This window comes from Prosopis cineraria, unplaced genomic scaffold (genome assembly GCF_029017545.1).
Source record: "Prosopis cineraria cultivar Desert tree isolate PC_DT_omini unplaced genomic scaffold, ASM2901754v1 PC2, whole genome shotgun sequence".
NCBI classification, from domain to species: domain Eukaryota; kingdom Viridiplantae; phylum Streptophyta; class Magnoliopsida; order Fabales; family Fabaceae; genus Prosopis; species Prosopis cineraria.
In genome coordinates this window covers 46,429,238-46,573,416 of record NW_026555333.1, presented here as the reverse complement: position 1 = coordinate 46,573,416, position 144,179 = coordinate 46,429,238, and the positions used below count along the sequence as shown (strand labels likewise).

General features: G+C 32.4%; 14 protein-coding genes across 28 annotated transcripts in view; 5 read left to right on the top strand and 9 right to left on the bottom strand.

The window, feature by feature from the left end:
* Positions 1-2,623: 2,623 nt before the first annotated feature.
* LOC129301788 (uncharacterized) lies at positions 2,624-5,017 on the bottom strand. Its single transcript, XM_054940378.1, has one exon. It carries the CDS (start codon positions 4,730-4,732, stop codon positions 2,855-2,857), a length of 1,878 nt encoding a protein of 625 aa, XP_054796353.1. The 5' UTR covers positions 4,733-5,017; the 3' UTR covers positions 2,624-2,854.
* Positions 5,018-13,732: 8,715 nt separating this feature from the next.
* Positions 13,733-18,986, top strand: LOC129302076 (zinc finger CCCH domain-containing protein 55-like). Of its 2 annotated transcripts, XR_008591174.1 has the most exons (9): positions 13,733-14,951; positions 15,058-15,237; positions 17,086-17,265; positions 17,357-17,454; positions 17,630-17,878; positions 17,977-18,130; positions 18,252-18,438; positions 18,526-18,577; positions 18,666-18,986. XR_008591174.1 is itself a non-coding variant. In XM_054940751.1 (8 exons), exons 1-7 carry the CDS (start codon positions 14,002-14,004, stop codon positions 18,418-18,420), a joined length of 1,980 nt encoding a protein of 659 aa, XP_054796726.1. In that variant the 5' UTR covers positions 13,733-14,001; the 3' UTR covers positions 18,421-18,438; positions 18,608-18,986. The 2 variants fall into 2 exon arrangements, 1 of the variants encoding a protein (XP_054796726.1); XM_054940751.1 differs by lacking the exon at positions 18,526-18,577 and having other exon boundaries at positions 18,608-18,986.
* Positions 18,987-26,101: 7,115 nt separating this feature from the next.
* Positions 26,102-28,822, bottom strand: LOC129302824 (uncharacterized). The gene is made up of 3 exons (XM_054941695.1): positions 28,756-28,822; positions 27,016-27,452; positions 26,102-26,167 (listed from the first exon to the last, which is right to left on the bottom strand). Exons 1-3 carry the CDS (start codon positions 28,820-28,822, stop codon positions 26,102-26,104), a joined length of 570 nt encoding a protein of 189 aa, XP_054797670.1.
* Positions 28,823-33,112: 4,290 nt separating this feature from the next.
* LOC129303897 (uncharacterized) lies at positions 33,113-35,484 on the top strand. The gene is made up of 3 exons (XM_054943470.1): positions 33,113-33,572; positions 33,890-34,078; positions 35,186-35,484. The coding sequence occupies exons 1-3, from the start codon at positions 33,324-33,326 to the stop codon at positions 35,264-35,266; spliced, it is 519 nt and encodes a 172-aa protein (XP_054799445.1). The 5' UTR covers positions 33,113-33,323; the 3' UTR covers positions 35,267-35,484.
* A 1,976-nt stretch (positions 35,485-37,460) lies between these two features.
* On the top strand, positions 37,461-43,028 carry LOC129303755 (putative MO25-like protein At5g47540). Its single transcript, XM_054943269.1, has 11 exons — positions 37,461-37,835; positions 38,076-38,237; positions 38,409-38,527; positions 38,610-38,684; positions 39,566-39,659; positions 40,720-40,779; positions 41,021-41,089; positions 42,028-42,126; positions 42,230-42,274; positions 42,374-42,470; positions 42,751-43,028. Exons 1-11 carry the CDS (start codon positions 37,698-37,700, stop codon positions 42,813-42,815), a joined length of 1,023 nt encoding a protein of 340 aa, XP_054799244.1. The 5' UTR covers positions 37,461-37,697; the 3' UTR covers positions 42,816-43,028.
* An 895-nt stretch (positions 43,029-43,923) lies between these two features.
* On the top strand, positions 43,924-45,416 carry LOC129303581 (cytochrome b561 and DOMON domain-containing protein At2g04850). Its single transcript, XM_054942991.1, has one exon. It carries the CDS (start codon positions 43,996-43,998, stop codon positions 45,190-45,192), a length of 1,197 nt encoding a protein of 398 aa, XP_054798966.1. The 5' UTR covers positions 43,924-43,995; the 3' UTR covers positions 45,193-45,416.
* Positions 45,417-49,742: 4,326 nt separating this feature from the next.
* On the bottom strand, positions 49,743-55,766 carry LOC129303576 (heterogeneous nuclear ribonucleoprotein 1-like). Of its 4 annotated transcripts, none has more exons than XM_054942981.1 (4): positions 55,280-55,764; positions 54,528-54,754; positions 53,034-54,216; positions 49,743-50,400 (listed from the first exon to the last, which is right to left on the bottom strand). In XM_054942981.1, exons 2-4 carry the CDS (start codon positions 54,747-54,749, stop codon positions 50,387-50,389), a joined length of 1,419 nt encoding a protein of 472 aa, XP_054798956.1. In that variant the 5' UTR covers positions 54,750-54,754; positions 55,280-55,764; the 3' UTR covers positions 49,743-50,386. The 4 variants fall into 4 exon arrangements, with proteins under 4 accessions (XP_054798956.1, XP_054798957.1, XP_054798955.1 ...); XM_054942982.1 differs by having other exon boundaries at positions 55,521-55,764; XM_054942980.1 differs by having other exon boundaries at positions 55,326-55,762.
* A 3,499-nt stretch (positions 55,767-59,265) lies between these two features.
* LOC129303061 (heterogeneous nuclear ribonucleoprotein 1) lies at positions 59,266-65,656 on the bottom strand. Of its 6 annotated transcripts, XM_054942069.1 has the most exons (6): positions 65,325-65,656; positions 65,101-65,219; positions 64,545-64,771; positions 63,114-64,314; positions 60,540-60,689; positions 59,266-59,853 (listed from the first exon to the last, which is right to left on the bottom strand). In XM_054942069.1, exons 3-5 carry the CDS (start codon positions 64,764-64,766, stop codon positions 60,646-60,648), a joined length of 1,467 nt encoding a protein of 488 aa, XP_054798044.1. In that variant the 5' UTR covers positions 64,767-64,771; positions 65,101-65,219; positions 65,325-65,656; the 3' UTR covers positions 59,266-59,853; positions 60,540-60,645. The 6 variants fall into 6 exon arrangements, with proteins under 6 accessions (XP_054798044.1, XP_054798043.1, XP_054798045.1 ...); XM_054942068.1 differs by lacking the exon at positions 65,101-65,219; XM_054942070.1 differs by lacking the exon at positions 65,101-65,219 and having other exon boundaries at positions 65,537-65,646.
* A 3,558-nt stretch (positions 65,657-69,214) lies between these two features.
* Positions 69,215-71,486, top strand: LOC129299593 (thymidine kinase). The gene is made up of 4 exons (XM_054938076.1): positions 69,215-69,605; positions 69,869-70,013; positions 70,527-70,648; positions 70,823-71,486. The coding sequence occupies exons 1-4, from the start codon at positions 69,445-69,447 to the stop codon at positions 71,097-71,099; spliced, it is 705 nt and encodes a 234-aa protein (XP_054794051.1). The 5' UTR covers positions 69,215-69,444; the 3' UTR covers positions 71,100-71,486.
* Positions 71,487-71,515: 29 nt separating this feature from the next.
* On the bottom strand, positions 71,516-75,620 carry LOC129299602 (glucan endo-1,3-beta-glucosidase 1). The gene is made up of 3 exons (XM_054938084.1): positions 74,452-75,620; positions 74,093-74,347; positions 71,516-71,868 (listed from the first exon to the last, which is right to left on the bottom strand). Exons 1-3 carry the CDS (start codon positions 74,522-74,524, stop codon positions 71,834-71,836), a joined length of 363 nt encoding a protein of 120 aa, XP_054794059.1. The 5' UTR covers positions 74,525-75,620; the 3' UTR covers positions 71,516-71,833.
* Positions 75,621-86,986: 11,366 nt separating this feature from the next.
* Positions 86,987-90,717, bottom strand: LOC129304182 (uncharacterized). 2 transcript variants are annotated; one of them, XM_054943871.1, is made up of 4 exons: positions 90,565-90,717; positions 90,268-90,348; positions 88,078-88,270; positions 86,987-87,390 (listed from the first exon to the last, which is right to left on the bottom strand). In XM_054943871.1, exons 2-4 carry the CDS (start codon positions 90,319-90,321, stop codon positions 87,260-87,262), a joined length of 378 nt encoding a protein of 125 aa, XP_054799846.1. In that variant the 5' UTR covers positions 90,322-90,348; positions 90,565-90,717; the 3' UTR covers positions 86,987-87,259. The 2 variants fall into 2 exon arrangements, with proteins under 2 accessions (XP_054799846.1, XP_054799847.1); XM_054943872.1 differs by lacking the exon at positions 90,565-90,717 and adding an exon at positions 90,483-90,543.
* Positions 90,718-112,294: 21,577 nt separating this feature from the next.
* LOC129298054 (inositol polyphosphate multikinase beta-like) lies at positions 112,295-115,260 on the bottom strand. 2 transcript variants are annotated; one of them, XM_054936451.1, is made up of 3 exons: positions 114,831-115,260; positions 114,638-114,722; positions 112,295-113,628 (listed from the first exon to the last, which is right to left on the bottom strand). In XM_054936451.1, exon 3 carries the CDS (start codon positions 113,622-113,624, stop codon positions 112,776-112,778), a length of 849 nt encoding a protein of 282 aa, XP_054792426.1. In that variant the 5' UTR covers positions 113,625-113,628; positions 114,638-114,722; positions 114,831-115,260; the 3' UTR covers positions 112,295-112,775. The 2 variants fall into 2 exon arrangements, with proteins under 2 accessions (XP_054792426.1, XP_054792434.1); XM_054936459.1 differs by having other exon boundaries at positions 114,951-115,260.
* Positions 115,261-128,675: 13,415 nt separating this feature from the next.
* On the bottom strand, positions 128,676-132,614 carry LOC129302961 (uncharacterized). Of its 3 annotated transcripts, none has more exons than XM_054941908.1 (3): positions 132,440-132,614; positions 131,698-131,888; positions 128,676-131,222 (listed from the first exon to the last, which is right to left on the bottom strand). In XM_054941908.1, the coding sequence occupies exon 3, from the start codon at positions 131,113-131,115 to the stop codon at positions 129,004-129,006; it is 2,112 nt and encodes a 703-aa protein (XP_054797883.1). In that variant the 5' UTR covers positions 131,116-131,222; positions 131,698-131,888; positions 132,440-132,614; the 3' UTR covers positions 128,676-129,003. The 3 variants fall into 3 exon arrangements, with proteins under 3 accessions (XP_054797883.1, XP_054797882.1, XP_054797884.1); XM_054941907.1 differs by having other exon boundaries at positions 128,676-131,225; positions 132,440-132,613; XM_054941909.1 differs by lacking the exons at positions 131,698-131,888; positions 132,440-132,614 and adding an exon at positions 131,424-131,663 and having other exon boundaries at positions 128,676-131,225.
* Positions 132,615-137,144: 4,530 nt separating this feature from the next.
* LOC129302335 (uncharacterized) overlaps positions 137,145-144,179 on the bottom strand; it is an 8,875-nt gene continuing 1,840 nt past the window's right edge. Inside the window, exons 2-3 of one of the 2 annotated variants that reach the window (XM_054941135.1) lie at positions 142,541-143,802; positions 137,145-137,298 (exon numbers count right to left, since the gene is read on the bottom strand). In XM_054941135.1, coding sequence (XP_054797110.1) covers positions 137,264-137,298; positions 142,541-143,789 — 1,284 coding nt within the window. In that variant the 5' untranslated portion in view covers positions 143,790-143,802 and the 3' untranslated portion in view covers positions 137,145-137,263. Of the gene's footprint in view, positions 137,299-142,540; positions 143,803-144,063 lie in introns of those variants that run through there. The other variant, XR_008591259.1, reaches the window with a different exon arrangement.

Sequence of the window (144,179 nt, the reverse complement as noted above, 5' to 3'; positions counted from 1 at the left end):
ATATAACAAAATCATGAATAATAATTTAATTAAATTGAATGATTATTATCTTACTATGTGAGACATTATTTAAAAATTTTTGGAATAATATAAAATTCAGTTCCTGCACTTTACATGCAATTTGTTATTGATCCCTATACTTTATTTTTTATGTTCTAAATCTATAAAGTTTTTTTTCGCTTACACTTTAAGCCCCTACACTTTTAAAGGGGTGTTGACATGGCATTAACAGTGTTAATTATATTGATGTGGACAGTAACACCGCTAATTATATGGTGATATGTCAGTTAGTGGCTGATGTGTATTTTTTTATGCAAAAAAAAGAAAGAAAAGCTTATGTATATTTTTTTAATAATTCTTATAAAAGTAAGGTTTAAGACTACAAGAAAATGTTACATATCCATTTTTAAGTTTGTTGCAATTATATGCTTCAAGATGTTTTTCCTGTGATTTTGTGATCCGAAGTCGGGTTTGAGATTAGGTTTGGGATGGTTCATTATTTTTGAATGTATATAAAATATATTATTCAGCTTCGTGATGGTCTAAAATATAAGACATTTTGTAATAATTAAACTATTTTTTTATTTTATCCTTTCTTCATCAATGTAAAGGTATTTAATGTAGTTATACTATTATTTAAAGTCAAGGGTAAAAATAAAAATACATATAATTTTTTTATAATATCAATAAAAAAACTAACTTTTTTAAATATGCATGAAGTTAAAAGTATCTTATAACAAGGATTAGAGGGAGTGCATATAAGCTTTTCTTTCTTTTTTCCCTCACAACAAAACACACATCATCCACTAACTGACATGTTACTATGTAATTAATGGTATTATTCTTCACATCAACATAATTAACACCATTAATATTACATCAACACCCATCTTAAAGCGTAGGGACTTAAAGTACAGACGGAAAAAACTATAAGAATTTAAAACACTGAAAATAAAGTGTATAAATCAATAACAAATCGCATGCAAAGTGAAAGGATTAAAAGTTATGTTTTTTCAAAATTTTATAAGAAAGATTTGGTACTTTCTGAATGTGTGATTTGTGCCACTTACTATATTCATTTCACTGTTTGAATTTTTTTATAAAAAAATTATTATAAAATACATGGAATATATTATATCGTTATAAATAATATCGTTCCTCAATATTACTCTTATATTAGACAATTTAGAGGTGAGTATGTGAAATAACAATTTATTTTCATTTTCTCATTACATATAATAACTTGATAAGAACGTCTCAAAGTAATAATAATTCCCCCTCTCGCGTTCATCACAATTCATAGTACTACTTGAGAAGTAATTGAAATCCTGGATCATTTATTATTTGATTGAATCTGAGCTTTGTATTATTAATATTTCCTAGAGTTTTTTTTTTTTTTTTTTGGGTACAGGATATTCCCTAGAGTTTTTTTTTTTTTAATAACAATTTTAACTGAGTTGAATCACAAGAGCTCAGAGTGCTTAAAAAGATACTTACAAATTGCCATCCAGCATTCCTCACATCAATAGCAAAATTTAAACCCATGATTTTATAAATTACATTTTTATTAACTAAATTAACTTTCGTTGATATATTTCCTGGAGTTGAATGTGTTTCACTTTCAAGTGTTTGGGTACTTCATGGTCCATAAAAACCCGAAAAAAGATAAGTGTTTGGGCCTCTGCACTTCATCGCATCACTAGGCTATTGCCTCAAGGTTACAAACTTGGAAAGTGGTATCAATGGGCCTATTCTTGCATGGCTATGCTAAGCTCTGAGATATGGATAAATAAACTTATACTGGTCAAGTGCTTCCAGATATTTTTGTTTTCTGAGTTCTGACGCAGTTATGGAAGGAACACCAATTCTGTGAGGAAAGAAGATATATAGCCTCCCAAAAACCCAACTATGAAATGAATTTTATTTGAATTGAATGCCACTAACTATAATAAATAAAGTTGATTGTAATTTTAAAGCTAAGCTTTCATTTAAGAGATCCTGATAATTGACTATTAAGGAATGGTATAGCTCCTGATGAAAAATGTAGATTCAACACCAAGTTGGCAATGAAATATGAATATAAACACCTTTAACCAGAATACCAAAACAATAATCAGGAGAAAGTTTTGCTTCAAGTCTACACTTTTCAGGCTCTAAACGGAACCAACAAATAAAAACGCATATGGATTTGTCCAGACTCCAAACAGAACAGAGAACCTTCCCATATGCCACTTTAGAAGTTGCAGGAGGAGTAAAAGAAGGCAAGACTCCTTGGCAATGGGCAATATGTGATGATATTTGTTACTTTGCAGCTTATGGATAGAGGAAAACCAGAATTTTCACAAAGATTTTATGTTCTCGAGTCTTCAATGTTAACAAAATTAATTCAGATACAATTGTGACATTCTAACATTAAATTTCATATTTTGTGCCTCAAAAATGGCAATTGACTAACTGATTCATTTGATGCTCTTATCAGATTTTCATATTTGAACATTATTAGATACAGGCTTGACAAAAATGTGCATCAGCCAATCAGGTATCACCGACTCTGAGGATAGTTATGAAACTAGGATATGACATGCATACTTTAACTTGCATGCACAAAGGAATTCGAACGTAGTTGTAGGTTAGGAAAATATTTAATTTCCTTCAGTAACAATTCTGGTATAAATGGTAGAAAGCAAAGCACATTGATGCTTTATACAGACCAAAACACCAAACAAAAACTGCATGACATGACATGGATATATATACAGAAGAATTTCCTGAACTCACTAGATAGGTCTTGCCATCATCACTTTACGAAGGTCACCACTAAAAACTATTCAAAGAAAGTTGTCTTCTAGCATTGTCAAGCCTTTGCCTTCTTAAATCTATGTATCAAAGATTCTATGGACTTTTGGATTCTAGTTCCTTCTGTTTGCATTGCCACTTCAGATACCTGATGTAAATGCTCGATCCCACGACCCAAACTTGCAATGGAGGGGGCTGCAGGGGCAGATTCAACAGCATACTCAATCCCATCTCCATACAATAGCAAGCCAGTGCAAGTACCAACACTACCTACGAATGTAGCCCAAGGTAAGAACCCGACAGGCTGTATCTTTCGCTTCCTCATTATCTCATAGAATGATGTTCTCATAGCTGAGATACTGGTCTTTTCAGCAGAGGCTATAACACTATGTGCAACAGCTCGAATCTTCTCAGCAGACAAAGTTGCCTTGAGGACACCAGATGTTTTGGCTCCTGAACTTGCAATCCCAGGAGCCACAGCTTTTGATGGTCCAAGGGCAAATGCCAGTGCTTTCTGTGTTTGACTAATAAAGAATTTGAGCGAAGTAGGAACTTTAAGAGTTACAGCCTTCATCAGAGTCGATGCGGGTACTGCTTTGCTCAGAGAGGAAGCACCCAAAACTGCTGTTGCTCCTGCCCCTACTGCCACCATAGGTTTCTCCGTCAATAGTCGCCTCCTGTTAGTTTGATTTGAGTTAACCTCTTCAACTTCACAATTTGTTACTAGCTGTCCAACCAACTCCTTGACTTCATGAGGAAGAGGGGTATTCCAATGTTTCCTAAGACCTGCTAAACCACTAGCATCGACGAGTGCAACTATGGTCTTACACCTATCGGTCTGACTGCGAAGGGCCTGTGCAAAGAGCACATGAGATTTTTCCTCAACTGGAAGTTCTGAGAACTCAGTTTTGGCCATTCCAGAAATATCTTTCCTGTTAATTGGCCGTAGACCATTGTTATTTAGAGCCATTCTTAGCCCTTCAACAGCAATTCGGAACCTGTAGACCTCAGAGATAATTCTTGTATCAAGAACCTCACCTCTGTTGATATCCAATAGCATCTTTTGCACATGTGCTAGCGCTTTCCCAATTGATGGAAGATCAGCAAATATATTGTGCAAGTCCTCAAGTAATGGATAAAGTGACTTGGCAAAAGCTGGGGCCTCATAATCACCACTAGGCCGAATTTCTAATGAATCCTCTTCTGAAACTGAACGAGATTGAGCCAGCAATTGTGGATCCATATAGAGAGATAAGGCTTTTAATAGCTGTGATCGAACATCATTACTCAAGGAAAACCTCTTTGAAGTCAGAGGGGCCAAAGAGGCACCTTTCTGAGGAACTAAACTACTAACAAAACTTTGGAAATGATTTGCGGCATCAACTTCACCGGAAGGGCTGCCCAAAGAACACTTCCCCAATGGCGATTCAAGCACAACGAATGAGGATCCTACCTCCTCAGCCGCTTTCTTCGCCGCCACCAAGTGCCCGCGAAAGCCAGTTCCAAAAATCTTACGCAGCACAAACTTGCCTGCTACGGACTCATAATTCTCCTTTCCAATCTTATCAATAAAACACCTTTTAACTACCCCAAAAGAAGAAGTCGGCAGTGGGGCTCCAACACCATCTTCCAATGCAATCTCTTCAGATAGAGTTTCTGACGCCAGAGGACTATCCGCCTGAACGACCACAGCGTCCGGTTTAATCTCTTTGATAAGACACTCGGCATCAAAAGCCGATCGCTCAGACAAATTCAAAGCGGAAAGTATGTAAATAACGGATTGCGTTTCAGGATCGCGAACGGCGAAAACAAATTGTTTAGTCTGCTCGGGAATGGAAAGTTTGCTCACCAATTGCTTAGAAACCTTCAGGTCATCGTTCTTAAATACCGAGAAAGGCCATAAATCTTGCAGACTCAAGATGAATGCAACCACCATCTTTCAATCGGCGTTGTGGGCGGGGGCAGCTTCCCCAAGTTCGGGAAAGCGATGAAGAAAAAAATGAGGCAAAATCAACTTGGAGAAGATGAAGAAGAACAATCAGCTTATTTCACCAATTCGAAGCTTCGATAAGGAAAGATTCGACGGATAATGAATAGAACACAAGGAAAAGATTGTCAACGGAGGCGAAGAATCTCGATCTTCATGGAAGAGTCCGAGTGAAACAGAAACAGTCTCGCGCACAGGCAGGAGATGTAGTGTGTGTTTGGATTTGCCCTTTTAATTGATTATTGCAAGGAAAATCATGGCTTGGGTAAAAAAAATCCGAACACCTCATTATGCCCATAATTGATTATTTGGGTGCTGCCCTCATCTTCACATAAGCCCATTTCTCCTGCTTCTACAAATCGATTCTGTATGTGGCGCATTAATTGTGAGAAGAAATTTTAACCTGCCAAATTCACCCGTGCACTGTGCAACTCAGTGATTTCTCAACACATTCTGAACTTAGTGTCTGCTTCGTTTTTAATTTATTAAAAATTTATTTAGTAAAAATTCATTTAATAAAATTTAATTTAATAAAAGTAAGTTATTATAATAAAATTTATATTTAGCTACATTTTTTTAAAAATTAATTTAATACACTAAAATTTATTTAAATTATGATAGTGAAGTGTACTTTTAAATATACAATTATCAAAATAATATAAATTTATGATTATTTATAATTTGTATTATACAAATATAATATATTTAAAATATTTAAAAAATATGATAATATATTTAAATAACATAAAATTTAATCTATAATGCTAAAACTTGATCTCTAGTTATATGTATTTTTTTAATTTGTAATTTTAGAAAATGTGATAGAGATTTGTAATTTTTATTATACACTAATGTAAAAATTTACATGATTAATTATTCAATTTATAATGTTAAAAATTTTATACCTAATTATTATTATTATTGAAATGATAATTATATTTTTAATAAATTAATTATTTTTTAAATAAAAGAATAAGAAATTAAACTTGAAATAATATGGTCAAATAACATCTACTTTTCAAATTTATTTTTTAAAAATTTTAAATAATTATATTTCTTAAATTCACTTTCAGCCACTATTTAAATGTGTTTTTAAATATATTTTTTATAAAATATTTTATCAAACAACTTTCAATATTTTAAAGTAAAATTTTATTTTCTGAAAATGTATAAAAACGAAACACCCCCTTAGCCTCTGGCAGCTGTCACTCAACACAAATGGAATTAACATGAGTTAAATTGTATGAGAAAGAAGAGGGCAATCATTAACGTACGGCACATATGTTAAAAAATTGATGGCTTCGGCATTACTTTAAGTTTTTGTTCTCTTATTTGTTTATAAAAAAATTAATCATTTAATTTTTATAATTTTAACTTAACTGTAATTTAATTTCTTAATTTTAACTCATAATAACTTAGGCCTTGTTTAGTATGATGGAAGAATTTTGATGGAATTGAAATCAAAATCGAAATTAAAATTGAAATAGAATTGGATTACATATGTGTATTTGGTATGTATATGGAATCCTTATATTATTTATTATTTAATTTGCATATCTACATATTAAAAGACAAAAATATCCTTGAATAAAAAAAATCTCCCTCTCTATAGCTTTTTTTTGCTAGATCCCTTTGCATCAAGTCCAAGCATCATGACCCTCCCAAGACCTACTTGCTTTGTCTTCCTCATCCACCTTATACATTGCCAGATTCACACCTAGATGAAGAAGCGATGCTTGATGACATAGCTTATACAACATTCATTGCCAGATATTCATGCCTAGACAAGAACACCCACACGCGCGCGCACAAAGAGAGAGAGAGGGGTTGTGGGAGGTGGGTCGTTGACCTATGATAGTGGTGTGAGTCTCCTTAAGTCGACGGAGATCTAGAACGAGGGTTATTGCTAGTTATGGAGTCATTGACTTGTGTACAATAGAGAGAGAGAGAGAGAGAGATCATTAGAGGCAGGTCATCCATGGATGATGGAGTCGTGACCTGTGATGGTAGTGTGAAGCTCCTTGAGTCGATAGAGAGCAAAGGTGGCTCATTGTCGGCGATGGAGCTGTCACCTTATATGTAGTAGAGAGAAAGAGAAGGAGCATCACAAGGAACCTATTGCGATTTATGCTAAGCCTGTTATAGAGAAGGACGTTGTCGTCCGATGTCAGTGAAAGGTAGTTATCAGCCTTGTCATCGTCATTACTGGTAGACTTATCATCGTCATTACTAGAAGTGTCAAAAAGAAGAAGGCGTAAAATGGAGGAAGAGGTAAAATAGATTGATAATGCATGAAAGCATTATAGAATAAAATTCCATCTTGTAAATGATGGAATCCAATTCTGCCTATTTTGCAAGAATTAGGATTCTAGAGAGTTGTGTTTATAGCATACCAAACACACTGCCACATGGATTTCATTTCTGATCCCTTTTCCTACTTATTGATTCCAACATACCAAACGGGGCCTCAGTTTCTAAAGTTTTAACTCTGTTGTAAATTAATTTTTGAACTTCATTTCATGCAATTTAGTCTTTAAAGTTTCAACTTCTTAAATATTGATCTCTATATTTTAAAAAATAAAATTATAAAGATTAAAAATATTTTAAAATTTAGTACTAATATTTTAAATTATTAAGCTCTTTTAATCTTTGTAAATATTATAAATATTAAAAGTTTAAAATATTTTTAATTTTTATAATTTTTTTTTTAAATATAGGGATCAATATCTAAAATGTTAAAACTTAAGGGACTAAATTGTAAAAAGTAAATTTTATGGACTAATTTATAATCAAGTCAAAATTTCAAAGATTAAGTTATAATGAGTCAAAATTAAGAGACTGAGTTACAACTGGGTCAAAACTATAAGAACTAAATGATTAATTTTTTCTTTATTTATTTATGGTATTTTATAAGGTATCATTATCATGTTTAATCTAATTTTCTTAAATAATGTGAGTTATTTAAAATTTACTTACATTTAAAAAGCAGGGAATATTTTTTATTTATTTAATAGAATTCAACATATTTAATAATATTATATATAGCTTTATTGAGATTTCATTAAAAGACAATGTCTTTCTTGATAATTTGTACATCTAAAATTAATTATAACTAAATTATCCAAATGTATTTAATTTTATCAAAATTAATTTTAAAAAAATAATATCCAAACATGATTACATTATAAGATAATTAATTATCATTAAAATTAATTATATTAATTATTTTTTATAATAAATTATACCCAACTGAAATCTAAACAAGCCTAAAAAAAATTCTGATATTAAAGTCCAACTCTCTGACCCAAAAAAAAAAAAAAAAGTCCAACCGAGAGATTTTAAAACGAAAAAAATAAAACCCAACAATCCTAAAGGGCCTGAATTTTTTTTCCTTTTTTTAAATGGCTTTTTAACAGTTTGAAAAATTAGATAGTATTGTTGTTTTTACTACAATAATTATTTTTTACAAATATATTTAGATTATTCTTTTTAAACAAAATTAAATAATGCATTTGTTATTTTGTTTCATTTTAATTGTTTGATTGGTAAGCCTTAAATTAGTTAGATAAGTATTTTTATCTGATTGATAATTACAGTTTTAGATACGGATCACCGTAATCCACAAAACCACAAGTGGGTAGTTCACATCAACGGCAATGCAAACCAGAACTCAGATGTGACTAATGTTTGAACTGAGCGATCATGGTTTGATGAGATTTTAATGGTTTAAAATTTATTTTGATGGTTTAAATTTAATTTTCTCAATGAAAAAAAATATAATCTTTAATTTTCATAATTTTATTAAGCTTTGCTTTTAGTCATTGTAATTTTTTTCAGTATTTTTACTCTCTATAGTTTCAAAAAAAATTGGGCAACTTTTATTTTTTAAATCCCTATAGGTTTTATTTTTCAATGATTTTAGTTTTTATAGGGATTGAAAACATTAAAAAAAATTATAAGGACTAATAAAAAATTTAAAAAAATTATAGGGACTAAATATTATGTTTTTCCTTTTTTAATTAACAGGTTTTAAATGATAAATTTATTTTTTAAAATGTAATAATTGAAAAATTATTTTTATTTTAGATTTTGCATCATTAAAATAAAAAATAAATTACAGTTCATAATGGAATCAACAAAAATTATACCCAGAAGTAAATCATTAAGACTAAAATTTAGTTTATTTGTGCACTTAAAAAATGAGCAAAATAAAATGTACGTGCATAAATTAGAGTTTATAATGTTTTCAAATCATTCGATTTTGTTATATTGAATAATTTTTTTATAATAATTTAATTTTAAAATAATTAGATTTCTTATTTCTAATTATATAGTAACGTTTGAAAGAAAAAATTATATAGTAATGATATAATATCGTCAAAAATGATTTTTTTGTTTAGATCATTTAATTAAAAAAAATATAGAATACACCACGAAAGATATTTAATTTTTATAAACTTAGTGAATGATTAGATTTTATTTTTTTGGTCTTCAATAATTAGATCTTATTATATTTAAATTCAAATTAATGTGAGAAAATATGTTTTATAATAATTTAATTTATGAATAATTATTTTTTATAACCTAATTGTATAATGATGCAACAATATGTTCAAAAATATATTTTATTTATATTATATAATTTAAAAATATAGATTGAATTGAAATCTAACTTGAAAAAATCTTATAATATTTTGAACAATTAGATTTTATATCCACTTATATGGAGATTGGATTAGAGAGGATAAAGGAATAAAGTTGGAGAAATGCTTAGATAGACTACAATAAGACCATGTAATTTTAAAATTGAAAAATATTTAGATAGATCAAGTACATTATATTATTTGAAGTCTGTCTAATTAAAATGCTTTAAATAATCTAAATAAATTTTGTATGATATTTTTTAATTGATTTTATTCTTATAATAGAATACATATTTGGTTTCTTACATTTTTCTTTTATTATCATTAATATTAAAATTAATTTATATTTAATACCATCCAAATGTCATATTGTTATTGGAAAATAATAAATGACGTGTTGTACCCGATTTACTTGAGAATTTTTTAAAAAAATATAGATAGATTTAAAATTTACCATGAAAAATAATTTTATTTTATTACATTCAGATTTAAATTTAATTGGAATAAAATAAAATACGAACGAAAATACTTAGATTGTATGATCGTGTAAAAATATATTTAGATTAATATATTTTTATGGCATTGTTATAATCAATTAAGACAAGATATCTGCTGGTTAAAAAAAAAAGGTTTAAAAGCGATTACCAAAACCTGGTTTCCAAAGCATATAATCATACTGCACCAAAAAAAGAAAATCAAATAATCGTATGAAAGAGACTCCAAAATATAGAATTATGCAAGAGATCCATCCGTAAGAAGAATCCCACAAAAGAAACTTTTTGCTCATATATGTTGAAACATATAAAAAGGAAAATACAAATTGGTTTACTCTAAAGGAGATACCCTTGCTAAAGACATTGCTTTTATTTGCATTGAAGAGATAATCAATGATCTGAAGCTTCAATCATAACTCAAACACATATTAATGGATCATGATAGAACCCAAGCTATGTGGCACCCCTTAAACTTAATTAGATTAGATTTGACACTTATGACTCTATTAGTATAAACGAGATTGTTGCTTGTGGAAACATCATCCAAGATAAAAAGAGAATTTGATAAAAAGCTTTTTAAATATCTAGGCTATTATCCTAGTGCTGTCACTAAACTTTTAGTTATCTTAAAAGGTTTATCTTTTGTTGGAATGACAAGTTTTTAGAAGTCCATGGCCACACCAACTCTTTTGAAGCCCTTTCACTTATTCATTGTGATTTCAATGACAACACCCTTATTTTCAAGTAATCACAAAGATCAAAGACCTTATTATGAAAGATTGAATCATTGCATTTGATTATGTTTATAGAGAAGTTAACAATTGTGCAAATTGGTTTGCATAAGCACTTAGTGATGGTCTTGATATTAAAACTTTAGATGAACCATCTCTAAGGTGCGATAGATTAACACTGACATGACTTGCTTTTTGTTTTTGTATGGTTCTTGCCATGGCCTTTCTCTCCAATATATATATATATATATATATATATATATATAACTCCAAACCAAACTTTGAAATAGTTGAACAAAATCTCTATCGTCAAAAATTTAAAATTAACCTCCATAATTTTTTTTTTGATAGACTCCCCTATTGTTATTTCTTAAATTATTTTATTACTAAAAATTGCCATGCCATGTTAAAAGAAAAATAACAGGTAACAACTTATATGATATTTAACATTAGCCAATAATAATAGCAAAAATATGGACAATATTTTTATAAATTTAATATTAACTTACTCCCTTTAGTTCTATTTTGTAGAACATTTTTAAAAATAATTTTTGATCTACAATCTATGACACCTTTTAAAGTACATTGGAGGTCAGAAACTAGTACGTGCCTTTTTTGAAATATGACATGCCAACTTTTGCTAACGATACAACTAAGAAATAATAGTAGAATAATTCATGGTAAAATATAAAAGATTAGGGATGTTAATTATAATTTTATTTAAAAATGATGAGATTTTGAACAACAATATCAAAATTTAGATGAGTTTTATATATTTTAACCTAATATTGTGATTAGTCATAAATGTAGTTATATTTGTTTATTATTAACTATATATATATATGAACATATTGATTGAATGATGATTATATTGCGATTAGCCATAAATGTAATTATATATGTTTATTATTAACTATATATATGTGTATGGACATATTGATTGAATGATGATTATATATATATATATATATATATATATATAAAACAATAAAAGTTCAGTTATTTTAACTAAATTGTTTTTATATTTGTAACTGAGATCACAGTTTTCGGAGCTAAACTTATGATTTTCCGCTGTCAACATATCATATTTTCAACCAAATAGGACATCTTTTTTGTCCATAGTAATTTTTTAAAAAGAGAGTGAGTAAATGACCCTGGTGCTTAGCTGTTATTTATAAAATTAGGGTCTTCAAGTGTCAGTATTTTCAGAAGGGGGTCTTTCTTTGTGATATTGGCATTTTGACCTGACGTGATTATGATGTTTTTTGGCATTGACTGGTCCTGGTCTAGGGAGACTGGATCATGGGTTCTTCCCAATTGCCCAACAACTTGGTCACATGAGCGAGCGCTCGACAGACTTGGCCAACCATAATGGACAGCCGAGGACATTGATTCTTCTGCACAAACAACGGCTTACATATTCAAGAAAACTTCTTTATATTTTTAACTTAATTTTATTTTTAATAAAATAATTATTTATTTTTAAACTAATTTTACCTTTATTAAACACTTTATAATAAATTTAAAATCATTCATCAGCAGAGATACTTAAAAAAAAAGGTAATGATTACACCTTACATTTTTTAACATTGAACTTCTCAAAAAATGTCTTACATTTTTAAATGGAGAGAGTAATTGTTACTAATAAACTAAATATTTTAATTCAAAATTTTGTTGTTATTATCAATCACTGATATATGATAATAAATTTAACAGACTTTTACCATTTATAAATTTAAGTAACATTTTTTAAAATTGCATTCGTTTTCTCAATTTCATAAAACTTAGTTTTGCAATTAATTAATTTAACAAAATTCTAATCAAACCATCATTTTTATGGGTTAAATTTATTAAGATGTTAAATATGAGTGAATTTGAATTAGTATGATAGAAGTTATAAAATTTGATTATAAAAGAGATATACAAGTGCAAAAAATACTCGCATGCTTAGTTGTGTCAACTTATTGCTGGAGGTTTCACTTTTCCTTTTGTTCGAGATGTTTCCTAAATTCAATAAGCGATATCAAAAGAACTAGCAGGGACCTTGCGTGAAGGCAATTTAAACAACAACAAAAAAAAAAAAAAAACCTTGAAAACCTCATATGTGTGCAAGTCTTCCCCCCCCCCCCCCCCAAAAAAAAAAAGGCACCTTTAGTTAAACAGGGGGTTATTGGGCTATGTTATTGTAACGTATATAAGTGAAAAAGATCTCTATATTAAAATTTAAATCTTTTAACAATTAATATTCTCATAGATAAATATTAGTCAAATATTTCAATTTTTGAGATGCTCCTGGAGCAGGAAAAAAATTCTAAAGGTTCATTTAAAATTTGAGATGGATACCATAGTTACACTTATAAAAATTATAACATATATTTAGAGATTATTTTTCAATAAAATTTTTACATCAATATTGTGATTTAGATCCCTATCCCAACTAAAAGAACCAATGTGTGTTGACCAGTTACAATTACGTAGCGTTTGGCATATTGTAAATGTACTTATTCCATATTTTTCTTTCTAGATATATTATCCTTTTTTTTAGAAAGAATAATTCTTTGTATACCGAATATACATTTAATTTTACTTTATAATAAAGGACATGTTTGTTACTAATAACGAATATTATTCAAATCAAATTCAAATATCTTTTTTGTTGTTATTATTATCAATCATTGATATATGATAATAAATTCAAAGTTGTGTTTAATGTACGTTTTATAATTCACATATTTAAGTAAATTTCTCAAATTACATTATTTTTTAATTTCTTAAAATTTAATTTTATAGTACTTAATTTATTTTGTAAAAATATTTAAATTTTTCGTGCATTATTTTCACGATATACCCGCATTTGATTTTCGTATATCTATTTCGAATTTCAAATTCTGAACAATCATTTATATATAAGTATACAATTAAAAAACAAAAACAATTAATGTTCTCTTATTGTACCTTTATTTATTTATTTTTTAACCAAAAAACATACGTACAATGAAAATGGAAAATTCCCGTGGTTAACGTTATAATAAATTCCTCCATAATCTATGAAGATGGATGGTTTGTTTGTTGGGGTTGAGAGAGAGGGTTGACGATTACCTGGATCTGAAATCTACCGCTATCTCTCCAAGGATAGAGAGAGAGATTACAGAGAGAGGGAGAGAGAGATAGAGAGAGTGAGTAAGCGAGTGAGAGTGTATTGTGCAGCAGTGCCCACCAAATCCCGCTCGTTAGACTCCAAAATCTACTGCTAAGTGTTCCTCGGCGGAATACAGTCCCTTCTTGAACCCCTCACTCTCACATTACCCACCGCCACTATCACCATTTTCCTCTTCCCTTCTCTGCGACTCATGGATTCTTCTGAAGCCACGAATATAGTGCTCACCAAGATCAAGAATCTTGACCCCGAAAATGCCTCAAAAATCATGGGTGTTCTCCTCATTAGCCTAGAAGACAGTGATTTAGTGCGATTGTGTTGCAGTCCAGACCATGTTCTTCATTCGCTAATTCTCAGGGTCAAGACTCAACTTCGTCTTTCCAGTAACTCGTCGACGTCTTTTGCTATCCCTTCGCCTCCCTCTCCTCTCAACCCCATAGCCAGACCCACTGCCAGCAACCCATTTTCGCAGTCGTCACCGAGAATCGGTGACAATGGTTTTGACTTCAGTAGGAACCCATCTTCACCGTCTTCGCATTCTTGGGTATTTTCTGGGTTGCCCAACAGCCCCATTAGCCCGAACTCGAGCACTTTACTCTCCTATAAGAATATACGTGCTGGGTTTCCAAACGACCCCACAAACACTGTCAAAGACTTTGTTGACGAGCACCAAATGAACGATTACTTGTCTTTTCTAAACGAGTCCTCCTCCAAAAACGAGGATTTGGTCGATCCATGTCTTCAATCGGGGCTTGGGGTTAACAATTGGCAATCTGTCAGCAATGGCGATGTTGTTCCTTTTCATAGGAGGTGCTTCTCGGCTAGTGATGTGTGTTTTGAGCCTGAAGAAGCAGGTCCTGGAATTGGGCATAAGCTCTGCCTTTACTATGCGAGGGGCCACTGTAAAAACGGCAACAATTGCAAGTTTGTGCATGGCATTTTGCCAGATTCACTGGATGCTCCCATTGTTGGTTCTCCAAGTAGGTTTGAGGGGTTCGAACAGCGTGAAGAGGTTATGAGGTTGAAAGCCATACAGCAACGAATGATGGCTTCATCGCGCCTCACGACTGGGGTGTCACCCTCGTCACACGATCAGTACTTAAATTTTTTGATGCAGCAGCAAAGTGATCCTCAGAGCCAGAGGTCTCTTTCTTTCTATCTGCAAATTATGAACAGAATTTCTCTCCTTTAATCCTGTTTAATTTGGTTTTTATTTACTTAACCCTGGATGTCTTGGGACGCATCTCAGAGCTGCAGCGGCATTGATGATGGGTGAAGACTTTATCCCCTTTGGAAGAGGCAGGCCGGAAAGGAATGACTTTTCAGCTGTGGTATCAGCAGAAAGACTGAACTCTGCTTCCAGACAGATTTATTTAACATTTCCTGCAGAGAGCACATTTAAAGATGAAGATGTTTCAGATTACTTCAGGTGTAACATGCTTACTCTTTTCCTGTAATTCCCTATCAAGTCAGCGAAGTTGATATCATCAGGGGGTTGAAATGATGGAAAATTTTCAAAATATAATGAATTAGATTTAGAGACGTTGTTAAATCTATAAGAAAATGCGCTGCCATTGAATCATGTGAAGTATATTGCAATCTGTTATATAGGCTATGAAGCAACTATATTTCATAAATGGAGCTGTATCTCTATGCATCTGACACTATCAGATTGGAGACAGGTGTAGCTGCAGTTAATCATTATATATCTTGTGTCACAGTAGTTGTATTGTGTTGTGTCCCGTGGCAATCTCTTTACTGTTCTTGATTAGTGAGCCCCGCATTTTTTCAAATGCAAGACTTGAATGTATTCTTTTAGTGTGAATGTGTGATCACGATTCTAAAGTCCTAGTGAGTCTGGAGTTGTACTTGATTCTGGTATTGTTTTTGACCTTAAGTTTCTTAGAGCAACGCTGGACCTAGTGTCTTTCCTCATACTTGATGTGAGCTTGCTTCAGAGTACGCATGAACATTAACAACTGAAGGACAAAAGATGGGTTCTGGTAGAGGGAACAAAAGGAGCAAGGGTAGCCTGAAATTTTTTGTTATGTGTCCAAATCTTGTGTTTTGCGTCTATTCTTGGAGGCTATTTTCATGTTGTGGACTTCACCTACCTACAGTTTCCATTCAGCAGCATGTACAATGTACATAGTCTAGGGACTTTTCAGCTTGCCAATCAGGTCTAGTTGAAGTTCAATTGTCACGGAATCTCTTTCGTCTTGACTAGTAAACATGGTCAGTTGAGATTATAATATACATTAATGAATTAGAGAATAATGCAGTCCAACGGACAATGGTGAAGATATGATGTTCTTCAGTTTCTCTGAAAATGTATCCTCTAACGCACTGATACCTCAAAAAATAGTCTGTACTAATATTGGATACGAATCCAATACCAATATGCGCAGCATATTTTTAAAATTTATATTGCCATCCTTTTTCCCCCATCTGGTACATGTTGAAATCGCTTAAGAGCTTACAAGGGATTGTAATAATATGAATGGTGATAAAGGTTGACATTTATTTGAATTGGAAACTCGAGTTTTTATTTGTTTTATACCTTTATTTGTAGCTTTGTATGGGTTTCTTATTTTACATTTAAAAATTTATTTAAGAAACTCAATATTCTTTTATATTGTCTACTTTTTAGTGTTTTAATTGGTGGAAAACACACACATTGAGCTCTTACAGCCTCTAGTTCTTTAGTTTTTACTGCTTGACAAAGTCAATACCTATGAATGAGACTATTAGGATGCTTTATTTATTTATATAATTGCTTTCTTCTAGATAATACTCAGTTGGTGTGATACATAAAGAATCCAAGCCCCACAGACAAGATACATGGCTTAAAATTATTTAACTAGTGCAAATGCTTTCTCTTTTAAGCAAAGATGAAATTTTTGATTCATTTTCAAAAGGAGTATAGTTGACAAGATTTTTTAAAGAATGGATCAAAGGCTTCAATTAAAGATTGTATGATATGCGTCCTTAAGGATTACAGCCTGGGAAGTTCATGGTTCAAGACTATGGGCTGCTTCTCCCAAAATTCATTTTAATGCATGGAAGGAAGTAAAGTAGAATTGTGCAAATCATGCCTACTTAGTGAGATAAGCTTGTTGTTATTGTTGTCCTTGCATGTAAGGAAATAGCCATATTTTGTCTTGTCAATGTTTCACTTCTAATACAGCTGCATTGTTTGTCTCATTTACAATCGTCTGCATGCATGTAAATCCAAATTGAGGAATTTCATTGAATTGGCTCCTTTCTTTTATTGAAGCCAATTTGGCCCAGTGCAAGATGTGAGGATTCCATACCAGCAAAAGCGAATGTTTGGCTTTGTTACTTTTGTCTATCCAGAGACTGTGAGACAAATATTAGCCAAAGGGAACCCACATTTTATCTGTGATTCACGTGTGCTTGTCAAGCCCTACAAGGAGAAAGGAAAAGTCCCTGAAAAGTATGAGCCTGTCGTTTTCTTTTATTGATCTATGGTTTATAACTTCTCGTTCCTATTCAATTATATCATGAGTCATGTCTGATTGATGCAGGAGACAGCAGCATCAACAGCAGCAGTTTGACAGGGGAGATTTTCCGCCATCTTTGAGTCCTATGGGGTTTGATTCCAAAGAACCGTATGATCACCTTGGTAATTAAATTTCTTATTGGCATTACATTGTCATGGAAGACTGAGTGCTTAAAAGGAAATTTTCATTGAATTTTCCATCTTCTTACAACACCCATAAGTTGTGCCTGAAGTTACTTCCATAAGGAGTTTAACTGTGCTTCCATTTTGCCTTGATTGACTCTGTTAATCTCTGCAGGAGCAAGAATGCTCTATAGTCCACAGGAGATCCTTTTTAGAAGACAATTGGAGGAGCATGAGCTGCAGAAAGCCATTGAACTTCAAGGGAGAAGGTTGATGAATCTGCAGCTTCCAGACTTCAAGAACAATCCCATACACCATCACCATCGTAGTCTCTCTGTTGGTTCTTCTCTGCCCTTACCACAACTTCATAGTAACGTTAGTAATGCAGTTCTTCCTCCTGATAGCATTAAAGAAGATATTGCAGGTTAGACAGATTGATTGTAGGCTTGTAGCACTGTGCCCTAAAAGTTCTTTTGAAGCAGGGACAGACGCTTTACATTGTGATGATGTACTTTTTTGCAGGCTATAGTGGCAGCCATGCTCCTACTATTTCTTTGCCCACGGTTGCATCTCTTGCTGAGATGCAGCAGAAACAGGAAGAGGTCAATCCAGCTAGCATTGACGATAATGTTGGTGGAAGCAAAATGGATAACACAAATACAGTCTCAGACAAAAAGTATGGGGCTTGTCTGTTCCTGATTTTATTTCCCTTCTTGTTTAAGTTTCTGAACTCTGTCAAGCTTTCTAATATTATATGCTGTTTCTTTCATTCCTGTGTTTCCTGGACTGTGGGGTAGTCTGGCGCAAGTCCTTCCTGATAGCCTATCTGCATCTCCAACTAATGCAGCAGGAGATCTGTCTGACTCATCTGCACTGCATGAGGTCAATGAGAGTGCAGCAGTCACCGCTAGCACGTCTCATAACTTAGAACCACTCGCGAAGTCTGCTGATGTCTCTTCTCATTGATTTTCACTAGAATTCCAGGTATTTTCAGTTGCAGTTTGTATACCCCCACTATTGTCTACCATTAACACAAGGGTCAAGTCTTGCTGACAAGTTGATGCCTTTTAGGTTTTGCATTTTAGGCAATGGAAGTGGCCATCAGGGGTTGATTTTTATTAGGGTAAGCTGTTTCTGATGTTTTTCTTTTCAGTGAATTTCTTCTCAGACTATGTTCCTGATTCTTTTCCTGGTGGTCCTCAACTCGGCAGATTTATAGAAGCATACTGAAGAATCCTCTAGATGTATAGCCGAATACAACCAGATCAAAGACTAGATCCTTAGATATGATTCAAGGCAATACTTACTACTAACAGCCAGTGATACATATTCCATACGTGGGCAGCCATATTAGCTCTGAAGTAATTTGTCTTCCCCTTTTTAATCATTGTCCCTTTCCCAAACAGTTTCTGTAGGCGTGCTTGATTAGACTGGCATAGAAGTGTACTCTAGATTTACCCCTAATGTAATTATATACAGCTCTTTTTTCACATTGAGTTATATTTAGCTTGTATGATCAAGTTTTGATTTAATGCTGCGTGGAAGTTTGAACCTTTGAAAAATGGGGCTGTTGACTAAATCCGGAAACTTGAAAAACTCCGTCAGACACGTTGAAGTCATAAAGAGAAATATGACATTGCCGTTGAGGGATAAAAAAAACCAGTAGTGTTGCAGTTCACTTTCTGAACTAAGCTGAGCCCTTTACGTTAGATGTGAAAAAACAGTTGAGCTATAAGTTCACTCCTGAAAGAGATACGAACCTGGATCTTCTGCATGTTAAAGTGAGATAGGAAAAGAAAAGGACCGAAAGAAAAAAGGGAGAAGAAATGGTCTCAACAAAATTTTGAAGCTGTTTGGTGTAGAAAGTTTGGTAAAGGGATTCAAGCAAAGTCTTGACTGTGATTACTGTGGAAAAAAAATAAATTAAGTTGAGAAAGCCAATAAAGTCTCAAAAGAGAAAAAGCAATGATAGTTAGATATTTGAAAAATAAGTTAAAAATATTAATTTAGATAGTTGTAATATGAATTTCAATAACAATTGTAAGTTACATTTAGAATTTAAATGTTTTATTTATAATTAAAATTCTTGAATTATATAACTTATTTTTCAAAGAATTTTGTTGGAAGCTTGATTATTATTAATTTTTTAAAGACTCTAATTCTCACTTGACTTTTTGATTAAGTAACCAATTCATGAAAATTATAGTTATGTTTAGTCAAAATTCTTACTATTGCCACATTAGTAACATACTATTGTAAAGAGTCTTTTATTGAAACTGATCATAATTCCAAGGGTTGATTACTTAATTAAAAAAAAATTAAGTAAATTTGACTGAAATGAACTGCAAATGTAGATACTAAAATGCTTTTTTTTTTTTTTAAACTAAGAGAGGGATGAAATAAGGAGGGAAGATGAGTTTGGAAGGAGAGGTTTGTCATGTAGTGTGCAGAGGGAGGTGGCCATGTGAAGGAAGGGATCAGGTGTTGTCACATGCTGCTGACATTTTATCAACAACCGTACAGCCACCACCACACTCCTTTCATTTTCAACTCATTGAAATGTTCCGTCTGCTTCCTTTCTACTCTCTCTCTCTCTCTCGTCCTTTTTCTTTCTAAAATTATTTCATAACAAAATTTAGGAGAATCACTCACGGTTCGTTTGGATTTCATTTTAAAAAAATTGATTATGAAGACGACGTTTGAATAAATTTTTAAAAATTAATTTTAATAAAATTGAGATTTAGATTTTAAAACAGATTTCTAAATGAAACAAATTTCAGCTTCTCCTTAATAAAGTTTGAAAAGTCAAATGAAATTTTAAAAAATTAGAGTGTTTGAATAAAATTATTTAAAATCATGATCTTGGAGCCATAATTAATTTTCTAAGTGTATCCGAACAGACCATTGAATGTCCTTATAATTCAATTAAATTTCACCCGTTACAACTTAGGTGATTATAATAAACTATAAGGGAAAAAAAAAAGAGTTAAATTATCAAAGGTTCAACTACTCTCAATATTTTAGGGTGATATTAGGTAGAGCATACTCTTTATACTTAAAAAAACGACTATACTAAGTTATTAATGACCTTTGTGATGTTTAATTTTATTCTGAAGATTTTAAATAATTCTTTCCATTCCAAGCAATTTTTTTTTTAAAAAGATCTATATGATTACATTAATTTGAAAGCAGTTTCTTTTTCAATCTTGATTTTATTTGATGGCCAACACAATCTTGTTTTTATGAAAGCAAACATCTTCTAAGATTGGGCATTTGATTCAGTGGCTCCACCGTTATTTTTTTTAAGCTTAAATTCATGAATTTTTTTTAGAGGTACCTAGTATTTTTGAGTGAAAGATTGTACACGAGTGCTTATAATGTTAATGAAGTCAGTATAAAAGTGTTCAAATAATTAAATTTACTAAAGTCTGTTAACATTAACAGTTAAAAAAGAAGTAAATATAAGGTGAAAAAACACCTATAAAATATCTTTCTATGAACTTTTAGTATCATAAAATCAGCAATGATACATGTATACTCATTAATTTTATAATATAAAATAGGCTAAACTTTTCCAATTATTAAGTTCTAAATGGTCGACATTGAGTTATTTTAACGGATTAAAAAATGTTGATCTAGTAATTTAAATCAAACCTAACATATCAGCTTAAACAAACCTAAAAAAGCTTAGTACTAGGCTTAGGAGTTTAGAAAATTTGCAAGCTTATTCAAATCGCTTGAATAAGTTTAAAAAAATTTAAGCCAAGCTCAAACCAAAATACGTTTAGCTTGAATGCCTAAAATTTTTTATTATTAATAAAATTAAAATTAAAATTAAATAAAAATTAAAAAATATTATTTTTAATATAAAAATTAAAATTGACAAAAAAATAATAAAATAAAATAATATTTTATAATTTGGTATTCAAGTTAGCTTGAATAAGTTTGAAAGCCCAAGTTGTTAAGATCAAGCTTGGTTATATGATCTTTTTTATAAAGTTAATAAGTAATGATATATATTATTGTTAACTTAAGAATACTCGAAGCTTCTAGATAAAAATTTATAGGTATTTTTACACCTTATGTTTGCTTTATTTTTTTTAACAATCAATATTAACAGACATTAGTTAAATTTAATGATTTTGAGCACTTTTACATTCATTTCATTAATATTATGGACACTCTTAACTGTCGTTCACTTAAGGATATTAAATAGGCAAGAAATTAGAAAATTACATGTTAGGCTTAACTCTTGTTGTTATCTTCTCTAATATATTTTTAAAATATAAGATACTTTGAGAATATTAATATTTCATTAAATATATTTATTTTAATATTATCAGTTCTCTCTCTACTTAATTTATGTCCCTATCTCTTTTTAATATATTAAATGAAAGGTATTTTTACAAATTTATATTTATATTTTAAAAAAAATAAAATTGTTAGCTGTATTTAATGAGATCTATTAATATATGAAAATTTATTTAAAATTATCATATAATTTGAGAAGGAGAGAGTATATTTCTTTGAGTATAAGATTGCAAATAATCATGCAAAGAGAAAAGGTATCACAATATGTTAACACTCATAAGATTTTGGTACTCAAGAGGTGGATCATTAAAATTCATAAGTTCGTAGTTGATGTTAGGTTCTTGGTAAGCAAGCAATTTAGTTGATCCATTCATTTATCTAAATATGTGATCAAATATAATTGTTTGGTCCTGCATGACAAGATCTTTAATTTTTTTTGATAGTTTTTTTAGTGGGATGGCTTTTAAAAAAATTGTGCTAGATAAGCGATACAACTTTCATAAAGTCAAAGTAAAGATCAATATTGGTGAATTTGTAGTTCCAATACAAATTAAAACCTTCCAAAATATCCAGAAATTCTGCTACTATGGTAAGGTGGTAGTTAAGATACTCTCCCCCTTTTCTTGATATTAGCCGGTGGTAGTTTAAGATAATTGAAAAACCTATTAATCTAGTTCCCTTTAATAATACCACTATAAGCAGTAGCGCTATCAATGCTAAGTGAGTCTTGATTGTGTTATTATATATTAAGATTGAAGATGTAATGTATTACTGATTCTAGCATCTGTGTGTCCTTTTCCACTTTCACTTTATATAGATTTAATTTTAATTCAATATTTTTTTACTAATTAATTAATAATGGACGTTGCCTGTCTTCCCAGTCTACATGGAAGGATTAGGTTAGGATTGATAATATATATATATATATATATATATATATATAAGTTCAAGAATCTTGTCATTGATATTTGGTAGTATTTCTTAATGGCTTTTTATAAGTTTTCTTTTTTCAGATAAATGAATAAACTATTCTCTAAATTTTAGGTCTACCAGTATCATAGATTTTAAACTCATCTTTTATGCAAATTATTTTTTTAATTTTTAAAAATAGTGTAATTTAACTCTTGTTATTAATAAAAGTTAACTTTGATTGTTAGTTGATAAAAAAATGACAAAAAAGAATTTAAAAAATTATAAAAAATGACTAAAAAATTATAATAAAAGATTCAAAAATTATAGACAATGATCCAAAAAATTATAGAAAATGCATTTTTTGGGTAGCTTTCTATAATTTTTGAGGTCCTTTTCTATTATTTTTAGATCAATTAGCGGTCAAAGTTAATTTTTATTAATGGTCAGAGCTAGATTGCACCATTTTTAAGAGTTGATAAAATAATTTGTAAAATAAAAGAGTTCAAAATCTATAGTACTACTAGATGTAAAGTTCAAAAGATAATTTATTCATTTATCTTTTTTATTTTGGTGATTTTTATCTAAGTTTTCTTTCATTAAAAGTTTTCTCAACAAAGATTATGTCTTTGTGTTTAAATGTTTGCTTTATAATATAGAGATAATATAAATTTTAATCCTTAAAATTTATATTAGTTATTAATCTTGTTCCTACAATTTAATTTTCTTAATCAAAGTTTTAAAATTTCATAATACTATATAATTATCTTTTAATGTGACATTTCTCCTCCAAAGTTGAAACCCTAAAAACTAATTGTGTATAGTTTAAAAATTTTAAAGAATAGATTGATAATGATTAAATTTAAAAAACTAAATTAATAATTAAACTAGCTTGAGAGATCAAAAGTTTTATTTTTTCTATAATAAATAATTATTTTTTTATTTTAAAGAAATTCACCTCCCAATAAAATTTTTATTTTATCTTCTAATGTCTGCTATATTCATATTATTCTCATTAGATGCTAGTCGATAGATTATTTGAGTAATCTTACCATCCCTCATTTGGAAAATTCGTTATTCATTGTCAACAATAGAAGCGAGTTCTATATTTTTCTTTTCTTTTCTTTTTTGATACATGAGTTCTATATTATATTTTTCTTGTCATAACAAAAAGTAATATCCATTGAATGGGCTATTTTTTTTTTTTTGGCCAACCATTGAGTGGGCTTCAATTATATCCCTAAGATGTTATGATAATATACATGGCACTATATTGAATGAACATAATATTTAGCGGTATTTTCCATTTCAATATTCGAAGATGTGAGTAATTAATTAAGCGTATTAATTAAGTAATTTTTATTAGGCTTAAGTTGACAAGTTGAGTTTGCTAATGACATCTGTCGTTTTAGCTTTTTAGATAAAAATATTTTTTTTCATGATGCCATATATATTTAGCGAGACAATAATTCGGGCTAAACCCAACAAGCCAACACATTAATTTATGATAAAAAATTTAATAAATAAAAAAAATTTATATACTTAATCTTATATAATTACTCTATCTATCTCAAATTGATAATTTTGAAAGAATTTCGTTATTCCAAAAATATAATACAATTAAAATTTTTTTATTAATAATACTTTTTCAATATTATCCTTCAAGTAGAGAGCAAATTGAAATAATATTATAAAGTAATGATTACAAGTGTAAAGTGTAACACTATAAAATTCATGCCTATTTTTCAAAATTTATGTAATTTTCTAAATAACTTTATCTATTAACATATTGTCACGCCCCAAAAAAAATGGTGATCGGCACAGGATAAAAACCACATCATATATCCCGTAAAACATAAATTTAAGATTTATTTAATTTAATTAAAATGTATTCAGTTATTCAGTGACCTGTTAATACTATTGACACTAATCATTGTAATAATTATTTCACATTTTGTGAAAATTTTGACAGAACCTCCTCTGTAAATAAGATATTCCAAAATTTTGTATCACTAAAATTTTCCTTAAACATTATATCAATCAAGAGCTCAACTCTTTTCAGCCAGCAGATAAAATGTAAAATAAACTAAGGACTCTAATTATAAGTTATGTGGAGCACCTAATCATACATCTTATGACATAACATATGATTTCATATTTACATCAATAAGACATATTTACAAAACAAGCTTCCATTTTATTTTGTAAACATCCATCATTGTTAAGCAAGATGTACAGCGTCTAATATGTTATTTGAGACTAAAATAATTTTTCAGTGAATAACGTCCCAACAATACATAATAGAACATAAATAAAATGAAAAGTTTGAAATAATTATGTAAGTTAAAGAGATAAAAATTTTCATAAAAATTTAATAAACTTCATAATAAAATGATTCTATAAAATTTTAAATAAAATCTTAAATTATTAGACTATCACAGTAAATGATAATATCATTTGATTTCAAGAAAGTACATAAATTAAATAAATTTTTTTATATACAAATTACCAAATAAAAATCAATGGAATATAAATTGTGAAATAATTAGATTCATAATTATAGAGACATATCAGAATAATTAACAAGCATGAATACACAGTCCACGAGACTAATTAACCAAACGCGGCTTATGCCATGAAAACAAACGTAAACACACAGTCCATAAAGGTAAATAATTAAATGCAGCCGAAGCCACGAAACAAACGTGGACATACAGTTCACGAGGATAATGCTAAGCAAACGCGGCTTGAAACCATGAAACAAATATGAGTACGATGCTCACAAATAACCATCCCTTCGTTCCACGTGCGTTGGCTATCGCACGGGGCTAGCACCTCCTATAAATACCCTGCTAGCTAGGTGTACCATGACGCGCCAAGGGCTAACGAAACTGCTGTTAGTAACTATTGTTCTGTATAAAGTTCCTTTTTAAAATCATTTTCAAACATGCGAGAAAATCATCACTTTCAAGATATAGTTCTCATTTTCAAAATCAAACTCGCGTGAATACTTTTAAGTATTAAAATTTTCTAAAATAAAATTTCATATCTAATGCTCATGCGTGTATTTATCAAATAATTCAAAAAAATTTTAAAGTCGAACTCGCATGAATCATTCTCTGTATCAATTCGATATTTGAAAAAAATAAAAATCTCATAATTAAAGTCCAAATTTGATTTAATTGATCAAATAGCATTTCAAATTTGATAAAGCTAATTTCTCAAAATAAAGTAATGTTAATCAATAAATATTCAACAATTGTATTAATGCTATAAAAATAATTTTCAAAAAAACGTAATATTAAAGTAAAAGAAATTTTGATTAAAAAAAATTAATTAGGACGCTATTCATTTACCTGTAGTATTTCCAGGTGCATATTCACTCTTTAGAGTCAAATCTTCCTCCTTATAAACACCCTCAATCATGCTAAAATTGTAAAGTTCTTCTACCCCTTATCTCATCGAGCACCCTAGGTGCATTCTCAAATGAAGTCTTAAAAAAACAATATTATCATTTATACCCATCAACCATGTAATTTTCAAAATTCAATTTGTCTCACAATAGCTTGACAATTAAAATTCTTCACAAAACTCAAGTTAAACCTATGAATAATCAACATTTAAATCAAATATGTCCTCATAAAAATTAATGAAATTTTTGAAAGTTCATAATCAGACAAAACTTATTCTAATAAACATTCTGTCAAACATCTTAAAAACATTATTGCTTAAATCATAATAACAAGTTCATTTCTCTTTCAGTTTTCTTAATATATACTAAAATTTTATTTGGCTTCCTACAATTTCACAACATTCAATAAATATTTCAAAAACCAATACATAATTAGCAATTTAATACTTAAATTACCAATGAAAATATTCTCTTTAAAATCTCTATTTTTAATTCCAACTTTCTTTCAAACATTTTTATCCAAATTCAAACAAATATAAAGCATTCTTTTTTCTTAATATCCTTTCTAAAATTTCTCAATATCAATATTTAGATTTACCCAAAAGCAAAATCAATTTTGACTTCAAATGAAGAACCAAATTCACATTCATCTCCATTAACAATAACCCAAAACAACCATATACAGATTACTCAATGGAAATATTCACTTAACCTTTAAATATTAATTTACTCAAATCCTACTCTAAACAAAGTCACAGATGGCAGCATCGTTAGGCAGAGAGATCACTGTTATAGCTTTCTAAACAGACCCACAGAATCAGCATGAAAGAGAACCTAAAAATCCTCACCTCAAGTTATCAATATCAAAAACAAGAGGAATTGCTTGAGCAAAAATGGAGGAGGAAGAAGAAAAAGTCTGACGCCCATACCACAGAAAGCACAACGACGAAAGAGGTAAACGTCGGCGATGAGAAATAGAACCAAGAAAGGATGGGTGGAAGTGCAAGGAAGCACGGACATTGCGAAACAAACCTCAACAGTGGTGAACTCATAGCAAACATTGACCAACGACTAGCTTCGATCGGACAGAATGGAGAAGGAAAGAGAAGATTCAATAACGAGAAACAGAGGAGAAAGAAGCTGCTGTAGGCTAGGCGGACAATAGCAGCGAACGATCGCAGCGCACACACCACTGGTGATGTGGAAGACGACGAAGGAGGAAGAAGAAGACGGAGGCGGCATAGGCGACCTTGGTTTAGCTGCTCTCTGACTCTCTCTCTCTCTCTCTCTCTCTCTCGATGGTTCTTGAATTTGATGGAAACGAGGAGAACATGCTCTGCTCTGTATCTCTTTCTCCGAACGTGCTCTAAGATTCTCCCTTTATTTATTTAATTAATAGAAGGACATTTTAATAATTTTACCTTAAGCTAAAGCTAAAGGGTAAAATTTTACTCTTGACCTCATAAAAATTTAAATATAGAACCTATTAATAATGTAGTTTGCATGAAGTCCACTAAATCATAATTTTCTCTTGATATATTTGCTCTAAAAATAAAAAAATAATGAAAATAAACGTTAAACACCTTTTAATAATTTAATTAATTAATTTTACTTTATTATTAGTATTTTATTTATTATTTTTTTGGTCATTACACATATGCCATAGTGAAAAAGAATCTACCATAATAATAAAGAGCAAAATTTACTTTTCAAAACACTACCATGATAAATAAAGATTTATTATAATAGAAAAGACTTCAAATAATATTTTAACCCCCTACCATGTTAGAAAAGAGGCTAGCATGGTAACTAAAAGTCACAATTATTTTTATAAAAGCATACAATGGTAGAAATGGCTTTTTATACAAACAAAACATTTATCAAATCAAATTATCATGGTAGAAAATGATTTAATTAACTCAAATAAATAACTATTGATAGAAATCTAAGATAAATAAAGTATACATTATGGGATCCCTTTGAAAATAAGTATTTAAATTCAATAAGATGATCAAAAAGTCAATTGAAAGTATAACATGATTGCTGAGGGCAAGATTATCCAAAAATAAATTCATTAAGGGTGAAAAAGGTTCAAAGGGACAATTTTAAAAGTGAAAAACTTAACAAGAGCAATTTTAAAAAAGTTTGAGTCATATGTGCCATATGTGATGGGAGGAAAATCCACCTTTTCTGATGTGTGTCATGGCATACACTACATATGCCATGGCATACAGTATCATATCAACAAAATGATAGTATGAATAGTGATAATAAACTTCAAATGGGTATAAATTTCTCTACAAATATCTAAATTAAGTTACTTAAGTGTTTACATGAAGCGTATTAAATAGTCTAGCTAATGGTTTTAGTTGACATAAAAGCCCTTCATATGAGGATTTTATCCACCATAACCCAGTAAGGGTTAAAACACAATCTTTCGTCAACAATAAAACTCTATTCATTGTGTAGGATACATGATCATCTCTCTCTCTCTCTCTCTCTCTCTCTCTCTCTCTCTCTGTCTGAGAGTAAGAATATTTCTCTTTTAAAGATAGCTTCAAAAGAAAGATGCTTTTAAGCAAGTTTCTTTTAAAGACACTTTCTCTTATTGATTCAGTAATTGACTTTCAGTTGGTTACTGAGGAACTCGTAAGAAAAAATAAACAGACCATTACTTCTTCCTGGTGGTGGACTGAAGTAGAGCTTGGCCCTCAGGAGGGGATGGGGATATATCATATTACATATATGGATATCCCCCTAAAAAGGGCAAAATTAACCATTGATAGATGGTTAATCTCGTGCAATCAAGATTTATCTATCAATATTAAGATCTATAAGAATCTTGATATTGGAGCTTCATTTATGCCTTTAAGGAGAAGGCACTTCATTCAGCCGTCTCTACCTACTCGGTGGTCAAGGCCTCTGGAAAAAAAGAAAAATTTTTTTGAGCCCCTTCCTTTCTCCCTTCTTCCTCTTACTACTCTTAAGAAAAAAGATGTTCTATTGCTCCTTATTTTCTTCCCATTTAGAGCCACCATTATTGCAAGGCGTGTCGCATATAGTCGAAGGAGAAACCCTCTTTCTAATCCGTAGCTCAAGGTTTTTCTCCCCTCAAGACTATAGCATCTCATTTGGGGGTGTTGGCTTATTCGGAGTAGATGTGCGACCACAATTGAACACTAAAAAGTAGCTGTTCGTTGCCTCTCTCTCCTATGTAATTGTTGAACAAAGTCATACCTCAACTTTAAGGACAATTGTAGCTTAGACAGAAGGGAACCTTTAAGAAACCTAAAAGGGGTAGCTGGCTGATAAAATTCAACGACGAGAATAAGGGCATCTGATTTAGTAAAAGAGGTTTGATCGCCTCTAACTACTAGGTCACTGCAAATATGCCTTATCAAAATAAATGCCAACTAGGCTAGGTAGTGTTTATACATACCAACTACTCTCCTGCTGTTTCTCCTGTTGGACTCTTTCATATAAAAATGTTAACCACGACGAATGAGATACAAAGGTTCTAGTAACCAAAATTAATATGTAAGGATGCATGCAATACAACTGATCATGCAATTGATAAGTGAGCATGCAAGATTATTTTCCAAACATATGTCATTCAAACAATCTAGATAAAAACAATTTGCATAACTACACCTTATATCCCTCCATGCACCGTGCTCGAAATCAAGTTACTTAGCCAAAGATGAGTTAATCTAAGCTCTAGCCACTTATTAGGTCTAATAAGGGCTTAGGTAATCTCCGGATAAAATCCCCAACATCACATATTTCAAAGCAAACCCAATAACTCATGCATATTTCAATCATATCTAGGAAAACACATGTTTTAGCACAATAGTTATATCAAATGTAATACTTGTATACAATTCATCCTATCGATTAATTTTCCAAACAAGAATATATATATTTTTCCACACATAACATAATTTATCTAGCATAATAAATTTACACACAATCAATCTCTCTTACACACACCCCCATCAAACGTTAACAAGGGTTACTTTTGCTCTTTGCTAATAAAGCTTCCCGAATAAGTAGACTATCACCTTTAATGGTGTCAAAATCATGATCTACAAATAATGTGACACTAATTATTGTTAATGCAATACTAATCATAGCTAAAAAATTATTGTTAATACATATTCACATCCTAATCTTGAGGTTAGGTTGATTAATCTCATAACCCCAACACATTCCCATGTACTTTAATCACCAAACTTAGCCATACTTATTCTCATTACATCTCTTGAACATAAATTTAACCTCCAAACATTCAAATCATAACTAATCATCCCTTAACAACCTAACATTTTTGGATATAAGTCTCTCCTTGCCAAAAAACAATATCAAAACTACTTAAACAACATTCATATAACCTCAAATCATCCATTAAATTTGGACCCAAGAGTTGGGTATTCTTAAAAATGAAATTCTAGCTACACACATCATAATATCTATGTCAAAAGGAAGATTAGATGGTAGGAGAGTGATTAAATAAGTTACCTTAGCTAATTGGGAGTCTAAATCCGTGCACACTCAAAGTCTTAAACTAAACCCTAGTAAAGCCTTAAATTTTTGCCTTTAACCTCACCAAAAACCCTCACTACTGTTTCACCTTTCAAACAAAACTATAAATCCTAAAAACGTGTCACATGCCACGATATACATGCACATGTCATGACATTTGGCAATACTGAAAAAACTCACTTATGCCTAATAATTTGGGCTCAAATTAATCAAATACCTATTTTGAATATTAAATAGCCCTAGTATATGATTTTATGCTCAATTTAAACCACAACTAAGAGCCTAAATAATTGATTAACATCTGTAAACTTAAATCAACAAAATCCTTGCTCAAATCCTCAAAATACACATTTCTTTAATTAAATCATCAAATACACATTTCCTCGATTAAATTCTTAATTACCCATATTTACTCATTTAAAATAATTTCTCAAATTAAATTCTCTCAATTATCCACAATTTACAGTTAAATTCCTCAATAAAATTTAGGATGTTACATAGAGGTGTTTTGAAAAATTTATAGTATTGTTTTGAAAAAATAAGTTTATAAAGTGTTATTATTATGTTTTCTTGATATGATCAATCTTACTTCAAATTATTTTATAATTTGGAAAGGAGGGGGTGATATATATTTTGGATTAAAGGATAAATTTGTCATTAAATTATATGTCCATGAGTATTTGAAATTCTAAACTCATTTTAGTGCAATGTTTTCCTCGAACATTTCAAAACAATACAATATTATTACTATTATTAACAAATATTAACTTTAACTATTAATTGATAAAAAATACAAAAAAGGACTCTAAAAATTATAGAAAAGATCTAAAATAATTATATTTGTCTCTTGCTAGTATTTATTACTCGATTTTAAAAAATTTAATATAGTTAGATGAAGTTATATTTTTTGTTAAATTTACAAAAGCACCACCACACACTGATACAACAATAGTACTGCCTAAATTAAACTACAAAATTAACTGTTTTTTTTTAACCCGCAACTCCAAAACTAATTTTGAAGTATGTATATCTTTCTTAAAAATCTCTAATTTTTTACCTGCTCGAATTTGATTAGTTCAAATAGCCATAAAACAAAAGGCTTTAATTCATCTTTGTAAATAAGTGTTCCGAGGATTTTATTTAGCCAACATAATATATGTGTTTAATGTTTTTTTCTAAATAAATATTTTTAAATTAAAATATAAATCTATCCCCAAATTTTTATTCAAAGTAGTATCCAAAAATATCTAAAAGCTTACTGTCTCCAACGTTTTTAAAAAAGGCACACATTTGTGTTTTAAATCCTTTGATGCCAACAAAATGAAAAAAATAATTTATCGTTAAGTTAAGCTAGAATTAAGCTTATTGTTGTAAAATTAAGCTTTTATTTCATTGAAATTGTTTTCGTGAATATTTTCAAATAAGAACTCTTTGCACATCTTATTTTTGAGCTAATATTGAGAATGAAGGCAAGAAGATTAGAGAGATTAACATATTGTAGGTCTTATAAGTATGAAAATAAATGATATTTGACCAAAATTAATGAAAAAGTATTAGATGGTCTTTTTTTTATAATAAAAGGCTATCCAATGTTTCTTGAAAAATAGTTCATAACTAAATTTACACCTTTATATATGCTGACGTGAAGTGTTACATGTCATTGTGGGTCTCACATAACGTCTGTCAACTGAAGTTAATGGTGGGCTACTGGGTCTGCATGCTCTATTTTTTAAAGTTGATGATTTATTTAGCATCACTTAATAGTTTAGGCTACTAAATGTTGCTGAAAAAAATAATATATAGCCAAATTTACAAATTTATCCAATATTTTAAGATAAGAGTTGTGCCTCATAAAACTTTTAACCCTGTACTTTTTTTTGGACAAATTTAACCCTGCACTTTGAATATGAAAAACAATAGTATATGGAAGGGTTTGCTTGATTTTCATTCTCATTTTTTATTTTTAAAAATAAAATAAGGGTTTGCCTCATAAAAATTTTTTTATAATATAATTTTTAAAATTATTTTTCAAAACAAAATAAAATAAAGATATGTTTGGTTGTGTTAATTTAAAAATTATTTTTAAAATTAAAAAATAAACTGGTAGTGATAATTACAGATGATCAATGTTGGTAATTTATGATAAAAATCAGTCAAGAATAATTATATTTTTTAATAATTAAATGTAGAGTATTTTAAAAATAAAAAAAATAAAAGAATAACTTAAAACTGTTTCTATTTTTTTTATTTTTAAAAATAAATAATGAAAATATTTTTAAAAACAATTAAATGAACATCACTTGATCAAATTAATTTTAATTTTTTTTTAAAAAATGAAAAAGAGTTTTAAAAAATAAAAAACAAATAAACCTAAAACATAAAAAAAAAGTGCAAAAACTTAAAAACAAAATTGGAGCAAATCATAAGTACCACAAAGTTAGGTTTTTCTTATTAGTTTTTTGGCACGCACTTTTTTTTTTTGTTTGTTTATTTTTGTTGAGGCGTCGTTTCCAGTTTCGACGAACAGTTTTTCTTCAATAGGGTTTTAATTTTCAATCCTACCCTACAGTCAGAGCAGAGTGGCGATCATCTGCAGAAGATTGCTACGATTTCATTGTAATTTCACATTGGGATTGCATCTAATGACATTTTGAGTTGCGAGAAGGAAAGAGCTACTGAGCTGGATTTACGAACAATGAACAGAATTAGGCGTAGATTGTTCATGCTTGGGAGGGAGTTGCATACGCATTCGTACGATGGCCCCTCAGAAGCATTGAAGAGAAAGGTGGCCGAATTGGAGAAAAGAAGGAAGATGAGGACCTCAAGAAAGAAAGACCAGTTCTTTGTGGAGGTTCCTGAATCTAAATCGTACCTCGACACTGCCACAATGCCAATGATTCTTGCTGCGGTCGGAATCGCTCTCTTCGCCAAGCTCCTCATGATGGTATTCCTGACTTGTGCTTGACCTTTCGAATCCTATTCTCCTGTTTTTTCCCTTCTTTTTTCCGAACCATTTATAGTCTTAGTTGGTAGGTGCTCAAATTGAATTGGTTATTCTAATGGCGTTTTAATTGTTTGATGAAAGTACTAAGTGACCAATAAATAAGAATTATCAAAATTAGCGGATAAGTGTGCATATAATCTGATCAATGTCTGTTGTAACCTGCATTGTTTATCCACCTGTTAGTGTCAGCCTTATGATTTGCATAGCCACTGGTTTATGAAGCTATAATCTGATCAATGTCTGTATTGGCATCACAGTATGATGATTCCAGGTCCCAAGAGTTACTTGAGCGCAAGATAAAGCATGCACCTGCAGGTCAAGGCACTGTAAGAATGCTTACCCGTGAAGAGTGGGAGGAGTTTCGAGAAGTGAGGCCAAGGACGCCTTTTGAATCCAGGCTTGCCCGACCTAATGCTCGAATAAGAACTGGAGAACCGTTGCGTTTGGTAAGCCTCGTGATGCTTCTTATACATGTTACTATTTTAGCAGAAATACTTGCAGACAATTTGATCCCATTCTACTCTTGGCAGGGTGATGTTTTTGTTTTGCTAATCATCAGGTTGTGAAATTTCTTTGCTAGACAAGAAAAGTAATACCTTATCACAGTGACACGCCAATGCTGATAAATAAACCTAAAGACGGGAAGGTGGATTTAATATGAACATACCTTTGTATATGCTTGCAAAAAAACAGGAGAGCACTTTACCTTAATAAAGGGGGAGGGGGAAGAGGCAAAATGAATGCATGCAGTGTTCTAAAGTAGTTCTTATGACAACGTTACCATTTAAGTGGTTTTGATGCCCTAGTTTTTCTTCTAAATTCGGAGCAAATGTATTTGACTTGAGAATTTGGCCTGAGGGAATCCGGATGTGTATTTGCAAGTCGAAATTTTGACTAATTAAGATGAATTTTAATAGTGGCACCCAAGTAACTCGCAAAAAGCTCACACCCCCTAGGCCATTGGTATATGGTAGCCTTTGGGATCAGGCTTACTGCAGCAATCAAACAGCCTGCACGTATAGGTGTGAGGTTTTATAATTATACCTAGAAGGACTGTGTCAGAAAACCATTACTCAACTTTCTACCAAAAAATAACAATAATTAGATATGTTATAAAGACAACGTTTCATGGAACCCTCTGAAATATGTGGGGAAAATTAGAAATAGATAGCCTGATTCAAAAAACTCCTACTATGCACGAGACTTGGGGAGAGTTGGACGTACCACTTCGGGATTGTTGTTGGCAAGCTTACCCTGCATTTTTGCTTGAGGCTGTTTTCATGACTGAAGTTGAACCCTCTGCAAGGTGTAGGGAAAGTTGAAAGAATTAAAAAGAGCAAAGAAAAAAAAAGGGAGAAAAAATTGGATGGAGCTTGGAAGTTGCCATACTATTCATGGTTTGTAAATAGTTTGGCTCCATGTAGATTGTATATGTTATAATGATGGCTGAACCAAGAAAATTATCCACAAATGTTGAGGATAGTACCATTCTTGTGTTGTTAGAGTGAGTTTTCTATACTGCTAGCTCATTGTCCTCCCTACAATTTTTGCAGGAGGATATGAAGGATTGGACAACTGATGTGCTCATGGATGCAGTTGCCCGAGTTGAAGAATATGGTAGACGTGGCAAGTGATATAAGTTGCTGCCCTGAACGTCTCTTATTCGTTCTGAGTTCAATTTGTCATGCCAATTGTAAATCATTATCATTACAAAATTTTTAACCTCTGAAGGTATGCTCAGTAGCTGTAATCGCTTGATTTGGCTTCCGCCAAACTGCACTGTAATATTGCATGTTGGACAATTGAGAAGGAAATAAGAATTATTATAGAGATGTATTTTTTTATGCATTTATACATGAACAGAACTCTATCAGCTAGCCATACTAAAAAGAACTTCATCAGATAGCTAGTCAATATTCTGTTGAAGCTGATTAATGTCAGTGAGTTCCACGCTAGCCAGCTAGCCTCCATGGTGCATATGATGCATAAGGATGTTGTATTCAAACAGCGATTTGTTGGGGATGAGATGGCTGTATAAGAAACATTTTGAACTTTAGGGGGAAAAAAGTCGTGCCCGCAGAAAATGCAATTCTTGCCTACTTTATTAGAATTAAGGTTATTCCCACCCTCTAACTTCTTTTTTTAAAAAAAAAAAATGGTTCATCTCCTTATTGTGCTTCTAATGATTCCAAAAATAAATAAATAAATAAAACACCTATCTCCATCTTCAATTCAGTTCATCATCATTGATCTCTAATTTCTTTTATTGACTGAATGACAGGTAGTCAAGCCGTCATACAAAATGATTCAGCCCCTACAAGTTAGCGCTTGAAACTGTTCCTACAAATCAAAAGAAAACTAAGGACGTGTTTGATTTTCAATTTATTAAAAGTTTATTTAATAAAAATCAATTTAATAAAAATTAATTGTTATAATAATATTTATGTTTGGATAATTTTTTTAAAAAATTAGTTTGATTAATTAAAAATTGTTTGAATTATATATAGTGAAATATATTTTTAAATGTATAATTATAAAAAAAGATATTAATTTATGATGATTTATAATTTTTGTTATATAAATGTAATATATTAGAAATGTTTAAAAAAATGATAAAAAATTTAAATAACATAAAATTTTAAATAAAAAAATTATAAATAATATAAATTTTTTATTTTGAATAATATATACAATAAAAATGTATAAAATAATGTAAAATTTAAAAAAGTTGTGAAAACATTTATAATAAAATAATGATAAATAATAGAAAACATTTGCTAAAGAAGTGAGTACGTGGCTTGGGCTTCAAAGTAAAAGGATGGCTAGTTTTGTCACCTAAAATAGCAAAAGTCCATTTGATCAAAGTTAAAAATAAGCATGGGTTATGATGGCTAAATAGACTTCTAAAGACATTTCAAATGTGATTCCAACGAACTTTTAATTTGATAATATTTTATCCAAATAAAATTCTACAATTCGAAAGTGGAAAAGCACTTCCCAAATGTGGGAAGTTATAAAACCAAATGGACTCTAAGCTAATCTTTTAAATACCTAATTCATCCCCTAATTTGTTAAACTATAAATTATTAATTATTTTGATATATAAGAATAGCTAGAAAATATTTTCTAATGTATTTCACATTTTTCATAGTTTTTAAATAGTAAAATTTATTATAATTAATTAAAATTAGCATGAGTGATAGGGATTCTCATTATTTAAATAAGTAGCTAAAGTTGAGTATAATAATTTAATTGTGAGAAGTCTACTTTTACCTTCAATATCTTGAAAGGCATAATCTTTACCGTTAATGAAACTTATCTCTTATACTGAGAAAAAATAAATAGTAAAGATTGTTATATATTTTACATTTATTAATATATAATATAAAATTTAACAAACACATTAATTATAAATCTTTCAGCATGTGACTTATTCCTTAAACTTTGAAAATATGACTTGTGAACAATAAAATTCATTGCAAATTTTATATATATTTTTTTGATTACTCAAGGTATCCGCCGCCGGTAGCGGTGACTAATCTCTCCGTTGCGGGGTCTCCCACAAGGAGGCAAATGACTGGCCATAGAGTGCTTTCCATTCACATGAATGAGGAATCGAATCCCCCATCACATGCTTAAAGGACGAAGCGAGATAGCCACTACGTCACACTCACATGGTTAAATTTTATAATTTATATTGATGATATATACTAGTATTAACTAATATTGATATGCTATCGACTATTCATAGAATGGAGATTGGAGACCTTTAGAGCCCACCATCTTCCAACGAACATTGCTCCGAAAATAACCGTTTCCCCCATAACCGTCAATATGCTGAACTCAATTTTTCTTCATCCTCTTCCCCATTGTCCCCATTCCCTTTTTCTTTTGATTTTTCCCCTTTTGCTGCTTTTCTTCTAAAACCCTGTCAATCGAATTCCCAGCCATAAGGCCACCTGAGGCCATCTCAGGTGGTTGCAGCTAAGGTTGCGACGGTGAGGGTGTGGATCAAGGATCGTATGTTCCATTCTCGTGGGCCGGAATTTCACATTTAGAAAAATCATGATGAAGAAAGACGTTATGAAGAGCCTTTTCAAGCAGAAGCCCAGGTCGCCGATAGATCTTGTTAGGTATGCGCGGGAACTTCTCGTCTTTGTCGAGACCAACAACGAGGCCCGCGAAAACAAGCGTGAAGAGAAGGTAATTAAATCAATGCCGTCCTCTTTTATATATGTGGCCGTGATTTACTTCTGCATTGGGGATTCTTATATTTAATTATACTGTAATGTGATTCCGGTCCTGTGTTTTCTGTTTGAAAGAGCTGTAATTGTTCTATAATTTGATTTTATCTCGAGGTGATCCGTGATTCAATGAAAGAAGAAAAAGAATGAAAATTATGAATGCTTTGATTGTGATCTATGTTTGGTCTTTTGTCTGCAGCTAATAGAATTAGGGAAGACTATACTGGAGATTAGGACTGTTCTGTTTGGGAATGGGGCTGCAGAGCCAAATCCGGATGCATGTGTTCAGATAACCCAGGAGTTTTTCAAGGAGGATACTTTCCGTCTCCTTGTCATCGCTCTTCCAAAGCTGGACTTGGGGGTAAGCTTCAATTGAATACAATTGAATTTTGGTACCATATGGACTTTAGCATATCCTGGGTCTAAATCCTAAATAACTTCTTGAAAGGCTTTATTTACAACTATACACTGATTAACAAAGTCATACTGAGAGCCGTACCAAAGAAGAATTTGCATTCACTTCCCTGTGCAGGGCCGTCTACATTCTACTCATGTGATTGCAAATTTGCAAAGGCAGCGAGTTAATTCCCAGCTACTCGCTTCCCAGTATCTGGAAAAGAACTTGGATCTGATGGATATTTTGATACCTGGGTGAGCTTTCGGTGATGCACACCTCATGATTACCAAATAATGTGTTACTGAAAGGTTAAATAGAACTGATTGGTTTTGTCAGTTATGATGAAGGCGACATTGCTTTGACTTATGGTGCCATTACAAGAGAGTGCATTCGCCATCAATGTGTAGCAAGGTGAGCTACTTTACTGCTCTGTTTCCCAATTAATCGGACCCGATGCTTCGCAGAACTACGAGGCTTGCCGTAGGAGACGAAGAGAGGGACGGGGCCCCACTCAGGAGGGTTCCATCTGAATCCCCCCTTATTGTCTCTCTTTCTTGATGAACCTGTCCAAAATAATACTGCATGATTCCACTTCACAATTAATTTTGTAATCAACTAAGGTTCTTTATAGATTATCATATTTTTTGACCAGCTTTATAGATCATCATTTGCTAGTTATGTTATCTCGGTCATCTCATATAACAAGGTAAGTTCTATGAAGAAAAGAGAAAGGCTTGAAAAATTATTTATGTTCTCATGTGACCATTAAGAAGGATTCGAGTTTGTCAGTTCACTTACAAAGCTACAAGGAGAAAAGAGCGGGGAAAATATCACAATTTCTACAATATTTTTGTAGGTGCTCATGTAGTATAGATTTTTCTTGATATCCACGAATCCAAATCCAAAATTGACTCAAATGTACATATATGAATCAAGTTTGTGTGTGGGTCTTCTGCCTTAGCTTGTGCATAGATATCATTTCAATTAAACCTCTTTCTTTATGTATGTACAAACGGATGACACGAGTAGAACAAGACCAATCTAATCTGGACATAGGGCTCTGGAGTTTTCTTATTTCAAGAGTGCCTACCGATGTTTCTCTTGTTGTTTGGTTCAAGTAGACTAGAATATGCAAGCATGTTACATTTCAGAATAAACAGAGGAAATGATGGAAATTAACTTGAAACAGTATTTTCATGGCTGGAATGACGCATCTTGAGTGCATTTTGACATGCTACTTCTTTTTTTTTTTTTCGTTTTTATTTTCTGACAAGGATTCACTAATGGTTTAGGTATGTCTTGGAATCAGACCACATGAAGAAGTTTTTCGGTTACACCCAAACACCTAATTTCGAAATAGCAACAGATGCGTTTTCAACCTTCAAAGTTGAGTATACCTAAGATATCTAACTCTCTCTCTCTCTCTCACACACGCACGCACGCACAAATATGTTTTTATTTTTTTATTCACAATTCCTTGATTTTCTTTTTTTAAATCTCTCATTGCTGATTTCTTATTCTTTCATCCACGAGTTAAGGTCCAAAACTCTTGCTGTTCTCCGAGCAATTTCTCGCACATGCATACATGCAGGACAGCCACAGGCGCACATGCACAAAACACTCTCACACTTTTTCATCACTTTAAACAATAATTGAATTAAGCATGTTGATCTCCTCAGTAAATGTTAAAGTCGGTTAGCGGAAAGTGAAGTATTTTATTTTTTTAAATATGAATTGAGCATTTGTATTAATATCCTACTGTCACACATATATATGCTTACTTTTTATATCGTTGCTGGTTGTACATGCATGTATGTTTTGGTTAATTTCTCATGGATGGCTGATGAAGGGATGAGTAGTTTTAACTGGAATCTATTTTATAGTAATTCCTTCTATATATTGTGATTAAAAATGACAATTGAGAAAGAACTTAGGTCCCACTTAGTTACTAAAAAAGAATGGAATAAACTAAATTAAAAAAATCAATAGAAAAATAAACTCAATCACCCTTTCTCCTCATGATAAATATAATAAAACTCATTAATATATATTAAAAATATAAATATCATCATACCTTTCAAAAATCTTATGAATTATGATTCTTAATTGTATAAATTAAATTACCTATCTCTTTTATGAATGTAGTTTACAATTATATTCTTTTTAATTATCTCATTTTTATCTTTATTTTTTTAATCAATTCTATTTCATTTTTTTTAATAACCAAACGGGAAATGCATCTCACAACCTTTCACTAGTGTCTGTTAATTCTTCCGAAACATCTTTAATTTGTTGTGATACATATAACGCAAGAGAACTTAAATCTATGAATTTTTGCAAATTACTCAAAACCCCTATTAATTTTTACTCTCATACATTATGGTTATTTTGTTCTTACACTAATTCTAACAGCCAAAAGCTGATCCATTTCCTTTGGTGTACATAGGAGCTTTTGACAAGGCATAAACCTACAGTCGCGGAGTTTCTTTCTAAAAATTTTGACTGGGTAAGTACAATTAATGTAGCTTTTTTGCAACATCCTAAAGTGATGCACTTTCTATAAGACCTTACCATCTGCTTTCCTAAAGCAGGTACATGAAATGAAAGTATAATTTATTTTTGCTGTGTTTTCTTCTTAGTTATTACATTGTATTCACCTTGTTACATTTCTGTCTATATTCTAATGGTTAATTTCCTGAAGTTTCTTTTCTTTTCTTCTCTTCTCTATCCCCCTCTGTGTCTTTCAGTTTTTCCAAGAATATAACTCTCAGTTACTGGAATCTTCGAGCTATATCACAAGACGACAAGGCATCAAGGTATATAAGTAGATTGTAGTTTCTTGAGAAAAAAACATGCAGCTGCAGCACATACGTCGAAGTTTAATTTACATTTTATTGTAATTATTTGCTTCTTGATGTTTTCGACATCCTTTTTGTAGTTTTCACTACCTGCCGCGATCTCGTCCTCAATTTTTCTGGAACTAGGACTTTGAATTAATCTAGTTTGTAAAATCACGTCCGTAAGAAGTAATTAATGAACCAAGCTAGGGACTGTACAATTTGTGTTTAGATTAACTTCTTGCTAGTAACATTTATCTTAATATGTCTATATATTGTTTTAGGTTTACTTTCACAAATTAAAAATCACAATTTATTAAGACACTATAATATTATTTATCAATGAAAAAGACTACATTTTCTTTTTTGGCCAAAGAATAAAAAAAGACTACACATACTATTAGCTAGGTACGGAAATTAATTTCTTTTAGTTTCTAAATGATTTATACGGGACAAGTTAGTATCTAATTCTAAACACTATAAAACTAACACATGTAAGATTTTTAATTTACAAGGAGTAACTTATCCAGAGCAAATCCGTCAAAAAATAAGAACAATCAGCCCAATAAAATGCAGGTATAATCTGTACGGGTATGAGAAATTTGTCACAAAGTGTGGGTGAAAACACAGTAACTCGGACAAAAGACCCTTGGGTCTATTGGTGCCAAGTTGTGCTTTTGTGGCGCTAGGTTCTGTGTGCCGCTACCCTTAAAAATGAAAACACAGTAACTTGGGGGCAAGTTGTGTTTTTAAATAAATGTGGACAAAAAGTATACTGATTTAATTAGTTCTGTGACTCAAAGTATTTAAATGCACTTCTAGCAGCAAAGTGTATTTGATTTTTCTCTTTAAATATTAAGCGCTTCAAGCCATTTACTGCGAGAGTTAACCAAACTCAGTTTTTGCTATTACATCAGTTATTAGCAGATATGTTGTTGGATCGCTCAAATTCTGCTGTGATGGTTCGGTACGTGAGCTCGCTGCATAACTTGAGGATCCTCATGAATCTTCTCAGGGTATTATAGATGCTCCTCTTCCATTCATTTCCTTATGCAAGTATATAAAGTACAGGTAAAGCACTTAATTTTTTTTGTTTTAAACCAAAAAAAAAAATTGCAGGACTCTAACAAGTCAATCCAGCTCGAAACCTTCCACGCGTTCAAGGTATTTTATGGATGGAAAACATCTCCTCATGTCTTTGAAAATGAGTGCTCTATCATGATCTGAAATTTGAGATATCTTGATGTTGGTATATATTAACAGCTATTTGTCGCCAACCAAAACAAGCCTCCTGAGATTGTCAGCATCCTTGTTACCAACAAGACTAAGCTTTTGCGGTTATTGGCAAACATCGAGAAAGGTAGAGTTCTCCCTCTCGTGTGCGTGTTTTAATTTCTGTTTGACAAGTGATATAATATGCACATGTCAAGAAATAAGTAGTGTTCATAATTCTCAGGTGATATCTCACACAATCTACCAAGTAGTATGCATTCAGATTAAATTTAGGTATAAGAAATGTCATAGGATAATGATGGGGACACAGACCAATTTTCAAATTTAAGACGGCTGTGAAATATGTGTGTGTGTGTGTGTGTTTTTTTTTTTTTTTTTTTGAGACCTGGTTGCTGCTTTTTCTGCAGAGGACGAGCAATTTCAAGCAGACAAAGGGCAAATCATAAACGAGATTGCCACTCTTGGATCCTAGTACTCCATGCAAATGTCTGTGAAGAATTGTGAATTTCCATGTTGAATCTCTAGATTTTGCAATTTCTTCTCTCTCTCTCTTTTTCTTCCATGTTTCTTTTGCATTTCCATGCTCACCTATGATTTAATTTTTTCTGTGGGTATCGGGAGAATTCAGCGTGCACCAATTTAATTTTTGTTTGTGCACTAATGAGCAAAGATTAATTAAATTCAAGATTTCTTAATAGTTTATCCAATACACCCCCTCGTCCAGAAATCATATCAAGTAGATTTCGATGCTTTCAAAATTCCCAGAAATTGAAATCAATCGACAGTTTCAAATTAATTAAGATGAACGCCCTGTGGGGTCCAGTTATGGGAAGGATTCAAAATATACAATCTTTGGAAGCGGATGGAAGGCCTATTTGGAAAGCTTATTATTTGAATAATTAAAAGAATGTGTTTAATTTATTTTAGTCGATCAAGTGGCATTAATTAGAGGTGTGTCTTGAGTTAATTAAAAATTCAAACATGGATATTGATCTTAGACAGACAATAATAAGAAAATAAAAGACAATGGTCATCTTGCGTTCCTTAATATTCATCACCAGGGCCTTGTAATTCCCTCAATTAATACGACAACTGTTCTGTAAGTATTCCTAAAAAGTTAATACGATTTATCTGTTAAGTTAACAATCCGTACGAACAAAATTTAATCACAAGTCTGGACCTAATAAAGATAATTATATATACCCATATATCTGAAACTGCTAATGAGAGAAGACAGAATGATTATGGCCTGGCTTCAAAGCAAAGCTAGCGTAAGTATTAAAATCAAATAAAAATCATGATTTTCTCTAGAATAAATTACCCAACCACCGTCAATAAGTGTAGAAGCAACATATATAGGCTATTGTACGATAATATATTGATCGATATATTGAAGTTCAATTTGAAGCAAGCACATGAAGCCAAAGGCTTCCATTCATCCACCAAACGCACCCGTAATTAGAAGCCTTTTCTTCAAAGTTAAGCACTCACTGCACTAAAAAAGAAAGAAAAGAAAAATCCACAATGGCCCGTCACTCTCATTTCCTCCAAAACGCATCATTACTACCAAACGCAGAAAATGTTGACAAAAGGACTGACATGCTTCACCTTCTTCCACTCTCTCCTCACTCGCTCATCACTCCATCGCCAAAATGCTTCTTCATCTTCTCCTTCTCTTCTTCTTTCCCCTTGTTGCTTACTCATCTCACTGCACCACCCAAACTGCAACTAAATCCTTCCAAAAATGCATGACACTTCCTATCCAACAAGCCTCCATAGCATGGACCTTCCACCCTCACAATTCGACCCTCGACCTTGTCTTCTTCGGCACCTTCATTTCCCCTTCTGGTTGGGTCGGATGGGGCATGAATCCCACCTCGCCGGAGATGACCGGAACTCGAGCTCTCATTGCCTTCCCTGACCCCAACTCCGGCCAAATAGTCCTCCTTCCTTACATTCTGGACCCCACCGTTAAGCTTCAAAAATCTCCCCTCCTCTCTCGCCCCCTCGATATCCACCTCCTCTCCTCCTCGGCCGCCATGTACGGTGGCAAAATGGCCACCATACACAACGGCGCCACCATCCAGATCTTCTCGACCCTCAAACTCAAACCAAACAAAACCAAAATCCACCTCGTCTGGAACCGCGGACTCTACGTTCAAGGCTACTCCCCCACCATCCACCCAACGACCTCCACCGACCTGTCCTCCATCACCACCTTCGACTTCCTCTCGGGCTCCTCCGCCGTACAACACAGCAACAACGTGAAGGCCCTGAGAGTCATCCACGGAACCATCAACGCCATCACATGGGGAATCCTACTACCAGTAGGAGCAGCCACAGCTCGTTACCTCAGACACATCCAATCACTAGGACCCACATGGTTCTTCGTCCACGCAGGGATACAACTGTTCGCGTTCACTCTGGGAACCATAGGGTTCGCCATCGGAATATGCCTGGGAAGGCTATCGCCGGGAGTGGAGTACAGTCTTCACAGGAAGCTAGGGTTCGCGGTGTTCTGCCTGGGGGCGTTGCAGACAGTGGCGCTGCTGTTCAGGCCGAAGACGACGAACAAGTTCAGGAAGTACTGGAAGTCGTATCACCATTTTGTAGGGTACGCATGCGTGGTGCTAGGGTTTGTGAACGTGTTTCAGGGTTTTCAAGTGATGGGAGCGAGCAGGTCATACGCGAAGCTGGTGTACTGCCTGGGAGTGTCGACGCTGGTGGGAGTGTGCATAGCGCTAGAGGTGAACTCGTGGGTTGTGTTCTGTAGGAAGTCCAAAGAGGAGAAGCTGAGGAGAGAGGGACTCATTGGGACCTCTGAGAAAGGTAGTGGCATCCATAATTAGTGGACTTGCATGCTTTCTTCTGTGTTTTTCTTTCCTTATTTTCTTCTCCTTTTTTTTCTGTGAATTTTTAGAATGGGGATATAAGCTAAGAGGTGTGTATGTACCGTTGAGTAAACTCTACACCTCTTCCTCAAAAGGGTTTTCATCATTATTTAATTTATGGCAAAGTTTTCGAAAAAGAAGGTTGGCAAATAAAATTTTTATGTTTTTCTTTTCTTTAGATAGCTATATAGTGTGTGCGTCTGTGTGTGCGTGCATGCATAAGTCTAACCTTTTTATGCCTGGATTTAAACGCTTTTTTAACTTTAAAATCGACGATTTTCTAATCCCTGTTCTAAAATATGAAATAAGTTATAAATTTTTTTAAAGTATATACATTCATTTTAAAATTTAAATTTAATTCAAAGATATAAAATACTACAACTTTTTGGGGGTTAAAACAAATATAAGTTTAAACGAATAGCTTGAGCCCAAAGTTCCGGTTAAGAAATCTTTGTATACTAAAATATTCCAATTTTTGAAGCTCAAGCCAAAAAACAGACTTAAATGATTTAATAAAAATTTTGTGATAAATATTTAATAAAAAAAATATCTTATATATGACATATCACTCTAGTGTACAAGTCTGAATGTGTTTATTTTCCTAAAATTGACATATAATAAAAGGAAAATTATTATGAATTCTTTTATATAGTTAGAAAAATATAGATAAACAAAAAAAATACATGTAATTTTTTTTATTGTGGTAGAGAGAGGAGGATTAAAAAATTCATTTTTTAAGTTAAGAGTGAAATAGATAAAGGCTATTTTTTAAAATAAATTCCAATTATTTGATTAAATTTTGTAAGGATTCCTACATTAAAGACTAATAGGTGGTATCCTAGAAACAGCAAAGAAGGAAGTAATACTTAACACATGCGATGAGGGAGTGATGATTGAACAAAGTAGGGAGAATTTCATTTAAAGATCATAAATGTGACCTATTTACAAGTTAGGTCCAATAAAATATGAAACTATATTGTAGGGCCAAAATTTTATTGAAATTATTTTTATAGGAAATGACCAAAATAAAATTAATAAGTAAAATTACGTGATTAATAAATAATGCAGTTTAGTTGAGAAAGTTGCAGATTTAATAAGTAAGATTAAATAATTAACAAGTCTTGTTAAGGAATTAATAAATAAAATTAAGCAATTAATAAGTGACATAAATTAATAAGTAAAGTTATACACTTAAATCTAGTTGAATAGCACTTTGGTCATTTCCTTTACAAAAATTATTTCAATTTAATTTTTTGGTCCTACAATGTAATTTTAGATTTTATTGGGTTTAATTTGTAAATAAATCATATCCTTGGTCCTTAAACAAAATTCTTCAAAAAAGATAACTATACATTTGGACTAGGTACACGAAAAAATGTTTTTTAAAAAGAAAATAAAATAAGTATATTTTCTATTTTTTTTATAAAAAATAATTGTCTATTTACCAAACATGATTAGTAATGTAAACATGTTCAATTTGGAAAACTAGCGCAGTCCCTCACGCCTTGTAGAAAAGTGGAGCCTATGGTGAGCTTCATCAACTAAACAAAACCCAAAACAGTTATAAGGTTGTTGGATTTTGGGAAAATAGGTTGAACAGGCTCGAGTACATGTTTGTTCTTCAATATATATAAAATAAATTTCTTTCACCCAAAAAAAAAATTACTTATTATTTCGCCAAAAAAAAATTTAACCATTTATTTATCTATCATGGGGGAAATGCCAATTGCTTGTCAAACATTCCACTCATTCAAATCCTTGCATCTATCTTCAATTTTATGTTTTGTATTCGTATGATATTGAATTTTTACATTACATCTTTACAATTTTTTTAAACTTTAATTTCATTGATCTTTGCTTTGGGGCCAAATTTGATTTGTCATATTGAATCAAGTGAATTCATCACACACACAAAACATACTTAAAATGATTTGTTATACTCCCTCATTCTCAAATTATAAGATACTTAAAAAAAATTCGTCTTTAAATATTAGATACTTTGGGCAAATTATGTTTCAATATATGATATTATCCTTTTTTTCTCTCTTTAGTTAATTTGTATTCATTCTCTTTTTAATATATTAAATGATAGGTATTTTTAAAATTTTATATTTTTATTTTAGAAATATAAAGTTGTTAAGTGTATTTAATAAGATTTATTGATATGTAAGATTTTATCTAAAAATATTTTATAATTTAAAACAGAGGTAGTATAATACTCCCTCTGTTTAAAAATGTAAGGCATTTTTAGTCTTTTGAGATGTAATCATTGTTTTTTTTTCAAAAATGCTTCTATTACTAATGATTTTATATTTATTATAGGGTGTTTAATAGGGATAAATATGAAAAGATAAGGTTAGTTTAAAAGTAAGTAACTACTTTATTGAAAATGAGATTCAATTAAAAATATCTTACATTTTTTACTAGAGAAAATATTTACTTTGAACACACACCCTTGGAGCAAGGCCATGGGTGAAGTTAGGTAGTTAAGGCAGCTACCTTATGCTTTAAAAAATATTCACTTATATAATTAGTTATTATTTTCCCATCAAGCATTAAAGTTAATTATATATTTTCATGTAGAATTTATTACTTTTTGATATCCTATATAACCTGTCCTTAAGAATTTATTACTCTCTTTTGATTCCTATTATAAAGAGCTTTCAGCAACTTCATTGGAACCAAAAAATGACAGCTGACTCATTTAATGTCTTAAAATAAAAAAAAATTAACTTTACCCCTATTAAAATTAAATTACAATAGATGTAAAATTGAAAAGTGGTAATAAATTATCTTCCATGTGTCCTATACCAAGGGTCAAATTTTTTTTTTAAAAAAAGTGTCTTATAATAACATTAGATAAAGTAATATATCAAGCTTCTTGAATAATTTGGTATTAAACCCCAAAACTCCTTTACACCGTCTTGCTAGGAGTGAAAAGCTTCTTTTCATGGTGGTATTTATCCATCTCCAATTGAAAATTTTCATATTTATAAAATTGAATACGTACGATGGGCTTAAAAAAAAAAAAAAGAGAAACATACAAATGTAGTTATGCAATCACATCTTTGTCAAATTGGCTTTAAAAATTGAGGCACGAAAATTTTCTCAAATAAAACAAAAAAAAAAAAAGCCAAGAGAATCATTCGCTCACACACGCTCTTAATCTTCCTTGGATAGCATTAAAAGACGACATAAAAGCTAGAAAGTGGAACGTGTTAGGGCACAAGAAAATTTAAAATATGTGTGTATATTAAAAACAAAAATAAAATATGTGGTAATTTTATGTTCTTGCTTTTGTTTTGTGGGGGGAACCAGCAATATCTTTCACCATCACCAATAGCGTAGACTAATATTTCTGAGGCATACAGGGCAGTGGGAATTACGCAATTTATGCATTAAATCCATACTCCCTCACTTGACACTTGAGAGACAACAATCTTTGGGGTTTGATTTTGTTTTTGGTTTTATGTTCTTAAAACAATTTCATAGAATAATTTTTTAGAACAAATTTTGGAAACAAAAAGTAAAAAAGAAAATTTATTTGAATCATTATTTTGACAAACATATTTAAAATGGTAAAATAAAAGGTGAGAAAATTATTTATTTTATTAACATAATTATTAGTAATGAAAATATGATATTTCTTTTATCTTTTTCCTAATTTTACAAAACAGAAATAAAAAACATTAAAAAGATATTTTGGTTTTTGGTTTTCGAAACAACTATCTTAGTTTTTTAGATCATTATGAGGATAGGCCTTGTTTAGTCTTAATTCTTTTGGTGGCCATGTTTTTCATGTTTCTGATTGTATTTTTTTTGAACTTGTTTTTCTGTATCAATATATTAATCTGTATTTCCATTCAAAAAAATAGATAATAAAAAAAATATTTTCAAATAATATTTTTATTTTTAAAAACAAAAAAAATTTGAAAACAAGTCCTCACTATTAATATTTTGTGCTAGTTGTTTATTATACTTTTACTCTTTGTAGTATCTTCCTAAACTACCCATGCATTCTTTTATATAACTATTTGGTATTTAATATTATTTAATTAAATTTAAGTACTATCTAGTTCAATTGAAAGTAACTATTTCAACCTAAAAAATTATTTATTTTTAAACTTGTTTTTAATGATCACTGTTCAAATACCAATAAAGAATAAAAAAGTGCCGATTAATTCTTTCAATATACTCTTACTTGTAAATCATTTTTAATATATTTTATTAAAATCAAAGCAAATTTTAAAATTGATTACCTCTTCAAAAACTTGATAAATTTCTATCTTTGCCCATATTAAATATAGATATCTTAATAGTATATTTTCTCTTATCAATATTTAATAAAAGGCAAAAGAGGAAACTTTAGATAAAAAATCAATAACATGCTTTCCAATTAAAACCAAAAAAAATCCTTCTCTCCGGGCTTTAGAAATGTGATAGGATGGAGTAATGACTAATATACCAAGTCAAAGTAGGTCAAGTGAAAAACATAATAGGTCACCAAATTTGCCATGTAAACAAAAGGGAATAAATTTTATTTCTCACGCATGAAGCTCTGGCTAGGACCATGACATGTTAATTTCCCTTCAGAAAAAGAATCAGAATATATCTGCAAGTCTGCAACTTATCCATGGACAACCTAAGATAAAATCCCTTCAACTTTTTCTCACTACAAATCAATAAAACCTTGGTACAATTTAACAAGAAAAACAACCAAAATGATTGAGGAACAAACACAATTTTGTGAGACATTACAATTTAAAACTCTACCAACAAGAACCCAAGAAAAAAAAAATTGAAAGAAGTGTTTTATCTTTTAATATTTGCCGCCACATGAGTGAATGCATGATACACTTCCACCATTTCCCGCAACCTGATTTTACATCTCACTCTCAAATCCCAAAAACTGAAATCCTAAAACCATAACCCAGAACTCTCAAGCCTTAACATTCCCTTTGTAACTTTTTATCTCTATATCTCTGATCTGACATCCTCAAAATAGGCACTTCAGTTAGTTCTAGATAACCAAACATCTTATATCTTTCTTAAAAATAATACAGTAACACAGTAATCTGCAAAATTCACAATTCACCTGCTTCACTGCTTTATCTTCACCTACAATTTCGTTCGTGTCTTCAAAATGACCTTCCTATGTAGCAATTCCTGCAGGCAATGATACAAGAGGTTTCAGTGTTGGCATTAAGAGCATTGCATTACTCAATTCATACCAGAAAACGAACTATCATTAATGAGTCCTCATTGGTCACTTTCTCAACTATCTAATCTCAGTCATGATTGCTCACGAGTTCAATAAATGCTTCAGATCATATAACAAATTTATGAACTAATACGTGGCAGTCTTTTGGAGGGATGGAAATTATGTCCTCAATTGTCACTTTTTTCTCATTCTCGCTAAGGTTCAGTGAGCATCTCTCCATTGTGCAGCTTTTACTTTCTGCTCAGCACAAGATTCCCCATGTCCCTCCTTATTCTTTTTTCTTTGAAACCTATCTTTGTGCATCAAGATATATGAAGCATGGGACACTTTAAAAATGAACTATGTCTGCATTCTATTCGTATCCATGCTTCCCATATTAAGACTCATATTTCTCTCAATTCTTTCATAGACTGTCATGCAGTAGAAACCCCATTTATCTCTGATACATGAATACAGCTATATTGCAAGCAGGGCTAAAGGAAAGGCCACGTGGTGATGTGGGAAAATGACATACAATATTAAACATTCTGGTCAGGGTTAATTCTGTTGATAGGAGAAGAGGGACGTGAAAGAAACAACAATAGAGAATAAAGGGGGATTTAGGAAAAAATGAATCATCAACTGTCATAACATCCCCCAATGCTACCATATTTTATATCTTTCTCACATATGCTACAGACAAAACTGGTTTATTCTTAAAGGGTAAATCTGTTTCTGTGATTTCAACTAATCACCATCTGGCATCATTTATCTTTCTTATACCCTGCCCAAAACATCTTAGCCAGAAAAACAAAACCACGCCAAGAAATGGATACGTGCTGCATATTTTAGAGCAAATACATTCAGCACTGACAATCAAGGAAATAAACTAAATTACACAAGTAGATCTACAGAAAGCAGATGCAATGCATAAAAAGAGGTCCAAATATGAACAAAAGGATTATTACAACAGCAAGAAGCTTTATCCCATCACACGGAGTCGGCTATATGAATTGTACAATGCCATTATATTTTATTATTTACCAAACTTTTAGGAATATTGTAAATTAAGAGGTCCAAATATGAACAAAAGGATTACAGAGAATGAGAAGCCGGGGGGGGGGGGGGAAGCAGACAACAAATAGGAAAGGAAATAAACAGAAAAGAAGTACGACAGGTTATTCCAACAGTGTATATTTACACATGACTTGAAAAGGGGAAAATCCAAACCATATAAACTTCCAGATAAACTGCCCAAGTTTGTGTTGATACTTAATGGAACAATAGCTGCCTAGCATCTGAGTGACAATTATTTCTATTGAAAGACATGAATGTCCATACAGGAAGCTTGCCCTTTCAACCAAAATGTGACAATTGATATGATGGATATGATTGGTAGAGATGGGGACAGAAGAATCAACAATACAGAGAAACTAAGACTTAAAAAGCCTTCATGGTCATGCCTTTTTCATTCATTTCATCTCTTGACTTTGACTTTGCAAGAAACCTCAGTATTATCCTACACAGAAAAATAAGTTAATCACATTCAACTCCTTTGACTTTGAAATCTAGATTTACATCCTCTCAAGTTTCAATATTATTCTAATGCATGCCCTGAAACCTGAAGTATGTAAAACCTACTTTCACACCCTTCCTAGTATTAAAGAAACTACCCTAAGGTCCCTTATTTAAAGTTTTCATATGCATTAACGATGCATTTTAATAACATTCACAGCATGACATGAGGCGATTATAAGTTGATAGGAGAGGTTGATGGTGTATAAGCTTTGTTGTTAATAAAACAGATATTTACACAAAGCTAGAGGGAGTATGGCTTTACGCTCCTCAAAACATTCTTACTCAACATGGTGATCTCTTCAAGAAGCATTTGTTACTCTCAATGCACAAATCTGTAACTTTGGAAAGAAAATGGTCTCGATTCTGGAGGGTTTGAGGACAACACAAGTCCGGAACATTAGTTAACCATGGAGGATCATGTTTTTGCCTAACTGAGGGGCCATTTTGATCGGGGGAAATGTTTGGGGGACTAAACTGAAAGGCCTCCTGTTTGAAGAACCAAATTAAGAGAAGGCTTCACTTCTAGAAACTAAACTGAGGCGTTTTACCTTTGATGGATTAAATTAAAAGAAGACTGATTTTCCAGGGACTAAAATAGATTATTAATTATTAATTTACTCAACATAAAACAGTAGTTGTACAGCAAGATGGGAAGTACACAATGAGCGGGACAGCAGAGAGTAAAAGAAATGTCAAACGTGAAACCAGATTAAAGAGTTGAATCTAGTAAGACGAAGTAATTTCATAAGCATTTGAATGATTCTGGGGAGAATCATGACAACCAATAAGTAGAGAACAGTCTTCCTCTTCATCAAGAATGGGTGCAAGAGTCTCCCCGCAAAAAAAAAAAAAAAAATCAGTCAGTCTTGCCTTCCCCCCAAATTGTGTTTTTAGTAATACTAATACTACCTGTATACAATAACTACAGCATTCTAATATAAATTATAATTATGGTCAAGAGTCTAAACAAATACTACAGTAGTAAAACACAGAAATGAAGTATAATAATAGTTGTTCTTACCCCTATTTGGCTGTCTCTTATTAACAGTATAACCACCAACATAACCAGGAGAGCTTTTAGCAGAAACATCTGAAGCTGCAACACCAAGTCCATAACCAAAGGGACCAGATCCATCCAGCTCAGAATTTGAAGACCGCCAAGTGGGGTCCCCGTAAACTGAACTACTATTGTATAAATCAGCCAAAGCTCCATCAAAACCACCATTTGATGCAGAGTGTGATGATGTTGGAGCAACATTTGTACCACTGTTTCTTCCATAACCTCCAGTTCCCAAACCATAACTATTGTCATCTCCCCCAAAGCCAAGGTTACCACTACTTTGTGACACGTTCATTGTACCTTGAGCACCCCAATTGACTCCAGCATTGCCATAAATATTTCCCCCAACATTCCCACTTCCTGATCCAGTGTAAGCACTGGAATTAGCAGAACTTGTTCCATAATTAAGGCTACCAGTTCCCCACAAGTTCCGAGTTACTGAGCTGAAGAAAGAATTGTTTCCTCCATTGCCACCATCATATCCAATAGGACTCCCAAACCTACTTGAGCTTCCAATATAATATGGATTTAATGCCCGACCATAGTTAAGATTGTTATTGAAATTTGCATTCCCTCCAAATCCGGGGCTCAAACTGGGCTCAAAATTCATATTCATCCCATAGCCAGATCCAAATGGAGAAAATCCACTTCGGCCACTTGCAACGGGACTGAATCTACCATCCATCCTCAGTCCAAAACCTCCAACAGCACCAGGGGCATAGCCTTGGGTGAAGCCAGTTAGGAAACTATTGACCCTATTCATACCATAGTTATATCCAGTAAGTGGGCTTCTGTTTGGCCCAGGTGATAGTTCCTTAGGAATTGCACGCTTGACTTCAACCATTTTGCCATTCAGTTCATGAAAGGTCTTAAGTAAGACCTTCTCAACAACTTCTTCAGAATCATAAGTGATAAATCCAAAGCCTCTTGGTCTCTGAGTATTGTGATCATACATAACTACAACATCTGTTGTTGTCCCGAATTGATCAAAGTACTTCTTGAAATCACTCTCTGTAACTGTAGATGCTAAACCACCAACAAATATCTTTTTTGTGCGGCCTGGACCTGGAGAACCATGGTTGCTACCGCTGTTTCTACTCAGTATGCTCTGTTCATCCCTTGGAACAGCCTTCTTGGCCTCAACCTAGCGATAGATGAAATAGAATTCGAAGTATACAAAAATTGCAAAGGATAAGTCAATCTGTACTTGAAAGCATAATAAACTAAAGAAGAACAAACAAGAGTATTACAAGAAAGACTAGCTATTGGATAGTTAAAAATAATAGTTAAACAAACACCATTAATAGAACAAAGTCTTAAATTTGTAGTTCAAATCAATATCAAAACTTTGTTTGAAAAAAAAAAATTAGGAAAGATTCTGATGGGAGAGAATTGAAAAGGAAAGCGTCATGAAATGTGAGGCAGGAATTAAATGGAGCACAAAACAAGAATTACCATCCTTCCATCAATGCTGTGCTTCTCTTTTATGACTCTCTCTGCAACAGTTGGGTCGGCAAAAACTACAAAACCAAATCCACGGGCTCTTCCTGTCGTCCGATCCTTCATGATAACTGCTTCCACAACCTCCCCATAAGTACTGAAATACTCTCTAAGCCGTTCTTCATTCGTGTCCCATGATATTCCGCCAACAAATAACTTACCATTGTCGGATTGCATTTTATCTACGTTCAAAATTTGCTTCATCCAGTAAGTCCCAATTCTCACAAATGCAAGTGACAGCAACAACAGAAGTGATAGAGCCAAGCTTCCTAAGAATAAACCAAGCACCTTCTTTGGAAGATAAAAGAAAAGGAAGGTCCTTGATGGATCCAATTCATTACACGATCATAAACACAACCCACAACCATGAAAAAAAAAAAAAAACAAAAACAAAGGCATATCCCTGTATAGTATAAAACCGAAACTAATGGTAGTACAAACTATCAGATTGTTCAAACATATATAGTTCCACCCACGTCATCAAATGCATTTACAGAACTGGCAAAAACAATATTAACAACACCTTAAATTATGGCAAACTCAGAAACTGTATTTACTAAAGAAATACAGACGGTCCTGGATTCAATAAAAAAAAAAACATCGGATCCTTTAACTATCAGTAAATCAAACCCAGAATTAAGCACTCCTGAAAAAACCCATAAACATTTTCAATCAGCAAATTCATCAAGATCGATAGGCACACGAACTTTTAGCAAAGATGAAAACTTCGATCCAGATTTTGTCGAAACCCACCGGTTCAAAACGGCGAAGACGCCAAATCTGGCAGAAAACTAAGATCTGCGGGGAGGCACAATTAGATTAAGAACAGAAGGCAGGCTCATTATATTCCTATGCCTCCCCACTCTTTTATTCGTCCTTCAGTTGTGTTAAATTAGATCACCAAATGCAAATTCAGTTACCAAACCGATTGGAAGAATATGTACATACAAACTATCGCGAAATACACAAGCTTTATCAAGAGAAGGCGAAGGAGAAGAGCTGCGAGATGCTTGGTGTGTGAATTATATAGGGACTGAAAATGAAGAAAATGGTTTTTCGTTTCTTTTTTCTGAGGACTATAAAAAAAAAAAAATCTAACAAATTGATTTTTTTTTTTAAAAAAAAGGGGGGAAATTCAGACCATTAATTAAAAGGGGTAAAAAAGAAACAAAAAGGGAACCAGAGATGTTTTTCCTCGTTTTTTAAAAAAATGTAAAGGAGACACTGCTTGCTTGCGCCCTCGTTGAGTCCTTTATATAGCTAATGGGGGTAAAAACGTTGGTACTGTGAATTCTGAATCATATGGTAGACCGCTTCTGCGTCTTCATCAACGTATGGAATCGAAGCCCAGTCACTGTGTGTGTGTGTCCCACCACTTTCGCAGGGATCTTCAAGTTACAGCCTTTGATCTGCATGACTTTTTATGGCGTGTTTAGGAGAGTAGTCCTTACTTTGTGATGCATTAATATTCAATCAAACCGACCTAGCTAGTTGTTTGGATCATGTTGACAAACCAGATTGATGGGGTCAAGACGTTGGGTGAGGGAATCAGATTAGCTGTACCAGCTAATGGTCTGACCTCATTTTTTCAATGAAAAATTCAAAACTGTTTCAAGTAAAAAAAAAAAATTTGACTGTATTATCACATTTTCTCCGCCAAATTTGGAGAATTGAGCACATAGATTATTAATATAATATGTGTCTGTGTTTTCCACTAAATCCATCAGAGGGACTGTGTTGTTTATGGTCTGTGAATAAAACAATAATAGCTTTTATAATAAATTATGTTGCATTTCATGGGGTTTAAGAAATGAAGTGTGAGGTAATTAAATTAGTTACAACTCATTTAATTTGCATAACAAAATAAATCATATTTATATAAGTAAAGTGATTAAATATATTTTTTTGTTATTATATGAATCACATCAAACTAAATAAAAATGACAGGCTTGGGTGAAATGATAATTGATTATTCATTATTAATATTATTATTTTAACAAAAAGATGAGACAGAAAGATCAACATTAACATGGGACTAGAAGACAAGTAACTCCAAATTAATGTAAATTACAAAACATACTAACAAGGCTAACTTTAATAAGAAAATACACGTAGACGATAAAAAAAATAGAGTTTTTTATATTAATTGTTTGATCACTCCCTAATAATTCAAGAATATTTGAATCCCCTACCATATATATTTAAATCCATATCATACTCAATTACAATTATGAAATGAAACATTGACTTGAATCTTCCACTGTATATCCTCCCACCAAGATATGAAATCTCGAAAGCGCAGCAACTTGGGAGACGAGGAAGAGTGGATTTGAAGTCATCAAAATATCACAATACACCATTGGAGATATACCAAGCAACTAAGACCACACACACACATAAATATTGAAGTTTCGGAGCTAAATTAATAACTAAGACATTCTTAAGGAATAAAGCACATTAACTCATGACATTTCACAGAGGAGACAGTGATGGTGGTTTTCTAATACGCCAACATAAACAAAGAAGTCCGTTTGTGAAGCGTGGACAAATTAATCAAAGCCTTAACATGACTAAGGAAACAAGGAGGAAACTTGAGAAGGCAATATTTAAACGGTACAAAACAAAGCCTTTGTTACGGATATGTTATATCTCCTCTGTATAAAAATAAAAAATATTTTTTGAAGGGTTAAATGTTAAAAAATATAAATTATTTTTAATCGTTTAAAATTTAATCATTATCTTTTTTTAAAAGTATTCCTATTAATGAATGGATTTATATTTATTATAGAATATTTAATAAGAGTAAGTATAGAAAAATATAGTTAGTTTAAAAGTAAATAGTTACTTTATTGAAGGGTGAAATTTAATTAAAAATATTTTATATTTTTAAATAAAAAAATATAAAAATAAACATTGTTTGACTTGAAATACAAGCTTGCATGATATAAATGTAAAAAACAAAAAACAAAGTAATGTTATCCCAACATACATGCGCCTTTCAAGCCACAAAAAGCACCAACCCTTTATGCTACAAAAATAGGTTGTGATTGTGAAGGTGAGAGAATGTGTGTGACGCAGGAGCAGGGTAAGTAATTAATGGAAGAAGAGGGTGTACGATACAAAACTGGGAAAAAGTAGAGGAAAACGAAAATCTGAGAAAGAAGGTGATGAAGGAGATCAAGTAGATGCAGGCAAACAATGACGTCGGTGAGGTTCAGTGCAGTACACAGAGTTCCCAGAAAGATATGGCAGTCACCAGAAAACGCCAACAAAAACAAAGTAACAACAACGCAGTAACTCTCCAAAAACGACAGCCAAGAGCAAACTTTTGACGTCGTTGACAAGAATGCTCAAACTTTTGGCCCCTGCTCTTTTGTTGTGTTTCTCTGTTAATAGTAATACCAGTTTTTAATTAAATTCAGGGGAGGAGAAAAAAGAAAAAAAGGTCCAAGTACGGAAAGAGAGGTCAGACTTTTGCATTGTTTGGTTGAAATGATTAAGAAGGAAAGGAAAGAAAATGATAGGTGAATATTATTTATTTTATAGAAATAATTTTTAAAATTTTAATTTTAATATAACCCATTTCTATAAGAAAGAGAGGAGTGTATATACTACATATAGACGCGCCCACACTTATCTACTCAGGGTCCGTTTGGTTTTTCTCTATTTTATGTTCAAAAAGTTAAAAGTTATTTGGATAAAATATTTTATAGGAAAGCACATCTTGAAAATACATTCAAACAGTAGCTGAAAGTGAATTTTTAAAACGTAATTATTTGAAACTTTTAAAAAGTGAATTTAAAAAGTAGGATGTTATTTGATCATATTACCCTAAATTTAATCTCTTATTCTTTTATTTAAAAAATAATTAATTTATTAAAAATATAATTATTATTTTAATAATAATAATTAGGTATCAATTTTTTAGTATTATAAATTGAGTAATTAATCATGTTAGTTTTTAGCATTTATGTATAATAAAAATTATAAATCTTTATTACATCTTTTAAAATTACAAATTAAAAAATACAAATAACTAGAGATCAAATTCTTAGCATTATAGATCAAAATTTATGTTATTTAAAATCTTTATTATATTTTTTAAATATTTTAAATATATTATATTTGTATAATAAAAATTATAATTTTTTTGATAATTGTATATTCAAAAATAAATTTCACTATCACAAGTTAAACAATTTTTAATATATCAAACTGATTTTTAAAAAATATATCCAAACATAAATTTTGGTATAACAACTAATTTTTATTAAATTAACTTTTACCAAATAAATTTTTACCAAATAAATTTTTGATAAATTAAAAACCAAACACATACTCATTCCCAAGCGTGAAACCGCACGTGGACCAATAGCTTCTGGGCATGAGAAAGGAAATAATTGGCAAAGGAGAAGGATTGGATAGCAGGAACCCATTCTTTACTTCTATCTCCTTTTTTGGCGTAATAAATATAGTTTAATTAGTTAAAGATAGTGAAGTAATTCAACACACACACACATTGATAGATCAAATGGAGTATTTTTTATTTTTATTTTTTTTGGGGTCAAGAGGGGAAAAAACAATTCTCTTTTCATTATACGATACCAAACAGAATAAAAGGTCTTTTATAATCTCTTGTAGCATGGTATCAGTATCACAGTCAAAGAAACAAAGAAAGAAAAAGCCTTAAAAATTACTTTACAAAAAGAATCAGAATATACTTGTGACTTATTCATGGGACCCTAGATGGTATCCCTTTATAAGGTTTTCACACTAGTACTCAACATAAACCTTAGTACAATCTGCTGACAAAAAATCAAAAACAAAAATGTTGCAGAGTAAGAGACAACCAATTCCTGATCAGAAGAACCCACAACTTTGCCAGACATTACAGTTGAAAATCTAATCAAAAGAAAAAAAAAAACGGAAGAGATGTTGTGGATCATTCTTATATTGCTGCCTCACATGTGAATGCATGATACACTTCCACTATATCCCGCAAGCTGATTTTACATCTCACTCAAATCCCAAAAACTGAAAAGTGAAAATCTAAGAGAAACTCAAAACTTAAGCCTTGACATTCCCTTTGTAACTTCTATCCCTATATCTCTGATCCTCTCAAAATAGGCACTCCTGTTAGCCTACATAACCAAACATCTTGTGTCTTTAACAAAACACACTAACAACAGTGTTCTGTAAACTTCACAATTCACCTGCTTCATTGCTTCTTCACCTACAATTTCGTACGTGTCTTCAAAATGATCTTCCTATGTAGCAATTCCTGAATAAAAGAGACAAGTTTCAGAGTTAGCCTAATTTGTACCAGGCCACAAAACTATTTCGAACATTTTGGCCAAAAAACTATGAACATATTTCAAGTAAACTTCATTAATCTGTTTTTCCTATCCAAGTAACTTGATTCAGCAAAATAAAGTTAGAATGAAAGGAACAGATGCCTTGGTAGAAGGGGAGTGGCAAAAGGTGTGAGATACCAACCCCACACCCTTATCTTCAGGGGAAGTGCCACTTGAGCAATCAAATTTAAGGGATTGAAAGGATTTGAATTCCTTGCATCTACAGAGTGTAATTGGAGAGAAATGGATAGAAAATAAGATGGGGGTAGAAAGATAAGTAGTGAGTTCCATGCACAGGTTCACTCTTTTTGATTCACGCTCTCTCAATACACGGCACATCATTGCAGAGGATCTCAATTAGGGATTAAAATATCAATACATGAGTTCCATATGAATGCTAAACAACAAAGCAGGACGTGGTGTCTAGTTATATCCTAGAAAAGAGAGTCACATATTTAGATCATCTTAAAAATGTGTGAATTATGATGTACGAAGCTTTTGAATATTAAACACGATCATTGCCACTAGTTTTAAAAAAAAAAAAGACATGATCACTGCCATAACTTCTGAAAATAAATCCGTATAATGACAGAAAAATTGCAAGTGAACTTACTCATTTTTTTATCTATCATATATCCTTATCTGTCAAGATCATCTGTGAAAACACTTCATGCTTCCTAGATCAACACTCTTTTTTCTCTCACCTCCCTTATGGACTGTCATTCAGCAGAAACTTCTACATCTGGCTGTTTCACAAGCCAAGCTAGAGGAAGGAACCATGAGATACAACCCAATACCTCAGACTGGGGTCGATGCTGTGTTATAGAATTATGCATAAATCTTTGTCAAAGAATTCAGTTGACCTCAAAACAATTCAAAGTAAGTATTATTATCATCCTATCATATGCAATAGCTTTCCAACTAATGGGCACCTCAATGCATTCGGAAACCAAGGAACGCTGATGTCCTAGCGGCTACACTTCATGGCATGTAACTTGGCATCCTATTAGTTAGAACCTTCCATGGATAGCTCTCTCTAAAGCCACCAACAATGTAGCCCATATATCAATTGATGGGTACCTAAGTGAAATGAAGAATCCTATCATAAGAGCTAGTCGTTGAGGTGGGAGAACTAAGCCACTTAAATACCCCATTGAGCATACCATAATACTCAATGTGGGACTTGGTATCCCATACTACCAAGTCTCCATCACCAACATATTTTATGGACAACTAATTTGGTTTGTAAATATAACTCTTTTCTTGTTTTGGTTACAGCCATCTTTCATTTTAAAATTCAATTTTTATTTTTTTCACCCACAAAACCTCTCACTTTTCAAGTTCAATGGAAGTTTAGAAGCTATCAGCATCATAATGTTAGAATGGCTTTCTAAAATTGTAGAGAGGGAGAAGAAAATAAAGGGAGTCAAAAGCATTTCTACGGATCTTTCCTATCACGTACCATCAACATGACGTATGACCAGATAAAGAATAAGCATCTTGCATACACAAATATATTCAACCATCATAATCAAAGCAAGTAAATATTGAAACTACACAATTAGGTCCATGGAAAGAAGACGCAACACACCAGTCCAAAAGAAGAAAAACAGAATTTCAAATGAAAATGCATGGGAAAAAGGAGAGTACAAATAAAAAGGGAAGAAAACAAGGTCGGAAACAGCATGACAGAATTAACCTAACATTTATTCATTGAAAAAAGAAAAGATTCAAGGCCATTTAAATGTATTGTCAAGATAACCCACCCAAAGTTAAGTAAATGGAACTCCAGTTTCCTAGTATTGTCAATTTGTCATTGTTTCTATCAAAATACATGTCTCTATACCGGAAGCTAATTTTTTAAAACAAATAACAAGAAACAGTTAATATTACAGGAAATGAATGGTAGAGGTAAAAGCAGAAGAAACGCATCAACGACGCACAGGAACTTAAAAAATAAAAATTGACCGTTTCCACTCTACTTTTCATCTATTTCATCTCTAAAACCTTGACTTCTCAAGAAACATCAGAATTATCCTACAAAAAAAGTACAAACACAATGATGTTGCCTGGCTCTGCATTCATAGCCGCAGAGGAACTGAATAAGTCATTGCTGGTCAACTTTACAATTATATTCGTACAACCAATTCACCTAACCATACAAAAACAAGGCATTAACAATGAAACTTCTGCAGCGGTCAAGGAGAATTAATATAAGACAGTATGAGAGATGGAAGTACATTGACAAGATGGCTGATACATAACTAACGGTAAAGTGAGAGTAACAGAACTGTCAAATGTGAAACAAGATCAAAGAGTTGTAGCTTATCTATTAAGAAGAAGAAGCCATTTCCATATACACTTTTTAAAGACAGACATCATATACTTTATAAATGCCTCTAAAAAATTCCATAGACACGATCTAACATAACATGTCCATTTGAGTATCTACTGCAAATACAAGAAGTTAATCTGTCTTCTCTATTAATTTAAACTCCAAACCAAGCATGTACGCAGGGAAGTTTCCAAAAAGAAAAGCCAATATGGGTAAAGTGAAAAACAATAAATTTCACCAACACTGGAGAAGCTGAGTTTATTTGAAAAGAAATTTATAGGCATCAGGTTTTGTATTTCAGCAAAAACTAAACCCATTATTTGTTTATTTATTTGATTAAGCATATTATTTATCATGCTTGTCTCACTCCACTAGCTAATTACTCATACAGTCACTTTGTTGATAAGGTTTTGTATGAAAAATTCATTTCATATAGCTTTATGTTTATATCTACAAAATGCATTAACGTTGTACCCAATCACACTCAAACTATATTCTAAACTAGACACTAAATCAATGTGATACTATGGAAATAAATGATAAAAAAATGCGCCAATATCCCAGTAGCCAGAGATCAATTGAATATGAATCTGAAATTAACTCATGAATCGTGCAGCAGATCATGACACGTTGAGTTAGTAAACTACTAGGGAACAGTTAACCTATTCACCTAGACTACAGTGCAAAATTCTTAAAACAAACACAACAACACTACATTGCCTTGTCCTCTTCATCTTAGCCCTTAGATATATAGAAATACCTGTTTTGCTCCTATCTATTGAAGCCACACAAGTGTTTCAAGAGTAGGAAGAAAGAGAAGAAGCAAAAGAATATAATTACAATAGCTCTTACCTCTATTTGGCTGTCTCTTATTAACAGTATAACCACCAATGTAACCAGGAGAGCTTTTGGCAGAAACATCTGAAGCTGCACTACCAAGACCATAACCAAAGGGACCAGACCCATCTCGCTCAGAATTTGAAGATCGCCAGGTGGGATCCCCATAAACTGAACTACTATTGTAAAAATCAGTAAAGGCCCCATCAAACGCACCATTTGATGAGGAGTATGATGATGTTGGGGCAATACTGCTACCACCGCTCCCTCCATACCCTCCAGCTCCCAAACCATAACTACTGTCGCCACCTCCATAGTGAAGGTTGCCACTACTCTGTGACACATTGCTCAAACCACCTTGACCAGAAACTCCTGAAGAATCCCAGTTTACTCCAGTCCCAAATGAGTTTCCTCCAGCATTCCCACTTCCTGATCCCATGTATGCATTATTGGAATTTGCAGAGCCCGTTCCATAATTAAGACCGCCAGACCCCCACAAGTTTCGAGTCGCAGAGCTGAAGAAAGAATTGTTTCCTCCATTACCACCATCATACCCAATAGTACTCCCAAACCTATTTGAGCTGCCAACATAATAAGGATTTAACCCCCGAGCATAGCTAAGATTGCTATTGAAGTTTTCATTCCCGCCAAATCCAGGGCTCAAGCCAGGCTCAAAATTCATACTCATTCCATAACCAGATCCAAACGGAGCAAATCCACTTCGACCACTTGCAACAGGACTGAATCTACCATCCATCCTCAGTCCATAGCCTCCAACAGCATTTGGAGTATACCCCTGCGTGAAGCCATTTAGGAAACTATTGACCCTACCCATACCGTAATTATATCCACTAAGTGGGCTGCGGTTTGGTCCTGGTGATAATTCCTTAGGAACTGCCCGCTTGACCTCAACCATTTTACCATTCAGTTCATGAAAAGTCTTGAGTAAGACCTTCTCAACAGCTTCTTCAGAATCATAAGTGATAAATCCAAAGCCTCTTGGCCTCTGAGTGTTATGATCATACATCACTACAACATCTGTTATAGTCCCAAATTGATCAAAGTACTTCTTGAAATCACTCTCAGTAACAGTTGATGCTAAACCTCCTACAAATATCTTTCTTGTGCGGCCTGGACCAGGAGAACCATGGATGCTGCCACTGTTTCTGTTCAGCATGTTCTGGTCATCTCTAGGAACAGCCTTCTTTGCCTCAACCTAACGATACACGAATCAGTATTAAATATAAAGAAAAGAAATTAAAAAGAAATGTATAAGTCATTCTTTCCTAAACCATCATAAGCAAGAGAAATGATTAAAACAAACAGTATTGAAGTAAACAAATTAACAGACAATTAACCGTTTTAGAGAATGGAGTAGATTCAACAAGAAAACCCGCTTGGCAACTATTACAGCGTGAGTTGAAAGTAGAGTATAAATAGAATTACCATCCTTCCATCAATGTTGTGCTTCTCTTTTATGACTCTGTCTGCAACAGCTGGGTCGGCAAAAACTACAAAACCAAATCCACGAGCTCTACCAGTTGTCCGATCCTTCATTATCACTGCTTCCACGACCTCCCCATAAGTACTGAAATACTCCCTAAGTCGCTCTTCATTTGTGTCCCATGATATCCCACCAATAAATAACTTGCCACTATCCGATTGCATTTTATCTACAGACAAAAAATGCTTCATCGACTAAGTTCAGATAATACAGATGCAGGAGGGGTCATCATCAGAAAGGATAAAGACAAGCTTCGGTAGGATAAACCAAGCACCAAATTCAGATGATAAAAAAGCAGGCTCATGGTGGATCCGATTCATTTCAGAATTGTTGGATGACAAAACCCGAATAAAACAATCGAATCAAAAGCCTTATTCTCGGTTAGAAAGAAACCAAAACTTAGTAGCATTATCATTTATCAAATTGTTCAATTACATATAGTTCTAGTTACGCCATCTAAGGCGTTTACAGAATCCGCAAAAACATTACAAACGATACCTTTAATTATGACAAATTCAGAAACCGTATTTATGGTGCAGATACAGATATTCCCGGATTCAATTATGAAACAACGGATCCTTCATCTACCAGTAAATCAAACCCAGAATTAAGAACTTCTGAAAAAACCATAAATATTTTCAATAAGCGATTTCATCGAGATCCAAAGGCACATCAAATTTTGCAAAGATCAAAACTTCAATCCAGATTTCGTCCAAACCCACCGATTCAAGACGACTAAGATGCCAAATCTGGGAGAGAACTAAGATCTGAGGGAAGACACAGCAAGATTAAGAACAGAGGACAAGTTCATTATCAACCTATGCCTCCCCACCCTTTTCTTCGTCTTCCCGTTGTGTTTAATTAGATTACCAAATGCAAATTCAGTTACCAAACCGATTGAAAAGATAAAAAAAATCTAAATATATATACAGACTGCGGAGAGGACAGAAGTCGTGTGAAGAGAAGCCAAGAGAGAAGAAAGAAGCCACGAGACTGCTGATGTGAGAAATACATACGGACAATGCAAATGGCAACGCAAGCGGATTTTCACTCCCCCCCCCCCCCGAACCAAACCTTGATTTTGTGTGTTTTTTGTATGTATATATTTAAATAGACAGTGTATTTTTTTGTTTAAAAATATAAAATATTTTTAAATAAAATTTATTTTTTAATAAAATAATTATTTATTTTTAAACTAATTTTATTTTTTTCATATTTTACTTTTATTTAATAGAATATTTTATACTAAAATAAATATAAAATTATTAATTTAATAGAGACACTTAAAAAAATAATTATACATTAAAAATTTAAAAATACTTTATATTTTTTAACATTAAATTTCTAAAAATATATTTTATATTTTTAAACAGAAAGAATATCAATTTTTTTCGCACAACCATACAATATATATATGTGTGTAGTGCTTGTAGTTTGATTAAATTTTAAACTAGGTTGCTTTTTATTTTATTTTATTTTAATTGTATCTTTATAGGTTCATCAAATTAAATTTTGTAATCCATGACCACTAAAACTCCTAAATTTTTCCCTTGAAAAAATAAAATTAAGAATTTTCATATTTTTTTAATTAATTTCATAAACATAATTTTTATAATTCAAAATTTATATAATTATAATGTATTCTAGATATTTTTTATACATATAGAGTTTTTATAAAAAAAATTAATAGAAATGTAAACAATGTATTATATAAAATTTTTTATGTTGGCTAAAAGTATTAAATTAAATTTTTTGTAAACTCTGAGAATGTTTTTTTTTTTTGAAACTTAATAATTCATTATTAATTATAACATTTAGAGGTTAAAATATATAATAGATTAAATTATAAGAAATTTATTAAAACAAAATAAATTATAGGAATTTAATTCAAAATTTAACAAAACTATAAAGACTTGCATATTGATTTTTTCTAATTTAAAAATAAAATTTGTGCATATTGTGCCTTTTTTTAATAAGTATGAAGAGTAAATTTCATCAAATGTGGGGAATATCTCTTTAAAAGTATTGAGAGAAAAGTTAAACCTCTTGCAATCAAATTGCTATATAAATAAAAGATAAGATTCAAACTTTCAATAATTATTTAAGTGATGAGAACTTTATTTACTACTCACATTTACTTTAATTGATAATACAATTTCCTTTATTATGTTTTTTTTGGTATGTAAACCTCAACAACAAGAAGTTACTTAAAAGAGGTCACATCCTTTTAATTTAATTTAATTTAATTGCCATTGATATTATTATTGATCGTTAATCAATATCAATATTATTATTAATCATATGAAAATAGAATAACATAGTTTAGGTTGTAAGCAAGTTTTGATTTATATATGATGTCTGTGATTTAAACTTGGTAAGAGAAAGGAAGAGATGAGAATTAACATATCAATAGATGCAATTAAAAATTTAAATTATAACAAATTATATATAGCTTGTTTTCTTGAATTTTGCATTATTCTAAAAATGCGTCTCCTTATAAATTTTACAATGTGAAGAAGAAAACAATGAACTTTGAAGTTTATCATTTGCTCTTAATATTTCGAGAGAAATAATATTCATTATAGAGCTTACTTCTACATGTCCAAAAAAAAAAAGAAAACCTCACTCCTTATGCTTATAAAAAAAAAAATCTAAATAGTAAATAAGGGGGAAACAGATGAGGTGAGAGAGATAATAATAAGATTTTATACGTTTTTTGCCTCCAAATAGCTGGTTCAATCTTGCATACTATCCAAAAAAAAAAAGAAATCATATAACTTTAAAAATAATAATGTGAAGGCAAAGATGGCTTGGTTAAAAGGTGTTAATGGCTTTTAAGGCCATGGGAAAATTGTGTATAAGGACTAAAATGATTGAGAAATTACTAGAGTTTGAATGTTATTGAATATTTTAAAATCTAATTAAATTTTAAGAGATCTTTAAGAATCTACATGATAATTCTTAAAGTTCAATTGCAGATTATAATGCATCTTCAAAAAATTTTAAAAAAGTCTTAAAATTTAGATTCGATAAACTCACTCAATGATTATCTCATGTAGTACAAAACCAATGATCTGATTTAATTGAATGGCTAAAAAAATTTTGTTATATAATATTAAAAAATATCAAATTTTAAATTTTTTTAAAAAAAACAATATAAGTAAAGAATGTTCTAGTTATGAAAATTATTTTAAATCTTTGGAGGAAAATACATTTTGATAAATTTTAAATGTTAATCAAACCTAACAGTTGAAATTAAGACACTCCTTTAAGTCATTCACCAAATTTAAATCCAAAATCTTCCTTGATTGGGCGGACAGCTTTGTGGAGGGTAGGCATGGACGCAGTGGATAGAAGCCCACTTGAGAGAGTGACCACCACGTGTAAAAAGTTGTTCAATTTATTGCATTTCATCTTCTTGATTTTCTTTCCCTTCTCATCTCTTCACCAAAGTTCTCATCTTCTGTTACTCTTTCATTTCTTATTTGTCTACTTCATGCTTTTCTTCTCTCATCCCTGTTACTTCACCAACACTTGCAATATGACACTGTGGAATGGTAAGTTGGTAACTATAATAAAAGATTTGGGCCCACTTCAAGCAACATGAGAGGCCCAAATTATAGTGTAGACCTTGTCAGTGGCCCAATCTTACAGTTACACCAACCTAACCTCTTTTTTCTTCATTTCTCTGTTTTTGAAAAATTACTCTTAAGTCTCACACAAAAAATAAATAATTTTTTTATGAAATTACAAAATTATTCTTAAGTACCGTGTTCTTTATAGAAATTTTCAATTTATTATATTAAAATTTTCAATTATCATTTAATAGCTGTTAGTGGAGTCATTACTTGATTATACCCAAAAACAAAAAAAAGTCATCACATGATAGAGCACTTTACAGTAATTTTATAATTCATAAGATTTTTTATATTTAGATTTTTTTGTATACAATTTAAGAATAATTCCTCCCCCCCCCAATCAAGCAAATTCCCTCTTTTCCTTACTACTACCTGCAACTAACCCTTGAAAAATAATAATAATAATAATGAGAGACTCAAAATTTGAACTGTTTCAATTGGAAAATAATGAAGTTTATCATTATAATATAAGACCTTAAGTATTTAGATTCATCAAAATTTTAAAATGATTCCCCTCAATGTTTTATATTTCTTGTTGTCTTTTTTTCAATTGATTCAAAATTACTACTTATAACTTACGAGGAAAGAAATTAGTGTTGAATTTTAAAATTATTTATTTAAATATATAAATTTTTATTTTAAATAAAACAAAATAGGGAGGATGATAAGAAAAACCTTCTAAAAAATATTAATATAAAATTAAAAATTTTCGTATTAAAATATAATAAAAAGAGTATTGAAATTTAAAAACATTAATATAAAAAAATTTTAATTTAACATTAATATTATTACAAGATTTTTATTTATCATTCTGCCAAAACTCTTCAGACGGAAACTCTTCAGACGGGAAAGCTTGCACAGAAAGGAATTGATGTGATCGTGCGACACAGTGAAGCGTCCCACGTACTCTTCAAAGTTCAAATGGTTTAAATTAAATGAATTAAATTGGGTCAAATGAATTGCTGAACAAGCGTGGGTCATCTCCTTCCCTCCAAAAACCTAGCTCTTCAAATCTTTCCCTCCACATTTTCGAATCTTTCAAATTCTAATCCAAAAATCAAATCAAAGCAGAACCACCATTCGAATTCCAATTCCGATTTGCCTATATATATTCCGATCATGACCCTCCTTCATTCTCATCTTACCAGGTCTTCTTTTTTCCCCCAAACTTCCAACTCTTCTGCTCTTGCCCCATTATTCATCAATGGAGTCTTCCAACAACTCAATTTCCTTCGCCCGTAGCAATGATTTTCCCCATTCCGCTCCCCGTACTACCGGCGAGGTTCATGTTATTGTGGGTCCAATGTTTGCGGGCAAGACTACTGCTCTACTCCGTCGTGTCAAGTCCGAGGCTGACAATGGCAGGTTGATTTGATTTTTAATTTTTATTCAGCAGCCGCACACAAAAAAAAAAAAAAACAGTCTTTCCCTTTTATGAGAGGATTCAATTGAACTTAGAACCAAGCAGGCCTTTAGGAATGAAATTGGGAATTGTGTGTATTACATGTTATACGTGAATTATTGCATAGATGTCATATTTCCAGTTGCCATTTTGTTAGACAAGTGATCTTGATCTGAAGGACTAGATTCATCTCTCTTGTCTCCTTTTTGTTTTTATTTATGTAAAGAAATGTGGCGATGATAAAATCCAGCAAGGATACCAGATATGCAATTGATTCAGTTGTGACACATGACGGTATTAAATTTCCATGCTGGGCGTTGCCAGATCTGTCTTCATTTAGAGAAAAGTATGGCGATGATTCCTATGAAAAGGTAATAGCATTACCGTTGATTATGCTACATAAATATGGTTCTCCTGAAATCTTCCTTTTGATTTAAAAAGGCTTTTATGCAGGGCACTCTGAGGATAGGATTCTTATAGCTGTTTATAGACTTATTTCTTTGTTTTAGATCTTGTATGTGCCCGGTGAGTTGAGGTTTCATGGCTCAGCAACGCTGGGCTAGTAGGAAATTGTTCACTGTGAATCTATGTTGGCGAGGCAGGCTTGAAAGTGATTGTCCGTGCTACCTGCTAATAGCCTTATGTGTCAAGGGAAACGATGAAAACTTGAATACATTATTTTAGAATCCATCGACATAATTATGGTTATTTCTCCCTAAATAATGGATCAGTGCAATGATTGGTGACAATATTTGAATTTTGCATAGGGCATGTTGTGAGGGAATCTTGATCTTTGACTTGATGACGTTATAAGGGAATATGTTTTGATGCATGTGTTGCTCTTGATTTCTGACATTCTCGGATTACTGAATTTGTGGGTGCAGTTGGATGTGATTGGAATAGACGAAGCTCAATTTTTTGACGATCTCTATGATTTCTGCTGCAAGGCTGCTGACAATGATGGTAAAACTGTCATAATTGCAGGTCTTGATGGTGACTATTTGAGGTACGGTTCAAAAACGAATTTTCCCTTCCTTGATCCCCTTTGTCTATGTGGCTTACTGTACTACGTAGGCTGATAAACCACTTTAGGGCTTTTACGTTAATGCTTTTAGGTTTAATCATTTTCATTTTAAACACTAATAACATTCTTCTCATGATGGTTGTTCTACTCTTTCAGGAGGAACTTTGGTTCAGTGCTTCATATTATACCACTGGCTGATACAGTTACCAAGTTGACAGCTCGTTGTGAACTATGTGGCAAACGTGCCTTCTTCACATGGAGGAAGACGCAGGAGACACAGACTGAACTGATTGGTGGGGCTGACGTGTACATGCCTGTGTGTCGATTTCACTATGTTAATGGCCAAGTTGCCATGGAAACTGTGAGAAGTGTTCGGGAATCTCGTAAAGTGAAGAGTGAGTCTTTTCTAGAGGCAGCAGCTCCAGTTGCTTAGTGATATGATCATAACGACTAGGTTTGTGTTAGGTATAAGTTTGCTTAGTCTTATAATGAAAGCCAATTAGTGCCTTACAGATAGGATGGCGTTGTGTTGAGTTGGAGTTCACGTGGTTTAGGTAATATTGTCTGCTTGGTTGTCTTGATTATGTGTACATACGTATTTAAGTTTCTTCTTCGTCTTTTATATCTGTACTTGTACTTTGATCTGAAGGGGACTGAAGCAAGAGATCATGAGAGAACCTGAACTAAATCCTTATGTTTTATGACAATTCACAGAACTTTCAATAACAATCTTGTACCATTATGTTATCCAGGTTGAATCAATGTATTCTTAACATGTTCTTAATTTATGAAAATTGTATGAGAGAGAGTTTCTTGGTAACGATGCTTCCATTGCAACTCTGTTGAATGTGGATACAATTATAACTTACTTGAAATAACACTTGAGAGAAACTATAACATTATTTTAGTAGTCTAGCATGTCGCAACCATTTTGTAATTCAAGGAAAAAACATTAAATTTTTTGAACATTTCCATCGTTCATACATCAAGATTTAAAACACAGAATTTGCCTAACTTCTGCATGTTCTGATGCTAGGTTTTAAGGAAGGATTCTAACAACTTCTCAGCCTCTGGCTAAGATGGCCTGCAAAAGTGCACTCCATTTCACTCAACAAGCAATTCAAAAATTATGCTGAAGCCATTCAAGTCTATTGATGATGATTTGAATCAGGGAATGAAGTCATAGTGGCAGGAATCATGACCTACATCCAAAAATTAAACAGTCACATGAAATAGGATAAAAATGCACAATACAATTTACTACTGTAATTTTGATACATCTCCCATCTTAAGTGTGAACTTAATTCAATTAGTGGAACCATAACAAAGTTGAAGGAGATTAGTAGACTAATTTGATTTCAATGGATGAGAAAACTCAGTTACACCTACTAAAAATATATAATTATTAATTAGTCAAATAATAATGCTGTTATTAAACAATTAGTCTCATTTAAATTTACGTGGTCATTTGACTCAGCCCAATCTATACTTTTAAGATTCGATACCTAACAAATTTAAATTTTAATAACTCATATTAATGATCCATAATGAAAACGGTATAGGAAAGTTGATAATCAACCTATATTGGTGACGTATACACAGAATTAAATATTGAACTAGTTCAACGCATCAAAATTATAATATTACTATATAAGAGGGCATTATATCTGTAGTTCAACACTTGTATTGTTTGTTAATCCCTAAACTATATGATATTATAGTCCTGAATAATCTCACCCATTACATCACAGTTTCTAAAAGTGAAGTGCAATTGCATCATTAAATATTGAAATAAACAACAATATCCATCAAGTAATTGCAATCTGATCACATGGCTTATCTTGTTCAGTGCACATGGGGCACTTTTTGTGGATCTCAGTGCCGGTGTTCCTCAATATGTCTTTGATATAATAATGATTATAATATAAGTTATTGTTAATTAATTTATGTTTTAAAAAATTATTATTTTAAATTTTTATATCTTTTTAATCTTATTTTTAAGTAGCATAAATATAAAATTTAACTTATTCAAAACAATGTTATGAATTATTTAAGTAAAATATAATAAAGTAAGAATATAGTATAACTGAAATATATATGAACTTGCTTAATACCTTATATTTTAAATAAGAGAGACTTTAAAAAACATTCTACGTTCTAATCCCAAGATAGTATATTCCAAAAGCACAGAGAAAATTTACAAGAAAAGATTGTTTTAAGTTTTGACATCAAAGAGTTGACCGAACAATTAAAAAAACATCATAGGAAGTGTGGATCTTTGGGATTGGTTGGCCATTCACACCAACGGTAGGAACAAAGAGATTTGGTTTTGTAAAAGATCTAAGAAGACTTCTTCTTTCTTTTCCCTTTTATCAAAAAAAAAAAAAAAAAAAAAAGGACTTCTTCTCACTTGAGTAGTAAAGGAAAACGTTTGTTCAATGTTTCAAAGGACCAGCTCAATTGATTATGACAAATTTGGCTAAATTCCTTTTGGGATACTACATTGAATTATATTAAATTATTTGATTTTTGGGAGAATATCAATGAAGGAGCTCTAAAAGAATTAAATACCTCATAAGGACTTAGAATGATAGGATAGTTGTTAAAAAAAAATAACTTCACCTTATTAGAAGTTCTTGTCAGATATTACATTTTCTTTTAAGGTTCCTTCAATGATATTCTCCCTTGATATTGTTAGAAAATATTTCACCTGAGACTGAGAGCAATGTGTATATCTCTCTTAATAAAATTGGGATATATGTAAGGATTGGAATTCAAACCTTCAACCATTTGTTTAAGTGACAAAAATCCCTACTAGTCATGCCAACTTTAATTTATTAGACACCTCTTTTAATTATATAAAACTAACACATATGTTGCTAAGTTTCGTCAAAATATGCAGATCTCTTTCAAGGCAAAATATAAATTCTAAAAGTTACAATATTCATAAATCATTAACAGTGTAACTGATTTTAAGTTCCTTATAAAATGCATACCCAAATCCTGTTGCGTATGCATTCCTTGAATTCTACTCAAAATTATGTCGATAACATCACACTTTAGTTTCAAAATATACATAAATCTCTTAAAAATGTGGAGTATGTGCAAGTAACTATTTATAAAACTCAAGAAAAATTAGGGTAATATGCTCTTTGTTTTATAGTTTATATGTAAAAATTTTAAAATTAAAATACATAAAATGTTCAACTGATGTAGTAAATTCCCAGTGGAGGTCAATATTAATCTTCTGATTGTAGAGACTTAGGCAGGTTTTGAAAACCCCAAAAAAATGCATACAAAGTACAATTTGCTCTATCCTGAAAGTGAGGCCCAGATGCAAAACTGTAAGCAGAGTACAAATTACCAAAGTCCTAAAGAAAAGCATGCAAGGAAAAGGGAAAGTGTGATGATGAATGAAATACATACTTGGATCTTCTTGTGTGATAATGGCAGCACCTCTGAAGTAGCAAGATCCTCCAGAGTGCTTGAACTTCTGGAAATAGTTGTTGAAGGCAAAGGAAGCATGGCTCCTCACTGTGTTTGGGAAGAAGCAACTTTGCTTCTCTTGAATCTTACTGCAATCTGCTCCTCCTCTCCCACATGCCCAATCCATGGCTGCCTGAAGCTCTTCATCTGGTGTCTGCTCATCAGCTATGCACCATTGCTCATCCTCACCATTTACTGCATTCATTCTAAACTTTCAGAGATATGGGACCAATCATAATCATAATACTGATACTGATGTAAGGTTTGGTTTGAGAATCTGTGCGAGAGTGATTAATTACCTGTTCTGGGTGGAGTTATTGACAGGAAAAGCAGCAACACCATTAGCTTCAGTGTCAATGGAAGTGCTGCCATTTGTTGAAGGAGATAGAGGAAGCAGCAGAGAGACTTAGCTGGTAATTCAAGACTTGCAGGTTTGAAAAGAAAGGTCAAGTTGGGAAGTTTTATAACGACATTAATTCCTCAGATTTATTCTTTTAATCTCTTTTATTCCCTTTGCTTGTTCTCCCTACTCACTGTTTCACTTTTCCTTATTATGAAGCATCTGATTCTTCATAATAAACATTTTGGTTAAAGGAAGCGCCTTTCCACTTTCCTTATACAGGCAGTACTAAAGATACTAAAATTAGGGGTGTTCAAGAGATCAAGTGGCCAGGCTAGCCTGGCATGATACCCGATCTGAGCCGCCCCATGAACACCATTTGGATGCTTCCAATTCAAGTTAGATGAGAATTATAAGATGAGATGATGCATAAACTATCAATTAATTAATCAACCAACGTGACAATCACAAATCCATGGCAGTTATATGTGTGTGCAGAAAGATCTCAGTGAGGAATGTGGCGGGCACATGCAAAACCCAATGTTACCTCTAAAGCTTCTAAAGCATAAAAGAAATGTTTTCTCCGGTCATTGTCTAAGTTTGAAGCTTTCTTTAACAAAGCTGCTTCTGAACTTTAGATTTTTTTTTTTTTTTCCCCGGCAACTGATTATGTGTGGAATGTAGTGATTAGAAGAAACTAAGCCTAATTAATGCACCGATTACACAAATACTATCCTAATTGCAATGCTGACTCTTGAAGTCGTGATCTCAAGACTAGCTTGTGCGCTTCAAGTCCCTTTACATGCTTTCAAAATAATTTCTCCTTGAAATAAATACGCAAAAATAAAACAGTCAATATCATAAAATTTATAGATCAAGTCATAAATATTACCAAATTAAAGCATCAAATCACTGTCCAAATTTTCAAAATAAAACCAAAACATTGAAAAAAAAAAGAGTTATGAGAAATCAGAAAAATGAGGGATTGAAAAGATATTAGAGCACAGAGCTATGGCCAACTATACAGTAACTGTGAGCGTGAGCTATTAAGGGGGCACAGAGCAGAATATGTGATGCCGATGAACGAAGATGATGAGGAGGAGGGTCTGACTCTGTGCCGAAGGGTCAAATGAGTGATTGAAGTGACTAGTGATTAGGTTTGGGTTTGCATTTTTGGAAAAATGACAATTAAGGACCCATAAAAATGTTAATGATAATTATAGATTCTAAATTATTGAAGGTCATTACTTATAATAAATTATCTTTTGTTGATATGTACAATGGACTTTAATAAATTTTCAAATCATGTTATAAAAATTCTCAATTAGCTTTTATTGATTTCCTAAATAATAGCAAAAAAGTATAAATAATTGGCTTGTAATTTACAATTGATTCTTATAAATTCTTGCAAATAATTGGCTTACAATTTATAATTGACTCTCATAAATTTTTAATTGACATTATAAATAATTTTAAATATATTTAGTAGATTTTTTTAGTGATTTATTTATATATTGATAATAAAAAATTATAAGTGATTAGTTTGTCATTTACTATTGACCCTCATAAATAATCTCAAGTGTACAGTAGATTTCCCAACTAATTATTGATATTTTTTAAATTATAAGTAAGGACCTATTCATGGTTGAACAACAAATACCAGGCATGTCAGAGATGTTGGGTCTCAATAGATAACGAAAGGGGTCCCGAATTTTCTTACCACAGTTCGCTCGAATGTAAAAAGATAGTAGGTTTTGGTAGAATAAGTGTGTAATTTTATTAAAGTGTTTGAAAATTACAGACTAAAAATTAAGAACTAAAAAGGGCTAGTAAATGTAAATTATGCGAGTCTTGATCGAGTGTTGACTGACTTTCTCTGTTTTTCTTCTTTCTATTTATAGTGTCTAATGGTAGAAGCCTTTTCTTTGAGACTTAGCACGTTCTACGGAAGAATCAAGAATCCCACGAAACTTATAGCACGGTCTTTTCATTTTAATCAACAGCCCGTTTCACCGAACTACTTGGGCATAGATTTTGATATCACTTAGGATCGTGTCTTTGTGCCAATGGTCTGATATTTGAAGCTGACAGGATTTCGACATGTTTATGTGTTGTAAACTTTATTGAGCTTTGGGGCCGGCCTTTTTTGTTTATATTAGGTCTGACGTTTTAATTACTTAGCCCAACTAAGCTCGTGACCTATTTGAGCGACGTTTCATATTTAGCCCAAATAGGACCATAATCTATTATTAGAATTTTAATAATTTAGATCATGTAATTCCCAATTATCATTTTTTCTTAATTTTTTAAAAATTTTTTTATTGTTTTTTCAGGATTTTCTCCCTTTCTCATTTATTTATTGGGTGAAAAGTGATTCATCACTCAAGAGAGAATACAAGACTTGATCGCTTGTTTTTGAACACTTTAGTGTTGGTTGTTTAAATTTAATTAAATATTGAACCCTTCAAACATACAACTTAGCTCTCAAATTAAATAAGCTTGAACTATTTTCCTAATTCTACCTAATGGAAAGAAACATGTTAATTTTTTTTAGGCTAAAACAAACAATATAAACAACAAATTTTATTAATCACAATATAAAAATAATTATAAACACCAATAGCTGAAGAAAAAAAACACTCAAAAACAACTAACAATATAACCTAGCACACCCTTACCAAAGCAACAAAACAAAATAACAATAAAAAAAAGCAATAGACACTAATAGCCAATACCATCTCTATCAAAAACAGCAAAATAACAAGCTAAATAATCATCAAATAGGATCTGATACAAATAAGATGGTATAAGAGTCAGCCAATCATGTTGAAATACCCTCCTTGCAGCACCAATTGCCAGAACATTTGCAACCTTATTTCCTTGTCTAGCAACTAAGGGGAAAAAAAACATTCGAAAGCGATCCCTTCAACTCAATGAACTCCTTTAGCAAATCCTTACTTTGCCACTCATAGCCATCAATAGAAAGATTCATCAATTTCAAAAATAAAGATTCACAATCCAACTCAAAAACCACATAAGACTAGCAAATCTACTTCTCACAAACATAGCCTGCTTCAGTGCAAGACACTCGAACATAAAGGAGGATTTTGCAGAGACCGTCTTGTAAAAGCCACCCAAGAACGCACCCCTATCATCCCTGCAAACAAGACCAACTCTAGCCTTACATTCTTTAGCCAAGAAAGATCTATCAATATTAATCTTCATAACACTCCAAGGAGGAGGTTTCCATGACATTAATCTTGATGCAAGCTTAAAAAATACTCTACATGTAGTAGTTTTAGAAAGCACCTTAGCAATTTAAAACTCATTAACTTGTAACGTCACCAGCCTAACCACATCACTTGTATCTACCATATCACCTCTAAACACCTAATTGTACCTACTCTTCTAAATCCACCAACACATATAAGCAAGGATAAATTTACTATAGCCATCTAAACATTTATTTCCAATCAACATATCATAGAACTAGCTATCAACTCAAAAGGCATCGTTATCCTTAAATTGACTACCCAAACAACAACCAAACCAACACTTACTAGCCCAATCACAGAAGAAAAGGAGATGCTTAATAGTCTCACCCTCCTTTTCACAAATGGGACAAACAGGATCCCTAGCATACTTCTTATATAAAGCAACCTTAGTAGCAACTGCACCCCCTAAAACCCTTTAAAGAAAATTTTGAACCTTAAGAGGTATAGCAATTTTCCAAATACGCTTTCATAGTTGCCTCATAATACACCGACATGTACTAGGACCTCTAGCTAGTTCAATAGGATTTTCCAATTTGGCTACCACATAACTAGACTTGATTGAATAACAACCATCCCTGCAACCAAGCCAAACATAGGAATCTTTAAAATTGTCTCCTTTTCTACCATAGAAATTTTATCCAATACAATCAAGATTCCATCTGCCATTTTAAATTAAATCCACCACCTTCCTCTTCTCAATCTCATTAATAACAACAAAATGTAATTTATGACCATCCAAACTAGAAAGCCAGCCATCTCCTCGGACAAAGATATCCTTCCCATTACCCACCTTACCACATAATTCCTTCATCAATAAATCTTTCCAAAATACTTATCCAACACCACGAAGCCCTCAAAAAGCTAGTATTCACAAAATACTTACCTTTCAATATTTGGCACCACAAGTCATTAGGCTTCTGTAAAATCCTCCAGGCCATTTTTGCTAAAAAAAGCTTTATCAAAACAATGAAAATCTTGAAAGCCCATGTCACCATCCCTCTTGGGGATAGTCATCTTTTCCCAACCCTTCCAATGAATACCATTCCTCTCCTTATTACTATCCCACCAAAATGAGAAATCAAGCTATCAAGCTTTTTCTAGGATTTCAGAGGAAACAAAAAACAAGACATAGAATAAGTGGAAATTAAATTAGCAACTACCTTAATTAATACCTCACGATCAACAAAGGTAAGAAGTTTCTGTCTCCAGCCTTGAAGCTTTTGACTAGAGGTGGGAATCAGGGCGAGCCTGGCCTTTGAGGGCTCAAGCCTTAAAACCTAGTTACGCAAAATTCAACCTAATTTTGAGGCCTAACCCTTATTTAAAGGGCTAAAGGTTGGGCCTTTAAACCCTCTTTAAAAAAATCTAACATTTTAATTTTAATAAAACATTCTAAAATTTAACATAAAATAAATTAAAGTCTCACATAAAATTTGATAAAGATTTTAAATCTTAAATTTAAGATGAAGATTAAAATACTCATCATTGTAAATCCAAATTTTCATCGTCATCATCTAAAATAAAATATTAAATACCTCATATATAGGTCCACTTATTGAATATATAGGTGAAGATTTAATGTCAATTATCTCTACAATTTCTTCTTCATCACCAACAATAAATATTAACCAAATTGTGTCATTATCAATTAAATATATATATGTATGTGTATATATATGTAAGAAAACCAAGCTTATCAGGGCTGCCCGAGGCGAAGCCCTTTTTCACATGACTTATCAAGGCCAAGCTTTCAAGCTCCGACCCTTATTCCCAGCTCTACTTTTGACCTACCCTATCCTTTACATAAGCTAGGGTAGCAGACTTTGATTTACCCCAAACAACAAGTAGACCTAGATATTTTTCAAGATGAACAGAGGCAGAAATCCTAATGCACTTAATAATATCATCACGCACATTAGGAGGAGTATTAGTCAAGAAAAATAAACTAGACTTCTCCAAATTAACCCTCTAACCTAAAGCAACACAATAAACATAAAAAATTTTCTTCAACACTAGATAGTTCTCCTTCTTTGCTTGAATAAAAAAGAGCCTATCGTCTGTAAAAAAAACATTGCAAAAATACTGGAGCCCCTCTGGCAATTTTAATACCCTTCAACTCCTGCTTTCTGATATGATATTGAATCATGAGATAAAACCTCAAAAATGATAATAAAAAGATAAGGAGAAAGAGGGTCTTCTTGCCAGATACCCTTTCTCGGGATAAAAGAATCAACATTCCTACCACTAATTTAAAGGGACAAAGCCACAGAAGAAATACATTCGTTACGTACTTGACCCAAACAATAGAAAAACCCATTTTCAACTTGACACTTTCAAGAAATGTCCATTCAACCCTATCATACAACTTATTCATGTCAATTTTCATAGTACACTCCCACTTATCCCCCTCCTTCTTACACTTCAAATAATGGAATACTTCAAGCGTGATTATTACATTGTCTTAAATCTATCTACCATCAATAAATTCTCTTTGACACAGGGAAATGATTTTATCCATCAACAATCTTAATATATTAGTAACAATCTTTGTAATGACCTTATAGGACATTGCACAAACCTATAGGTCTAAAATGATTGACCCCCTTAGGCTTATTAGTCTTAGGAATCAAGACAATATTCATTTTATTGATATCAGAAATATCACAACAATTGCCAAAAAAATCTTGCACAAATTTACATACCTTTGACTTAATTTCAGGCTAAGCATTCTGATAAAATGCTGTAGAGAATCCATCAGGTCTAGGGGTCTTTGAAGCACCTAGTTGAAATATTTCTCGATCTCCAATTCTATAATAGGAAGAAGAAGGGAAGCATTATCTTCCTCCGAAACCACCTTATTCACATACAATAGAGCCTCCTCAACCATATTCAACTCAGAGGCAGTAAAAAGATCTCTATAAAAATCACTACACCTTATTAATGTCACCTTAATTCTCCAACCAACGATCCTCCTTACTCAGTAACCTCACCACCTTATTACGCTGCCTCCTTCTAATCACAGTATTATGAAAAAGCTTCATATTTCTATTCCCAAACCTCAACCACCCAACCCTTGATCTCTGCCACTAATACTTCTCCTTCCTATTCCAATCTTCCATAATTTTTTTAGTTATTTCTTCAATTCTTGCCACCTTGTCCTCAAAAAGAGAACCGTCATGGAAATTAGATAAACTCTTCCACAAGTTCTCAATAAACTTTCTGTTATTAGGAAAAACATTCCTACTCCATTGCACCAAAGCTTTCTTACACACCTCCAACCTTCTAAGAAAATCCTCCATATATGAATCCACCCTGCTCTCCACCTTATTCCAGACTCTCTTGACAATTGATGAAAAATCAACATGAATAGTCTAGTTATTCTCAAATTTGAAAGCCCTAGGAGTTATATCTTCCTTAAAACAACAATTAACCACAAGAGCATGATGATATGAACCAATAGGTTTAGTATGAAAAACAAGAGCTTTCTTAAAATTTTCTTTGAACAACATATTGCCTAGATCACGATCGATATGCTCCCTAATGACAGCATCCCCCTCTCTATTATTACACCAAGTAAACTAAGGCCCTTTATATTCCAAATCTATCAACCCACAATATAAAATCATACATTGGAAATTCAAAATCTTCCTTATAGATCTGGGCCTGCCACCTACCTTTTCAGTCTGAGAAGCCAAGTCATTAAAGTCTCAAACCACTAACCAATCACCCCTTACCCTTTTAGCAATCCATCTCAGCTTATTCTAGACCACCAATCTCTTCTTCTCATAAGTTGGACCATACACAAAGATAATAAATTAAGGACAAACATCTGAACTCGACAAAACCTTAACATGAATTAGATTCTTAGAGGAGAAGAGACCATAAAGCTAGACATCCTCATTCCACCACACCCCTATACCACCAAACAAACCAATTAGCGCTACATAAATCTCATTTGTCATACCACAACTCCTTTTAATCCTACTAGCATGCCTACTATACATTTTAGTTTGCATTAGGAAGATTATAGAAGGAGAATAAACACGTACCAAATCCCTCCAGTTCCTGACTGTCAAGGTTCTTCCTAGACCTTAACAGTTCCATGATATAAGCTTCATTGATCCTTGATGGCCAGCCACCAAGACCTTCAAAAATCTTAACATTACTCTTTCAATCCCTCACAACTTTAAACTTAAATTCATCACCCTCAATTTTACTACCATCAACCATAACCATGTCTTCCTCATCATAAACCATATCAACTAACTCAGATCACTTAGTATTTGAAGCCCTACCCTTCAAACTAGAACTTCTGTGAAGTCTACTCTTCACTCGCCTCAAATGATGAAATTTTCTTAAAGGCACTTTCTTGCTTCACCCACACCCTACACCTTTTTCCTTCAAGAGGCCAAGTATCATTAAAGGCTTCTCTTTTCAAACCCAAACACTAAGCTTCACAACTCCTCCCACACCTCCTCTGCTACATAAGGCACTAAGGCCCAACAACCCTCCTTATAATTAGGATCCTGGTTTTTAGAATCCTCACAAAAGCCCTTACAAGTATTCCTAGCTAGATCAGACCCAACATCTCCACCTAATCTAGAGGTAGCCTTCACTTTCATCACCTTTGAAATAACTAGATCGTATAGAGATTCCTGGCCCATGTCCTCCTTATAGCCACTACTCTTACCAAAATCAACAGGTTGACTCGACCTCTTTCTCTCAGATAGACGCTTAGAATTGAATTGAACAGATAAGGACCTCACCTTAGCAGGATTAACGGAGAACGCATCAAAATCAACACGATCTCTATCATTATGCGGACCAAAAGTCTCCTTATGCCAGTTGTCACGATCACTGTCAACCTTACTAATCGCAGACATCATCAACACTAGCCAATGATTTCAAACTACTATCAAGGCCTCCTCCCAATTCCAAACTTGGCTAGTAGATAACAAGACACCATGACGTAGTTCAAAAGGATTTACAATAGACATTAATCTTAGAAAACCATACAATCTTGGTTCATGCCCTAGTTTACCGTAACCAAAACAAAAATTAGTCAATTTCTTGTACTTGATTAACATCCAGTCTCGATCATTATTAGGCTTCGGAATCTAGAAGCCAAAGGCAAGAAGTTTCCTCAAGTCTATAATCACATGAACATGCAAATAACTTTTAAGCATCCTCTTTTAGAAAATTGGGTTCTCTACCATCGCAACCTCTCCTACTCTTTTCCTGATTGTAATAGCATTCTCAATATTCATAACTTCCAAAGGAACACTATGAATCTGAATCCAAAAAGGTGCTTTACTAAAATTAAAATCTTCGATTGCCTTATACTTGTCATGCTCTTGGAGATTCAATAAATGCCCGTTCATTGACCACGGCCAACCACGGAGAATTCTATTATATTCCTCCATAATTGAGAATTTGAAAATTGATACATTCTCTGTCACTTCCACAATATCCAAACCTTCATATAGATTCCACGCCTTTCAAATCATCTTTTCCATAGTTGGACATTTAATCTCCTTACCACATAGCACTTTCCCTACTAGAATATGCTTCTCATCCTCCTCCTTCCACACAAGTGGTTCCTCAATTAGATTCTCTGAATCAGCACCGAAACTACTACCAGCCCCCATACTACGATAATAGGAATAACTTGATGCTCAAAAATTGATCATTGAAAGTATAGTAAACAAGATAGGAAACAAATCTGATCACAAATCGAACAAATAAAATAAGCTCCCATGATGAATCGAAGAGGAACGACCACACCCACACACTCACAGTGTGTGTGTGGGGGGGCGTGTGTGCGCTCCCACTAAGGAGACAGTGACAAATGATATTAAAACAAGCTATAAGAAACATGTTAATTGAGTAACTTGTGGATGTTCACAACTTCACATGGGAGAGTATGATGCGAAGATGCAAAAATATATGAATTCAATAAACTTTTTCGCATCAAGGGTTTCAACATGTAGTCTGATTGGAGTCTCGGCTAGTAAATCATTTCAACCCTAAAGAACTTAAAAAAAAAATTACTTCCTTATAACTTTATTTGGAATTGGAACTCTATTCTTCTTGTAAGGAATTCACTTTTTAGTTTTTACCGACAGTGCATCAATTTTTTTTTTTTTTTTGCCTTCCATTTGCTATTTCCTAAAAGAATGATTTTGTCTTCGTAATTGAAAAATTTGAAACCCTACTAATTGTCAACTCAACAGTCAACAATGATATTATATAATTGATATATTATAAATATTATATAAATACTATATGATCAACTTCATCATTTTAAAAGTTCTGTACAAAATGCATGCCCCACGTCCAATCTAGGCATTGATTATTCTCCACCTTCTCATTCTCATTATCTATATTCTTTGTAATTGTTTGACTGGCATTATCTTTTACTCACATTTTGAGATCTAACCAAATTTGAGGAGTTTACTTCATATTTTTATTTTTTTAATTTTAAAAATGTAGAATAAAAAAATATTTCAACTACTATTTTCTGAATAATGATTTAAATTAATTAATAGAAATAAAAAAATTTGAAAATTAATGTCAAAATCAATTTTGACTAGTGTCTCAGAGTGTGTGTCTTTACCCCTTAGGTGAGAAGAGAATCCCAACACCATGAACAAATTGGTAAACAAAATTTTTATTTTAAATATTTATTGTGGCTTATTTCAAAACTTAATATTCACGACTTGATAATATTATCAAGACTTTCAAATATATTAATAATCCCACTCAAGTGATATTTGGATATGAGCACACCCAATCCAGACTCTCCTCACTAGCATTGCAGAGAGGAAAACATTCAAATTCTTCTGTTTTGGATTAATTTCTTAAAAATATCCTTTTTTTTAATACAGAGGACAAGACATATCCGAGCTGTGAAAGTCTTATCCGTTGTAAAAACATGATAAATCTAGGGATTATTAAGTCGTTTGTTCTCAAATCCAAATTTAAATTGCCTTTGCTTTTATTAATTAGCTATTAGAATAGGCACATTTCTAATTGTTTGAATACATATTTATAATTTATCTTTTAAAATAATTTAAAAACTATTTATCATTCAATTAATCTTTTTAAGACTTAAGCCATTCTTCCAAATTTTAACATTGTATAAATATATATATATATGTAAATATAGTTGATGTGCATATTCCTACCTCCAATTTATAAATCACTTTTAATATTTTTTTATTAAAATAAAAAAATTAAAACTCATTATAACTATCTAAAAATTGAATAAGTTTCCTACTTTGTCTATATCAAATACATTATTAAAAAATTTCTTACTTTCTTACATCAACTTTAAATATGGATAGAAGAAGAAAAGTTATAATAAATAATCAACATGTTGCCTTATAAATATCACAACAAAACGTCTCCTTGTTATGCCTTAGAAATAGGTCATGGGATCAAATCTTATTACTTACTTCCAAATCTTACCTCGAATAAAGTAGTTATTTGTCTTCAAATTAACCTTGTCTTCTCACATTTATCTCTATTTAATATGGTGTTTTACCTTATAATAAATATAAACTGATTTATTTAATAAAGATACTTTTAAAAAAGGCAATGATTACACCTTAAAATACTAAAAATGCCTTATATTTTTTAACATCCAACTTTTAAAAAAATTTTATATTTTTGAATGGAGGGAGTATATAAAAATCTTACTGGTGAGCGATCTGTAAATCTCTCTATATGTTATTTGAGCTTAAAAACATGCCTTGATTTTGGTGAGCCTCGAAACCTTATTCACCTAAATGTTTCTTTCATTTTTTTAAAAAAGGACTAGTAGTAATAACGCATTATCATTCCTGGCTATTAAAAAAAATTTCGCAGGAAAAATGGAATTGCATGCTTCTTGCAAAATGCCAAATAGGAAAAAATTAAAATTGTGAAATGAAAGGTTGTGGCTGTGGGGAAGGTGTGTGGGTAAAAATATTACAGGAGGACTGAAATTCAGAAACAGAAATTGATGTTGGAGGGTAGCGTTTGGAACGTAATAACCACTTTCAGTAAAGCAAATTGGGGATGGGGTCTCATCTCATGACTCACATGCATACTTTACTTCCATCAACATGATGCTTCTTCTTCTTCTTCTTCTTTGTTTCTTTTTGGCTGCTATGTTTTCTATTCTATCACTTTTCAACCACTCTATCTTGTTTCTGAAACCCTGTTTATCAATTTTCCATTTAATTTTGACCCTTTCATTGAAAAGACAGATTTTTTAACATGATAAAATAACAGATAACATAACCCTTTATAAATAGCTGAGGATATCTCCACGAATAAACATAATCATTACTTTCAAGATCGTGTCTCATTTGTGGCCCCAAAAAATTATCAAACAACCGTCCGTTAGCCTACACAAGTCACCTTTTAAAAAAAAATTACAATACCTTTTATAAATCACTTCACATAAAAAAATCATTAATTACTTCTCATATAAAAGTTATATGAAAAAGAAAATATTTAGAGATGATGCATTTATAAGAATAAATTAAATTCTTTTTTCTTTTTTAGACAAAGTAAATAAATGATTTAACTCCTTTTTTTTAAATTTTGGTGAGGTAGTTTTATTTTAATTACAGAAACAAGCACTAGCAATTTGAGGTTACAAGCAAAATGAAATCAGTTACAGAGAAGTTCACATATAACAAGGCTACAAAATAGTTAAAAATAACTTATAAATAAGACAATAGAATATACTGTATTTGTTGAAAACAATAATATTTTCTTTTACTTTTTTCATTTTTGGGGGTTATGACCATCCCAATAAACAACCCTAACACTGAAATTAGAAAACTGGTGTCACTGTCATTTAAGGCTTTAAGCTGCTATGAAAGGGATTAATAAGTGATAATAATAAAAAATCAAAGGAATGAATAGTGCAGCTAAACTAAAAGAATAAAATATAAAAGTAGTGCTCAACTGAACAACCCTTTTCTGCAAAGAATATGAATAAAAGGAACAGCCTTGTTTGAAGATACTTGAATATGTGCCTCATTCAATGGCCTGCCTGCCTAGCTTGTGCCTTTTTATGATGCACTGTCGGTTGTGATGGTGCTCATATCATTACTCTATTCACTCCACTTGCCAAAGAGGAAAGATGGAGACCACAGGCACATAATCATGCACAACACAAAGTGTTGCTCACACACAAACAGAAGTTCGGACATAAAGCAGTACTTCAAACTAATCAGGAACCACATATATATCATATTTTCGTTCATATAGCAGGAAATACTTAATTACAACAACAGAAAAAAATAGACCACAGGACCTTGTATATAAGAGATTTCTCCAGAGAAGGAACAGCTCTCTTGTGAATTTAGACACCAAAACGAAAAAAACAGATACAAAACAAATGCTTCAGCCACGGAAGAAACTAGACCTTTTCTAATTGAAGTTTTCTAAAGCAAAAAAGATATTTGCTATACGTACATATAAGCAGAGGTTCTACTATGGTTCCAGCTTCAAGGAAACAACTCGTGATTGTCTGTTGCGTCTTGCAGCCTTTACAAACACTACAGAAAGGCAAGACGGTGCCCACCATGGCCGGCGAACCTTTTGCTCCCCTTTAAGACAAGCCACTAAAGACATGAAGAGTTTTGGACGGATAAGTTAGAGATGCTTGACATATTTTTCAAGGCAAAGAAAGCTTTAATCCTGCACTAAAAAATTCTCATCATCCAATTTAGTGTTGGTTTTTACTATTGTGGCAACAGTGCCTAATTGTAAGAAAAATTTACAAGAGAAAAGAATAACATTCCATGTCTCTCTAGATAAATTCATCCGACATGTTCAATCCATCCACAATACAATAAGTTTAAGATGATTAGACTTTCTCTGTCAACAAAGCTCAGAACCTAGAAACTATTTCTAGCATCTATGGCAAAGGGTAGTTCAAGGAAAATGTGGATTCATAACTGTCTTCCCCAAATCACGTGACAAAACCATGCAATGAAACTCTGCTAGTGGTTACTAAAGATAACGTGGAGTGACAACAGTAAAGTGAGGTTGAATGCTAATTTCTGTATAGATTTCACAAGCTCCCACAAGTGCTAAAATATCTATGTCTGATACTTACACCTAAGTTTCCTTGGATTGTTAAATGACAATAAACAACATGCTACAAAAAACTGCTAGTTAGAAAACTTTGTTCACTCCCCCTGTCTACACACCCATAATCAGGAGAGATAAAACGAGTATATTTATACACTTAATGTGTGTGACGATGGTGAAAGAGATGAGGGAAGGCTGGAGGGAGACACAGAGACCTTTAATCTGCCTCAATTCCTTGCACAATGTAATGAAGTCTCCCCACTTCATGTGGCACCGTCTTATGAAACGAAGAATCTGTTCTGTAGTGAACATGGACATTCCTTCCAGGTATTCTCCATTAACACCATTGTCTTTAAAGATTTGACGGTAACTACCAAGATTTATCTTTTCCAACCACAAGCCAACATCCTGGAAAAAAGAAATAAGGTGCACAAGGAACCTGTTATTTTTCATATTTCATATATCCTTATTCTTATCTACATTATAAGCGTAAGCGTTATGCATTATAGGTCAAAATTATCAAAGCTGCAAATGAAGATGGAAAGTCATATTCGCCAATATTAGATCCTCTTAACACAAAGTTTTACCTAATCTGTGTTATTCATGATGTAATTAATCACGAAGATATTAGAGAAAAGGAAACAGCAATTGAACACAGTGAAGCAAATGCTCAAGATATTGTCAGACCTAAAGTATAAAACCAACAAAGAAAGCACTAATTAAAATTTATCAAGAATTCAAGAAATTAGAAGAACTCCACCCAGTCTCAGCATTGCCTTGCTAGTCCAACTTTGCAACAGAAGGGTGATAGCTTATTATTTCAGTCTACTGCTATTTATTTCAGTATTTAAGGAATGATGATGACTACGGGAGAGACTATTCTCATGATTATGGTCACCCAACCATGATTATATTAAAATAAAATCATAAGAATATGCTTAAATTGGAATGGTGATTAGTATAGGAGAGGCTATTCCTAGGAATTCCAAGGAATTGAAACAAACACAACCAAAAAGTTGTATGAGAAACTTCTGAATAAAAAATAATGTCATAAGCCTTCACAAAAGCTTCTAAAATCATGTAATGTTCAACAGTTCTTATGTATAAACTGACAAGATAATTGTTATAGCAAGCATAAATATTGTTTAAAAAATACAAATCTAACGTCAATTCAAGTTTTCATCAGCAAAATAACAGATCAGCAGGTATAAAATGACACCAACACAAGAATTGTTGGTCCTTCACAACAATATAATCATCCAAGTGATGCACGTTTTATGAATCCAACAGCTGGATCTTCATCCAAAGCCATGGATGTTCTTTCGTCGAATGCCAAAGTATATTGAATCCAAAACTCGAACCCTTTCTGTAAAAACCCAAAACAAAATACTGATTATTATCTAAAATCATTCAACCCTGTGAAGATATATCCTGAACAAAATCCATATTCTTGTGGGGGCCATTCAGAACCAGTCTTGTGTTATTGAGACACATGATGCAGAATCAAAGTAGAAAAGAAGATGGGCCTCCTGTATCTAAAAATTTACACTCGAGCTTGATGCATTTCAACAGCCTACTAGATCAAAAAACTGAAGACAAAGCACCCTTGTAAAGTTCCCTTATCATTAATAAAAGAATTACATGCATATTGAAGACAGAGAACAAGGGATGCTTACTTTCAGATAATATATTTGCACAACTTAAGCAAATTCCTGGTTACAATTGAGATACTGAACAAATTCACCTTTGCATGACTTAGAAACTTGAATCAAATCCAGATGATTTGGGACAACCAATGTTAGTTATGGTCAATGATGAGAGTTCCAAGTGAGGGTCCACTTAATTATCAGATCCCACATAATGAGAAGAACCTTGATTTCACCTAACCAAGTTACCCCCTTGTATGGCAATGGCCGAATTTAACTTTCCGATTGACAATAACTACCTTTATCACTTCTTTTATTAGTTAGTTAATTTAAACTTTGATCATGATCCAAAAGAACTGAAGTAGTCTGACTTAAGAAAACAAAAAAATAAGACACGAAGAGGAAAAAGAAATACAAAACAAATAAGAACAAGATACTGTCAAAACACAATCCGAATCAAATTGCAGCACATAATAGAAAAGAAGAGATGCGCTAAAAGATGGAGAACCAATTACATGGTTCAATTAATTAATCACCCAAGTGAATTAGCATCACAATCCAGACTACCATAAAGCATGACTAATTATTCTATCCAAAGAATCCAGTATAATTAAGAACAACAGTCAAGATCTAGCCATATAGTTTCCATCGAAATCAAATATTTAAAGGGGTGTATAATCAGAAATTATTTACAAAACATTGTAACCAAAAAAATAGAAGAGTGTGTGAAGGCAATCGAGGGGGGGGGGAATTATTGACCTCAACAGTCCAGATGAAGAAATCAAGAGGCTCCGGCTGCTGCCCTCTGCTCATTTCCCAAATCAAGCTTACGAAATACACCTAAACAAAGGCGCATCAAAACCAAAAAGTTAACACTCGTCGAGCAAATTCAATATAAACTATCCCAGATGAGAAAGTGGCAAACGGGATACGCAGGAAAAGTAGAGAACCCAGTATTAAGGTAAAAATATTACAATAGCAAGATCTCAACACTGAATTTCCCGATGAAATTACACAGAAATTGAAGGAGTAGCAGACAGTACTAAGTATGCTTACCGTGCGCGAAGGGATGGATATACAGTCAAAAATCAACAGAAAAATTCTCCATTTGAGAGTGAGTAGACATCAGACAGGGACGGAGAGAGAGAAGGAGAGAGACTGATGAGAAGTGAGAAAAATAAAAGAAGTCGAGCGAGGAGAGAGAAAGACCTACTCGTCACTTTATCGCAATATCGCATACCTGCTTCTCGTTTCCGTGTTTGTTCTTCTTCACGCGACTCCAGTACATCTCAAACGCACGCGCCAACCGGTCGCCTCCAAACTATTTAATTACATCTGTTGATTAGGCTAAGACAAACTAAAGTACACCTAATCGCCTATCTTTCCAGTATCCTGCTGCAATTTATAAATTTTTATTTATTTTACTAATTTAAATAATATTATTCCCTCTAACCTGACTAGGAAAATAATAAATAAAGAATTAAAGTGTAATTTTATTGTTAAATTATAGGTGCAGGAGTGCATAAGATTGTAATTTTTTTTTGATGTAATATTTTCTTTTAATAATTAAAAAAATGTAATAAGACATTTTTAAATCTATAATTTAAAGATAAAATTATCCTTTAATCCATAAATAAATCTCATTAACATAAACAAATGATAAAAAGACTACTACGAAATAGAGTAACTATCTTGAAGCCTCTTGAGATTTATTTAACATAATTTTCTTGTGAAATTATGCCTTTTACCCATAATAAAATGGTAAAAATTGTAGTTGTTAGATCCTAAATTAAATTAACAAAGATAAATTTGTTATTATAAGAAACGTATTTACAATTTAGTAATGTAATAATAAATATACTTTTTATCTTAACAATTTTTATTTAGTAATTAACAATTTTAATTTAAGTATTAATGACACAGCTAGTTAAAAATTCAGTTTATTTATGTAATAACAATAATATTGTTTATATTAATAATTTTATCTTCATTATTAACAAATTTAATTTAGATCTTAACAATGATACTTTCTATTATTCTGTAGATGATAAAAAACAAAACAAAATTTCACAAAAAAGTATGTTAGATAAATCCCTAAAGACTTTAAGATAATTACCTAATTTCATGATATTATTTTATCATTTGTCTATTTTAATGGAGTTAGTTTATCATTCTTCATTAGATCATTCATAAAATTATTGATGACTAGAATATGCTTTTATATGCTTCTTATGCTAAATTATATATAATCATCCTAAATTTTGAATTACGCACTCCCTCTATTAAAAAATATAAAATATTTTGAACCTTTTAAGGTATAATATATGTTTAGGTTGTAACTACAGTTTACTATTTTTTTATTGCTTTTTGATTAGTGAGTGTAATTTTTTTTTTATAAACAATAAAATTGGCTTGTTTTGTTAAAAAAAAGGTGTAATAATTACTTTTTCTTCTTAAAAATATTTATATTGAACAGATTATTTTATATTTTTAAATATAAAATACTCTATTAAATAAGAGTAAATATAAAAAGATATAATTAACTTAAAGATAAATAATTACTTTATTAAAAAATAAAATTTAATTAAAAATATCTCACATTCTTTAATAAAAATAGTACAAATTATGTATGTAACCTGATTTTATTTTTTGAATCGAAGGAGCAAGTGCTAATAATTTGGGATGATAAGTGGAATTGAACCCACAGCTTCACAGCTATAGGAAAAGTAAACATGCCACTAGGCATAAAAAAATCAACAACACTAAATTTTTCTTTCAGAAATTTTCTTATTAATGGTATTGTAGAGATTATATAAAAATAGATTTAAAGTAATTGAGAAAGATTAGTTTTAATTGAAAAGTAATTAATTTTGGAATGTGGCAATAATTTTTTATCATTTAAATGATACAAACCACATTTAACTTCTTTTATTAATCCTTATTAATTAGTTTGTTAAAAATGTCTTATATTTTATACATGAAGGAATATATTTATGCAAACAACTTGCTGACCAAAAAAAAAATTGTTAGTTAGTCCATTAATTGTATAAATTTAAAAAGTTTCGGGTGGTTTTAAAAATAATTCCTTTCTGTTTTCTATATATGTTATTTTTAGTTTGGTCTCATATTCACTCTTCAATTTTTAATGTATCATTGTATTATGGCATTATTACAAATGATCAAAATCCAAAGTCATCATTATTTTTTGCTACGCGAAATTATTGAAGCTCAATTAACAATTGAAATAATACCATACACTTGCTTTTTGAACGTACAAGCTGGTGAATTGCTCATGATATTAGAGAAAGAAATAAATTACAAAAGAAACGGATAAAAAATAGAAAAAATTTATTTATTTTTATCAAAGAAAAGAATTTCATCTAATACAGTGCTAAAGCACACTCTCACTTTTATTAGTTGGAATGTTTTTTTTTTCCCAATGAAATATGAGAAATGATATGAATCATGGTTGGATTAAAAATAATTAAAAAAACAATACTTTTAAGTAAGATTTGAAGTTCAAAATTTATTAATGAAAAATATCACGTTGATATATTATTATTATTATGATTACACGCATATATAAAGGTGGTTTTGTCATGAGAGACCAAATTGAAGCTCTCACGAGCCAATTAATAATACTTTGAAAAATATAATACTTTGCTGGAATAGCATATTTATTAAAGTCAACAAATATTTTGACTTAATTGAAGCTATCAAGGTTATTCAGCTACACTCTATCTAAAAACATCATCTCTTAAATATTATTAATAAGATCAGAAACTTTAATATAAAAGATCAAGTTGTATCTTTTGATTATGGTTTTAGATATGTGAATTAATTTGCTTGTCATGTGTCAAATGACAATCTAAATACTTTGATTTTTTGTAGAACCATTCTTAGAGCATAGAGGCTTTTTATACTCTAACATGAATGGATTGTTATCCTACACAGTTTTGTTGTGATATTATATTAAAAAAATATAAAGATAATATTGCAGTAGAGAGATGTTGAAGGAGAAAGATTATGGGCTGCTAAAATTTATTAGAAAATTAAAATTTTGTGTTTGGACTCCTGCGCATGACTGAGGTTATTCTAATTATCTTAGAGTTCTTCATGATATTATATAAAATTAGCAAAATTTATATACATAGAATTATTTATTTAAGATATTTATTTTTAATCAAATGAAGAATACAAATCTTTTATGTAGTATTTATTCCATAATAAAATTTTTTATTAATACTTTTAATATTTTAAATTTCACTTGTTTTAATTTAATTTGATTTGGCAAAAATATTTTAAACATATAAAATTAAGTTATTAAATATTTTATTTATAAATCATGGTTGTGTTGAGTAAACCTTTTTACCAATCATCATGCTACACTAATAGTGAAGGCATATGTTCACACAAAATGTTGTCGACTAGATATTTACTTCTTTTTTTTTTTTTTGGGTTTTACCACTTTGTTATCATACTTAAATGTTCCTTCATATTGTGTTACACAAGTTTTATTTATATGGCTTTTAATTTAAGCTCCTTATGTTGATGATTGAAAAAATTAAAAAAAAGGAATGAGAAAGACTTACAAGTTTCACTTTCATTAACTTTAATTCTGTCCCTGTCTTGAGGATGCCACACAGCTAGAATTGATTGGATTTGCTGTGACAAATTCACCTATATGAAATTTTATCACACAATCCATATAGTTCTCAATTATTAATAAGCAATTGAACAAGGTTTAATATTGAACATTAAAATGTGTGATAAGTGATAAGATGTTAATGATAAATTACTCCTTCTATTTCTAGTTGCAAATCACATATAACTAATTCACATAAATTTAAAAAGTTAGTTAAAGTTAATTGATATTTTTTAAAAATCACTCTATCTTGCCCCAAAAAAACCTTTAGTTAAATGTAATATATCTTCATCCAATTTTTCTCATCTCTCTCAGTCCATCTCTCTACCATAACTGCTCAATAATATTCATACTAAAACCTTCAATAAAAAAAATATTAGTTATTTCATAGATCTTGTGAAGTAATTTATAAATAAAAACAGTAAGTTTTTAAAATGACATTTATCAATGGGAGTAGGAAAGGGGGTTTAATTTTGAAGGTGAGATTTAATAATTAAAAGTAATAAATGGAAAATTGGAGTAAGTGTACACGTGGAGCACATGCAGATAAGCGTGGGCTCCATTACCTTGTTCCTGATTCTTATCATATCGGGGCCATATTGGAAACGTTGACCTCTAATGCATGTGGTTGTGAATGTGATCGTCTTCATTCTACTCATTTTGCATAAAAATAACTTTTGTGCTCCTTCTCGCACAATTTATTAAACCAATCCCATTAATGTCACGGTGTCTTTAAATACGGAAATATAAAATATTTAATTTTTGTATGGAAAGTGCTTTCTCACACGCCATTAAGGGTTTTTGATTTTGTTTTTTGAAGTCATAGAACCATATAAGTTTTGTGTCCCAGCTTGTGTTTAAAAGGAGGAGAACCTACAAAAGTAAGGTGTTTTTGGAAATGTTCAAAATGATGTAGGAAATTTTGAGAGAATCTAAGACATACAAAAAGAATCTATTATATTTCAAAATCTTTTAAAAGCATTTGGAATAATTTAAAAATATTTGAAAAAATCTAAAAGGATTTAGAAGTTTCTAAAATGTTTTAAAAACTTATGAAAGAATGTAAAAATGTCTAAAAACAATTGGCACCATTCAAGGACAGGAGATTTATAAGGCCGTGATGTAAGATCACTCTTACTAATTTACAATTAACTCCAAGACTACGGTAATTATAAGGCAACCTTAATAGATTACTAAATTTATAAAATTATATTTATAGAAATGAGATCTCAAGTTTTTAAAATTTAAAATATTAAAAACAATCATTTATTCAATAAAAACCAAAGTAAATCATGTTTACAAAAGGATGTGATACCTATTTGTGATCAGGCATTTGCAAAAAGATTAGAAAACATTATTTCAACAAAACAACATAGGTGGTCTGTGGCATAATGTAAATTCATTGTGACACGTTTGAATCTATGTCAGGCGCCATGACACATTGCATGACTATGACATTAATTTTGCTATCAAATGACAACTTTTGGAGCTAACTTTTGATATGCCCATTTCTTCGTTCGACATTCAATTGAGGTGATAAAAGTATCTATAGAAAGTTTTCTCCAAACTCTAACTAATGACACTTGTCTTATTCAAATCATTTTTCAATCAAAAGTTGGAAATGAGCTACAAAGGACTCATGTAACACACACCCCTCGCCATATTTTTACTGATCAACCCCTTGATTACAAAAAATTAAAAGGGAGCCAAATCATTGTGAAAATCATAATTCTCGTTTATAATTATCTTCAACATGTATATTATATTTGCACTAATATTTTAACCTTATCTAAATATTAAGCTTTAACATACAAATACCTTAAGGTCCAAAATATACCAATTTATTCTAAACATCAACTAGCACAAGTAATCCAAGTAATGCGATTCCTAGTTGACAAATTATCAATCAAAATACACATAATAAAAATATATGTGGCTTATAGTTAGGATTTATTAGAATCTTATGCTTTAAGTCATTTCTCCTGATCTTGATCTGATGAGCTAGTTTTTATAATATTGAGAAGAGAGAGAGAGGTGAATATGGCTATTCAATAATCAATGTTAGTCCAGTCTATACAAGTGTATGTTAATCAATTATAAAGATACAAGCGACAATTCCACTACTTTCAAAATATTTTCATGATAACAATACTAATAACCATATAGTTGGGCAATAATGTATATTAGAATTCACATCAATTTATGAGCATCAAAACACATATGGGGTCATAATACTAACAACCATATATCCCTATCAAATTATGTCAGACTACATTAATAACAATCATGTGGTCGAATATGATATGACACGATCAATATAATTCTTATACCCTCCTAATACTTCTAACATGATCAATGACTATTTAGTAGGCTATGTCTATGAATTAGGACTACCCAAGCCTTTCATGTAAAAATATATAGGTAAATGAGTAAGGTTATGCTCACTAATCTACCCTAAACTCCAATCTCAAGGAAATCAAGGGACTAATCCCAAAAGGATTACCAAGTTTGAAAAAAAATTACTAGATTGGAATCCTAAATTTTCACAATTCAAACACTCCAATATACTTTTATCACTCACCAAGTCAAAGTTAAAAACATATAAGGAAGCATGTGATATTTTTTTTTCTAACAAGACATTTGCAAAAGAAGTTGGAAAATAGTTTTTAGCAAAACAGCACAGGTGCACCATGGCACCTTTCCTTTATGCCATGCACTGCAACATAGGTGCCTTACGCTGCAATGCATTGCACGCTCTATGGCAACAATAAAGCTGTCATATGATAGCTCCTAGGATGAACTTCTGATAGCGATAGCACCCCATTTCTCCATCTGACGTCCAATTGAGGCAATTTATTTGTTTATAGAAAGCTTTCTTTTAGCTCTAACTAATCCCATAAATTTCACAACCAAATCATTTTTCAATTAAAAATTGGATACCCATTACAAAACTTACTTCTTTTTATAATAACACACAACTAGGGTGTCCATTTTACAATGCAAATGCCAAAAGTCTATACCAACTCTTAGACCACACTTAAAGGACCATATTAAACTCGTGCAACACACCATAGCCAAGTAATCACACATAAATCACATTCATGATGCTCAACCTCTTGATCACAAAACATAAAGGGAAGTTAATTTCTCATAAATAAACTTCTAATTAACAATATCCATTTATATCCACATTTCTCTACTTGTATTAGTATTTTAACTCTATTTAAACTTACATGAAACCTAAGGCACAAAATACACATTCAAATCATTTCAATTAATACAAGTAATCAAAACGAATCTAAAAAATATCCTAGTTGGCAATTATAAATCAAAATACATATGACTAAAATACTATAAGAGGCCTGCAGTCAAGATTGCATGGAATCCTTTGCCTTAAGTTATTTTCTCTTGATCTTGATCTAACAAGCTAGTCCCTGTAAAATTAAAGAATGAGGGATGAGTACAATCACTTAGTAATCAAGGTCAATATAGCCTATACAATTGCATATCAATTAATTATAGGTGCAAATGGTATTTATACTTTCGCAAATCACATAATTGTTCAAAAGATTGATATGACCATAACACTAATAATCATATGGTCAGGCAGAGACATTTTTCATAGCACAACAAGTATAAACAGTGATACATATATGGAGTTACAATAATAACAAACATGTACCCCTATCAAATCACACCGAACCACAATAATAATAGCTATGTAGCTGAAAGTATGAAATACATAATCGATAACAACCTTATACCTTCATAATACATTCAAAAGGAAACCAGTGGCTATTTAATGGGATAATTCTTAATTAATAACGGGACAACGACTACCTCTTGATTTTAACAGTTGGCAACCAACTAACTTTCGATTCCAACGTTAAGCCTCCATTACCACATAAAATTTAATACTACTCCTTTTCTTAAGCAAACTCCTGCCAAAATGATCATGTGATGAATGCATTGACACACAGTATGCAAAACTAATGACAATATCACATCACATCATCTTATCACAAAACATCTCCAAACATCTCAATATTTATTTTCAAAATATATTTGCATGCTTACTCAAGCCTCAAGCATACATGCTTAGTATATAGATCATTTTCATGTCTCAAGCATTTTGCCCAATCACATAATATGCCAAAATTTACATCAATGAGTTTACAAACTCTGTAAGGTCTCCCTTAATAATCGACAATTAACTCTAAAATTGAGATCAAGGCCAAGTCAAGGGATTTTGAAGCCTAAGGCAAAACAAGTAAAGAGGCTTAATATATAATAAATTATCAATCCTTGTATTACTTTTTCTAGCTTTTTAAGTTGCAAAATCAAATAATAAAATTGTGTAATTGAATAATTCTAACATTTAACTCTTAATAGATTATAAGGCTAGTCCATTCAATCGATCTTCTAATATATTTAATTTCAAATAGGATTTGAGAAACTTTAATTTTTAAAAATGTCTTTCTACAATAGCAACTGTGACAAATATTGTTAATAATATTCTATAAACAATACATATATTTGAAAAAATATCTAATCTTTTGACAGTTAAATATTTCAAGTGGTGTGTTAATTTTTTCTATTAATATTTTTTTCAAAAATTTTAATTATGAAAATAAATTAATATCATAATTGCCATTAAAACTCAAGAACAATAATACAAAAATTTTTCAATTCATCATCATCCAAAGTTTTAAATTTTTTTGATTCAAATAAAAAACTAAAAATAATTTTATATTTTAAAAATTGTTCAAATCAACTCTCAATAAAAGAAATTGATTGATCTAAAATGTATAAAAAAATATTCAATATGAAAAGAATCTTCAGCTGATTGTATGATCTCATTACTAATATTTGCATTACAATGTTTTTCCCCTATGATTTATACATTTTTCACGAAAGTTAGGATTTATGTTCATTTCAGTAGCTATATTTTTTTTTTGTAAATTCTAAAGTAGATGCAAAACCATTTTCTCTATAATTATTTAAATAAGTAATAAAGCCTTTTAAATGATTTATAGCAACATCTATGTGCATATCTATAGATTGAATGATCTTACAAAATATAGAGAATTGTAGTTTGTAGAAAGAAAATAAATAATGATTAATGACTAGATTAAGGCTAACCTAATAATTAAATATTATTTTAGGAATATAAAAATGTTTTCATTCTTTAATGGGGGAAAAGAACTAGGGCTTTGTTTTTTCATTTAGCATTTATTACAAAATTGTATAAATACATATCCCTTCATATTAGGGATATTATTGACTTTTTTTTGGGGCCTATGCAATTGTCTAAATTACTTTGGGGCTCTTATGGCCCTATTCGAGATAATCATGGGACTAACCCAAGTAAATTATTAAGTTTGTAAAATTTACATAAATTAGATCTTAAGTTTTCAAAACTTGAACAGCTACAAAATCATTTCATAAACTAAAATTCAAGCAAAACTTATATACAGAAGTATAGATATCATATAAAGTAAGATAACATTAAATTGGGGTTAAAAGTGTGAAAACAATTATTCTAGCAAAATATGCCGTGGAATAAATTTTTACACTGTGACATAAAATACAGAACCCATGATAGTAACATGATGTCATGATAAATTTTTTCGTTGGACTTCCAACGTGCTCTATTTCTTCATTCGATGTTTGATTGAGATGATCTAGATGCTTATAAAAAGCTTTTTTGAGCTCTAGCTAATGGCACTATTTCACATTCAAATTATTTCTCAAGCAAAAGTTAAACACCAAAATGCAAACTCACTTATTTTTTTCTTTCAAAAGATAATTAAAGTGTCCAAAATCATAAACAAGTGCCATATGCTCACAATCACCCTTAGACCATACTCAATAGACTTAAAACAACCTATGTAACACATCATAATAGTCAGATATAACATATTTTACAATTTCAACCCTTAACCCCTTGATTTCAAAAATAGCAGGAGAAGGCATTTTGATTTTAAAACTCAATATAATCTAATACAAACATGTATATAGTCAAATATATACTTGTACTAGTATTTTGACCTAACTCAAATATTTCAACTAAAAAGATATCACAAGCACCAGGGGCCAAGATACACATTTTAATGCTCAATATTTAATTCTGTAAGTATAACAAACTATAAAATATCCTAGTTCACAATATCAATTACGTACACATGCATATAAAATTACGAGAGGGCTATAGTAGGAAACTGAGTTCCTAAGCCTTTGGCAACTTCTCTTTGTCTTGCTCGAAACTAATGCTCTTAAAATATTAAATAGAAGGGTGAATACAACCACTCAGTAACTAATGTTAATTTAACATATATAAATAAATGTTAAATAATCATAGTAATGCAAATGGCATATTCAAATGAAACATCTTCACATATAAAACCACCCAATTCATGTAGTTACAAAACTAACGATCATGTGACATTAAATTACTTAACATGTAAGGGTTACAATGATAGCAACTATATGCCCTTTGTAAGACATATAACACCATAAAAATAATAACCATATGGTCATATAATAATATGCATCAAAATGCATATAGGGTTACAATATTAACAATTATGTGCCCTTATCAAATTATGCCAGACTACAATAATAACAACCATGTGACTAGGATATGATATGTATGATCAATACCAACCTTATACCCTTTTGGTATCTCTGATGTAAAATCAATGGATATTTAGTAGGCTATGTCCATGAACTCGGACTTAGCCTTCCACTTATAAGGAGCTTCCTAGTCAAGGCTACTACATTCACTTGTGCGACCTAGTTTTCCCTAATGCTAATAACCATAGGATGTCGTACCCCTAATCTAGCTTCCTCATGAACCGATGAAGACTAGTTAGGTTCAAGTCCCTCAAAAAACAAGTATGATAGTTCCTCTACAATAATGGGATAATGACTACTTCCCAATTTCAACAGTCAACATCCTGGCTCGCTTTTGATTTCAACTATAAGTAGCCAATACTATGTGAATTTATAACATTTACTTCTCTCTCTATAGGCAAACTACCACTTGATGATCATGCATATGAAACATGTTTACTTTAGCATAAAATTTCTCATTAAATGCACTACACGTAATTTCTCAATCATCAAAATCCACTAACCACTTTGTTTACCTTTAGTTATTATTCCTATCATATATTCCATCTCATTCACATCACATTATCATCATATCATAAGTCTCGACGTGTTCACATGTTTATTCACACATCACATACATATTCATATAAATAATTATTCTTACACATGTCATTACATTAATCTTAACACATCATATAAAATTACTCATACTACCATAATTTACATCAAATATCGATCTACAAAACATTACTTGGTTTTCAAAAAGTTCATTTAAACATATCAAATCACAAGCAAATGCATAAACCAAATTTTTTTCAGTTATCTCAAATCTTTGAGAGGTCAAAGGTTTATCTCTTATTATCTCTTGCTTCCAAGCTAAATTCAAGCTTTCTAGTGCTTCATAAGGTTAGTCTATAATGAACATTAACACCCATCACTAATAACCATCAAAATCACTACTTCCAACATCTAATTTCATATTTTAGTGATCAAATTTTTTAATTACGAGATCAACCTCATATCCAATAAGTTTCTTAACTCCCATTAACTTCATTTAGCTCTCAACAACTTAAATAATCACTAATATATTATCTAACAACCTAAAATCATCATCAATATTACAAATTACTCAATTCTACCTCTCAAATTTCAACATTTTAATCACCAAAAACTCTCAACTCTTGAGTTTAATCACCATATAAGGTTTATTCACTCCCATTAACTCTAACTAACTTCATTAAACCTATCTATTACCATTAGTGGCTTCCAACAACATAAACCTTCATCATTAACGGCATGTTAATGCACAAATTCATCCATAATTGAAGATCCACTCTCATAGATATATAAAACTACTGTATCTAGGCTTAGATTACTTAAATAACTCTCACTAGTCCTATTTAGACTAATAGTTTAGATTTATAGTCCTAGGTCCGAAAATCCTTATTTTCCAACCTTAAATCTTACTTCCAAAACATACAGAGAGAAGAATAGATGAGGAATGCATACCTAGGTGAAATCAAGCTCCAATCACCTTTAAAATGCCCAAAAGTTGATATTCTAGCAGAGAGAATATTCTCTCTATCACCCTTTCTCTGTTCTATGATGTTTCTCTTTGTTTTGAATATTTTTCATGTTTTAAAAAATTGATTTTGGAAATTATATTGCAATATAAATTTTTCTACTGCAATATATTGCACAATAGGCCAAAATCCAATTTTCTCTCTAAAATTTGAGCCTGGATGACTCATTTCACTTCTAAACCCAATCTAAAGGCTAAAGCCAAATCTAATAGCTATCTCTAACCATTCTCAAACTCATTTATACTTAAATTTACATACTTACCCTTTATTAACTTAATTGATCAAGGGAATAATTTTTGTGATGTTACATACCCAAGTTTCAACAATTAAATTTGATAAATAATTAATTAACAAGAACCTATATAAACTAAATTTCTTTTAATTACCTCAAACCTTTGAGCTCTTGAGCTTGAATGGTGCCCAAGTGGTTAGTCTATAATTTAGCCATAAAGATAATCATTAATAATGTTATTTGAATAATTTGCATACTTTAATCAACCTTTCAAAATCACATAAATACAACTTCTCATTTTTCAATATAACCATTAGGTTTACTTGATTTCTATAGTCCACATTGTCATTAATAAGCCATTAAACCACTATAATGGCTTTAAAATACTTCCAACAACTCTCATTATGACCAATTTTTAGACATTAATGTCTCTTACCAACTAAAGACTTGTAAAATCATCAATACTAGATTTAAATAACTTAAACGACTGTAATTAGCTCTATTTAAGTCAATGGGTTCGGACACATAACTCATATGAACCTAAAATCATTATTCCAACTCAAGCCCTAACTTAACTCTTCAAGAACAAGAAGAATAATGAAGGAAGAAGGCATAAGAGACTTACTCTTTAGCGTTTGGAGGCTTCAAAACATTCCTAAGGTCCTCAAACTCAAACCCTAGGAGAGAAAAAGGCGTGCTCTTCATTTCCTCTTTATGTCTTTTTGATTTTAAACACTAACACATATTGGTTTAAGCAAAATTTTGACTATGCACCATGACGCATACACCACATACAGCAGCACATGGCATAAGAGGTCATTCCTTCATTATGTGCCATCTATATGCTGCGACTAATGTGTTGCACATCACATTATGTAGCATAGAGATACTCCTTTCATATATTTTTCTCTTTTTAGATATTTGAGTGACCTGACTTCATTTCAAGCTTGTGTTTAAGGCTAAAATTACAATTAAAATTACTCGCTAGACCTTTTTGGTCACGCACCACACTAAATTACTTAATTACTCTCTTTAACTTAACTTAATTCTATTTGACTTTTCCTAGATGTTACATTCCACTCGTAAGATATTGCTCAATCAAGGCTACTACACTTACTTGTAAGTCACAGTTTCACCTAATATTAATAGCTATAAGGTATCATATTCCTAATCTAGTCTCCTCATAAATCAATAAAAACTAGTTAGGTTTGAGTTTCTCAAAGAACAAGTGAGATAGTCCCTTAACAATAATAAGAAAATGCTACTTTTTGATTTCAATGGTTGATAGCTAGGCTAGCTTTCGATTCCAAAGATAAACAACCGATACCACATGAATTTAATCACTACTCCTCTCTTTAGGCAAACTTCTACCATAAATAGTGATGCCATACACATAACATCAACACGTAGCATGCAATTTTACTGACATCAACCTATTCATATCATGCTCATCACTTTCACCACAATCATGCTCAACACGTATCTCGATCTGTAACTAAATCGCATATTGCTCATTTCTATGAATACATGCTTTTACTCAATAATAACAATCATGTAAAAGTGAGTGAGTGAGTGAGAGTGTGTGTGTGTGTGTGTGTGTGTGTGTGTGTGTGAATCATTTTCATCAATTTTATGTAACATCCTTAATTTTAAACCAGATTAATTAAGCCTAATTAGATTGATTAAGTATATTAGCGATGTATGTGGCTAGAGAGGCCTAACAGGCATATTTGAATGTGGTTTTCAGCTTTAAACATGGGTTTTAAGGAGAATCAAGTCACCCAAGAATGAGAAGAGGAAGAAATTTGAAATGTAAGGTTTTGTGCCACGTGCCATGACTTACGAATCAGGCAGCCACGACGCACATGTCCTAACACGCCTGGAGGGATGCTCTTTGTGCTAGGCACCACGACACATTATGTGTCCTTCGTGGTGCATTGCACGTTTGCCGTGACGCGTGAATACTTTTTTATAGTAATAAGATTACAAAACTAATGCAACAGAGGAGAGAAACGAAAAAGAGGCAAAGAGAGACGGAAAGAGCAGTGCTGGGACTTGAAGAATCAAAGTTTTGGGAGTATTTGGGGCTCCTAAACATTAAGATAAGCTTCTTACACCTAAATCCTTCTTCCTTATTCCATTTTCTTTGCATTAGAAGTTAGGGTTTAGTTGATAATGATAATTTTTAGTTCATATAGGCTATGGGTCTAAACCTATTGACTTAAATAGAGTTGATGGAAGTAGATTGACTTATGAAACTTGATATTTATGAAGTTATGATGATTAGTTATTGAGAGGCATTTAATTTGAAAAATTTTCATAAAGAAGTTGGTTAGGAACAATATGGTCTTATTAATAATCATTAAGAAGATCAATGATGTTACTGAGGGTTAAAGAAAGCTAAGAAATCTTATGGGTATTTTTATTTGAGTAGAAAATTAATCTTGAGCATAAAAAAGTGTTGAGTTTCTAGTAAAAATTAGCTCGAAAGTGGTTATTTATGAACTTTATTGTGAATGCTTGTAGAATGACTATCTTTGGCACTATTCAAGTTTCTTGAAAGCTTTAGGAGTGAGTAATTGAGGGGTGAAACCGTTAACCTTTCAAAGGTTTAAGGTAACTGAAAAAATTTTATCTTGTACTTTTGTGTGTTAATTATTTTATTGATTGATGTTTGATAATTGAATTGTATGAGATTGATTGAAATGCAAATGTGGTATGAATTGCTTGAAAATCCACTATGATGATTTTTGCACAAAAATGCAATGACATGTTAAATGCAATCTTTTGAAACCATCTTAGTGGATTTTTGTGTTAAGATTGCTTGGGAGTTCAATGACTATAAGTTAAGTGGAGTAAATTGACTTGATATGTGAATGAAATCAAAATAGTAAAGTTCAATGAAATGTGAGGTTGAGGAGTTCAATGAATTTATGAATGAGAAGTTCAATGAAATAGATAAGCGAAGTTCAATGAATTGATTGGGTGTGTATTGTGTGGTTGTCTTATTTATGATTAGGTACAATGATGAGGAAATGTTTGCTTGTAATAATGCATATCTATACATCTCATGATCATGAGAAGTGGGAGTTCACTGAGAAAGAAGAGTAGAGAATTAAATCCACGTGGTAGGACTTTCATCTGAGTTGATGGCTCGTTTGAATTATTTATATACATACTATCCCACTTGTTCAATGAGGAACTATCCTACTAATTCAACAAGGGACTCAAACCTAGCTAATTATCCACTAATTCAACGAGGAAGCTAGTTTAGGGAGTATGACACCCCATAGTATGAGAAAACCAGAAAAGTTTAGGTTAGGAAAATCCTAAAGTATAGACTATTCTAGTGTATTATAGCCCACAATTTCATATCAGAGGAATAAGAAGGATATAAGGGAGGTATGATCATGCATATAGTAAAAAAGGCACATGATTGTATGTATTGTGACCTAATGTTAATAATTACAAGTATAACTTGGTTTTATGAGAAATTATATTGATAGACTATGTAATTAGTTATTCTCTTGAATGAGATGGTGCTCACTAATTATGATCTTTTGAGTATGTGCATTTATGCTTGATAATGTGGATTTTATGTTCCAAAGAATGATTTGTTGTTTGAAATCTTCTTATAATTAGCCATTTGCATTTAAATTAATTGACATATATTATTATGAGCTAGTTGGACCTTGATTATTGAGTGGTTGTACTCACCCCACTATCTTTAATATTACAAGAAATAGCTCAAGAGGGCCAGACAAAGGAAAGCAATTAGAGGCTTAGAACTGCAATCCTATTTAGTAGGTTTGGGCCCCATGGAGTGAGTTTATGAAATGTAATATCTATGATAGGGCTAAAATATTAATGCAAGTAAGAGTTGAGCATATTGTGTGATGTTTATGAATTATTTGATGAAAAAGGTACTTAAACTCCCCCTTTAATGTTTTTCGAATTAAAGGGTTGAGTACTGAAATTTTGAGTTATAAGTGTTTGATATGATGTGATGTATTGCATAGGTTAGTTTTGGTGTATTGTATGTGGTCTAAGTGGTGTTGATGGCTCTTGGCTTTTAGTAAATGATGTGCACACTTAGTTTTGTGAAAATTATTGAAAAAAAATGTAAGTTTTGAAAAGAGTGTTCAAATTTATAATGTATTATAATTTGGTTATAAAACTAAAAACATTAGTTAGAGCTCGGAAAGAACTTTCCATAGACACCTAGTTCGAGTCAATCGAATGTTAGACGGAGGAATGTGATGCATCAAAAGTTGTTCCAAAAGCTATCAAATTGACATCAGAAGTTTGCTATCATGGTCTGTGCAATATGTCGTGGCGCATGATGCCACGAGTCGTGGTGCATGGCATAGAGGCAAACACACCGAAACATATGTTCAATGAGCCGCAACACGCGCCCCAATTTTTACAGAATCACTTTGTTTTTTAATTCTTTTATAAATCTCACTGATATTTGAAATGTTCTTATGCTTCTATATAATTATAAACTCTAATTTATTTCTTTAAAGATAATTAGAAATGGTTTTAGTTTCAAAAACTTGAGATCCCAATTGTACTTTTTATTTACAAACTTGATAAACTTATTTTTACCTTAATCTAATTTCTTAATTAATTGAGATTTGGAGTTAATCACAGTTAAAGAAGGAGGATATTACATTTTACATATCACACACTTAATCACATTTTCATATTTTGCATCAAATGCGAGTTTGTAAACATCACTTGGTTTGTAAATACTTGAATTCAACATATAATTAATCACAACAAATGTATAAGCCAAAATTTTCTGATTATTTCAAACCTTTGAGAGCTCTTTAATAAACTCTTCTAAAGCTTTTCTCAAGATTAAATGGTGCCGATGGTGATTAATTTATAACCACACCCATCAATATTCTCATTAGGATAAATCCCAACATTTTGACTCAACACTCTCACCTAACAAAATCACAACCTTTCACAGTCAAACATATCAATTGAATTTATTAGCTCTCTTTAGTTCATATTATCATCAAGGCATTAGCCAATGGCCATTAATAGCCTCTAAACACCTCCAACAACCTTCGTTAATGACCAATTTTAGGTATTAATAACACCCATATGCTAAAAACGAGTAAAGCCATAAATGCTATGTTTAAATAATATAAATAACTCTCATTAACACTTTTTAAATTAATGGGTCCAAATTGATGGCTATTATGGATTGAAAATTATTATCCCATGCTAAACCTAGCTTTTAAAATGGTGTAGAGAGAAGGAGAAGAGGTTAGTAATGGCTCACTTGAGTGTAAATAAATTTGGATCACTCCTTCAAGCTCTCATCTCCAAGTCCTAGTAGACTAAGGCATGAGCTTCTCTTCCCTTTCTTTCAAAATTCACTTTCTTCTCTAGTTTTGGCAAGTATGCCGTGGTGCATGACACATAGAGATCACTCCTTCGTTATCTGCCACTTATGTGCAATGCGGAAGTGGTGTATGTTGTGGCATGTGGCACAAACTCTTTTTCCTTTGATTTTCTACCTTTCTGATGTACAAGTAACTTGATTTCACTTTGGTCTCAAATTTGAAGTTGAAACTACAACTCAAAACATTAGTTAGACCTTCCTGACCATACACTATATTAATTTATCAAATTATTCTAATTTAGATTACTTAATCAGGGTCAAATTTTGGAAAATTACATGAGCCATTTGGCTGACCTTTGGGTTTAATGGAAAGTGACCAAATGAAGAACTTCGGAAAACTGTTTTGTTTCCTCGCTCATGCGTATTAGTTTTTCCATTGGATCCTCCGTTCCTGTCTGTTTTCTGAAGCTTCTTGTGTGGCCCACTATTGATTTCTTCTTCTCTTTGATCAGGAAAAGTGAAAATACTACCCTACACTAATTTATTTGAGATAAGTTAAAGTGCGTTTGTACTTTGCTCCAAAAAAAAAAAAGTCCGTTTTTGTCTATTTCTAGGAACTAATAAAAAAATGTTTAGTAATTGAATATAATTAAATTTTGTAAATTAAGATTACTGAAGATCAACTTATTGCAAGTTGAGCTAGTAAATTAAGGGGTCTATTAATATTTGTATAGACTATGAAAGACATAATTAGTGCAAAAGACTTAATTAAAGCAAGAATTGAGATTAACAGACACACACACTATTTATTATTTAAGGATTATTGATTTTTCTTAGTAATTAAAGCCAACAATCATTTTTCAAATGGAAGTGAGCTAATTATCAAGTAGGAAAATGACTTTGACGTAACAAATAAATTTCGAGAACAAAGACAAAGGTTACGGACTCAATTCTTCTAGCTTCCGTATGGTGGGCGTGATTCTTTTTCGTTGCTTCTCCTGTGAGATATTTAAAAGGGAAAATGTCATTCAACAACTAACAAGGCAACTTAATATCAAATAAAAATGAAAAGATTTTAAAATATCACTAGAAGACTGATTTAAAAATAATTTTACATAAAAAAAATTATAATACTTTTGATTTTCTTTTTTTTTAACTTATCAACTAACAAATGATTTATTATTAAATGTAAATGAATGTTCATTAATTAAGAAATGATTATTTATTAAAATGTGCTCTATACTTGTTCCTTTCTACAACTAAGCTTTTTTATAATTTTAAACTTATCAATTAGTTAATAATTTTTTATTAAATGTGAACTGGCACTTGTTAATTAATGAATAATTACTTGTCAAATAAAAAAAAAGCAAGGATATTATAATATTTTTCTATTTACAATTATTTTTAAATCAATCTCTTGATCTTGCAACGATATTTTAAAATTTTTTATTATTAATTAATATTAAATATCCTTAATAATCCTCGAATTACATTTTCCCTATTTAAAAAGTGTAGGCTGTGCTAATAATAAATATCACTATCCTACTTGAGGCCAACATGATGAGAACAAAAGATATACATTTTTCAGTTGTTATATATATAATGATTGTGATTTGAATTTGCAATCACTTATTTAAGTAATAAAAATCCTTACTATTTACACAAATTTTAATGGATGAGATATTTAATATTTATTATCTATGTATGTATTATAAATATCATTATTTTTATTATTATTCTCATCCAAAAGTATATACAATATTTATCTTCAAAAATAAATTTGTCCATTTTATTATATATTTTATCCAATCCATTCCACTTTATGTCATGTTCACATGTACCATGTGAAGGAGTTTTGAAACTTGAGACAATTATTTAGGAAGTGTGGTGCGTTATTTTCTTTGGTCTTTATTATAAGATATATTCTAAAAGTATTTTGTGATTTTTAATATTATAACTCATCATATATTATGCATCTCTCTTTTCCTATTTTTAATAAAGGTAAAGTTAAATTTTTTTTTAATCTTAAGACATTAAATTAGTTAATTTTCATTTCTTAGTTTCAATGAAATTGTTAAAAACACCTTATAATAATGATTGGAGAGAATATTATTTATCTACATATCACTTTCCTTAATAACTAGTTATATAAAATATAAGTAATAACTAATAAATTCTAAGTAAAAATACATAATTAACATTGATGCTTATATAGAGTACAAATGAACATTTTTTGTCGCCTAACACGACCGCGTTAATTGCATAATGTTACACACGGAGCACAAAACACTTACTTATACTCTAAAAATATTAATAACAAAACATTTAATTTGACAAAAAAGAATCTCAAGTATTTATTTAAAAAAATAAATAAATAATGCACACACTTCACTCCAAATTCCAAATAATTATATTGTGAGTTCATTAATTCAAAACACAACGTTTTTTGGAAGTCGAATTTGCTTACTAAGGACTAAACATCAAGACCTTGCAGTGCATAGAGATGAAGGCAAAAGGATAAGACAAAAGTAATAACATCTTATTGTCACTGTTTCAATTTATAATTCATAGAACTGATGAGGAGGAAGCGAGACAATACATATTCAAATTCTAGGACACCCCTTGGGGCCTTGTCTCTTTGGACAGTGATCTTTGACCTAAACTCTATACAAACAAACCATAAATTACAAAACCTTCCCTTTATATAACCAATCTCTCTTAACACGACATGTTTGGTTCAAATCAATAGAATAATTTGCTTACATTGGAAAAACATAGTTGAGAGTCAGAGAACCAGACCTTCAATGTCTGATAGCACCACTTGTAGTTCACAGCAACATGTTGCTTCCAATGTTTAATTGGTTTTTTTCCCACTCCTACATATTCTTCTGGGATGACCGTGATGATGATGGTGGTGATTAGATCATAATGAATACCCATGCCTAAATCATTTTCTTCCCCATAGGAAGTTTTGGATTGCTAATACAGGGAAACGAACAAAAGCATAGGAAACACGTTTCAACGAGAATCCTCTAGACACAGTCCTCTAATAAGTATAAGAAAAAAACGGAGATTTTACTAAAAAGCTAAGTTATTTTTCACTCAACAAAGAAAGCAAGAAAGAAAGCGAGCTTATTTACCAAGTACATCACTGGAGTTGATAGGGATCCTTGACCTTGACCACTAGAAGCTCTGTTGGAAATAGGCACTCAGGGAAGTTAAGAGTATCGGAGGACTCAATTGAGGCTTTAGAAGTTAGAACCTGATTCAAAGGGGATTCTCTAAGTATCGTCCTACGACAAGTGTCATAAAATGAAATTAGTGAAGCGGTCACGCAGGACTGGCTGGTATCTTTGATCATAAGTTCAAAAAGGTTAATCACTGTGCAGATTGGGTGGCCAAACATGCATAGCACATAGATGTCAAGTTTATGACTTTAGATGCTCCTCGCTTAGGGTGTAGGAACCTAGCTTTAGATTATGTACGTGATGAGGTTTATGACGTGTTCTCTTCTCTATGTGGCATAATACTTGAGCCTTTGTTAAAAAAAACGAAAGAAAGAAACAAGAAAAACGAGTTTATTAAACCCTACAAGCCACTTACAAATTTCAGCATTCATTCTCATGCCAGCTACGCTTGTTGATTCTATTAAATCCAAGAAAACTATGAACATGCTCAGGGATTCTAACGTCAGATCAGTAATTTGACAAAAGATCAAGTAGAACAATGAGGAAGATCTTCTCTTGACTGGATAATAAGCTGCAAAGTGAAAGAATATGACTATGATAATAATCTGACAATATGAACAAAAAAATTAGACACGCAAAGGCACTGTTAATAGTTGGTTAATTACATCCAAATCATAAATATTTAACTAAGTTCATGCTGTATATTTAGAGAAAAATAAAAAGGAAACATGAAATAAGAAGAAAGAGAGGAAGTGAAGCCCTCTGCCCACATTTTTATTACTATTTCTCTAAGAAAAAGATGCATTAGTGAAGAAACTAACAACCCTGGAGGCCTGGCTTGGTTCAAAGAATGTCTCAAACACCATCAGAGCACAGAAATGAAAACAAATTACCAATATCAGCTAACTAGCAGAACTTGTAACCCAGATTGAGAAAAAAAGCGGCAAAGAAATAAGTCTCAAGACAAAAGAAACATCATTTCAATCACTACATGCATAAACACTACCACAATCCAAAAAGAAAGGAAGTAAATTTAGTCTCTAAATTTCAATCACTGCATGCATAAACACGGCCATAATACCCCCCCCCCCAAAAAAAAGGGAGGTAAGTTTGGCCTCTTAATCTCAAATGGAACCAAATTGTACTCATGGTTCAATATCCAGATAACTGTAACTGAGCTCATTCAAAATATGAATGAGACAGGAGCTCTGCTTATTAACATTTTTTCCTTCATCAAGTTCAATAGCAAGGACCTGTTTATGAGGACCTTGAAACACTCTTGATCATTAAATCAAACACTAAATTTGAAAAAGAAGAGAAGATTATCATCAATGTTCACTCCAACAAAAAGCAATTATAGATTTAAAAAAAAAAAAAAGATAAAGCCAAAAGCCACAATAGTGACGCCACTGATGTTAAGAAGTTGGATAACGGAAGAAGCAACTTGACTGGTGATGCCTAAGAGAGCATGTTATTCAATCCGAATGTTGAGTCTGGATGTCGATACATTTGGAATCAATATCACCAATTAAGTTTAGATTCTTAAATCCTCCCAGGAGTCAAGTGATGAAGGCTAACTTTTCAAAGAGAAAAGAGACCCATCTGAACAATTTTCACTTTTAGTGTCCTTACCATTAGCAATGCACTACTCAATTGGAGATGCTACAATATCTGAAATGAACTTTATTAAAGAGCAAAGGCCACCCAAGAAGTTATGATCAATAACACCTTCTCCTTCCACAACATGTGCAAAATCAACTAGTTTAACGGTAGCACCTGGACTCTTTCCATTTAGTACAGATTCCTTTTCAAACATGATAAGGACTGAAGAAGAATAGAAGTGGAAAATGGTTTGAACCTCAAACCATGCCTTGAGCTCAAAGAGCTGTGCTAAAATCCCAGAAGAACCACCATAAACCACCGATGCCAAAAAGCAATCAGGTTGCTTGCCATGATTTGCAGGTGCATTTGAAGAAACAAACTTCTTCAAAACCAATGTGGCATCCTCTGCAGATAGATTTTGTACAAGCTTCCTCTCAGGCTTCCAGAATCCAGAGTCCTTGGATAGAAAAGCCTTCAATCCTGATATCCTGAAACCCAATAAGAGACTGGAGGTTTCTAGATCTTTTTGCTTGCACTTCTGAATGTAGTCATTAGAAGCTTGCGGATACCATGTCCTGGAACCAATTTTGATATCTATGATGGATGGATTTATGTAGCTGGAGACAAGATCTTGCAAGACAAGGTGGGCATGCATGCCAGACCCATCTGATGCATTGATTTCCTTGATACCATAAAAGATAGGGAAGTATCTGCGGATGTGATCAGGAATCCTGGCATCAGAATAGAGAGATTTATAGAATTTTGCCTCCTGGGAACCGCGTTCATCACTTTGAAGAGGCTTATAGAAGCGACCAGCATCATCAACTAATGGACCAAGACGACCATCTTCAGCAAGATGGCCAGCAACTTGATGTTCTGGGACCTTTAGCATGTTCCTACAGATTAACAAGAGCATCAAATAAGACATCACATAAACATAATTTTGAGGAGATGCATAGCAGGCTCTCCAATCCATTTAAAGAAAAATAACAGATTGAAACTTTTAGTTGAATATCATTTATGTTCCGAATTCATTCTCATAAGGAAAACTTCAACTTGTTCCCATATGTTAGCATATACATTATTCTATAGAAAATCAAAACTAAGAGGTTATACATACTGAGAACACGAGTCTATTGTGAGGGTGAAGCCACTAGCCACCGCATTGATGGTCAGGAATAAAACGTATAAAAAAAGGTCACATGGCAAAATTTTATGCTTCGTCATTCATGCAAGATCTAATGGCCAATGGGAGGTAGCGAGTATTTATCTACCGGCAAAAAATAAAAATAAAAATAAAAATAAAAAATGGCTTCACTCAACTCACAAAGTACTACACAACTGCACAGGACCACTGATATAAATTTTACTGTAAGTTCCTGCAAAGAAGTTTTTGGCTTTATCTCATTCATCCGGGCTTGTTTATGTTTCGTTTCTATATTTCTTATATAAAAAACCAAAACGATATTTTGCAGCTCCACCAACAGGCCATTAGAAGCACATTTCAATAGTTTAATCCCAAAAGTTGGAAACTTGATCTGTCATTAGACAGAGTGAAGTACGTATATAATATTACACCAAGATATCTAGTCGAAACCCTTATAAAGCAATTTAATACTTAAAAAAATTGCGCCGATAAAGTTGAATTCAACAACTGGAACTCATTAAATGATCAATGCTTCCCAAGCCAGAATCAGATAGGACAGACGGACATGACGACTTGAGGAAATGAAAACAATTTGATGCTCCAGAAAGAACGAACCAAACCCAATAACCCAAAAGATATGAACATAATCATAAATATCCAAACGCAAGTAAAAAGAGAGAGAAGACAACATTTGCTCCTAACAACAGAACAGAACTGGAATGAAGCATAAACATAGAAGAGAGTAAAGGTGAAGGTACCTGTTGGGTTGTCTAGGGAGAGATCGTTTGTGAAAAAGACTCCGGTTGTGGGATACGAACCCGCTGTGACAAGACCCAAGATGTCCTGAAGATCCACGCAAGAAGAGGACAAGCAGAAATGCCATGTGCATTAATAATGGGTGAACAGATATCACAATTCCAAAGGCTATGAGTCATGAAAGTACAACTTTACCCTCTAGCTCAAATTGAATAGATGCAGTATCGGGATGAGTAGGAGTTGGGCTGCACGGCCTCCTTCCTCTTTACAGACGTATAGGTAGCTAAATACAAATCTAACAAGACACGGTCCTACCTCTCAGACATCGAAAGGCTTGAGGCCTTTTCACCTAGCAGACAAGAATTTGTTGATTTTTTGGTCCCGGCAGAGATATAAAGCCGGATCAGATAGCCGCCCCGCCCCTTTCTCTCAGCTTTTACAGCATTGTGGACGGTCGAAAGACGGGAAGTCACGGAACGGTGCAGTGTAGGCTCGAGAAGTAGACAACAAGCTTTTATGAAAATTCTTTTGGGACGGCGAATTACCGTATTGGAATGAGTTTCTGAAAATGGAATCGCCTTGGATGCGAAATCGAGGTTCATCCTCCGTGCCGTAATTCTAACTCCGGCGGGTGAAAATGATCATATCAAGAATAAATAGAATAAAAGTATTAAATTATCTTACGTGTATCAAATGTCATTTTACTGCATATTATTTCATTCATTTATATAGACTTTAAACTCATCTGACCCAAAAAAAAAAAAAAAAAACTTATCTATTTGCAGTTGGTTTTGTAAACAACAATGTGATACTTCGCTTTTTCCCCCCCCCCCCCCCTTGTAAGTTTTAAGCCATTGATTGTTATTTTTTGTTATTGTTAATGTTGGAGTTTATTTTGTCTTTGTGTAGTCATGTATGGTTTTCATCTTTTTTCGGGTTGATTTTTGTTACTGTGTATTTTGTGTTTGTTTTGCCTCTTTTTTTTAAAAAAAATTAAACATTCAGCATAAAACTTAATACCATTAGTTAAACATCAGATAGTTTAACATCACCATGCCACATCTTCATCCCTCCAAATATATTTAAAAGTAGGACTCATTTTGCGGGCAAGAAAAACTATAAAGATATGGAACAACAAAAATAATGTACAAGACTAACAATGAAATATGATAAATAATATATTTTCAAAATTATATTTTTCCTAAATAGTTTTATTTCAGGATATTTTGATGGTAACAATTTTAATATGATTTTTTTGTCTTCAGTTTATTTTAATCGAAATAATGACAATATGTCTTAATATAAGGATATTATCGTGGTTGTGTTATTTGCTTCTTTTTTTTTTGTGTACTTTTCCATGTCTATCTAAACATAAGAATTAATAATATTATATTTTCATTTCTTTTAATTTTTTTCTCAACTTTTCTCTCGCCATTAGTGAGAAGAATATTAAAGGACATCAATTGTGATATCTCAGGATTTTTTTACAATTTTGTTGCCCTGGCTCAGATTATCCAACTAGATCAATTCAAAGAGAAACCAGTTTCATTTGATTGTTGTTTACGGTAGATGCGTTCCAAAAATAGTTGTCCATATTCAAGTTCTCAAAATAAGAAAAATGTAAATAAATATAACATGATATAAATAAATATGACAAGCTCTTCAAATTATTATTTAAGAAAATTACATTTAGGTTCTATAGAAGAGAATTTATTATTAAGAGGTTCCATAAAATTTATAAAATATTTTTAAGTTTTAAATCCTGCACATTTATAATTGAATAGAAGGCATTTACAACTTACATAACTGAATATTTTTTAATAATAAATTTTTTTTAATATAACTTATGCATAATTTTTTTTATTATTTTAAAAATGAAACTATTTCAAGGTGGTAATCCTGAAACCCATTAGTTTGAGAATTTTCCACTTATTCCTTAACAGGAAATCTCTAATTCAAGAGTCCCTTCTACCAATGGTCTCTTTGACATTATTATTATATTTATATGTGTCAAACTATCCATGAATTTTTTACTAAATATTAACTCAACCAACTTTATGAAAAATAGTACAATCACAATTCTTAAACAATCTCATCTTTCTCTTTTTTTTCAATGTGAATGTTCGACATTCATCAATTTTGAATACTCTTTTCAAAAAATTCACCCCATACAATTCACTTTCCTTTGAATTAACTTTATTGGGGGTAAAAATTCTATTGAAAACAATGATAGCACCTTGTAAAATCCAAAAATCTTCAATTCCCAATTGCTATAGTGGACAGTTGTCAGTTTTGAATTTTCTTCTACCTTATTTTGATATGATTAAATTACATCTTCAAACATGACATGACATAAAAGGTAATTTGATATACTAAAATTCAAATTTCAAAAACTTTGCCTAAAATACTATTCTTTAAACTTCAGTGGTGTCAAACATAAGTAATGCTCATCATTTTATCTTAAACTCCTTTAAATACACCAAAAAATTCATCAATAATTTTTATCATAAATTTATTGAGAAAATATCTAAACATCATATTCATTTAATCCATAAATATCACTCTTTCTTCTCCATTCACCACCAAAGACCATTTCAACTCACTTATGATACCTAAAACATCTTATTAGTAACCAAAGTAATTAGTTAACAAACAATAAAGCATAAATGACCATCAAAAAGTTTTCATGAGGCAATCCGCAATTGACATTTGACAGTTTTTTTTTTTTTGTAAGTCTATGACTCAAGTTAATTCGATCAATAATTTGCAAACACCTTTTTTTAAAAGACATACCCCTACACCAAATGGATATGATATATATGGTGGTGATTTAGACTTCTTAAATATCATTACAGGATTTGATTCCTAAAGATATATACAGAAAAATATTATTTAAAAAAATCCCTTAAATGGCATTTAAATTTTTCCAGAGATTAGTTCTATCACTTGTGAAGATACTTTGGACCAAAAAAAAAAGAAAGACATACCCCTACCAGGAATCTAATTGCTATATGTAACACTCTCAAAAATACAAACTGATTTTTCGCAAATTATTAAAACCATTATCATGGTAGAAAATTTTCTTACCATGATACATCCAATACAATATACCACAGGTCTTAAAATATCTCAAAAAAGCAACTAGAACCATGAGGGACAGTCAGGATCCTCATGGCATGATATTTAAATTGGGTCATGAATCAAGAGAGACAAACATAATCCTCTTGGTCAAATAAATACTTTTAATAAAAAGGATTAGAGTTTACATACTTCACAAAGAAGATATGTCCTAAGTTGGCACAAGATACATTGTATAATCTAAAATAAGAAGCAACGTAAAAGATGGTGTTTCATACACCATAGTTACACCTCTGGTGCTTTCTCGGCCGGACTCGCTCCTGTAAAAATATTAACTACGAGGAATGAGACTTAAAAGTCCCAGTAACCAAAAATTAATATGTAATGATACATGCGATTGTAACTAATCATGCGATTGCTAAGTGGGCACACAAAACATTTAACCGAACAATATTTTCAAACAAACCGAACAAGTATTTAATTTGCATGACTACACCTTATATCCTCCTTTCGCCATGCTCGGACGCCAAATCACCCGGCCAAAGGTGAGTTGGACCAAGCGACACGCCACTCATTGGATCCAATGAGGGCTTACTCCGTGGTAATAATTAACCGAACAGAAATTTTCATTAACACCATACATTAAATACCCTGACAAGTCATGCATAATTCAAATATCCAAACAAGAATATATCCGAACAATAATATCTCATCATGATAAACAAAAATAAATTTTTTAACCCACTTAGCAATAATTTCAAACAAGTATATAACAGTATTTATTTTCAATAATTCATAGTTTTTTCAAACAACAAGTCAACACATAACCATTCACAAACATACTCATCACAACACATTAATAATGGTTACCTTGTGTCTTGAATAACAAACTCCCCTTCACAACTCCTTTTTCACCACTATCTTTGTCAATATAATCTACATAATTATTTCACAATACTATATATTAATTTTACATTAAAATAAATAACTCTAATTTAAAGAATTAGAAAGTCTTATATCTATAATTCATATTAATACTAATTTAAGATTTATGCCTCATTTAACTTCCCAAATTTTTTTTCTAAAATTCTCGTACCCTAATAAACTATTTTTTATCCTCAAATCACTTCTAGTATCACAATTTCATCCTTCTATATTCTAAAAATTCGTCCAAAAAATAAATTAAAAATTTTAAAATTATCCTGAAGTCTCAAATCACCTTTCTTTAACCTCAAAAATACCTATTCATACTTAAATAAATATTTAATAATCATAGGTTTATCCCTACATCTCAGATTCCACATAAATTCAACCATATAGATCTAGATTTTAACTCAAAAATTCTTAAACATGAGTTTCAACCTCAAGAAAATATTCTATTATATTTATTATATCCCTAAGAGTTTTAACCTATATTTTTAATCCATCATATCATCAGATTAACTATCCTATAGAAAAATCCTAATCAAAATATTTACTCTATCCTACAAAATAATCATATCACTAGAAAGCTAATATTATTTAGAAAATAACTATAAAATTAATTTTGTAATTAAATAAATTTTTAAATGCTAATCTAAACAGGAAAGTTAGAACATACCTGAAGAAAAAGAAAATAATCCCTCCTTGCGAGAAAACGCCGAGCAACGTGAGAGGAAGAGAGAAAAATAATATAAAAATGGGATTGTGAGTCCCAAAATTATATTAAAAAAAACTATAGGTTTAAATTTAATTATTCAAACCTTTGGGCCAAAAGTTACAATTTCCTCTAAATTGCATCTTAGCCTCTCATGCTTCCTAATGCACACACCCCCCTCCTTTTTATACATGAAGGCACCTCTTCTCTTCCCTCATCTAACCAATGTGGGACTTAGAAATAACAACCTTTCACCCTCCCTTTTTTTTGTTCCTTCTACCTTCTCTTTTTTTTTTAACACACACATAAAAAAAATTATTTATGTATTATATCTTAACTAAATATTGCTTATGTGGTTTTAAATTTAAATTTTTAAATTTATAATTAAATACCTAATCATAATATTATTTCTAAATAACCTCAAATAATATAAATTCCTATTATTATCATTTTTTTTTCAAAACCTAAATTTCACAATTTCTTTATTATATAAAAATCAGGATGTTACACTATATACTCTCCTAATCAGTTTATTCAAATGTGGGATAATTATGTGACAATTTAGCTTGGATTGGCATCAAATCTCCATAATCCTGGATTTTGAGGTCACCCAGCATAATATCAATCGCTCATTAATACACTTTTCATTCAATAAAGCACTATTTATAAATTTTGTTCAAGAAATATTGAGACACGTTCAATTAATTCAATAATTATTGGTAATAAATTACTCTCTCCAACCATTAGCAGACTTTTTTTTCGGCTAAATTGTAAATACCAATGAAGTCAATTATTCAATACAATCTGTAATCTTAACTTTTTAAAAAATATATATATAAACTTTTAAAAATATTCTTTGTTAAATAAGGAAGAGAGGAGAGAGAGAGAGAGAGAGAGAGAGTCCACCATAATATAAAGCATTGAAGCAGGATTATTCAACTGCCATGACTTGAATAGTTCAAAAGGACAGAAATCAATCAGAACCATGGCAACCCTCTACAAATAATAAAAATAATAACAATGCTAAGTTTGATGTTGATTCACAACCATTATATAGGATTTCATGCACCAACAGCGAAATCCTACAACCAGAAAGCAACATAAAATGGTGAAAAGTCTAAATTGTAGCTAAAATTCATTTCAAATTTGCATAATGTCACATTGATGTCAAGAGCTTACTGGCATTGGAAAGAGGTGCTCATTGTGCAGCACTCGTATGGAGTGACTACTAGTGGATTTACCTATAGGCTGTGGCTGAACAACTACAAAGGACCAACGTGTTACCAGCAATAGGTTCCACAGTGCTGACCAGTGACCCATCATCTTCTTTTCTTTCCAGGTTTTTCAGGGAGCCAAAAAGGTTTCTCCTTCCGAATCTGTTCAAATTCTGCAAACAGCCACGCCACTCAATAAAAAAAGCCAAGCCAGTGATGCCACTAATATTGTATGGGAAGAAACAGCTTGAAGGACTGATGATACATAAGAAAGGCATCCTTTCCATCCAAATTGACAAATTTGGTTAAAAAAAAAAACTCTTTATTATTTCACTTCTCAAATTTACAGAAGCTAGCTGTACTATTTATAAGAGCACATTAACAAAAAGTAATAAATGTTATCTTAACCTCTAACCACCATTTACCAACTAATCTATCTCTTAAATAAATAAAATAAATTTATTCTATTTAACTATACATTTTAACACTCCTCCTCAAGCTGGAGAATGGATGTCATCCATTCCTAACTTGGATGCTAATGTATGAAAGTATTCACTTGATAATCCTTTTGTGAGTATATTTGCCAATTGATCACCAAAAAGTATGTAGGGAGTACAAATTAGACTACTTTCCAACTTTTCTTTGATAGTGTCAATCAATTTCAACATGCTTGGTTCTATCATGTTGTACAGTATTATGAGTGATGTTGATAATTGACTTATTGTCACAATAAAGTTTAATTAGACCTTCCCATTTGATTCTCAAATCTGATAAAACTATCTTCACTCACAATAATGCACAAATTCCAAGTGCCATAGCTCTAAACTCAATTTCAACACTAGATCTAGATGCTACATCCTGCTTCTTACTCCTCCAAGTAATGAGATTTGAGCCAAGAAATGTACAATATCCTGATGTAAACCTTCTAGAATCCATATCCCCTTCATGATCAACATCTGTGTATGCTTTAAGAGTCAATTTTTCCCCTCTCTTGAACAAAATGCCTTTTCTTGGAGTGCCTTCAAATACTTAAGTATGCAATAAACTACTTGTAGATGAGGTTCTTTAGGATCATGCATAAATTGACTTACCATGCTCACAGCATAGGCAATGTCTGGCCTAGTGTGAGCTAGATAAATCAATTTCCTAACAAGTCTTTGATAGGATTCCTTACTAACAGAAGGCTCTAGAGGAGGAGGTTTGGTGGACTTATGACTTTTCTTCAGTTTGCCAAGGTGTTTTCCTTCCTTACAAAGTCTGTGATTCTGTTCAATTAGAGCGTTCATAGGTTTGCAACCCAATTTTCCTGTTTCAATGAGAATGTCAAGACTATATTTATGTTGAAATATGAAGATGCCATGCTTAAAATGCGCCACTTTAATGCCTAAGAAATATTTTAACCTTTCTAAGTCTTTTATTTGAAATTCTTTCATCAATTGATTTCATATAGATTGAATCCCTACTAAATCATTCCATGTTACTATAATATCATCAACATAGACAAGTAAAATTGTTACTCCCTTTGAAGAAGAATGTTTGATGAACAGAGTGTGATCACCTTGACTTTGTTTGAACTCTATGCCAACCATGGCCTTTAAAAACCTGTCAAACCATACCTTGGGTGAATGTTTCAAGCTATACAAAGCCTTTTTTTAGCTTGCAAATAGTACCAAGAGGAAGATGAGAACCAAACCTAGAAGAAATCTCCATATAAATCTCTTCCTTTAAATCACCATGTAAGAGTGCATTCTTCATATCAAACTGTAGCAATTCCCAATCATAAAGAGCTACTAAAGATAATAAAATATGAAAAGTATTCATTTTTGTAACAGGAGTAAAAGTTTCTTCATAATCAATCCTATATGTCTGAGTATATCCTTTAGTAACAAGCTGAGGCTTGTATTTATCTAAAGAACCATTAGAATTGTATTTAGGAGTGAAGACTCACTTATACCCAACAAGCTTCGTTCCCTCTGGTAATAGAACGAGATCTAATGTATTATTGTTATCAAGTGTGTCCATCTCAACCTTTATTGCCTTAAGCCAATTCTCATGTGCTAATGCCTTAGATACAAATTATGGTATTGAGATGGGATGAAAACTAGTAAGGAAAGCTTTGTGCCTGCAAGACAATTTCTTATAGGAAAAAAATGAAGATATTAGACAAGGATTTTTTTAGTACAACTGCGAGTCCCCTTTCTCAAAGCAATATGTAGATCCAAATCAAGCTGTTTTGAATTATTTTCAGATACATCTTGACTATCAGAAACATCATGAGGACTTGAAGGAATTTTAATGTTTTCAAGAAGATCAAGAGTTACCTGACAATTTTCATGTATTAGTTCAGAAGTTTGAGCAGGAGCCGTTTCAGATGATTGGACTTGTGTAAGTTGAGATATTCTCTTCTTCTTCCGAGTGTATACCTATAGTGGATGAGTAGATTTAAGAGTTGATGGTGTTTCTAAGGTCTCACTAGATAAGGAACTAAGAAGTTCGTTAACAAGAGGATCATGACCCTAGTCCTCACTAAGAGGGCTCTCTTTTTTAAGAGGGATATTGAAATAAGAATTAGATTAAAAAAAAGTGACATCTACAGACACAAAAAACTTCCTAGAAGAAGGATGATAACATGTATACCCTTTTTGAGTAGAGAAAAACCCAACAAACACACATTTAAGAGCTCTTGAGTCAAGTTTAGTCTTTTGTTGAAAATGCATATGAACAAAGACCACACATCCAAATATTCTAGGTATAAGACCACTTGATGCATTAAAATTAAGGAAAAATTAGGTAAGAACATCAATAGAACTTTTTGAACCAAGGACCGGGGTTGGAAGTTTGTTGATCATGTATGTAGCAGTTAAAACAACTTTTCCCAAATATTGCTTAGGCACATTAGTTTGAAACAATAAGGTTTTAGTAACATTAAGACGATGACTATTTTTCCTCTTAGCCACCCCATTTTGTTAGGGAGTATTAACATAGGATGATTCATATAGAATTCCATGTGTATGAAAAAATATGAACAATGATTGATTAAAAAAATATTTTGCATTGTCAACCTTAAACCTTTATATCCCAACTCCAAATTGAGTTTTAATTATGTTATAAAAAGTGGAAAAAATAGTACTAACATCAAATTTTTGTTTTAGCAAATAATTCCATGTTACACGAGTGCAATCATCAATAAAGGACACAAACCATCGAGACTCGATAACATTAGGGACAATAAAGGGACCCCAAATATCACTATGAATCAAGCTAAAAGGAATAGAGGTTCGTTTATTGCTCATAGAATATGAAGATCGTTTATGTTTTGCAAACTGAAAAACATCACAACGAAAGGACTCAACAGGTACATCTTTAAACCAAGAAGGAAACATAATTTTCAAAACACTAAACTAAGAGTGACCCAAACGACAATGATAAAGCCAAATTTGATCTTTTCTAGACTCGACTCTTTTTGATTGAGAAGAGGAGGAAGCCATCAAGCTTTGAATCCCACTACATTCACTAGGCTTATCAAAAAAATAAAATTCATCTCTTTCTTTAACAAATCTAATCATTTGATTCATCTCTTGCTCCTGAAAAAGACAAGAGAGAGAAGAGAATAAGTCATAACAATCAGAATTAGTAGCAAGCTTTTTCACAGAGATAAGATTTTGTGCACATTTTAGGAACATGCAAGACATTATTTAGAAGAAGACTATCACTCAATCTAACATCCCCTTAACTAGCCACAGTAGCTATAGACCTATCACCCCACATGATTTTCTTAGTATTAGGACATGGATTATAAGATACAAAATTCTTGGAGGAATTTATCAAATGGGTTGAGACTCCAGAATCCACAATCCAAGAGTGAAGAAAATCTCTATTTGAGGCAATAAATGCATATGAAAATATGACAAATTAAGGTTGAAAGGAGATACCTGAGAACCCTAAAGAATAGATACCTGTACCAAAATCAGAAGTAGTCTCCTTGTTAAGTGAATTTAGCATAACTCTTAGTTTCTCAATCTCCCCCTTAAAGTTAGTATGACTAGAATTTTTCATGGTAGAATCAATTACCACATGAGCTCTTTTTTCATATTTAGAGACTTACCATACAGCTTTCAGCACTTCTCTTTGATGTGCCACAGCTTCTTGCAATGAGAGCATAGAATAGGTTCTTTCTTGGAAGAGTCCCCTCATTTCTCATTTTCCATAGAATAAAAAGCAATATTCCTTATAACCAGGGCAGAGCTTTCCACAAATGGAGTTTCCATCATTACTCCTCAGCGACCTTCCAAGACATTACCATTAAGTTAGCTTCATCCCAAGCATAAAACTTGCATTCTCCTAGCTTAGGACCAGTCCCAAGTAAATGACTAATCTTCCCTCGACCCTTTAAAAAAGTACGAACATACTGAGACTAAGCTAGAAAGTTGGCTCCAGTCAATCGATAAGTAACCGAAATACTTGACAGCTCCCCAGAAACCCCAAACGAGGAAGACCCAATATTATTAGATGTGTTTTTTTGTCGGTCATGATTGAAATAAGGAGAGAAGGAGATTCAGAGCAAAATAGAAGTGACCAAAAGCTAAACGGGGCCCAAACACACTCTCACACGCCAAAAACGCAACACTGGGATTTAGTCGGGTAGGCACATGGCGACGAGGGACGACAATCAGACTTCTGGGTCTGATCGATCGGTAGCAAGCGAAGGCAATGGTCCAACACGTGTGGGCTAAAAAATCTCCAACAATAGTGGGTTTGATTGTTCAAAACCCTAATGCACGGAGACAACTAAAACCCTAACGCAAAATACAAACCCAACCTAAAAACAAAACTCTAAACCTCATATTGGCTTTGATACCATGACAAATTTGGTGAAAAAAAAAAACTCTTTATTATTTCACTTTTCAAATTTACAGAACTAGCTGTGCTATTTATAAGAGTACATCAATATAGAGTAATAAATGTTATCTTAACTTCTAACCACTAACTACAAACTAATCTATCTATTAAAGAAATAAAATAAATGCACACTATTTAACTACACATTTTAACACAAATATTGAGTTTGGATATTGATACATTTGGAATCAATATCACCAATTAAGCTTCAATTCTTAAATCCTCCCTGAAGCATGCTTCATTGTTAGTGCCGTTACCATTAAAAATGCACTTCTCAATTGGAGAGGCTACAATATCTGAAATGAACTATATTAAGAACAAAGAAACACACCCCCCCTAAAAAATCAACAAGTTATATTGCAGCACCTGAACTGTTTCCATTTAGTACGGATTCGTTTTCAAACATGATATGGATTGAAGAAGAACAGAAATTGAAATGGTTTGAACCTTAAACCATGCCTTAAGCTCCAAGAGCTGTGTTAAAATTCCAGAAGAACCACCATAAACCTACGACACAAGAAGCAACCAGATTGCACCCCATGGTTTGCAGGGTTATTAGAAGAAACAAACTTCTTCAAAAACCAATTTGACATCCCTAGCAGATAGATTTTGCAGAAGCTTCTTCTCAGGCTTCAAGAACCCAGAGTCCTTGGAGCCAAAAGCCTTCAGTCCTGATATCATGGAACCCAACAAGAGACAACAGATCTTATTTCATGCACTTCTGGATGTAGTAATTAGAACTTAGAAACTCGTGGATGCCATGTCTAGGAACAAATCTTAATATCAATGAAAGGATTTATGTAGCAGGAGACAAGATCTTGCAAGACGAGATGAGGATGTAAGCCAAACCCATCTGATGCATTGACTTCCATGGCACCATAAAAGATGGGGAAGTGTGCGGATGCAATCAGGAATCCTGGCACCCAAATAAGGAGATTTATAGAATTCCACCTCCTAGGAACCATGTTTGCCACTATGAAAAGGCTTATAGAAGCAACCAGAATCATCCACTAGAGGACTGACATGGGGCTAGATGGCCAGCAATTAGATGTTCCGGGACCTTTAGCACATTCCTACATATTAACAAGAGCATCAAAGAAGATACCATATGAGCATATCTCGAGGAAATGCACAGTTTAGTAGGCTATTTAATCCGTCTAAAGAAAAATAATGGATTGAAACTTTTGGTTGAATATCATTTGTACACTGAATTCTATCTTCATCAAACTTCAATTTATTCCATATTGTTAGCATATACATAATACATAATCAATTCTAAGGGATTAAATACTGAGAACACCAATACCATTGACTATTGCATGTATGGCCTCAGGAATAAAACACCTACCATAGGTCAAATGGCAATATTGTATTCTTAACCATTCACGCATGACCTCTCACAATACATCAGCAGGAGGGAGTAGGTATCTACTGGGCCAGAAAAAAAAAATGACTTCACTCAATTCAAAAGGTACCACCAAGCTGCACAGGACTACAGATTTCAAATATATAACAACTTCCTGGGAAAAAAAAAGTTTCTTGCTTTATTTCATTAATTTGGGACATTGTTTATATATTTTATTTTATACATTGTTATATATTTCAAAATGTATTTGACAAACTTAAAAAGAAATTTTATCGAATTGCTATAACACCAACCATGTTATATAGCATTGAATGTTAGACTTTAAAGGAACAACAGGAGCATATAATTAGAATAGCAGAGATGAAAATATTGGGGCAAAGATGCAGATATACATGAAAAGATAAAATCCTAAATAAGCATATATGAGAAAAAGTGGAAGCGGCATCTATTGAGAGGAAAATAGTAGAAAATCATTTGAGATGGTTTAGACATGTGTAGAGAAAGCCAAGGGGTCATAAGTGAGAAGAGTGGAATAGATAATCTTGAGTTTTATAAAGAAGGGTAGAGGATGGCTAAGGAGAACATTTATGGTTGTTGAACGAGACCTCTTAGTGAACAATATTCCTAGGAGTTTAGTTAATAATAAAACATAATGGTGTCATGCAATCCATGTAGCTAACTCCACCTAAGAGGATAAGGCTTGCTACTGCTATTGTACCAGTAATCACCAAACTTGTAACCTCTAGGTTGACACTTTAAGGCTAGACCACAAGGACCAGTTTTACTGGCTCATTTTATACATTTTATTAAAACAAAAATTACATTTTGCAGCTCCACATCAACAGGCCATTAGAAGCACATTTCAATACTTTAATCCCAAAAGTAAAGTTCAGAAGTTTGAACTGTCATTAGAAAGAGTTAATTACATTTATAATATTCCACCAAGATACCAAGTCCAAACCTTTACAAAGCAATTTGATCATTAAAAAATTCTGCAGACACGGCTGAATTTAACAACTGGATCTTGAGAAATGATCAGTGATTCCTAAGACAGAATCAGAAAGGACAGACAGGCATCATAACTTGTGGAAATGAAAACAATTTTTATTCCAGGTAGAATGAACCAAACGCAATTGCCCAAAGAAATGAACATCATCATAAATATCCAAATGCAAGCTACAAGAGTGAGAAGAAAACATTTGGTCCATCAAATTGATAATGGAACAAAACTGGAATGAAGCATAAACGTTGAAGCAAGTAAAGTTACCTGTTGTTTTCTTTAGGGAGAGACTGAGGTTTCTGTGGAATATGAGCACACTGACAAGACCCACTATGTCAAGAAGATCCACACAAGAGGACGAGCATAAATGCCATGACCATTAATAATGGGTGAACAGAAATCACGATATCAAAGGATATGCATCTTGAAAGTACAACTTTGCCCTCTAGCTCAGTTGAATAAATTCCCCATTGGGAATCAGGACAACTAGGAGTTGGGCTCCACAGACTCCTTCCTCTATATGGACAGATAGTTACAAATTCCAAAATTTTTAATTCACTCAACATCAATTGTATCGTTAATATATCTGTGGCACTTTCATCCAATAAAAGCATCGAACAATTTAACCAATATATATGGATCAATATAGCATTTAAGAGTAATAAGCTTGCCTTCTCAAAGTTGCTGTTGTGCAATGATGTACAATATTACAAGTCATTTAAACTCCAGTTTTTGCCATCATCCAATTGTTGAAAAATGCGTAGAATTAATCAGATATAGGATGAGAAAAAGAAAGTAACAATTTTGAAACTAATGAATACAGAGTGGAAGTGGATAGCGGTCAGGATTTCAGCAAGGCTTAAAGCCTTTCATTTCTTTGCCAGTAAATCCTGGCTAGAGAAGAACTACAGTTACTGGCAGGCAGATCCAATCTGTCCTGAATTCTTACAAGAGTTACATGGCTCCTATGGGGGGAAAGAAACAAACCTTAGTGAACAAGAAATCCTAGATTTGGGAACCTATGCACATTAAAAAGTAAAATTTCACCCCCTAATTAAAGACATCAGTGGTTAATGTCCAATGGTCTCTAGCCAAGCGTGACATGGTGTACAGTTAAATCTAGAATAGTGTCGAAGAATGCTTAATCAGAAATCAAATAAGTATTTCATTATTGACTATGAAGCATTCATGATTGTAGCAGCATGAAGAAGTTCATCAGGAGTTGCTGCTGGATCAAGGTCCCAAAACCTTCCTGGCAAATTGCTCATCTCTCCCTTTAGCAACCAAGATGGCACCTGGTGTGAAAAGCGTAACATTTCTCTTCTTGGTATCCATCTAACAGCTTTTTTGTCTGTATTCGTTTGATATACTGTTTTAAATCCAGCAAGCTTTATGAGGGGACTAACACAGACACCAAGCTGTTCAGAGTAATCATCAAGAACCTCAACCATTTCATACTGATGCCTCACTTCATCTGGAGTCAATCTGTTCCAGTCTGGAGACCAATTTTGATAAACAGCCCAAATATCTCCACTTCTGGGATATATGCGAATACAACCACCTCGACCAGCCTTCTCCCGTGTCAGAACATGAGAGAAAATATTTACCTGGTCAACAACATCAGAATTGTATGCCCTGAAATTTCCACAAGATTTGGTAAAGCCAGAATCTATCCAGTTTACTGGGCCAAACTCACTATCAGTTTTTGAGTTCAAATAACTAATAAGAATCTTGAATGGATTGACAGAGATGACCTCACGGATTAGACAATATAAACGAGGCATGCCATCTTCCTCGTCATATAAAGCCCATATTTGCTTTGGCTTGAAGCACTGCTCTGACCTATCTTTATCAAAGTCATGAAAGTCAGAATCAGGGACAGTTATTGTGACAGAAGCAGTCTTACTATTCTCTAATTGATGGTCAGAAACACTTAGACCTGCTCTTCTATACTCCTCTCCATTGACTTGACCAACTTCTGCTTGAGATTTTGCTTTCTCCCCAACAGCAGCAGCTTCAGATGCCAATTTCATCTCTTCCAGCTTCTTTCGAATATCTGTCTTGGCCTTCTCAATCAGTAATTTTCTTGCATCAAATGCTGGTGCCATGGAACACTGCTTTGTTTGAACTTCACTTGCACGGGAAAGTTTCTGGTCATGTACAACGCTTTCATTTCCATCAGCCAATCTTGATTCAGAAGCATATTTCAATTCCTTTTGTTCACAGCCATTGCGGAAACTGGCTGCCACAACAATTTTCCTTTTCTTCTCGGGTCCAGCGGGAGGAATTTCCTGAGGTCCATTACAGTAGAATGATACATCTGAATTTACATTGGGCACAGTCTCTGCCAATTGATGCCTCTGATCAACAGTTGGTTTGATTCTTGGTCTTCCTCTCTTCCTATTTCCATTTGCCTTACAACCAGGATCAGAAGATAGGGTAGTTGAACCATTTCCATTGACATGTCCAGCAGAGCTCCACTGATATGAGAAATTTGAAACATACTCATATCCATGTGGAGAATGATATCCAGTGACCCCATTACCATTGAAATAGGTAGTACTGGTAGGCACATATGTGACGTTATCAAATGAATGACCTCCATACCCATTGCCTGGCACATATGACCAAGGAGTATAAGGGAAAGAACCATTTGCTGGGGCTGCCCCAGTTTCAACAGCAATAAAAGTTCCCCGGCAGTTCTTGCATGAAAGTCTCTTATTCACATACTTGCGCAAATACTCATACTGAACTTTACACGAGGTGCAGATGGTCCAGAAAGAATCCAGCCCACCATGAGAAGTTGACAAATTGAAACATTTGTTATAACCTGTAGCTCCTGCAGAATGGACTGACGACAAATTTGCCTGATTGACTCCAGCAGCCAATTTTGCATTTCTCTTGAAATCATAGGAACTTCGCATGGCACTATCTGATAGCCAAGTCCATGCTTCAGATACCAGCTTAAAGGCCCCATCAGCTCCCACACATTTGTTCTTATCCGGGTGAAGCAACACAGCCAACTTCCTGTACTGTTTCTTAACGGTCTCTATATCTGCTGAAGGTTTTATTCCAAGAATTGAATAATAATCTAGTTCGCCATTATATTTTGCCTCAGAAGCTACATAAACTTGAAATGTGGCCACCATTTGAGGTATCCCCTCCAATTCAGGACATATTGTTTTTGCCTTTAATGCATAATTTTTGGCACCTGCAAAGTCTCTCTGAGCAAATCGCTTCTCAGCAATCTCTATTGCTTTAAGCGCCTCCTCTTTGCTTGCTTCCATGTAGGAATCTGGGGCACTTAACAGAATTCCACTCTTTTAACAAAAGCTATGACCAGCCTGACATAATTATCCATAACCAAACCTCCATCCTCGCGTCTAGCCTCCGTCTGCTAAAATTTTTGAAAAAAAGGAAAAATAAATTTTAGTTTTGAGCCCAACAAAATTTTCAACTGACGTCCACGAGCACCAATACTTGCATACTCTCAATAAATATTCAAATGCCAGCATAAATTCAAAAATTTTATTTTGAGGGAAAAAAATGTCAACGCAAATAAAACAGGAGAGTAAGAATTAGCAGCCAAACTTACAAGTGAATTCATTCCCAGAAAAGGACACAGAAATAGCATAAATAAAACACTCTGATGCTCATAAAGCATGAATTATCTCACGTAGAATTGTTCCCAAGCATCGAAGAAAATGCCGAATAGATGCAACCATTTACAGTTGCTTCACCCCAAGAAGTGAAGATGCTGGTTTTCAAACAGAAGAAAATAGCTGACAAAGATCGAATCTTGAGAGACAAAAATGATGACCGTCGAGGAAGACGCAGGTTGAAAGTGAAAGAGAGAAAGAGTGTCTCACCAAAGACGATGATGATAACGAATTTGACAGTGAATGAGAGCGCCGAGCACCAGAGAGCGGCGACGACAAGGACCCGTTTGCAGTGAGATTCAGAGTGAGAGAGGCGCGAGGCGAGAGATCGCGGCGTGAGAGATCTGCCTCGAGAGATTGCGGCCAGAGAGATCTGCGAATGTGCAGCGACGAAGACTACCCTGAAAATGACAAATTATTACAGATTTTGCCATTACAGGAAGAAGCACAGCAGTTTATTACCTTGAAATGATTTCAAAAGGGGGAAAAAAAAGAATTTTTGTGTGGTCACAATATTTCAATAATAATTATTAAATTTTATTAATATTTTAAAATTATCAGGATATATTTTTAAAAAAATTAAAAAATAATTCTAAAAATAAAGAAAATTATCATATATATTATCCTCTATAAAAATTTAAGATATAATGCTTTCTGGAATATATAACAAAATCTGTAACACACATTTTGATTTTATGCGACATGTGATACATTTATTAAAGAAGTGGACTACAAATTCAAATCACAATTGTTTCTAATTCCTACATTTTTTCACTTAAAAAAAATAAAAAATGAATAAAAGAAAAAGATTAAAACTGCCAAACTTTCAATTAAATAAAAATTGAGAGAAACCTAAATTTTCACTGAGATTTATTTATTTTTTATTAAAAAAACCTTTATCAAATAAAAATTAAAAACTACAACAGAAATTAAAAGTGGGGAAGGGGCTCACTGAGATGGAAGCAGGAAATGGGGATTGAAGACGACCTAGATCGGCACATGTACTTGGGATTCCAGCTGAAGCAAAATTGAACAGAGCAAACTACCAATCTGACGACATTGAAATCAGTGGAAACGCAAACTAATTTTAAAGTACGAACTGAAGTGAAGCGAAAAAGTGGGACTTGCTGTTGCAGGTTTCCAGATTCGGGTTGTGAAGCGGGTCCGATCCGAATTCGACCCAATGTGGCGGCGATGGATTGGAGCTTCCGTCGTCGCCAATCAGAGAGAAAGCTCACTGACGAGAAATGAACTAAGGATTATTATTAAAATAAATAAAAACGATCGTTTCGCAAGAAGCGAGTGAAGTTATTCCATTTTAACATTGCTCATAATCTCATATTCATAACTATTAATCATTATTAATGGGGAAATTAATAATGAATAATTAATGACTTTACTATCAATAATAAATTGACATTTTTTGCCCAATTATAAATAGAAATAGACAGACATCGTAGTAGTCCAGTCCAGCACATGGAGGTGAGAAGTAGGAACAAGCAAACGTGCACCGCCTGGGCTTTATTTCGTCATAATATTTTTATTTTATTTACACCTTTTTGTAGGTATTTCATTTTCAAAATCTCTTTAATTTTTTGCCTCAAATAGTTTGATTATTTTAAAGAGAAATTTGGTGAAAAGGACTTAGTTAAAAAGAAAATTATGTCCAAAGACTAAGTTAAATTCAAAGATCAAACCAAATATTTTATTCATTAAACAATCTAAATAAATAATCGAAATGCCTCTTTGTTTAAACCAACAAAATTGACAACAACAAAAAAAGGGCTACATGTTCAACATGTGCATCCCAAGTCAAAAGCCTTACACTCTAACCAAAAGTCTTGCAACCCAAGCCAGAAATCTTATACCGAGATCAGAAGCCTTGCACCAATGATAATAAAAATTACAACTTACTTTTCTAACTTCTAACTTGAGGTGCATGATTTTTAACCTAGATTTAAGGCTTTTGACTTGGAATGCAAAGATTTTGAGTTGGAGTGTACATGTTAAACAAAAAGTTTTTTTTTTTCAATTTCATTGGTTTAAATAAAGAGGCATTTCAATCATTTATTTATATTATTTAATGAATAAAATATTTGGTTTGATCCTTATTTTAAATTGATCCTTAGACACAATTTCTTTTTCAACTAGGTCCTTTTCACCAATTTTTTCTATTTTAAATTTATATATTATTTAAATATTTATTACAAAATATTTGACTTCCTAGGAATTTAAATATATACACACACACATATATATAAGGTTTATATATATATATATAATATTACATCACACATTTACACTCTTGATTAACAACAAAAGTTTTTATGGATACAAAATTAACTATATAATTTTCTCTTAACTTATTACTTAACTTTAAATTCTTAATATATTTTTATCCAATTAAATTAGACCAAGTGAATTTTAAAATATTAATAATATTAATAATAAGAATTTGTTGAAAATAAATAATATATATAATAAATCTACATGTCTTAATTTAATAAATAAACATCTTAACTATTAATATCTATAAATTTTTTATTTAAATAATTTGAATAACAATTCTTTTAAATTCATAGAATAAATATTCTAAAGCTTGAAAAAAAAACTATTATAAAAGCCTTTAAAGTATGATGATAAAATTGTCATTAGAATAATTAATTTATAAGTTTGAAAATTTTTAATATGCAACAAACTCGAGTAATTAGGTAGAACATTGTGAATACTGTGTGTATAATTTAGTGGGATGGTTAGAGTTAGGGGGGAAATTGGGTGGTTGTTGATGCTAGACACTTGGGTCACAGTGATTTACAATAAATAATGGAACGTTATGCAATCGAGTGGAATTTCACTATTTACTGTATATCCATTTTTTTCGTCCAAAATGTTTTATTTATTTTTTTTTTTTTTTTTGCGTTAAAGGATATCTTTATTGAAAGCGTGAAAGAAAGGTAGGGAAAAAAGAGGAAGAATTTCATCAAAGGTTGTTGAATGTGACATAATTTCAATTGAGGTCCAAATTTTTTTGAAATTCCACTGCAAGCTTAAAGGATTGGAATGAAACAAATTTTCTTAATAAATGACTAAAATGTCCTTTAATTCTAATTAACATTATTGAAATAATAAATCAATTTATAAATTTTATAAGTAACATTACTAAAATAATAAGTCAAATAATAATTTTTACAAGTAACAACAACAACAACAACAACAAGCCTTTATCCCACTAGGTGGGGTCGGCTACATGGATTGCAAGACGCCATTGTGCTCTATCATTTATTAAGCTTTTAGAAATATTATTAATTAAGAGATCACGTTCAACAACTTCCAAGAGTGTTCTCTTAGGCCTTCCTCTACCTCTCTTAATTGGACTCAAAGTTATATGTTCCACTCTTCTCACTAGTGCCTCCCTTGGTCTTCTTTGTACATGCCCAAACCATCTCAACCGATTTTCTACCATTTTTTCCTCAATAGGTGCCACCCTCACTTTTTCACGTATGTGCTCATTTCGAATTTTATCTTTACGTGTATGTCCGCACATCCATCGTAACATTCTCATCTCTGCTATTCCAACTTTATGCTCTTGCTGTCCCGTTAGAGCCCAGCATTCACTACTATATAACATTGCCGGTCTGATAGCAGTACGATAAAACTTTCCTTTAAGTTTATTAGGCACCTTACGGTCACAAATAACTCCTTTAGCTTTTCTCCAATTAAACCACCCAGCTTGAATTCTATGTGAAATATCTCCACTGATTTCGCCATCATTTTGAATAATGGCTCCCAAATATCTAAACTTTTCCACTTGAGGTATAATTTGATCTCCCAATTTCACTTCCAAATTATTTTCGAATAGTCCTTTACCAAATTTACAATATAAATATTCCGTCTTACTTCTACTCAGATGAAAACCTTTCGACTCCAATGTCCTCCTCCATAACTCAAGTTTGCAATTAACCTCTTCTCTTGTCTCTGCTATAAGAACTATATCATCCGCAAAGAGCATACATTTCGGGATTTCCTCTTGAATATGTTCCGTCAAAACATTTAAAATCAAGTTGAACAAATAAGGACTCAGAGATGATCCCTGATGTAGTCCAATCTTTATAGGAAAATCCTTTGTTTGACCACTAGGCGTTCTTATACTAGTTTTTACCCCCTCATACATATCTTGTATGGATTTAATATAAGCAATCCGTACTCCCTTTTTTTCCAACGCTTTCCAAAGCACTTCTCTTGGTATACGGTCATAAGCTTTTTCCAAATCAATAAAAACCATGTGTAGATCTTTATCTTTATAACGATACTTTTCCATTAATCCCCTTAGTAGATAAATCGCCTCTGTAGTTGATCTACCTGGCATAAAACCAAATTGATTCTCAGAAATACTTGTCTCCAATCTCAACCTGTGCTCAATTACTTTCTCCCACAATTTCATTGTGTGGCTCATGAGTTTAATCCCTCTATAGTTAGTACAATTCTGAATATCTCCTTTATTTTTATAAATAGGAATTAATGTACTTCTCCTCCACTCATCAGGCATTTTCTTGGACCGTAAAATCACATTAAATAACTTAGTTAACCATCTCACCCCTTCTTCACCTAAACATTTCCACGCTTCGATAGATATACAATCAGGTCCGTTAGCTCTACCATTTGCCATTTTCTTAAGAGCTTCCTTTACCTCCTTATCACGTATTTTTCGATAGAATGACAAATTTTGTTCTCCTTCACCAGTTACTAAATCCTCCAAGTTACTAGATGAATCCTCTCCATCATTGAAAAGTTTAGAAAAATAAGTCTCCCATCTATTTTTAATTTCATCATCTGTAACTAAAATTCTTCCCTCTTCATCCTTAATACACCTTACCTGTTCTAGATCTCTTGATTTTCTTTCCCTACTCTTGGCAATCTTATAAATATTTTGCTCTCCTTCCTTCGTCTCAAGTTTCTTATAAAATTCTTCAAAAGCTTTGGAACGAGCTTCACCCACAGCTCTCTTAGTTTCCTTCTTAGCCATACGGTACCTCTCCCAATTTTCCTCATTGTTACACAAATGTATGGCTTTAAAACAGTTCTTCTTATACTTGATTTTGTCCTATACACTATTATTCCACCACCAAGACTCCTTATCTCTCGGACCAAAACCTTTCGATTCTCCCAAAACTACTTTTGCAACCTCCCGTATCTTTTTAGCCATATCCTCCCATATGATGTTAGCACTTCCCTGAGAATCCCAAATTCCTTTATCTAAAAGATTTCGCTTGAAAATATCTTGCTTCTCACCTTTTAATTGCCACCACCTAATCCTTGGTGTTACTACTTGTCGACGTTTTTGGATTTTACTCATAATACACGCATCAAGGACTAGGACCCTATGTTGTGTGTTACACCCTCAAATTTACAGACCGATTTTTCACAAGTTATTAATTCAAGAAATCTTTTTTTTTATTTTTTTTTTTCATTGAACCCTTATCATGGTAGAAAAATTTCTACCACGATACATCCAAGACAATATACCACAGGTCTTAAAATATTTAAAAAAAAACAATTAGAACCATGAGGGACAGACATGATCCTCATAGCATGTTATTCAAATCAGATCATAAATCAAGAGGGACAGACATAATCCTCTTGATCATATAAATACTTTTAATAAAAAGGATTAGAGTTTACATGCTTCACAAAGAAGATATGTCCTAAGTTGGCACAAGATACATTGTATAATCTAAAATAAGAGGCAACGTAAAAGATGGTGTCTCATACACCACAGTTACACCTCTGGTGCTTTCTCGGCCGGACTCGCTCCTGTAAAAATATTAACCACGGGGAATGAGACTTAAAAGTCCCAGTAACCAAAAATTAATATGTAATGATGCATGCGGATGTAACTAATCATGCGATTGCTAAGTGGGCACACAAAACATTTAACCAAACAATATTTTCAAACAACCGAACAAGTATTTAATTGCATGACTGCACCTTATCTCCTCCTTTCACCATGCTCGGACGCCAAATCACCCGGCCAAAGGTGAGTTGGACCAAGCGACACGCCACTCATTGGGTCCAATGAGGGCTTACCACGTGGTAATAATTAACCGAACAGAAATTCCCATTAACACCATACATTAAAATACCCTGACAAGTCATGCATCATTCAAATATCCAAACAGGAATATATCCGAACAATAATATCTCATCATGATAAATAAAAAATAAATTTTTAACCCACTTGGCAATAATTTCAAACAAGTATATACAGTATTTATTTTCAATAATTCATAATTTTTCCAAACAACAAAACAACACATAACCATTCACAAACACACTCATCACAACACATTAATAATGGTTACCTTGTGTCTTGAATAACAAGTTCCCCTTCACAACTCCTTTTTCACCACTATCTTTGTCAATATAATCTACATAATTATTTCACAATACTATATATTAATTTTACATTAAAATAAATAACTCTAATTTAAAGAGTTAGAAAGTCTTAAATCTATAGTCCATATTAACACTAATTTAAGATTTATGCCTCATTTAACTTCCCAAATTCTTTTCTAAAATTCTCGTACCCTAATGAACTATTTTTTTTATCCTCAATTCACTTCTAGTATCACAATTTCATCCTTCTACATTCTAAAAATTCATCCAAAAATAAATTAAAAATTTTAGAATTATCCTGAAGCCTCAAATCACCTTTCTATAACCTCAAAAATACCTATTCATACTTAAATAAATATTTAATAATCATAGGTTTATCCCTACGTCTCAGATTCCACATAAATTCAACCATATAGATCTAGATTTTAACTCAAAAATTCTTAAACATGAGTTTCAACCTCAAGAAAATATTCTATAATATTTATTATATCCCTAAGAATTTTAACCTATATTTTTAATCCATCATATCATCAGATTAACTATCCTATAGAAAAATCCTAATCAAAATATTTACTCTATCCTACAAAATAATCATATCACTAGAAAGCTAATATTATTTAGAAAATAACTATAAAATTAATTTTGTAATTAAATAAATTTTTAAATGCTAATCTAAACAGGAAAGTTAGAACATACCTGAAGAAAAAGAAAATAATCCCCCTTGTGAGAAAACGCCGAGCAACGTGAGAGGAAGAGAGAAAAATAATATAAAAATGGGATTGTGAGTCCCAAAATTATATTAAAAAAAACTATAGGTTTGAATTTAATTATTCAAACTTTGGGCCAAAAGTTGCAATTTTCTCTAAATTGCATCTTAGCCTCTCATGCTTCCTAATGCACACACCCCCTCCTTTTTATACATGAAGGCACCTCTTCTCTTCCCTCATCTAACCAATGTGGGACTTAGAAACAACAACCTTCCACCCCCTTTTTTTTTGTTCCTTCTACCTTCTCTCTTTTTTTTTCAACACATACATAAAAAAAATTATTTATGTATTATATCTTAACTAAATATTGCTTATGTGGTTTTAAATTTAAATTTTTAAATTCATAATTAAATACCTAATCATAATATTATTTCTAAATAACCTCAAATAATATAAATTCCTATTATTATCATTTTTTTTCCTCAAAACCTAAATTCACAATTTCTTTATTATATAAAAATCAGGATGTTACAATTCTCCCCTCCTTTTAGAAATTTTGTCCTCAAAATTTAATAGATAAGCTTAGAAACTATGTACCTAAGCAAATAAATGTGGATAATCTCGCCTCATACTCTCCTCGGTCTCCCAAGTAGCATCACCTAGGGCTCCACCCTTCCAAATCACCTTCACGAGTCGGATGGTCTTATTGCGTAGTTGTTTGTCCTTAAAGTCCTCAATTCGCTCCGGTTCGGATCTAAAGGTCAAATTCTCCCTCAATTCTACTTCTTCAGGTTCAATAACATGGGAGGGATCCGGGTTGTACTTCTTCAACTGTGATACGTGGAACACATTATGGATACCTGCAATCTGTGGAGGTAATGCAACTCTATATGCAGTAGATCCAATTCGCTCCAAGATCTCATACGGGCCCATAAATCTAGGTGTCAATTTCTTTGCCTTAATGGATCTACCAATGCCTGTCACTGGAGAAACCTTCAAAAATACATGATCTCCTACTTCAAACTCTAACGGCCGTCTCCTCTTATCAGCATAGCTCTTCTGTCGGCTCTGAGCGGTTAGCAATTTTTGCTTAATCATTGCAATCTTCTGGGTGGTCTGCTCTACAATTTCTGGACCAATGATACTCCTCTCACTTAATTCTGTCCAACATAAAGGCGATCTACACTTCCTTCCATACAAGGCCTCATAAGGCGCCATCCCAATACTAGAATGATAGCTGTTATTATAAGCAAATTCAGCTAATGGCAAATGATTATCCCAACTACCTGGTAGTTCAATGGCACAAGCTCTCAACATGTCCTCCAAAGTCTGGATCGTCCTCTCTGTTTGTCCATCTGTTTGGGGGTGGTATGCGGTGCTAAAACTCAGTCTGGTACCCATAGCCTTCTGTAGCGCACCCCAAAAGTTTGAAGTGAACCTTGGGTCACGATCTGACACAATTCTAGAGGGTATACCATGAAGTCTAACTATCTCCTTAATGTATATCTCAGCAAATTTCTCTAATGTAGAGGTAAACTTGATCGCCAAAAAGTGAGCTGATTTGGTGAGTCGGTCTACTATCACCCAAATAGCATCCTTACTCGAGGGTGTTCTTGGCAGTCCAGTGATGAAATCCATAGAAATATCATCCCATTTCCACTTTGGAATATCTAACGGTTGCAGTGTTCCAGCTGGCTTCTGATGTTCTATCTTTATCTTCTGACACGTTAAACATCTAGAAACAAATTCAGTTACATCTTTCTTCATTCCTGGCCACCACCAACCTCGCTTCAAATCATGGTACATTTTAGTTATACCGGGATGAATTGTATATTTGCTCCTATGAGCTTCTTCTAAAAGGATATTCCTCAATCTTGGATCATTAGGTACACAAACTCTACCTTTATACTTCATCACTGTGTCCTCAGAGATGGTAAAATTTGGGGCCTTACCTACCACTATCTCCTTCCTTATATTCCTTAAGTAGTCATCACTCTGCTGTGAGACTCTGAGATCTTCCCAGAATTTGCTCTCAAAGTCTGCTACCTGGAGTGCGGCCATTTGATGTTCAATCACATCTACTGGAACATCATGAAAACTGTTCCATAAATGATATTCATGAACCATCAAATGTGCAGCATGAATAGTCTTTCTACTTAAGGCATCAGCTACCACGTTAGCCTTACCCGGATGGTAATGTAATTCAAAGTCATAATCCTTTAGAAATTCCATCCATCGTCGCTGCCTCATATTAAGCTCTTTTTGATCAAATAAATACTTCAGGCTCTTATGGTCACTGAAGATTTGAAACTTAGATCCATACAAGTAGTGTCTCCATATCTTCAGAGCAAACACAACTGCAGCTAACTCCAAATCATGAGTAGGGTAATTTTCCTCGTGTAGTCTCAACTGTCTGGAGGAATAGGCAACCACTCGGTCATTTTGCATCAAAACACATCCTAAACCCTTTAAAGAAGCATCAGTGTACAGAGTGTACGGCACCACAGGGTTAGGAATAGTCAATACTGGAGTAGTGGTTAACCTCTTTTTCAATTCTTGGAAAGCAGCTTCACATTTGTCAGTCCAAATAAATGGGGCATCCTTCTTAGTCAGCTTAGTTAAGGGCATCGCAATTTGCGAAAATCCCTTAATAAAGCGACGATAATAACCTGCTAAACCTAAAAAGCTTCGTATCTCTGTAACAGATTTTGGCTGTTCCCACTTCATCACTGCATCAATCTTGCTAGGATCCACCGCAACTCCGTCTCTGGACACAACATGGCCCAAAAACTTTACTTCTTGGAGCCAAAATTCACACTTGTTTAATTTGGCATAAAGCTTATGTTCCCTCAAAACTTGCAAGACGATTCTTAAATGTTCACCATGAGCCTCCTCATCCTTTGAATAAATAAGAATGTCATCAATAAACACTACTACAAACTTATCTAAATAGGGTCGAAAGATCCTATTCATGTAATCCATGAATACCGCAGGAGCATTCGTAAGTCCAAACGGCATCACCATGAATTCATAATGCCCATATCTCGTCCGAAATGCTGTCTTAGGTATATCCTCTGCTCTCACTCTCAATTGGTGGTACCCTGACCTTAAGTCAATCTTTGAGAAAACTGCGGATCCCACAAGCTGATCCAGCAAATCATCGATTCTCGGAAGTGGATATTTGTTCTTGATGGTTACTTTGTTCAATTGTCTATAATCAATGCACAATCGGAGGCTTCCGTCCTTCTTCTTTACAAAAAGGACTGGAGATCCCCAAGGTGAAACACTCGGTCTGATGAAACCCTTCTCAAGTAGCTCTTCAATTTGCTTTTTCAGTTTCGCTAACTCTGAAGGGGACATCCGATAAGGAGCCTTAGAAATTGGCCCTGTACCGGGTACCAATTCAATTGAGAACTCTACCTCGCGCTTTGGGGGTAAACCGGAGACTTCGTCTGGAAATACATCCGCAAATTCTTTGACAATTGGGATATTCTTCACGCCTTCATCAATCTCAGCTTGGATAGAGAAGAAAACCATGTAGGCCTGGCAACCCTTCTTCATACATCTATCAACTTGCGCCGCCGACAAGAAAACATGATCTTGAGTCTCGACTGGGGTCACCGATAAAGAAGATAAAGACACACTCCTCTCTCTACAATCTAGGATAGCACCATTTGCAGCCATCCAATTCATTCCCACAATTACATCCATACCTCTCAGTGGTAGGATAATTAAGTCCATAGTTGTTTTCCTATTTTTAAACTCGACTACTAGGTTAAGGCATGCCTTAGCAGTCCTTACAGATTCTCCCGCAGGAGTAGACACATTCATATCAAAAGGTAAAATACACACAGGCAAATCAAGGTCCTTTACACAAGTTTCAGAAATAAAAGAGTGTGTAGCACCCGAATCAAATAGTGCAACAATATCATGATGAAGGATTTTGATGTTACCTCTAATGGCATCTGGGGAGTTCATGGTGTCCTGAGTAAGAGCAAACACACGGCCAGAGACAGTAGGATGTTGGGAAGGGTTCTTCATATTTGAGCCCTGGTTGTCCCCACAAAACTTTGCAATGTGACCGGGTTTCCCACAAATGTAACAGACCCAACACTGTCCGAAATGACGACGCCCGCATTTAGTGCACTGTTGAGAGCTCGCTGTACTCGGGGCAGGTGTAGATACTGTTGGGCTCCTCTGTGACCCGTGATAACTACTATGATAGCTCCTCTGTCCTTGGCCCCTTTGAAATGGACCCTTCTGCCTTCCTTGGTTCCATGAGCTACTCGAACCCTGATGGTTTTTCTTCATAATGCCTCCGGTGGGTCGAGGGTAGGTTGGGGGTCTACTATATGAATAACCCCTCTTCTCTCTCTCGACCTCCTTCTTACTGCGAGCTACTACTTGTAGTTTTATGCACATTTCATCATAATCTCGGATATCTAGATGAGCTAATTGTTCCCTCAATTCTGGTCTAGCCTTCTCCAATAAGCGCTTAGCCTTCCATTCGGAATCATCCCTATACTGCAGGTACGTGGAGTATCTAGATAACTCCTGAAACTTAGCAATGAATGTGTCCTCATCGAGGTTCCCTTGCTTAAAGGCATGGAATTCCGCTTCCTTCTCAGACCTTAACTCTGATGGAAAGTAATGCCTGAATAATTTTTCCTTGAATTCCTCCCAGGTGAGTGTAGAATCATCCCTGGGCCCTGCTGTCTCCCACCAATCTCTTGCTCCTTTCACTAGGAGCACTAATGCTACTTGTACTTTTTGATTGCTGGTGCATGTGACTACTCGAAAGATGGATTCGAGTCTCTTCACCCATTCCTCTACCACGGATGGTTTAAGGTTACCATCAAACGTAGGAGGGTTAAACTTCCTAACAGTTTTCCACACATCAGTAATGGTCGGTGGGGCTCTCTGTTCCTCCTGCCTAATTTCCTTCCTTCTAGACTCATGATCTCTCGGAGTGGCAGGATGTGAGGAACTGCCTTCCCCCACATGACTCTCAACATGAGCCCTATCTCCATTTTCAGTTACCTTTTGCCTCTTTAGCTCCGTCAACTCTTGTTCGTATCCTTGAACCTTGTCTGTTAATGTTTTTACAAGCATTCTCAATTCCGCCAAGTCAGGCTCCTCATTTGGCAGTGGCGGTGGTAGGTGCTCATGTTGGAATCCTGAGTTACCACGAGTAACAGGCATTTTCTCTCCCCTCCTAAAGGATACAAGATATAAATAATAAAATTAGCCTAGCTATATCATGGCCATACAATGAGAAGCACCATAACAATGTATATTGCCAACCGACTATATGCTCTGATACCAATATGTTACACCCTCAAATTTACAGACCAATTTTTCACAAGTTATTAATTCAAGAAATCCTTTTTTTTATTTTTTTTTTCATTGAACCCTTATCATGGTAGAAAAATTTCTACCACGATACATCCAAGACAATATACCACAGGTCTTAAAATATCTAAAAAAAACAATTAGAACCATGAGGGACAGACATGATCCTCATAGCATGTTATTCAAATCAGATCATAAATCAAGAGGGACAGACATAATCCTCTTGGTCATATAAATACT

What these genes read in the sequence shown, in the direction of transcription:
- LOC129301788 (XM_054940378.1), bottom strand. Translation starts at nt 4,732, where the DNA reads ATGGTGGTTGCATTCATCTTGAGTCTGCAAGATTTATGGCCTTTCTCG.
- LOC129302076 (XM_054940751.1), top strand. Translation starts at nt 14,002, where the DNA reads ATGGATTCTTCTGAAGCCACGAATATAGTGCTCACCAAGATCAAGAAT. An exon ending in AGAACCGTATGATCACCTTG is followed by an intron (nt 17,455 to 17,629) that starts GTAATTAAATTT and finishes TAATCTCTGCAG; the next exon opens with GAGCAAGAATGCTCTATAGT. An exon ending in CATTAAAGAAGATATTGCAG is followed by an intron (nt 17,879 to 17,976) that starts GTTAGACAGATT and finishes ACTTTTTTGCAG; the next exon opens with GCTATAGTGGCAGCCATGCT.
- LOC129302824 (XM_054941695.1), bottom strand. Translation starts at nt 28,822, where the DNA reads ATGATATATCCCCATCCCCTCCTGAGGGCCAAGCTCTACTTCAGTCCA. An exon ending in ACCACCAGGAAGAAGTAATG is followed by an intron (nt 27,453 to 28,755) that starts GTCTGTTTATTT and finishes GGAGAATCTTAG; the next exon opens with AGCACGTTCGGAGAAAGAGA. An exon ending in TCGTCGTTGTGCTTTCTGTG is followed by an intron (nt 26,168 to 27,015) that starts GTATGGGCGTCA and finishes TGTTTTTTTAAG; the next exon opens with ACTTCATTTGAGAATGCACC.
- LOC129303897 (XM_054943470.1), top strand. Translation starts at nt 33,324, where the DNA reads ATGAACAGAATTAGGCGTAGATTGTTCATGCTTGGGAGGGAGTTGCAT. An exon ending in TCGCCAAGCTCCTCATGATG is followed by an intron (nt 33,573 to 33,889) that starts GTATTCCTGACT and finishes TTGGCATCACAG; the next exon opens with TATGATGATTCCAGGTCCCA. An exon ending in CTGGAGAACCGTTGCGTTTG is followed by an intron (nt 34,079 to 35,185) that starts GTAAGCCTCGTG and finishes CAATTTTTGCAG; the next exon opens with GAGGATATGAAGGATTGGAC.
- LOC129303755 (XM_054943269.1), top strand. Translation starts at nt 37,698, where the DNA reads ATGATGAAGAAAGACGTTATGAAGAGCCTTTTCAAGCAGAAGCCCAGG. An exon ending in TTCCAAAGCTGGACTTGGGG is followed by an intron (nt 38,238 to 38,408) that starts GTAAGCTTCAAT and finishes TTCCCTGTGCAG; the next exon opens with GGCCGTCTACATTCTACTCA. An exon ending in ATGCGTTTTCAACCTTCAAA is followed by an intron (nt 39,660 to 40,719) that starts GTTGAGTATACC and finishes TGGTGTACATAG; the next exon opens with GAGCTTTTGACAAGGCATAA.
- LOC129303581 (XM_054942991.1), top strand. Translation starts at nt 43,996, where the DNA reads ATGCTTCTTCATCTTCTCCTTCTCTTCTTCTTTCCCCTTGTTGCTTAC.
- LOC129303576 (XM_054942981.1), bottom strand. Translation starts at nt 54,749, where the DNA reads ATGCAATCCGACAATGGTAAGTTATTTGTTGGCGGAATATCATGGGAC. An exon ending in ACAGCATTGATGGAAGGATG is followed by an intron (nt 54,217 to 54,527) that starts GTAATTCTTGTT and finishes ATCTATCGCTAG; the next exon opens with GTTGAGGCCAAGAAGGCTGT.
- LOC129303061 (XM_054942069.1), bottom strand. Translation starts at nt 64,766, where the DNA reads ATGCAATCGGATAGTGGCAAGTTATTTATTGGTGGGATATCATGGGAC. An exon ending in ACAACATTGATGGAAGGATG is followed by an intron (nt 64,315 to 64,544) that starts GTAATTCTATTT and finishes GTGTATCGTTAG; the next exon opens with GTTGAGGCAAAGAAGGCTGT. An exon ending in TAAGAGACAGCCAAATAGAG is followed by an intron (nt 60,690 to 63,113) that starts GTAAGAGCTATT and finishes TCCTTCCTCTAG; the next exon opens with CTTGGCTTGTGAAACAGCCA.
- LOC129299593 (XM_054938076.1), top strand. Translation starts at nt 69,445, where the DNA reads ATGGAGTCTTCCAACAACTCAATTTCCTTCGCCCGTAGCAATGATTTT. An exon ending in TCCGAGGCTGACAATGGCAG is followed by an intron (nt 69,606 to 69,868) that starts GTTGATTTGATT and finishes ATTTATGTAAAG; the next exon opens with AAATGTGGCGATGATAAAAT. An exon ending in GCGATGATTCCTATGAAAAG is followed by an intron (nt 70,014 to 70,526) that starts GTAATAGCATTA and finishes TTGTGGGTGCAG; the next exon opens with TTGGATGTGATTGGAATAGA.
- LOC129299602 (XM_054938084.1), bottom strand. Translation starts at nt 74,524, where the DNA reads ATGGCAGCACTTCCATTGACACTGAAGCTAATGGTGTTGCTGCTTTTC. An exon ending in AATAACTCCACCCAGAACAG is followed by an intron (nt 74,348 to 74,451) that starts GTAATTAATCAC and finishes GAATGAATGCAG; the next exon opens with TAAATGGTGAGGATGAGCAA. An exon ending in TATCACACAAGAAGATCCAA is followed by an intron (nt 71,869 to 74,092) that starts GTATGTATTTCA and finishes TTTTGGATGTAG; the next exon opens with GTCATGATTCCTGCCACTAT.
- LOC129304182 (XM_054943871.1), bottom strand. Translation starts at nt 90,321, where the DNA reads ATGAGCAGAGGGCAGCAGCCGGAGCCTCTTGATTTCTTCATCTGGACT. An exon ending in TCTTCATCTGGACTGTTGAG is followed by an intron (nt 88,271 to 90,267) that starts GTCAATAATTCC and finishes TCTTTTTTCCAG; the next exon opens with GATGTTGGCTTGTGGTTGGA. An exon ending in GGAATTGAGGCAGATTAAAG is followed by an intron (nt 87,391 to 88,077) that starts GTCTCTGTGTCT and finishes TCATGTCTTTAG; the next exon opens with TGGCTTGTCTTAAAGGGGAG.
- LOC129298054 (XM_054936451.1), bottom strand. Translation starts at nt 113,624, where the DNA reads ATGCTAAAGGTCCCAGAACATCAAGTTGCTGGCCATCTTGCTGAAGAT.
- LOC129302961 (XM_054941908.1), bottom strand. Translation starts at nt 131,115, where the DNA reads ATGGAAGCAAGCAAAGAGGAGGCGCTTAAAGCAATAGAGATTGCTGAG.